The sequence below is a fragment of the Polyodon spathula genome, chromosome 3, assembly GCF_017654505.1.
Source record: "Polyodon spathula isolate WHYD16114869_AA chromosome 3, ASM1765450v1, whole genome shotgun sequence".
In the NCBI taxonomy this organism is placed as follows: Eukaryota; Metazoa; Chordata; class Actinopteri; order Acipenseriformes; family Polyodontidae; genus Polyodon; species Polyodon spathula.
This window is the reverse complement of record NC_054536.1, coordinates 78,187,707-78,314,963: the sequence shown is the minus strand read 5'-3', so window position 1 is coordinate 78,314,963 and position 127,257 is coordinate 78,187,707. Positions and strand designations below refer to the sequence as shown.

The 127,257-nt window shown below is 35.8% G+C and overlaps 3 protein-coding genes across 3 annotated transcripts; all 3 read right to left on the bottom strand.

Annotated features, from left to right (window-relative positions):
- Positions 1-6,043: 6,043 nt before the first annotated feature.
- Positions 6,044-38,390, bottom strand: LOC121309439 (lipoxygenase homology domain-containing protein 1-like). Its single transcript, XM_041242367.1, has 20 exons — positions 38,006-38,390; positions 37,081-37,113; positions 36,590-36,756; positions 35,214-35,433; positions 33,880-34,034; positions 33,168-33,381; positions 31,308-31,486; positions 30,174-30,384; positions 29,329-29,483; positions 28,504-28,582; positions 27,754-27,888; positions 23,893-24,077; positions 23,099-23,185; positions 20,482-20,614; positions 19,099-19,250; positions 17,318-17,576; positions 14,453-14,694; positions 12,659-12,785; positions 11,402-11,551; positions 6,044-6,146 (listed from the first exon to the last, which is right to left on the bottom strand). Exons 1-19 carry the CDS (start codon positions 38,388-38,390, stop codon positions 11,499-11,501), a joined length of 3,171 nt encoding a protein of 1,056 aa, XP_041098301.1. The 3' UTR covers positions 6,044-6,146; positions 11,402-11,498.
- Positions 38,391-41,351: 2,961 nt separating this feature from the next.
- Positions 41,352-80,126, bottom strand: LOC121309431 (lipoxygenase homology domain-containing protein 1-like). Its single transcript, XM_041242357.1, has 30 exons — positions 79,537-80,126; positions 78,961-79,132; positions 67,904-68,067; positions 67,213-67,299; positions 65,804-65,936; positions 65,129-65,280; positions 64,135-64,213; positions 63,974-64,049; positions 63,120-63,190; positions 63,005-63,036; positions 62,697-62,826; positions 61,878-61,981; positions 61,535-61,708; positions 61,060-61,272; positions 60,275-60,452; positions 59,234-59,350; positions 57,500-57,702; positions 56,955-57,068; positions 54,835-54,919; positions 53,681-53,832; positions 52,501-52,655; positions 50,090-50,148; positions 49,618-49,662; positions 49,216-49,379; positions 45,408-45,627; positions 43,967-44,121; positions 43,038-43,116; positions 42,221-42,302; positions 42,043-42,128; positions 41,352-41,446 (listed from the first exon to the last, which is right to left on the bottom strand). The coding sequence occupies exons 1-30, from the start codon at positions 80,113-80,115 to the stop codon at positions 41,352-41,354; spliced, it is 4,155 nt and encodes a 1,384-aa protein (XP_041098291.1). The 5' UTR covers positions 80,116-80,126.
- A 33,151-nt stretch (positions 80,127-113,277) lies between these two features.
- LOC121313437 (transcription factor Sox-17-alpha-A-like) lies at positions 113,278-115,394 on the bottom strand. Its single transcript, XM_041245966.1, has 2 exons — positions 114,932-115,394; positions 113,278-114,565 (listed from the first exon to the last, which is right to left on the bottom strand). The coding sequence occupies exons 1-2, from the start codon at positions 115,227-115,229 to the stop codon at positions 113,682-113,684; spliced, it is 1,182 nt and encodes a 393-aa protein (XP_041101900.1). The 5' UTR covers positions 115,230-115,394; the 3' UTR covers positions 113,278-113,681.
- Between the last annotated feature and the right edge of the window lie 11,863 nt (positions 115,395-127,257).

Sequence of the window (127,257 nt, the reverse complement as noted above, 5' to 3'; positions counted from 1 at the left end):
AGAAGGTAATGTAGAAGTAAGAGACTAATTTGATTACTAGTACCACCTTCAACCTGGGCCCCAGCTTCTGGAAAGATTGTCACATAAGTACAATATGCAATAGGAAATGCTGAATAACATTGTCCCGTGGCTTACCTTTACACCCTCCTTTTGCTCATGTGTGTTTAGAGGCCAGAGAAGTGGCCTGTCTCCAGTGTCCCCATGCCTGCCATAAACACAGAGTGAGACCTGAGCTGGGCTGCTTTTATTGAAGAAATCACTGGAGAACACTGTTACGTGATACGCAAGGACTGCAAAAGAGAGGAAAAAAATAAATCTGTTCAAATATATACTTATTTTTATTTTTATGTGTTTATCTGGGACAGTGTATTGCAACCCAAAATCCCACAGAGTCCTTATGTAAGTGAGAGCATATAATTTAACAGAGTCACAAAAAAACACAGTTGCATTTTTCTAGATTTTTTTATGAGGCTAGGGGCACTGGGTGATAATTGAGAATCCACCCAGGCAGATTACCTAATTTATGATTTAGGGGGATGGGGAAGACAATCACTATATAAGTTTCTAATAGCAGTTTGCATTTTCTTTGTGGCAGTGACCAATCATGCTTAATTTACACTTCATCAATAAACAGACATAGTGGAATGTCAGCTACTTCAAGAACTCATCATCCTGCCATTTAGTAATTTATATACTGTACATGATATATTAATGTGGGTGGGAGTGGTGCCATCTCAAACAGCTTTGGAACACTCTCTTTGTGTGGACTGCCTGTATTTTAGTTTAGTTTAGTTATTAATAAGACAATGTGTACTACTGTAGCTGAGGGTGGCATGTACTGAATTTGGGTAAAGCTGTATTGTTTAGATTGCAAATTATATCAATGCATTGATGTTTGGATATAGTTTTAGTGGAAACGCATATATCTTTTTATTGGCTATTTACATTCACAGCAATTAGAAGTAAAATGCTGGTTCACTTAATCTGTACCTTTTATGCCACCAATGTCCAAATGCCAAGGATCACAAATAAATACTGCTACACACCCCCAACACTACAATTCCAATTTATTACTCAGCATTGTCTGACTGGCAAATAGCAGAAAATGTGCTATATACTGTTATGTCCTGATATAATAGCCATAGGCATACAGCAAAACAGTGTCTGAACTTTGCTCTTAGATAGGATATCCACTAATGGAACGGTCTAGACTGTTGGTAAAGAAACTAACAACTATCTAGAAGAGTTCCACGACATTTAATTTATTTATCAGTATTATTCCTGTAACTTTAATAACTTTCTGATTGTAATATATGCACAATTAGCACAAATGCAGAGAGATATTTTATGGCTGGTGACATCATAAGATAGTCTATTACTATAAATAAAAAGGGTTGCTGTGTCCCGAAATCAGCTGCTGTACCAACAGCAATGAAAACTTAAACTAGCAAGCCAGCCAGATCAATAGGATGAGTTCCAAAAACACGTGAACTTCACCCCATGCCCATAATGAAGACACATTACAGAATACCTACCAGGCAGGGAAGGTTTTAACGGCCATTCCACTGGGATCTCAATCCATCTGTCTCCATTGGAACTTAAGGGAAGTGTTTCATTTACAGCACAGATGAATGAGTCTAGAGTGCGAGTATTCTGCATTCTAAAAGAGTGCAAAAAAACCTGTGTGGCACTATCTATTGGACTCCTCAGCCCCACTCGAACTTTATACAGCTCCCCCAGGTCTTCCTGAAGGTTAATCTAGAAAACAACACATAGACAATAATAAATAAGCAGCCGAGAAAGTGGTGTTCAAAGCCTTTTACAATTTTTAATGCCTGGTTTCTGGGGATAGAGCAGATGGTTTAGTTTAGGTAACAATGAGACTGTGAGCAGATGGAGCTTAACATCTTAGAAAAAACCTCATTATAAAACTACCACCATCTACCAATCAGGAAGTTATGTCAGAATATATTTAATGGAATATTTTGCTTATGATTACATGCCTAACTAAACATCAGCATGAGTTTAAATTTATTTACCATTCAGATACATGTGCCTACAAACAAACAAAACAAACATTGGAGATAAAGCCTTCTTAAATTATTCCAATATTGGAACAAGTTACCAGTCAATATTAAACACATCAAAGCCAGTTATTTAATCATTTACAGAAACTATGTGCTCGCTTAATGCAATGTTACAGTTAAGGTTTAATATTGTTTTATGATAGGGGAGTGTTTTTGGAAGGAAAAACAAGCAAGTGACAGAACCTAAAGTAGTACAAAGAAGATTTAAGCTCATTACAACTTCCATGTTTCAATTTCTTGAAGTAATTCTTAGTTTTCAGTGTTCTCATTGAAACTTATCAAATTGTATTACTAATTGATATTGCTGGCTCCATTTTTCAGACAGTATTTATAGATGATAACTTACTTCATAGGTTGTTGTTCTGCCATTGATTTGAGATTCACTTCTTTCCAAAGTGAGTGGCCTGGATTTCCCCCCTGTTCCATACAGTACCATTGCCATGTCCAGCACAGACAACAGAGTATTTCCTAATTCTTCTGTACTGGGTTTAATTAGGTGAATCCTCCAAATCCCATCTAAAGAATATGAAGCAGAACTTCAGTTTTGCAGCATTATGAATATGGTAGCATTAAACAACACTTCTCTATTATTAAAGGTATTTTTGAAACATACATCCCTGCCACCACTGTATATTTAAAAGAGCTATCAGTGGCTCTAAAAAATCGATCACCATGACCTACATACACATTTTGTGCTTTACATGTAAAAGCGTATGCAAGGAACATTGGACAGACAGACAGGTTCCTCTATAGCAGGGGTCTCCAACCCTGGTCCAGGAGAGCCACTATCCAGCAGGTTTTATAGCTGTCTTTATATCATCAGTGGCAAAAGATCTGGAACACCTGTTAATCTTGACTAATTAAGCCAATTATTGGTTCAATTAAGTAACAGAGATTGGTTGAAATGGAAACCAGCAGCCACAGTAGCTCTCCAGGACCAAGGTTGGAGACCCCTGCTCTATATATACCTCAATTTTGTTACTGATATGGAAAAGATATAAAAAGATTGATATTTTGTATAATGCGTGCTAAAAATGCTTAGTTTTTTAATACAATTGGAAAAAGGTTCTCCAGACAAAAAATTTTTACAGGCAATTACTTAGATGTTAGATATCAGATGACCTAATTTAATGAATTAGCCAAACAACACAGCACATTAGAAAATTACATATTTTGTTTTTCAAAAATATTTATTGCAGCCAAAGTGTGTGCATATACAGTACCAAAAAAAAAAAAAAAATCAACACTGCTTTTAAGCAAACAACATGGTTCTATTTTTCTGTTTTATAATGCAATGCAGGCTGTTTAATTTCAAATATATTTGTTACAATTACAAAGCAGTAATAACAGTAATACCAATCATTTTATATCTATCATGGGGGGGTTAGAGAAAGCAATCAAAATCTATGAAGAAATACTATGAAAGCTATACTTATCTGTAAGATACCTACCTGATGTAATTTGCTGGCTCCCAGGATGCAGTGCTGCCATGATGCTGTTCTCTTGAAAGGCTAATTAAAAAAATTAAACAATAAAGCATATTTTATAAAACAATGCTCATTTGAACAGGAAACTATTACATCAGAAAATAATACAAATACAGAAACTGGCAAGTAACCATCATTTTGAGTGTGTAATTCCTCCTTTGGGACCTGCTAATATCGCTCTTCAGTGTTATTTATTAAACACTTCCTTGTTACAGTTCAGCTAAACCGCTTGGGTGTTTAGTAGTGGTGCAATAATTAAATCGGTGCATCGATTATTGATCATCTGTCCTTAAATTTCCCAAACGTCAATTACATAATGGTGAATCGATGCAACAAATTAGAACCCAGTTTGAAGTCTCCCATTTTGCATTAAAACCTCGAGTGAGCCTCTATTAGTGCTATTACGGTAGATAACAATGTCAGCGCATTGCTAGGATATGCACTTAGACCTCTACATTCAAATTGGTACAGTGTTGCCAGATTGGGTGGGTTCACTCCTAATTGGGCTGTATTTTTTGTATTGTGCATGACAAAATGGCTTTGGGCGGGTACCTAATTTTTGGACTAGTTTTGGGTATTTGTGCAGGTATTACATTTGGATATATTTTGAATAGTTTTAAAATATATCCGATAGTTAATAAAAATACTCAGCTATGTGATACACAGCCCTTAGTGTTTACATCACTGTTGCTAAACATTGTAACAATAACATACATGAATATCGGTCATATGACGTACAATTCATTAATACTTTGGGCTACAAACGTAGAACTTTCTAAAAGGTACAGACTGGTAACAGGTGTTATTGCAAATGATAATTTGTTCTCATGGGTTTTACTTGATTAAAGAAAAGCAATGATTGATTGATTTGTATCAGCGTTATTCTGTAATTAAAATAAAAACGCCAACAGTACTATTGAATAACAGTTTTTACAGGAAGCATTTATTGGTTCACTATCACATTCGAAGGAAGTTCCACAAACTCAGAGGGCCATCAATCATTATAAAAGGGCTTGGATAAATGAAGTGCTCTAATTAGCTGAACAAGATCACATCACCGTGCGGTAATAATTCTCTTAACCTACGGCTATGACATCATAGACCAACTTACTTACCTGATCTCTTAATATTACTATACCTTAATAGCAACAATTATCTAAACAGTGTTTCTGTAGGTAAAAATGTCAGCATAGAGCTGAAACAGCATTTAAATCACTCAATCTGTTTATTTATTTATTTATTTTATCTCTGTCACTAAGAACTACAGAAAAATTGGAAAATATACAGAGGTATTTATTTAGTCAGGGAACAGAACAAAGAAAACTCAGAGGCAAGCAGTAACAGTAACACTATTCAAAAGCCATCTGAGAAATCATCACACAAGTCTCAATCAGCATGTAATATACTGTATATGCAGGAGCACCATCTACTTATTAAACTAAATATCGCCTTATAAAACTTACTAGTAGTATGCAATATTTAAACTCGACACAACAGATACATCTCACCACTACCCTGCGGCCTCATGCTTCACAACGCACCCATGGTGTGCGGTAAAAGTTGTCTTACCACACAGCCTGTCGTGGGTTATTTCTTGCATAATAAACAAACGTAGACCTACCATTTTACTATACACATTACAAATACGTCTGTGTACTAATAATAAAAACCAAAACATGGTATTTATATTAGTTTATCTCGAGTTAGTCTTTGTCACCTGGATGGATATTGCCAAACTCATTGACCCGATATTTAGGTGTGATTTCTATAGTTTTCGGCATCTGTAAACAGCTTGTTGTAGTAAAAATGCGCTGGATACTGAAGTAAACTGCAGCTGTTTTTCAGCATGAATAACACTGACAGTGTGCCTCGTAAGTAATGCTAGCCAACTCTGCAATATGATTAGAAATACTGGGGCCCTCCATACCCTAACTGGATAAACCTTCCAAATGAATGACACTTTCTGATTTTATTGTTCTAACTTTAATCACCTCTCTAACCCTATTCGTAAATTGGGCCCAGGTACAGCAAACACTTCTGGAAACTACTGTGCAATGTGACATGCACTGGTGCAATGTGACATGCACTGGTGCAATGTGACAGACAGCTGCACTGTGCTCACACTGAGCACGTAATACTGTAGATTTCCTTTTTTTTATTTGTCTCCATATTCTAGGAAAGTACTACACATAATTTATTTCTGCGTGTTATTGATCATCTATCTACTCTGCTTTACTTACGTAAACAGTGTTTGATAATGTGTTGGTGAAGTTTTAACAACAGTCATAATTAAGGGATTTATAATGCAATGTTTATATAATGAATATGCCACTCTTTGCATACTGTGTAGTGCCTGTATTTATTATTTAGTACACTAACCTGTTAGAGGTAAGGCTAGTGTTCTATTTGTGTCCTTCAGCCATGCTTCAGCTACAAAGACAGCCTCTTTCTCTCCATACATTCCCTCTTTCACCACAATCTTGTCCAGGTACCAGTCCAAGCCTCTTCCTTTCTCCACCTTTACCTGCTCTAAGCACCCAATATCTACCGCTTCCACTCTGAATATATCAACCTGGAAATAAAAAAAAAAAAAAAAAAAAACAATGTACAGTATGCAAGAATCCATTTACTCCTGTCCAACAGCATATGTTTTTATCTCCGATATACTGTAATTACCTATCATAACATTATCAAGTCTAAATATTTGCAAAATGTAGTATTTCACTGTTTACTCATTATAAAAAAATAGTACTTTTAACCTGCAAAATGTCTATGCTTCTGCTTAGATATGATGGTTTCCCATTGTTTATTATTCTTTGGGGAATTCCCAAAATCAGAAATAGACTTGATAGAGTCTAAATTTTATTTGACTTTTTTTCTTTTTTTGTCTTTTGATTTGGGTAAAACTCATTAATCTCCCTGTAAACTTTTAAGTGAGTTTTTTGACACTATACACATCAAACACAGCTACTCTAAATTAGGTCCTATAGTGACCTCTGTGTCTGTAATCTACAAATAAACTGAATAAATAAAACATCCTGTAAGAATTGTAGGATTGGCAGCAGTGGCCATGGGAAAAGCCAAAATGGAAGCATGAGGAATATATTTAAGAACAAATCCCTGGCAGGTAGGCACACTACAATTCTAGGCCAGCAGCTTGCTCTTGTGCTTTCTTGCTCAGAGCTTTCACATTTCTCTGCTTAGTTTACTGCAGCTCTGTTTGTGCAAGATTAGCTTTAAATCCATTTTCAGTTTTCTGCGCGGTGCAACCATATTTATTCTGGCCCTAGCCCTATCCTAGATTGCTGACCTTGGGACCCCTAGTCCTCTTGATTCACCAATCACTTATCAATTCCCCCCAAAAAACTCTGAAACAAAATAAAGGGCCCATAGTCACCTAAACTAAAGATCTAAGATTCTATAGATTTAAATATATATATATATATATATATATATATATATATATATATATATATATATATATATATATATATATATATATATATATATATATATACAGTGCCTTGCAAAAGTATTCAGACCCCTGACCAATTCTCTCATATTACTGAATTACAAATGGTACATTGAAATTTCATTCTGTTTGATATTTTATTTTTAAACACTGAAACTCAGAATCAATTATTGTAAGGTGACATTGGTTTTATGTTGGGAAATATTTTTAAGAAAAATAAAAAACTGAAATATCTTGCTTGCATAAGCATTCAACCCCTGTGCTGTGGAAGCTCCCAGTTTGCACCGATGAAAGAAATTGCCCTAACGAGGACACAATTACCTTACCATTGGCCTCCACCTGTGAACCATTAAAGTTCCTGTCACATTTTTTGGATAAAAACCCCACTGTTGAAGGATCATTGGTAAGGCTGTGAATCTGAAGGAAAATAAAGACCAAAGAGCATTCTACAGAAGTTAGAGATAAAGTAATACAAATGCATAGATTAGGGAAAGGGTACAAAATAATATCCAAGTGTTTGGATATCCCAGTGAGCACAGTTGGATCAATAATCAGGAAGTGGAAGATGCATCACACCACCCAGGCAGTGCCAAAAAAAGGCCGTCCCTCAAAACTCAGCGCTCAAACAAGAAGGAGACTTGTGAGAGAAGCCACAGAGAGGCCAAAAATCACTTTGAAGGAGCTACAGAGTCCAATGGCTGGGAGTGGAGTAATGGTGCACCAGTCAACCATATCAAGAGCTCTGCATAACACTGGCCTATATGGGAGGGTGGCAAGAAAGAAGCCGTTACTCAAAAAGTACCATCTGAAAGCACATCTGGAGTTTGCCAGAAAGCATAAGAGAGACCCAGCTGCGATGTGGGAAAAGGTTTTGTGGTCAGATGGGACTAAGATAGAGTTTTTTGGCCAAAACTCAAAGCGCTATGTGTGGCGCAAACCTAACGCTGCCCATGCCTTAAGACACACCATCCCTACAGTGAAGTATGGTGGTAGCAGCATCATGCTGTGGGGATGCTTCTCATCAGCAGGGACTGGGCATCTTGTTACAATTGAAGGAAGAATGGATGGAGCAAAATACAGGAAAATACTGCAAGAGAATCTGCTTCAGTCTGCTAAACATCTGAAGCTTGGGAGGAAATTCACCTTTCAGCAGGACAATGATCCCAAGCACAAGGCCAAAGCAACACTGGAGTGGCTAAAGAACAAAAAGGTGAATGTCCTACAGTGGCCCAGTCAAAGTCCTGATCTCAATCCCATTGAGAATCTGTGGCACTACTTGAAAATTGCGGTCCACAAGCGTCGTCCAACCAACCTGAACAACCTGGAGCAAATTTGCCAAGAAGAATGGGCCAGAATCACTCCGGACTGTGTGCAAAGCTGGTACATACTTACCCCAAAAGACTTAAAGCTGTTATTGCAGTGAAAGGTGGCTCTACCAAATATTAATGTGTGGGGGTTGAATAGTTACGCAAGCAAGATATTTCAGTTTTTTATTTTTCTTAAAAACATTTCCCAACATAAAACCAATGTCACCTTACAATAATTGATTTTGAGTTTAAGTGTTTTAAAATAAAATATCGAACAGAACGAAATTTCAGTGTACCATTTGTAATTCAGTAATATGAGAGTATTGGTCAGGGGTCTGAATACTTTTGCAAGGCACTGTATATGTAATTATTCATTACAAAAGACTGATGGTTTGTTTGATTTTGTTTTTTAAACTCAAAGCTTGGTGAATAAGGGCCCTTAATACAGTTTGGTGACTTCAGGAGTCCCAGTTAACCAATTCAAAATCCTATCACTTGATTGTTTGTCAGAGACAAACAGACATCTCATTTGGAACCAACTACAAATAATGACCCATCATCATTTGAATGCTACCCACCACAAGCACCGCGGGCTGGGAAATACCAGCAATTGATGCAATTGTAAGTATTGCAATTGTCTGCAGCTTTAGTACATCTCATTATAATGTTTGAGAACCCTGATTTGCACAGTCCACCCCTTTTTTGCAAATTTATGGAGGAACACCCATAACTATTATAGGCACAATTGCCTGGATTTAATAATTATTTTTGATATAATGAAATATCTGAACTAAACTTTTGGCTTAATTTTTGAACAAGCATTATGCAGTGCAGCATGTGAACTATTGACTAGAGCAACTCCCAAACTACCCTACACAAAGGAGGGAGGAAGCCTCGGGCCGGTGGACTTTAAGTGAACCCGACACAAAGGGTCTCTACAGGATCATGAATAGATCGGAGGATCAGATCAGAATTTACGGAGGAAACAGAAATCTAGAGACAGCAAAAGTGAAGTCATAAAGGAGATCATGTGGTCATCCCATGCAGGGTGAGATAACCCATGGTCCAAAACAATAGAAGACATGTATAGGGATGGATAGGCCTTTGTGTGAAAGTGCTATAAGAACTGGCAACTTGCAGCAAGAACTTTGAATTGGTTTTGAATTTGGTTCCCGAATTGGTTTCTGAGTCTAACATGACTTCATAAGAGAAGATAACATTAGGCTTTACACCTCTTCACTGCAAGAAGAGTCTGCATAAACAAACAACAATGAAAGCTCCTTGTTCAGGACTCCTGCTAATTGGAAAAAGAGACTTTGCGAGTCAGTTTATCTAAGTATCGAAAAGAACAATTCACCACTCGGACACAAGCTTCTGTTCCCAGTCGTAATCACAGCATAACAAGACTGTGTCTGCTATCGAGGAAAAGCATTCAAGGAAGAAAACACACAGGATGTGTGTGAAATCCCTACTTGGGTTTTGAAGATAATGGAGCCCAAAGGGGTTTGAAGATTTGTGGAAACGAAGCACAAATATAACTACAACGGAAGATTTGTTCTGCAGACTTTCGGGGTCTCCTTCAAGGAACTGTTAAGTATAATTCCCTTATATTTCCCTTGTGGAACTAGAATAATTAATGGTAATTACAACACATAGAAATTAATAAAATAGTTCAATCTTACGTTGCGTTTTTAATGGGCATATGAAAAACCTCAGAGTTTGAATCATGTTAAAAAGTAACTAAGCTGCTTAACTCATATTGTCATATGAAGTGCTTATTTGAAAGTATACTTGTGTAATTGTTAGTAAACAATTGTAGTCCAGCTTTAGCTGTGATATGTTATTAGAAGAATTGAAATTGAACACGTTTTGTTTTGAATTATAACAATAGATGCTTGCATTTAACTAGAGTTATTTAGTCTGTAAGCAGTAGACGCAGGGCCGCTGTCGGTGTAGTTGAGCTGAGGGAACTGTCAGCAGAGTGATGTCATCACCTGCTAGCAGAGCCGTGCAGGCTGTACTGTGATTGAGACAGAGGAGTTAATGCACTGTGTTAGAACTAAATGTTGAACCTATACTGGATGTTAGGAAAGCAATAAGATTCCACTTATACTGCAGTTTAATTGCATTGTTGAGAAATAACATATATAGAAGCATATACATTCAAGGAATAAGTGTTTACTTGTGCTGGATTGAGCAGTATGTGAATACTGTATCATTAATACTATTATCAAATAAACTGCTATGTTATTTTAACCTACCTTGTTGTGGTTGAGGGTGTTTTGTGTGTTCATTGTAACTCCTCAATCTTATACATGTCATTAAATAAAATTATTATGATGAGGTCTTAATTAACGTGAATGGATATTCAGATTATTTGACAGATAACTAATAGATTGTGTTTAGTTGATGATCTAATATAGTACTGGTCATATAGTATTCATTGAAGTTGATTAACCACATTAATTTGAACTATTGCAATTATTCAAATTAATTAATTGTTTAAAGAAATTATTAAACTAACGAACGTGATTAGCCCCGCACTGTATATTCATCTGAGGTTGAACTGCAAAGAAAAACTGCTGCCGCAAAGCATTCCCTAAACAATAGCATTGCGCTTGTTTAGTATGTTTCACCCAAGACTTCTGATTCATTTGCAACTGATTTGCGACAATTGCGACAGGCGCAACAATGTAACGCAACAATGCAACGCAACAATGTTAATGTAACCAATAACCTGTCCACTTGCAACATTCTGCTCCCAATGGATGTAGGAAATACCACATTTATCTACGTGATATTTCTTAGAAACATATGTCTCACATCCACTAAGGAGATAGTTTGGGGCAAAGGAGAACAGATTAAACTTCTATATTGTAAAAAGTTACCAGGATGTGATGACTGAAAACAAAAAACAACAAGACGACATTCATTCATATAACTCTGATCCATACAAAGTTGTTCTAAGCTAGCTAGATTGTGATTAACTTGTTAAACAAATGCTAAATCATATTGTTCTATTCAACAGTTTTCTTGTTACACTGGTACCTTTTCTTTGCTGAACACAGAATTGCCTCTTCTTCGATGCAGCTTTCTTTTGCCTGTGTCCCCTAATGACCCCCGAAGAGTGACAAACACATCAGCATCAGTTCCTGATTCTTCTAAACTTCCAGTGGTGACAATGACGGTGTACTTTCACTCTTTCCACTAAAAAAAAAAAAAAAATATATATATATATATATATATATATATATATATATATATATATATATATATATATATATATATATATATAACAAAAAATGTAGTGGGGAATTGTGACAGAGATGATTCCGAATCCACAATCTCCCTCTCGACCTGTGAGGGCACTGTACAACAGTAACTGTGTGCCTCGTACTGAATGGTTGGGCAGTTCATTCCATGGGGCAGTCCTGAAGCTGGCCATTCAGAAAAGGGGTGGCGTGACGGAACCAGGAGATATCATTCTAGTGAATGACTTATCAGTCATGAATTGGAGGAGATATGATTGAAATAGCTATTGGAGGGGGCGGGGCTTAGAGTTCTTTAGTGGGACGTGATGTCGTAATTGGTTCCTTTGTTGTGGTTAAATGGGAGGAAACGAGGACTGTGAAATCATGACTTAAGTGTTTTGTTTGTTTTGAGTAACTGTACATTTCACTTTGCCAGATGGCTAACACAAATCCAGGAGCTGCCACTTCAAGACAGCAATAAGCCCAGACTTTACTGCACCTGTCAAATAAGCACACACCACTGTTTAAAGCACTGTACCTGCACCTAGAGTACGTACTGTCCGGAGACGTGTCTGTATCCGTGTTGTGTGTCTGTGTTTTGCATTATTATTTCGGGACTGCAACCCCTTGGTTTATACTCTAGCAATACCCATGGTTGTGTAGAGCCGAAATTATTATTTAAACGGTCGAGGAGACCATTACAAGAAAAACAAAAGAACTTGAACCGTAAACTTTGTGTGTGTCATTGTCTGGAGCACCTGCATCACCCTTACACCTAAGCTCTGCCACCCACACGTTCACAGGAATGCAGTAAGGACAACATTGTTTTTACCATAGATGCTAATTATAAATATATTTATTTATACTTGGATTTACAATGTATTGATCAATAACAGACAGTCAATTTGTACAAATCTAACTGCACTCTATCATAAGTACCTCTGAAAATGTCTCTTGTAATATGAAGAATAGTTCAGTAGTCAAGTATGGTTCATGAACTGAAATATAAATGGTTTTGCTAGTGCTTCAAAAAGAGATCAAATATACAATGTACCTGTTAAGAAGTCAGAGCTAGTCATGATCACAGGAAGTTCCAACACAGTGCTTTCTTCTGGGTGACCAATGACTTGAAAAAATGGAAACTCAAAACATTCTTTTGTTGTTCTGTGCTGAAGCTTGACCTGAAACACATGAACGTACAGATGACAGCCCATATTAAAACAGAAGCAAATAGATACCTTTAAGCTAGTGGTGAGAAAGGGTGAAGAGCTGGATGTAAATGTTAAGATTTTCTTAAAATTATTATTTTATTTTGTATTAATGCTTGATTAAATCTTTGTTTATGCACTTTACAACCAGAATGCTTTACATTATAAATACACAGAAGTATTAATTATAATGAATCCATAACTATAAACAGTCAACCCATTCAATCATAAAATCTGAACAAAACTAAACCTGTTCAGAAAAAACCATGACACTTGTCATTTCAATGTCTGGTGATTTTATAGTTACTGTATGTGAAGGAATGATTCTGAGAAACGTAATAATCAAGTCCAGTACACAAGTGTTTCATATAATGGCAAACAAGTAGCATGTGCTCCTCTTATTTTTTTATATGTGATTGAGGGTTATTTGAAATGTCATGCTTTTGTTAGGGAACATATTTCTAATTAGCAGGGATGGATATTGTTCTGTAAAACTGCCTCTTCACATTTTGTCTTGCTGGCTATTCACATATAGTTACTCTGACTTCTAAATTATTAATCAATCAATCAATTTATTTTCATATGGCGTCTTTCATGGCAAGCCATACCAAAGCGCTTTACAAAACAAGCAAAGAATAAAACATTATTAACAACAATTACAATACTAACAATTAAAATACTAACATTGCTATTTTTTATATGCTTGGAAAAAAACAGTACATTTTTAATAAAGACTTAAATTCCTCCAGTGTCGGGTTTCTGACAACTGGAGGCAGGGAATTCCAGAGGGAGGGAACACAAGTAGAAACACTATCTAAATAAGGGAATGCTGAGCAACTTCAAACTTGAAGAGTGCAGTTGACCTCTAGGGATATAGGGATGCAGCAAATCAAATAAATATGTAGGCCCTATTCCCCAAACACCCTCATAGGTCAAGAGTAAGATCTTGCAAATTGCAGTGCAAATTTTCCAAAATAGTTGTAATATGCACAATCATTTCTGTACCAGTCAATATTCGTGCAGCTTTATTTTGGACCAGTTGTAATGATTAACCAGGTGAAAAGGCAGCCCAGTCAAGAATGCATTACAGTAATCAATAAGCAATGTTACAAAAAGCATCGATCAAAATCTCAGTATCCTTCTGTAAAAGATAAGAGTGAACTCTAACAATGTTTCATAAGCGGTAGAAAGAAGACTTAACCACCGACAAAATATTAAGGAATCATCAAAAGCACTAGTGACAGCTTTCAGTTGAAAGAGAAAGTAAGGAGTTATTTCAAGGTTCATGAGTTTCTGAACATTGTAATTATTTTACTCCTCTTTGAATATTTGCATTTCAACTTGCTTGGCAAAGTTTAATCTTGATCTCACTTCACTCTCACAGACGTATGCAATTTTTTTGCAGACACATGCAGCCTATTCTGAATTTGCTTTTATTTGGCTTTTTCAAAACTGCAGACCAAGATAACTCCACTTAAAAACAGCAGACCAGTTTCAATTTGCACTCATTTGTAAATCTATGCCCTGCTGTATTTATTTCTTCAGTATAAAACTGAAACTATTTAATTAGTTATCCCAGTGTAGTGTTGTAAGAGTTAAAAGGTAAACATCCAAATCTAAAAATAAAGTGTATGTGCTACCTCGTGACAATACCAGGTTTTGCCATTTCTTGATTCTTCCATTTGCAGGCGAACTTTAGAGATAGTTCCAAGTTTGTGATCCACTTGTACTGAGGACTTGTAAGTGTGCCCAGGTGTGAGCGAGGCTATGGGAAGAATGAGCAGTGGGCATGTCCCTTTCTCACAGCAAACCTCCAGGGTTACTTCTGAATCAGCACCGCTGACTGAAATGTCACCAGTGACCACATAAACATCCCAATAACCTAGGAAAACAAAGCAGACAGGAGCTCTTTAACTTTTTTGAAGATATAGAAACATCAGGGTTTGTGTATCTGGTGTAACCTCAAATAAGTAATATTGCCACGAACCAGGGAGGATAGGTTTAAATAACAGCGTATGGTACATTTTAATTGTTTTAACATTATTAAAATACATATAGCAAAGCATACGTTCTGCATTTTTGTTTAGGTACACATATGGGTGTTGATTAGTCGATAGGTAGCACGAATGCCTTCAAGACAACAGCATGACAAGAGTCCAGAATGTATTCATTCCTACAGATTGCTTGACAGTTTTCAGTCGGAAAACTGTTCAGTTGGATTACATTATCACATATGGTAAACTATCCTTTTTTCATCGTTGCTATATTGTCAAGTAATATATACAGGAAGAATACTCTGGGGGAAGTTAGTAAGTTTAAAGCCAAAACACAATGCTTTCAAATCCTCAGAGCTTTGCTAGCTTCTGAGCTGTGATTTACTTTTTTGATTTTAAAATTATTGCTAGTTTTGTTTCAAAGCTTAATTTATCCTGCACTGTTAGGGATTTGATGTCACATAATACTGTAATGGAATGTACCATATATACTGTTGGTAATGTACTGAATCTTCACTATGTAGCGGTTCCAAGAATTAGCCCACGATAATTCAGAGGAGCATATTATACCAAATTCTGTCATGAATAGTTTTCATACTACAGATGGCAAGCTGTTTGGTTGAAAATTAACAACAATGAACAGGTGTGTTTACAGGGCACAGTTGGCCACAACATAGTAAAATTTAAGCTTATTTTCTACATTCAAATACATCTACTGAAAACATCTATTTTATGTTCGGATCTGTACACGTCACTGCTGACTATAACAGTGTGTGATTTTTACAGTAGAGAGGATAATACAACTACCAGGTATTTAAAAAAAGGGCATGTTTAGGGAGTCATCTGCTAATATCTTTGGTTTAGTGAATTTCCATAAAAATACAATTGCCTGCATTCACAGACAGAAAAAATAAGTGGTAATTCAAGGCACTTTCGTTATTGTAACACAGTGCAGCACCAACAGAGGAGTTTATCCAGCCGAAGATTACATCTCCCAATCCCTGCTAAGACAAAGGCAGCGTTGTTATGAAGAGATACTGATAATAGGCTGCTCCGAGTGAGAAGGATTCATTTTTGTTCCACTTGAATAAAAATGAATGTGTGTTTATTTTGGGTTTAACCAATAAAGCACAAAAGATATCCATACTATGGTTGGGTATTTCATATCACTGCTATCCATTCGTTCCAGCTCATCCAAAACACTCCCTATCGCTGCTCGCATCCAATTTAAAAGTCTTGTACTCACCTATCGCTGTCTCGACCTGTCTCCAGACTTATCCCGACACCCCTCTCACCCCTTCCGCCGCTGGCAGATTAGCTGTACCCCCCCTTTGCTCCATTGCTTCCAGAGCCCACTCCTTCTCCACCCTTGCCCCTCAGTGGTGGAACAACCTACCCACGGATATCAGGACTGCTCAGTCCCTTACCACCTTCTGGCGCCTCCTCAAGACACACCTGTTCAGACAGCATCTGTAAACCTCAACTCTCAACTATACTGGACTATATGGCACCCAATTGTACCAGTACTTGCATCAGCTAGAATGGACACCATACACCTGACTGTTTGAGAATATCCCTTTTAAAAATGATGCTTAAGAGTTCAATGATGCTGCTTCTGTGCTGAACATCTGTACTGCTAATAGGTATCATATTTATTTGCATCTTTAAGCATATTAAACTTCAGAAACACATTGGGCCCCATTCTAAGTGCTATTTACTACAAATTGTTCTCACCTATCGCTGTCTTGACCTGTCTTCTCCCTCCTATCTCCAGACTTCTCCCTACACCCTTCTCACCCCTTCCGCTCCTCCGCCACTGGCAGATTAGCTGTACCCCCCTTTGCTCCATTACTTCCAGAGCCTGCTCTTTCTCCACCCGTGCCCCTTAGTGGTGGAACAACCTACCCACGGATATCAGGACTGCTCAGTCCCTGACCACCTTCTGGCGTTCCGAATTGTACCAGTGCTTGCATCAGCTTGTACTTGCACTGAACTGCTCGATACCTTGCCGTGCTCTACCACTGCCCTTAATTATAACTATTTCCTGTATCTTATACTAGATTTTACTCTTATAGGTATCTGTATTCCCATTTTTTCTAACTGCTCTTATTTGAAATGGTATTATCCATTTATCGTACTTACTATGTGCTCTTAATGGACTTTACTCGTACAAGCAAATATTTTTACCATAAGTTTAATTGCTCTTAGTCCTACTTGCTCTTAAATTTAATTATTTACTGTATTCTTTATTTTGATCTTATTTGAATTTGATCTCATTTTCTATTGATTTTACTGTACTTTATAACTGCTCTTATCTATAATGTGATATTTTGTAACAACTGTAAGTTATCCTGGAGATGGGTGCCTGCTAATAAATAAATAAATAAATAATATTGTCGCTTAATTAAACAGGTGAGTGTGTAGTCATTTGTAGTTTTCTCCTTCAGTGAATTTCCCCTCTGCACCTCAAACACCAATGCATGTATAAACAAACACCTCATGATAACACACCCTGAGGATCAGCTGTCACCAGTCTGTTGCTTCTGTTGACTTTTCCAAGGAGTCTAAGCTCTCTTTCTGTCCATCTGTCACCAGTTCCACTGTCCAACCACTGTTGGCATGGAAACACAAACTCTGCATCTTTTTCAGCCACTTCCTGCACAGTGACTCTATCCAGGTACCAGCCAGCTCCGTAGCCATCACTAGTGTGTCCGATCACCACTCTATTGGGGGTGCCAAGGTCAATTGCCCTTAGGCGGAAGACATTCACCTGTTGAAAAGCAAATTGCATGACAGGCATCATCAGCTTGCATTTAATTGACATGTCAAGTACAGCACATCCTTATTAGCAATAGGAAATTAGATACTACATTAGAACACACTCACTTCCTCTTTCATTATTATTGATTAAAATAGAATCTTTGCAGTCAGCCTCAGCTCTGCATATGACATGGGATGCAGACACTCATTTTAGAGGTGTATTAAGATTATCTCAGCTGGGCCTGGCAGTGCATTTACTTGTGCTTTGTGGTTACTGTGATAAAGAGGATGACCAATAAGTATGCAATTTAATGAACAGCTGTTATCTCAAAATGTGCAGATACCTGGTGTTTTTGTTTGTAACCAAACAAATAAGTCTTAATATATTAAATCTCTAAACAACACAGTAAATCTCTTTTTCAGATTGTTGTCCTAGATGGGGCATTAGCTGACAACATATCGGTTAGGATAGTCACTCCAAACATGTGGGCAAGTTCACAAAAAAGTCGCTTGTGTGAGATATGTGATTACCAGCATCCTTAAGAATACTGAACTTGTTCACAAATACCCATTTACTTTTTTTTCCCTAAAAGTTCTGATTGTCTAAGCTGCTGAATAATGTTTGTTGCACTGTACGTGATAACTGAATGATGTTAAATTTCCACATGTTGTTTAATTGGGATGAATGAGGAGAAATACCCTCCTGTACAGTGTCCATTTTAGGACATCCTCAGACCTCACCCCTCCTCGACTTAATCATCAGACCGCTTCAAGCCATACTATTCCCTCCCCTTTTTTACGGTTGTCCTAAAATGGACACCATGCTCCTGACTGTTTGAGAATATCCCTTTTAAAAATGATGCTTAAGAGTTCAATGATGCTGCTTCTGTGCTGATAATAGGTTTCAGATTTATTTATATCTTTAAGCATATTAAACTTCAGAAACACACTGGGCCTCATTCTAAGTGCTATTTACTACAAATTGTCATTCACATGTTTTTTTTTTTTTTTTTTAAATAAAATTGAGACATTTTTTTAGGTTATGAACTCTTATCAACAAGAATATTACCAAATGAACAATGTTATTTATTCTAATGGTTAGTTAATATATAGTAGCCTATTTATGAAGTTGAACAAAGAGGCCAGCTAAAATATAAGATCTAATTCAGGTTTATCAACTCCAAGTAGGTCATTAACACAAAATGGACAGTATGTAACCAACCACATATCCTAATCTTGTCTCTGCAAAGACAGGACTACATAAACATAGTCTTGCAAAGTGAATATATATAAAATATATCAACCAATAAAGGTTCAGTAGCAGTCAACAAGATCTACATTTACACTTTATGGAAATATTGGAGCAAATGTTCATGCAAAGTTTAATTGAATTTCGATGAGCAGTTTAAAGATACAGCTTATAACTTGTATGTGACTCCAGCATATCACCAGGGATATGCGTCCCTCGCCAGTAAATTAAAAGCTGACCAAGTGGGCCTGAAAACAGAAATATTCTAGAGCACAGTACTGACCTGGCCCTTCTCCAAGATTAGAGGAGAGTTGGGATTTGTCAGTGTTCTTTTGCAGGTGTTCCCAGTTTCTCCAAACAGAGTGATGAAGATGCTGGCATCTGTCCCAGCAGCTGGCAGGTCTCCAGTATATACCTTCACTGAGTAAAACACATCTGCAACATAATAAAAGGATTGATTATTATCAAGCACAACAATAACATTTGATGTTGATGTGTGCCTGAATCCTCTTAGTGCATTTGAGTGACTAAGTGTCACAACTCAAGAAATATAATTCATTGTATCCTTTTATAAGAAAGGGGAAATAATCAAGGCTATACAATCCATGTTCTTTCCTTGACAATCTTTACTTAGCAATGTCATAACACAAAGTCCTGTAGGTGGATCTGTGCAATGGAAATCTATTACAAAACAGGTTTCTCTGCCACAGTTTAAAAAATAAATAAATAATTATATATTATATATATATATAAATATATATATATATATATATATATATATATATATATATATATATATATATATATATATATATATATATATATATATATATATATTTTTTTTTTATTTGTAGGATTAAGTTTTCAACAAAACAAAAAAGAAATAACAAACAAACAAGAGTGTTATCTTCCTTTACACAAACAAACAAACAGAAAAATAAATGTGCTATCGTCCCTACTGGCAGAACACAGGGAACACAAATGAAAAGAATAACACCCAAACCCAGCAATCCGTCTCTCCTTTCCAATCAGACAACTTAACCAACTATGCAAAACTCCAGTAGGTTCTAAGGAACACTTCCTCCTGTCACAAGTCCCTTTAGCTAAAACAATTTAGTTAATGTCTTCTAGGCTTTTTTTTAATTTTTTACTTTGACTCAGTTGAAGCCAGTTTATCCTGCCACTGCATTGTATAGTCACTTCCTTTGCAGCATGTATTAGGAGGATCCAACCTGCAATACACAGTCAGTCTAGGACTGTAGGTCCAACATGACATTTACTGTATGATCTTAAAGTATTATCCTGAGAAATACAATAATGGTTAACGTGTGTCTCTCAATGAGAAACAGAATACGTCAAAAAGGTATTTACAATATTGAGTAATACCACACAAAGACCTAACAATCATTCCTCCATTGAATTGTTTTTTTTTTTAATATTATCTAAGTGGGCAGATTTTGAAACTGCAAAAATCTTAAGTCCTGTGGTGAGGCACAGTTTGCACAGCCATCTGCTAGAAAGCTTTATTTCAAACCTAACCTTTCAAACTACACAGGCACTTTTGTTGCGGCAGAAAAAAATCTCCATGGATACTGTCTCATGTTGCTTGCTATTCTGAGCACATATAGTGTTGGACATTAAGTCACTTTTTATTTATCTGACGTACCTCTGAGAGGAGGTCTGTCAGGCCTGACTGCTGCCAGCTCTGTCACGCTGTCTGACCCAGTCTCCTCAAACAGCCACCGGTCAGTAGTGTGAAATCCCAGCTCTTGTTTTGTGACACTGTCCTTCATGCGTAGCTATACTCAGCGTGAAAAAGAACAATACCTTTGATTTTTACTGAGGCAGGTAGTAACATATACACAGTTAAGAAAGTCAGACCTCCTGTGTCAGGGCAAAAAAGCATGTAAATGGGGGACAGGGCAAAGCCTGCTGATTAAATGTGTTGTATGTATTGTATTATGATTGAAAATGTATTGTTTGTTTATTTCGGAACAGGTGAATTTTTGCATGTATTTAAATAATGGCTTGTGGGGGTGTATGATTATAATTTGAAGGTATTTTGTGTTTATTTTAAATGAGTGTGTTTGTTATTATTGATTTGAATGTGGTCTGGCAGAGGCAGTGTTAGCAGCTCGTCTCTGCCAAGCAGCTCGTGCAAATGCATGGTCGACAGGCTGTGGTTATTGACTGTCGGCCATACAAACTAAAACTTGTGTACAATGTGACCATCTAAATAATTTATTGTTAATTCAGAGATGGTCACAGGTATAAAAGCCTGCAGCCTTTGTTGTTCTGTGTGGGTGTTCAAAGAGGAGGAATGTGTGTGTGAGAGAGAGAGAGAGAGAGAGAGAGAGAGAGAGAGAGAGAGAGAGAGAGAGAGAGAGAGAGAGAGAGAGAACGAGAGAGAATGAACGAATCAGCCAGCGCAAAGAGAAAACAAAAGTAAAACAGATGGTAGGATCAATGAAGGCTACTGCCCAGTCTGACCTAGGTGTTGTGTTTGTTATATATGCTTGTGACCTCTTTTTGTTTAAACCTTTTATTTCACTTTGTTATTTCATGTGATTCACACCACCTACATTACATATGTATATTCTACATGTGTATATTCTTGAGACATACAGAAATCCTACTACAGTGCTCCCTCACTATAACATGGGTCTTGGGGGACACACAATATGAACGTTATACTCAGAGCGTTATAAACGGAGGAGGGGGTGGGTGGCGCTGCGGGACACATAACACACATCTGAATAAAAAACAAAATAAAATAACTCCCTCTCTGTGATGCACATATAGTGAAGCAAAAATGTAACTTTCTGTGAATTAATCATGCACAAAGCACCATTTAATCAATGTTATATTTTAAAAAAAGGTAACATTCCCACTTGTGGATCACTTTTAATTAGCAGTTTTTAAACTATAAATAGTCTGGCTAAATGTCGGTCGGGAGTTCAATTCAAAGCGACAGACAAGCAAACCAAGTGCGAGAAGGACAGCGGGACCAGCGAGGGCAAGAGGGAATGGGCTCGCCCCAGGTTCGGCTGAGCGGGGCTGAAGCAAAGCTGAAACGCCTTGTCTCTCGGAGAAAGCTATAGCTCCTCTCGCAGCAAAAACAGTAAATACATTAGGAAAGATAACTATGTAATAGGACTAATATTTATTCAGTTATAAAACGAATGCTGAGTAAGATGTCTGTGTTATAAAGTGCCATCGAAGCTTTTCTTCAGTTCATATACTGTATAAAAAGGGAAAGACAGAAACGGAAGTTAGACTGAGAAGTTGTTTACAGTTTGAACAACACCGGTACTGTATTTACTGTAGAATATTGCATGAACCACTAGTATAGGGAATTGGGGGACATGCCGTTATATCCGAGGTGCGTTATAACCAAGAGCCTTGTAGTGACAGGGCATTGTAAATACATGATCTGTATTGTAAGGAAACTCAAGTCTGTTAGTATAAGACTTGCAGTACATGCTAAACTTGCACTCCAGTCTCTGGCTGTGCACAGAGCTAAGCCTGCATGAACCTCTTAGTATTATCTCAGGACAAATTTAGTTTTTACTGTTAGATTTTAAATTACATTTTTTTTACATTGTTTTCCATATGTACAGTATTAATTAAAGTTGTATTTGCATTAATTAAATGTACGTATGTACATTTACATAGGTATATATGGTAGGTCCATGTTGCGTGTCTATCTAAATGTTAGTGTAGAGAGTTTTTTTTATTTTTTTCATCACACAAGAGAACATGAAGTTCCCAAAAGTACTGGCGACAAAGCATTGCGCATACTGTATAATGACTTAAGGCAAGTTTAATATTGAAGTGGAAGTAGATTAGTCATAGTGAGAAACCAGTCTATCGTTAATAATGCACTGCAGCAAAAATTGTATAAATATTTAGCATTTTCTAACTAATGTGGCATAGTACTTGCCTAATGAATGTTGTCAGTGTCTCTCCTAGTTGATTTGTACTAAAAGACCAAGCACAATGGCAAAATAATAGTTTCACTGAAAGTACATTGACCTATATAGAGAAAAAGTTATTTATGAAGCCAAACAGTTTAACATGGATCAATAATTTTACTATTATACACCACATATTTGTCTCTATAAATAATGTCCTCCATTTAGATAAACAATGTCAAGTGCACTTGAACAATGTAGAGGAGGGCTTAGACAGTGTTAAACTGGCACAGTAAAGAGTAAACACATTGTTTATGACCTGGTATTAACTCCCTTACATGTAATATTAACAAAATCAACTCTTCCTACCTTTTCCAGCTTGATTCTTTTCTCAAGACCCGAACTCTTACAGATGAAAGAGACCTTCAGCACTTCACCAATATCCCCAGTGTTTATCTGTTAAGGGCATAAGCAGATAGACCTAAAAGTCTGCAGTAAAACCACATTTCATTAACACAACTTCCCCCAGTCATTTCATGCTATAACAGCATACGTAATTTATAAAACACTTTGCGCTTGCGCTTCTAAAAGTTTGTAGGCCAATACAATAAGAGGAAGATGTGCAGCCTAATTTACCAAAATCTCTTTTATTCAAATGATGTTTTCTCTTAGTTAGAAGCACCTTTACCCTCTCCCTCGGTCAATAACAACCTAACCTGACTCTACTTGTTTACAACCCAGACATGACAAAAAAAAACTACACATGAAATCATCCAGTTAATGGGGCACAAGCCTTGATAATTACTGTTAAACATATAATATAAAGACACCGCTGTCTTAATTTACTATAGGTGTGTTTTTACTGATAACATATTTCAATCAGCAAATAAAAAATGGTTAAGTCCCAAAACAAAACAGGATACTATCTGTAGCACATCAATCATTAATCATCAGGATTGAGTATGGCTATTTGTAATATAATCTTCAAGCCTGATCATGGTAAGTGAAATAATTCCCATAGCAACAACTGCAGATGAGTTAGCTGCTAACTGGGACATTGATTGTGGCATATGGACCGCAGTTATCAGTGATTGCCATAAACAGCCTACATGGCACACAAAGGCTTTGGGAACAGCATTATTGGAGAATATAAGCACACTTACCTGAAACGGTTTATCCTCCAGGTTCTCCACTTCAATCAAGGGGGATTTTCCCTCTGTCCCAAACACAATTACAAAAAGGTTTGCCATTCTGTCTGGTACTAGGGTGGCCTTCACCCACATACCCCATTGCTGTTTTTTCATGGCCTCAGATTCCTTCATAGGATTGGGCCAGATTTCAGTTGGCTCTGTGAGAACAAGAACATGTATTATTACTATTATTATTCAATTCACATCCATGGTTCATGGTTCCTCAATCCACATTGACTTGACCCCTTTCCCTATGAAAAAATAAAATAAAATAACAACAAAACAAATTCCCAGTGCAGTTGAGCAATGTCCCTCCTTCTTGACTTGTATCTCTCCCCAACTACTGAGTGGCAGCACATTCCTATATTTTTATTGGAATATTGTAACATGCTTGCGAGATTTAAAACAAGATTACAATTGGAAACAGAGAATTGCTCTTGCTCGTGAGATTTAAAGCATTATTGCAGTTCGAGTCTGAGTATTTCCATGCTTGTGGAATTTAAAATGGAAATGTAAAAAAATGCCTAAACACAAAAGCCCTGGAAGAATATCCATGTGACCATAAGGCAGGAAAGGAAAGAAGGTACAATTGAAGTGTGCAAGTACTGTCATTACTAGCCATATTGGGGTACATTTTCAAAGGTGACAAAATTTTTGTCAGACGTCTAGAATTACACTTTTTCTTAGGCAGGCTTATTAGAGTCCTGATTTTCAACACTGACCATGGTAAGTTGAGCACACATACGTCTAAAACCCTCCATAAGGTTACAATTGGATTTAGACGCCCAAAACTCAAAAGACTAAAGTCTGTAACTTCAGAGTTACAGACTTTAGTCTGTTGTATGCAAATTAACAGGACATGATGTATTTGTCTAAATATAGGCTAGCCGTTGTGACATCTTTGTTTAATGGGGGTGCTTCTCTTAGTACTAAAGACAGAAGCCCTCACCACATAACAAAAGGGCAAAATGAAATCTACAGTTTAATCAAAACAACATCCTGCTACACATGAAAGGGGACTCAGCAATATAGCAGAGAGATGTTGATGGTCCAGTTTGTTTACATTGCAAAGAAAATATAAATAACAAGGTTAGTTGCAGTTGCTGGACAATGAAATAAATCAAACCTGTAGCAAGGCTCTGCTATGCTTCCCAGGGTTTACACGTCATCGTCTGATAGGATTGCAGCACTATATAGCTAGGTTTAGTTGTATGTGTTATAAGAACTGTGCAATTTGAGTCTCTCTAAGCATTACATGACCACTAGAATTGTAATGTGAATGATGATTGAACCTTGCTGATGAGTCAATAATTTATTTAGATATGAGCCACTTTCTGATTCTGTCAGGTTTTATTTCTAGAGAGTGAAAATGACCTGAACCAAGGCTGAACGTGTAGGCTATGAGTCGCTGAGACTAGAAGGTCATTTTTCTAACAGAGGAAAATGTAAACAATGTGTGTATGTCCGCTATGCACCATGTACATATTATATTTAGACTTTAATAACAAAAAAAAAAACAACTCTTTTGTTTTAAATATCTCACTTTTTATCAGTATAGTATAATTGTATTGCTAATTTGGAGCGAAGACACGAGTGAGGAGACAATTCTGGTATTAAAAGGATTGAGTTTATTTACCAACACAAATATTATTGTTTTCAATCTATAACTTTAATCTATTGTTCCCTAATGTAAACAATATCATCACCACACATTTTGACTTAAATGAAAGGCTAAGTAGATCTAATTGGCTAGACTCAGATTTGCCACTGCCGGAAAATGTTTGTGCAGCAAAATAAAGCTCACTGGGAGATATTTTGTCATTCTAAAATTCTGCCGCTTCGACACTTTTCCTCAACGTCATTTTTTCGTCAATGTGTGTTCACTCTAATTTAAATTAAAGATGAGTGATATGTGCATACAGCTCATGTGTGTCCAGGCATAAGGCATCAGTTACCTCGGTCACTATTTTGGAGATGGAGGACTAACTTATGCCACAGATGTCTTCAATCAGCCTCATAAAATCTTAGGGTAGCGGTAAGCTTCAGCATCACATGAACAGTGTGGCTCCGTCTCGGGGGGCTCTCCAAATCTGATGATAACTCTTCACACAAATTTGAAACAGCTTCCTTATTGATACAGAACCATCTGACGAGCTTGTCTTCTGGTGAACTCAGAAATGTCAACCGGTGATGGTAAATCCTTTCACTATGTCCTAGTTCTTCTAACGCTTCTTCGTGCAACTCGCAGGGCAACCACTTCTAGTAATACTTATGCCATTGTGCCTACTTGTAGGAGTTGGAGGCAACTATTCACTTTTATTGAATCAGGTGTTAGTTACACTGACTTGAAGCAGGGGTAACTTTTGACATCTAAACTGCTAATTTTAGGTTGAATACATACACTGAAAATCACACGTAAAAATGTTTATGAGGTCTACCCTTCTCCTGTATATATTTAAAAAAAAAAATAGAAGTCACCTTTGAAAATGTACCCCACTGTACAGAAAAAAAAATGGCCAAGAATTCTGGAAAGTAACCGAAAAAAATTTCATACAGTATAAAACCAATTTTTCTTAAACAAATTCTACAAACTCACATTCTATTTGTACATTGATCTTGAGGTAAAATTTAACAGGTAATGCATGCGTCTCGCATGTGACTTAGGCTACTCCCGCTTGATCGGTGCTGCCAGATTGTTTTTCCAGGCAAATTTGGCTTGTTTTTGTCTTTGGTGGTTTGGTTATTTATTTATTTATTTATTTTTGACTATTTTTATCATGCATGATTTTTTCTATTTCTTTTGATTATGAGGTCATCTCCAGTGCAGAACTTCAGTCACCACAATGCCGCACTGCACCATGAAAACTGGTATGTAGGGAACCAGACAATTATTATTATTTTTTTGATCCATAGGAAAGGCGCAGAAAGACTCATTTGATTTCCACACGGAAAACAGATGGCTTTATTGGTGCCCAGGCATCGAAATTAGACCGGTCGGGTGCCATATAAGCATTTTCATAATAAATCGGTAAAGATTCTTAAGTTAATTATTAAGTAAAGGTTGTGCCTAAAGTACCATAATATCGTTCCGGCTATATAAACTAAAATTAATTACACAAACACAAATTTATCAACAGGGATAACATTTATTTTGTGTGGTCCAGTGGTTAAAGAAACGGGCACTTGAAACCAGGAGGTCCCTGGTTCAAATCCCGGCTCAGCCACTGACTCATTGTGTGACCCTGAGCAAGTCACGTAACCAACTTGTGGTCTTTGGGGTGAGACGTTGTTGTAAGTGATTCTGCAGCTGATGCATAGTTCACACACCCTAGTATCATATCTTTGCTTTGTGTTGGTGGTCCACTATGAAAGGTGCTATATAAAAATAAAGATTATTATTATTAAGCAATTGTTGAACTTAGAGACATACCAAACTATAGCTGGACGTATATCTCAGTGTAGAGTAGCCTATGTCTTACTAAATAAGTACTAAAAGTTCATGTTGTTTTCTCTAAACAGAGATAACTGGAGTCAGGCGTATTACATTTTTCAATAAAATGTGTTTACTGGTTTTAATTTGAATACAAATGTTATCTAATTAAAGCCATTTTATAGCGTCATTGTGACATGTGTAGCTCAGTTAGCTATATATGATTCAGACATGGATGTGACTTGTCCTTATGCAGCCAGGACATGGATAAGATCTTATCAGCATCTATTAAAGAAACTTTTCACAAACAGGGTTGCATTTAATTTGCTAGTGATACAAATATACCCAGATATGGATTACTCTAAGGGCCACAGTTACAGTGCAGCATATCTCAACAATGGTACCTTCAGCAAGGATGGTTACTTCACAGAAACCTTTCTTCTTTGGGTGCTTGTCAATCCAGTCATTGTGAACAAAAATGTGCTGTGTAGTGGGCATTTCTCCTTCAGTCACAATCACCTTGTCAAGAAACCAGTCATCTGTGGAAATGATTTCTGTAGTTAGACCTGATAGATCTGATGGAATGTTTTTTTTTTTTTTTTTTTTTTATGGCAGTCAATGCTTAAAGATACACACAAACAGACATGCTTCCCTTAACACTACTTACCAAAGAAATACAGTATGGTACAATAACTAGAAGTTATTGTTCATCTGCAGTAGCACATGTAAGGGACTAGCACCTCTGACTTTAAGGAACTTAATTAAATGACCTTAATATGAAATATTGGATCAGCTGTCAAAATAATGGAAATAAATTATTTATGTGAAGAGTTGGTTGTCTTTTTCACTTGAATCAATGTGTGTGGGCCGATTGGCAACCAATACAAACAATATTCTAAAGAGTATTCTTAATAAAATATATTTTTCAAATGTATTTATTTGTTTATTGGTTTTCATAAATATAATAGCAATTAATTAATAAAATAATAACAAAACTTGAAACTAACATTAACCCTAGAATAATAATAATAATAATTTCTTTCTATTTTTGAAAAAAAATAGAAACAATATACTTTTCTGGGGTACCTGAGCTTCAGTACATTATGCTGTTAGTTCTCTTCTGAAACTGCTAAATGACAATGTATGAATTGTACCTTTGTTTTGATCTTTATGTCCAATCACAAGTCGGTTTATTTTGCCAAGATGCACTGCTTCGACTTTAAACACATCAACCTTAAATAACAAATACACACATTAGGAAAAAGCAACCTAGACCAGCATAGTTACTCAATAGAAAAAACATCAAACTGAATGACCGTTTTGTGTGAAGTTGACAGATAGTATGCGACAGTTATAAAATATGTACCACTTACAAGTTTTACATATTAACCAATGAAGTTTACAGATACAAATGCATTTTAAGAACACATTAAGAAAATAAATTACCTATTTCCATTAATTGCTTCTTTCTTACGAAGGTAGCCTATTTTATTACATAAAGGCAAGTTACCTGACAATTAATGGCTGTCATGGTTTTTCCTTACACCAAAAAACAATCCTCTATAACCGGGTTCAATCTAAATTAACTGATTTCATTTGACACATACATCAGCTAACCGTTTTCAAGTAAGAGCTGAATAAGACTTTTAGTTTTAACTTTTTACCTGCACAGAATTTTAACAATGAACCCCCACTGTGGATAAAAGCTTAGATTTTCTAAAATTCAATCAGAATCACTGTTGGATAATCTAAATGGGGACAGAATACTCAACTGGCTGTACCAAACACAGTTAACCATGGGAAAGCACAGTTCTCAGCAAAAAGAAAGGGAAAAACACTGTAAACTGCAAAAATACCAAATGTACCATGTTACACTTTTATAAGAGACATTTTATTCTCCCTTTTGGGTACTCTTCTTTATTGGGTTGTTATTTAAGTACTAACCCTATTGCAATTCCACCTGCTGCAGTGGTTCTCACCTGTCCTCGAGTAAACGTTTTTTGATCACTGCTGGATTTTGTTAGCCATCGCTTTTTAGTGTCCCCTCTATCACCACGGAGACAGAGGTAAACGTTGCCAGAGAAGCCTGCATTCCTCACATCACCAGTATAGACATGAACCGTGTATTCCACAACTGAAGAAAGATCACAGTAGTAGCTCTTAATTAGAAAAATACACCCAACATGATAAGCTCATTCTTTTAACTAGTTGATCTAATCCTTGTGTAGTGTTGTTCCTGTCTGTCAATTGTTCAAATGGTGTGGTTATCCTGTCTGAGGTGGACAGCATGAAAGATTAATTTAACATTGGCATTCGATGTGATTATGTTTGCTGTGTTACCTTGCAGCTTATTTTGCTGTTAAGCTGTATTCTATCAAAATATACTTTGCAGTGAAGTAAATTGAGAGGAACTAGCTGAAACAGCAACTGATATTGTGATAACAAAAGCAAATAAATAACTTTCACTTGAGGCTGTTAGTTGATTTACAATGTATATATATATATATATATATATATATATATATATATATATATATATATATATATATATATATATATATATATATATATATTTTTTTTTTTTTTTTTTTACAGGGCAGGGCATAATAATAAAACTACCAGAATAAATTGACTTTCACTAAGACTTAAAGTTACTAAGTTATATAAAAGCTTTATCAAAGCTTGAAAACAAACCATGAGAACTTTACTATGACTAGAATAAGGACACATTGCTAATAGACTGACTGGCCAAAAAAAAAAAAAAAGTATAATTGACTTAACAGATCACAGTGCAAGAGAATTGGCAGTAATGTTTATTTCTTACCAGGGGGAGGATCTTGTTTAGGATAGAGGGCAGGGAGTTCTATGCAGTTATATGCATTATCTTTAAACCAGCAGTTAAAGTCCAGCCGCATTTCCAGCCTTGCTCCGGGATTCTCCATAAGAACAGTGTTAAGCTTCCATGATTGCTTTATATAATCGGGTTTGCTGGACACAGACACCTTGTATATTGTCCCCACATCAGCCAATTCCTCCTTGTACAAAAAAAAAAAAGTTCAGCAGCATGACTGACTATTTTAAAAATACCAAGATTGTAATTATTTATTATTATGATCATTATTAGGGCTTTAGACAGAGAGACACCACCTACTATCACTACTTTACTTCTTTCAGGTAAGTAATGGCTACCAACACCTGTATTTAATAGACAGAGGGATTAAAGAAGCTAACTTTCTTTCCTAAATGAAAGAGACAGAAAAGTTGTGTGTGCTTATAAAAGAAACTGGTTGGTCAGAACTGGAGACTGAAATGGTTACTGAACAGATTTATTTGTTGTATCCTGCATTTTAGGTATAGTGATATATATTTTTCAACATAAAGTAATCACAATTGTTTTTATAATTTCATTTCCACATCCTGGGTTGCAGAAGGGATAATTAATATGGATAAAAATTCTGTCAAGAATAATTGATCGTATATATTACAATAATTGATCATACGTGTTTGAATAATTGATCATATATGTTTGATTTGTATTCGTTTGCTGATTTATGTCCCAGGATATGTGATTAAAAATATTAAAATTATTGTGATATTGTATTTTGAAAAACATATCTGTCTAGATAAAGCCAAGTAAAATGATGTGTTTGTTGTAAACTCTGTTTGTGTTTGTCCTCTCTTTTTTAGGGACTGCACAAGGAGAAGCAATCTTCCCACATTGCTCCTTGAGCATGACTCAAATCTTTGTCTCTCTGTTCCAGGCAATCTTTTTGTGTCTCTTTCTGAGAAAAGAAATAGCAGAATTCTGTGGTTTCTTTTCTGAGGGCTTAGATAAGATGCACTGCCATCTAGCCTCTAGCAAAATAACTGAAGTTAAAGCAGTGCATGCTAAATTATCTCGGAGATTGTTTAAGGACAAAATGTTGAAAGCAATCATTAAGTGTCATAATGTATAAACCTTGAGCTGCATAGTCTGTCCAGTTACATGAAGTCGCAGTTTCTTGTAACCTTTGTCTCCATAAATGTTAAGTGCAAGCTGAACAGGACTCTCTCTATTGCCAACTTCAGAGCCAGAGAGTGTCAAAAACCAGACACCAGAAAACTCCAACTGCACAGGACCGGACACCAATCTCTCACCTGCAGGCAGGAAAGAAAGCACGACAGAATATTATACAACAGCCCAGTACAAACAAATGAGTCACTAAACATTCTTATATCTGCAGCCTTACCACATTGGCACAACCTTGGAGTCCGAGAATTTTAGAGCTAAACATGGTTGGGCCTGTTTTGGATTTAAATGAGGAAAATGCAGGAAAGTGGTCTCAAACACATCATTACAGAGGAAATCATATAATAACAAACTTGAAATGTATACTCTTTAGCTGAGTCAATAAAACAATTCCATCTCATGTTTCTGTGACAGTTTATAAATTACTCAACCTTCGGTCTCATAATTTATGACCAAAAAGGTTAAGAGCCCCTGAGATAAAGGACGTTATAATTCATGTCCCTGTTCATTATATTGTTTGGTCTATTCTGTCTATCTATCTATCTATCTGTCTGTTGGTGCTGACTGTCACAGTGTGTGCTGGGAGTCAGTGAGTGAGTGAGCTGTGTGTGAATCGTGCTCTCTGTCTGAATTGGGGTTCTCCTTTTTTCTTTCTTTTCTTCTTCAATAATCTCACAGTATACTTGTTTATTGAGGGTTTGATTTGTGTAAAGCTGACTTTTGTCAGCCGATGTGATCAATATGGCCAAACCTCACAAGGAATCATGGCATTAGGATCCTGGCAGATGCCAGTGTGTCTGTAGAGAAATCGGTTTAGGAAAAGCTGTGTGTTGTGTCAATATTAAATCTGCCTCTCTTATGAGTAAGGCACTAAAGTGGTAGTGCAGATCATACTGCAGGGGTTCATAATAGATGGGTGTCTAGAAAAAAATAGTCATTTCAAATGTACCACCTTATTTTAAGAATGAACTATTGGAGAGAGATCTGAGCCACCACAATGATACCTTTGTGCTGTAAATCTACCGAATTGAAGCATGTTGCCTCTTTCAGAAGGCATTAGTATATGCTTTCAGATTTAGGTGGGGCTGAGGGATCCTCTAGGAGTGTTTGGGGAGAGGTTATTGTCAGTGAGTTACTGCACAGAGCAAGAGAGAACTGGGGGGGTGGATATTAATATAAACAATGACAATGCAGGGTTTAAATATCAGAAAAGAAAGAGACATTCTTGTCTCTGGGAATGTGTCAGAGGGCACAGAGAGTGATAGTTCTTGTAGAAGTACACACCGTCACTGCCCCTGTCAATCACAGTGCTTGGGCGAGTGTGCTGGAGTACAGCAGGGATAGTTGCAGTGTAGATGGTGGCAGTGACAATGACTCCTCAGTAAGTTTGGAGTTCTCCGACAGTCACTAAATCATAGGTTTTCTTATTGCATATATTTCCCATATTGTCTTATCTTTTAAATTACTGCATATTGTTAAATATAACAGAAAATACAACCAAAGAGATAAAACACTACATACCATTGATAGGAATCATAAGCGGCTTCTTTCAATTAAGTTTAACTGGGATAAAAACTCTCATTTCGAGAGAAAATCTTGGTTAGAAATCCTTATTTACAAAGGCTTCAATATGACAGCTGAATTTAAACCATTCAGTTTCAGCGACTAACACTGACTGAAATGTGTCAGTATTTCAATATAAACAACAATATTGATCTTCACTATTTGTTTTTGTTAGCTGTATTTTAAATTCAAATAAACAAAAATGAAATAATAAAGCATGAAACAAAGAAAAACTAAACAACCTACCAACTGACTTCAGTTTGCAAACCGTGCTCCGAGCGCCAATGTGTTCATCGAGCCACTTAAAGCAGGGGAACACCCATTCTGTATTGGACCTCTCAGACTCCTGCACTGTCACCAGCTTGAGGTACATTCCAGCCCCATACCCCTCTCCATCATGGCCCACAACAACCTTCTTCAAGTGACCCAGAGAAACTGCTTCCAGCAAAAAGGAATCAACCTGTCAAAAACCATCAGCAACAACATTTACAATCCACTTATCTACTTAAGAGTGTGCTATAGAATGTGACAGAAGTTCACAGAAACATACTCTTTGAGTGAATCTATTTCATGCTATTCTTTTCATCATGACAATCGATTTGGATTCTATATCTAAATTTCTGTATCTTTTTACCCAATACCGACCATTTCTTCTATGTAAAATGAGGTTCAATTGGGGTTTTCTTGCAGCGTGAAATTAACTTTAAAAAGTTATTTATATATATAAGCTCTAAGTTTTTTTCAATATCATTATGACAAACACGTATTTGTTTACACTTATTTTTGCTTCCATGAGCTACAGCAGAGCACACAACACTCTTAACTTCCTGCAGATACTGTAGTTGCAGGATTATGCTTATTTTAAATTGTAAAGGTAAAACAGCAATGTCAAAAAACCTCTCAAAAAAAGCAATCACAGTGTACAATTATAAAACGTTATATGAATTTGAATAATCACCTTGTTTCTCTGAAATTTTTGTCCTTCAACTAAAGACCTGTGAAGTTTCCTTACACCTGTGTCCCCTCGTTCTCCATACAGAGTTATGTATACATTTGAATATGTTTCAGCTCCCCAGGCGTCACCAGTGTGAACTGATACTAGGTACTGATTCACTGCAATCAAACAAAATTAACAGAGAAAAACACAATCTTCAAACGAATACCAAGGTTTGTTTTTGGGAGACTTGCTATGAGAATCTGCCAAAACTAAGAAAATAATTTATACAGTAGCATGGTTTGGTGACCACTGCTGGCTCCATTGATCAAGCTCATAGCAGGTCCACAAGGAGTACAGAAAGCTTGCAGCCAAATCACTGCACTATTTTCTGTGTTTTTTTTCTTTCTTTCAAATTTGGTAATAGAATTTTTATTTTTATATTAAATTCTCTAAATTAGATGTTTACTTCAATTATATTTCTGCGTGTTCTTCCTTTCTGAAATAAATATGCTAATGACGACTTGGAGTAAAAATCTCTGAGAATCTTGCCCACTCACTGCTAAAAGTATTGTTCTATATAACATTCTAAAATACATCAATACTTAACAGTAGTTACACTTGAATGCTAAATATATCTAAATATATATATTCTTGTTTTAGAAGATTATGGAGACCAACTTGATTTAAAATGGGTAAGGGACTTTACAACAAATATGTCTGCATGGTTAAACACTGGAGAGTTCCCATCTACAAACAGTATAGTACTGTGGGGTCACTGTCCTGTCAGACCAGTAGACATATTGTGGACTTTCCAGAATATGGGCCTACAATATAACAGTATTTATGCATGGCAACCTTTTACTGTTCAGAGGTAAAGCAGCTTGTCACAGAACCAGTCCAGCAAAGCAGGTGTTAAACCTGACTCAAAATTTAAACAGCGTGTATAGAATGTACGTGGGCATGGCAGTTGACAATTCAAAGTCACATTAAACTGACATAATTATGTCAGATTCAAAAGGCCTTCCCCTTGCAAAACTGACCGTTGATAGTTATAAAACAATCACTGATTTCTGAAGTAGGGTTTAATGCTTCCCTTTTAGTAATATAGTCTGACAATACCACATAAGAAATCAAACCAACGATGAATGGATTGACAATTATAACAACACTTGGACGTTGAAAGTAGACCGCAAAGTATTTTGACAGCTCTCCCGCTGTTATTATTTTAATAGCTGTTATTTTAGTGTCTTTTTTTGTTGCTACAGTTTTCAATAGGGAGTATTAGGATAATTTCTACTGCTGTTGCAAAAAGAATTCCCAATTATTATTTCCCCAGTGCTTTTTGCAATTCTTACCCTGTAGAGGTTTTCGGCCCTCGGTCAAAAGAGGGAATTCTTTTACCATTACAGTGTCTTCCAAGCTCAGCGAGAGCCAACAATTACAGTCAAAGTTCAGTTCCTTTCCTGTGTGGAGCTCTTCCATGTGAATAGACTTAAAATGCCAGCCCTCAAAGCCTGTCAGCTCATCACAGCTGACCCGAATCTTGTACACATCTCCAACATCTCCAGCATCAACCTAAAAATGGGATCATGAGGAAAAGTTTTCAGCTAAATTAAATGAAAAGAAAATGCACTCTTACAGCCAAGGCTGCAAGCACACATTTCCCTTTTAGTTACTTGTCTGCAAATAATCATAGTTTAGTTAATGCTTGAAATAAACTCTTGGAATAATTTTAACCCGACTTCCACTGAGTTTAAATTGTCTGATGCTAAGGGTAAATGCATCTTCTCTGTTGTTAACGTACAGAAAATGTGGCTGTAAGTGAGCTTTTCAAAAGTATACATTGCAGACTATCTGCATGTCCCAGTCTGATCACAGGCATTTTTAAACCACAAAAACAACGTGTCCTAAAATCAGGTTTTGAGCAAACCAGACTATTCACAAGCCTGTATTATTGTATCCTGGTTTTTCAGAATGGTTTACAAAGTGTTCACAAAAATGTTGAACTCTGCATTATGGGAACTTCAAAACTGTGTATATGACAACTCAAAATGTGTCATAGGATTTGTAGTCCCAAAACAGCACTAAAATACCTTGCAATACAGAGGTCCTAACATTGATGCTAGTTCATACATTTCTCAATATCCTTTACACTCAGCTGTTTGAATTAGGATAATTCACTTAATTCAAATTATTCTTCCCTGGAGGGGCTCCAAAATAATTCACACAAACAGGAAATTTATGTTAAATGAATTTGTATTATAAGAAGTAATTTAAAATAAATGACTGCTACATTTGGCTCGGAACATGTAGACAATTTGTAGTATCAGGAAATATGTTTAATCCAAGTTTGTTTTAATGAGAACAGACTAATAGGAAAGCATTTAAGAGGGTTATATTAAAATAAGCATTCTGTGTCCCTAGATATGTGGTTCATCACCTTTGTCTAACACTGCTTTGTGATTTATCTACTTTATTTCTTACTAGTAATATAATAAAGTACCTACAAAAGGACCTAATGAATCAGTTTACTCAAATGCAAGTTTAGAAACAGGCTCCTAAAAAAGTGTAATAATGCCTACCATTTTATATTATACTTCTAGTATATTTTTATTTCTCTGCAAGCCACGGAATATTTGAATTTACCAGAGTGGAAGCTTTGGGCTCAGCAGGTGATTTCAGCAAAAGCAAAACTTGAATAATAGTCACCCCATATATTTTTACATCTTACCAAAAACTCATCCCTTGCTCCCGGAAGAAAACTGACAAATGCAGGATTGTTAGATGAAAGAATGATGTCATTGCTTTTGCCCTCTGACCCATAGATTACAATGGTAGCTTTTATTTCCTTAGGCACTGGCGAGTCTTTAGAAGTTTTCACAAGAATCTTCCATTTCCCTTCAAAAAGATGTAGATTGTCATATAAACATATAACGAGTGGGTAAATATCTGGTATACATACAAATACACACACATACACATTATATATATATATATATATATATATATATATATATATATATATATATATATATATATATATATATATTAGATCTGCAGAAATAACATAACTCTAATTAATACAGGTATACAGAATCTCCATTTCATCATAAAAACAAATTAAGAGAATTTAATATTTCCCCCAAATTTCCCAGAAACTAAGTTAAATGTTCCTCAGGTCATTTTTTAAAAATGAATTTAGCATCTTGTAGCTTTCCTTACCTTTTTGGGGATCTTCTTTTGGAGCCTGATAACCTGTGAGATAAAATATGATGAGTTAGGGTTACTTTATATAAATATGGTTCCCTTTCAATTTGAAGACGACCACCAAAACATTACTTATGGGATATTATTGCCTATTGGTAGGTATTCACTGAGCTCTTTATATCAGAGTTGCCAAAAGGCCCCTTCCTGGCGAGACGTCCTCAGTCCCGCTTACCGAGGGATTAAATCCGTCATCCCACGGAAGCCATTTCTCTTTTTGCCTCTCAAGATGGTAAGGTAAGACCTCTGTGTTGAACTGGGAGTGTTTTGAAAAAGAGCTTTTCCTAGTCGACTACAGTTCCCCTGCATTCATACTGAAAGCTGGCTTGCCGCTTTCGTGGAATCAGCAGCTCTAAACCAAGCCTCTTTTTTCTTTTCTCCTTTCTTCAGCAGCCTGCTCACAACCTCATCAGCGTTCATAATTTTCATTCCCCTTAAGTTTTTACTGGAGAACGGCATCTCATAGCTGTCAATCTCAGCCTTTCATTTTCTGTGTTTTTCTGATGATAAGTGTTGGTCTATTGTTGACTTTTGAGTGTGGTCCAAAGATAACTTGCAAGTTGTGCAAAATAAATTATACGCATCGGTGTGGATATTGTTGCGTGTGTTCGCTTAATGAAATGCTTTTTGATTGCAATGTCTTTGACTCCATGTTTAGATCTCTCAGATTTTTATTTTAACAAAAAAATGTATTCAATTACCATTTATACTCATCCTAATTAGCTGTTATTGTTATAATTAGTAAAAGCATAATGTGTTGATTTCTTAATTGTGAATCTGATTACTATAACTGGAGTGGCTGCAGGGACATCTAGGAGACAGCAGTTGAATTTAAATTGAAAAAAACAGGTCACGTAAAATGCAGAACCTTACATGTAGCAACCTCGGTGCTCGGTCCTTCCTGAGAAGGAGGAAGGAGGGGAGCCTGAGCTCTCTGCTGCGGTGGAGCCTTGTTCCGAGATGGCCTCCGAAGCTAGTGTGCCACCGCTCTCGAGCTCTACGGCTACATTGATGAGACGCATTGCAAACGTTTTGCAGGTCCCCTGGACGACAGCAGCCGAGCCATGCCGGTACCTGTTCCGGACGCAGGCCATGGCTCCCTGCCCACAGCCCTTCCCAGCTTTCTCCGATTTCATGGAGCAGGTGACCTCCTCTTGGGATCGTCCAGTCTTGGCACCAAGCAGGCTGAAGCAAGCGTCACAGCCTGCTTCTTTAGAAGGCGCAGAGAAGCTGGGCCTGGCAGGTTTTCCCCCAGTTGATTCCACCATTGCAGCCTTGGTCAAGGCTAAGCCAGTGGGAGGGGGGTTACCTAAAGACCCTGTGTGCCTGAACCAGCAGTGTAGGGTTATGGAGACACACCTGAAGAGTGCATATGCAGCAGAAGCACACACACATGACGGGCATACTGACTGCCTATATGAACGGCATACTAAGAGAAACCCCGCTTAGAGAGCCGGTGGCCACCGAGTTACACCTCCTGTCAGGCACGCTGCTCCAGGTCTCCGGCCTTCAAGGGCCAGCCGAAGGCCGGAGCCTGACAAGCCTGGTAGTAGCTCGTAGACAGCTGTGGCAGTGGAGGACACCCTACAGCGCTCCCTCCGAGAATGCAAGGTGCCTTGGCAAGTTGCCACACTACCCCCTCCCAAGCCGTTGGCAATCTCCCCAGGCTCACACTATTACCAGGACGGTTCTGTTTCCCAGGGCTCTGCAGGGTGACTTAAGGCATCGCCTACAGGCCACAGCGGCAGCAGTCAACCGGGTCCTCCCGCAAGGTAGGGGAAATGCAGGGTGTGGTGCGTCCACACAGTAGCGTTTCAGAAGGCAATTCCAGGGCCGTCACCCTAGGCAACCACTTCAAAGGACTCTGCCCAACCTCAGCAGCCCCAGCAGGGTCCCTAAAGGCATTGTGATCTCAGACTCATCCGTTCCCTGAACACCAGTTGCAATACTGGAACGCTTGCGTCTCGGGCACCTGGGTGCTCGCATTACAGTTCCGCTTGGAGCCTCCTCCCTTTCGAGGGGTCACAAATTCATCTGTGACAGACCCTCTTCAGGTCTCGGTACTTCAGAAAGAAGTGGCTGCCTTGCTGAGCAAACAAGCCATTCACCTTGTAGACCCCACCTGCTATGGAGAGGGGTTCTACTCGAGATATTTTCTGTTATCCAAGGACAGAGGATTTTGCCCCATCCTTGACCTGAGCCTCCTCAATGAGATTTTGAAGGAGAGGAGGTTCCAAATGCTGGCTCACCGTCACATTCTCCAGTCCGTCCAGCCGGGTGACTAGTTTACCAGCATGGACTTACTTGACACGTACTTTCACATTCCCATTCGTCCTGAGCACAGAAAGTACCTCTGCTTCGCCTTTCAGGGAAGCGTTTATGAGTTTTCCGTGGTGCCATTTTTCCACTCATTAGCCCCTTGTATGTTTTCAAAGTGTGTAGACATTATCCTGGCCCCCTTGCAGTTGCAGGGGATCAGAGTAATAAACAATTTCGACAACTGATTTGTCCCAGTCGCGAGAGGGAGCAGTGGCCCACACGACAATTGTGATAGAGCATCTGGCAAGGCTGGACCTCACCATCAACGAAGAGTTGGCTTACAACGGTGCAGTGAACAACATACTTGGGGCTCCGGCTGGACTCCAGTATGATGTGCGCATACCTGTCGGATGACAAAGCAGCAGCTATTCGAGGCTGTTTTGACAGGTTTCAGAGGTTACCTTGGTGTTGTGCCAAAAACTATTGGGTCTGATGGCCGCAGCTGTATCAGTCATCGAGCTGGGTTTACTATACAAGCGCCTGCTGCAAACGTGGTGCATTGTGTTTCATTTCCATCCTGACAGTGTCTCACTTGTGCTCGGCAGCCCTGCGCTGGTGGAGGATGACCTCTCACCTACGCGAAGGTGTGCAGATGGGAGTAGTGTTGAACTGTCAAGTGTTGACGATGGACGCCTCTAACTTGGGTTGGGATGCCGTCTGGGAAGGCAGAGGAGTCCGCGGCACCTGGTCAGACCGTTACACGTCCCTGCACAGAAACATGGTGGAGTTGCAGGCTGTTTTATTTGCCCTCCAGCACTTCTTACCGGCGCTGCAAGGAACACATGTGTTGGTCCAGATGGACAACACAGCGGTGGTGGCGTATGTCAACCACCAGGGTGGCCTACCGTACCCGGGGTTGCATCGCATTGCCTTCCGGCTTTTGATGTGGGCTCAAAGAACCTGCTGTCCCTATGGGCGACGCATCTGCTTGGAGTGGCAAACTGGGCAACAGGGAGGGTGTGCATCCTTCACTAGGTCGTTATATGCTTACATATCTCTTATAAACTTCTAAGTCTCTTATCCTATGCCAGTTATCTTGCAGTTCCTGTAAGAACTGCTCGATGCTGGTAGGTCACTTTCTACACTGAAGATATATTTCACAGCTATTTCTGCGTGCCATGCCCTAGTAGACTCGATATCTCCAGGTGCGCATTTCTTGGCAACTCAGTTTCTTAAAAGTGCTCACTGGTTAAGCTCCCCCAAATGGGGTCGTTCTCCCCAAATGGAGCCTTGATACTGGAGGCTCCCACGAAGGCCTTGTTTGAGCCCATACTCCCCATGGAGTTGAAGTATCTGTTTATGAAGACAGCCTTCCTCTTGACTATCACCTCCGCAAAGCGGGTCAGTGAGCTACAGGCGCTGTCATGCCTATTTGACAGCGTATGCATATTTGGGACGATGGCTGCAGGGTGTCACTGCGTACAAAGGTGATCACAGCCTTCCAGATGAACTAGTCTGTGGAGCTGGAGTATTTTCATCCACTCCCTGTTCTCTTCAGAGCATGATAGGAGACTTCCTCTGCTCGGTGCGGCCGTTGAGGTGCTACATGGATAGGACAAGAGCCCAGCATCATTCTGACCAGCTCTTTGGCTGTCATGGGATATTGATCCTAGGATAGCCTCTCTTGAAGCAGCAACTGTCGCACTGGATTATAGACACAGTCTCGACTGCATATGATAGTTCCGGCTTGTTCCCACCTGGGAGGGTAGCCGCTCATTCTACCAGAGGGTTGGCTACATCTTGGGCCCTCTTCAACAGGGTCTCGCTATTCGATATCTGTAATTCAGCTAGCTGGGATATGCCGCATAACTTCTCCAGGTTCTATCGCCTTAATTGCTTAATTGATCCTTCCTTGCCTTCATTAGGCACAAGGGTCATTGAGGTTGCACGCTTGCACCGCTAACCTTGGGTTATACGGTTCTGGTGCATCCCTCATATGCTGCCATTCCTTTTCCCTTGCGATGGCTCTGGTATACTTTCCCATTAATTATGTTTTCGTGGTCATCTTCGAAGTGAAAGGGAATGTTAGCTTACTTACTGTAACCCAGGTTTCCTGAAAGAGAAGACACCACCAACCAGTGAGGTCGCATCGGTCGCCTCACAGGTTCGATGCATAAAGAGAAATGGCTTCCACTGGATCACCGGTTTAATCTCTCGGTAGGTGGGACTGGGGCCTATCGGCAGCTCTGAAACCATGAGCTCAGTAAATACCTACCAATAGGCAGGCATATCCCATAAGTAATGTTTTGGTGGTAGTCTTCTCTTTCAATGAATCAGGGTTACGGTTAGCAACCTAACATTTGTTTTTTTCAAAAGTCTGATATTTACACCATGTGAAACCTTGTCATATTGTATATATATATATATATATATATATATATATATATATATATATATATATATATATATATATATATATATATATATGCCAAAGGTGTATTAAACAAACTGAAACATTGGGAAGTTGGCTCTTTTAATATATATTCTTATTAAAGAGACCTTTGTACAAGATGCAATAGAGAAATAGAGAGCAGTGTTCTGTATTATTTTATTAGCAAGCAGATATTATGTTTAAGTTTGAAAGTACTATACACACAGTACAATGGTAAGATAAAGTTCTCAATAACTTGCCTTCTACAAATAACTCTCTCTCAGTCTTTCCATCATCCTGGTACTCATCCAGCCATCTAAAAAAACAGGTTTGACCATTGAAATTGTAGGAAACAAAATTCTCAACCACAGAAGCTATAATAGTATTTGTCAAAGAGGAGTACAGTACCTGTTGCAGAGAAACACACTTTCATGTTCTCTGGTCTGGTCTTCAAACTTGATGATGACTTTTTCCAGGAACCATCCGTTACCTTAAGAAGATATACTTTGGTAAGGTAAAGGGTTAAACAAATATTCTCAGTACACTGTGCCATCACTGCTGGTACACACAAGGGACTGAGTGGGGTGTGGGAACTTAACTGACCTTGGCTGGAACACTGCTGACACAGAGAAACTAGCAAAAACAAGGTTTAGCTTCACATGCACATTTAAGCAACATATGTAAGACAGGCATTTGAGAGTGCATTTGAGAAGCATTCAAGATCCTCCATGAACACACACTAGCACCTTGTCCGATGCCCTCCCAGAGATTAGGTAACTAATTATTGCTTCATTTCTGCTAATAACTATAAGCCTCATTATTGTGTTTAAGGATAATGATTAAGCTGTATAAGAGAAACTTGATTATTGGAATCAAGAATTCAAGATTCAAGAGAAAATGATTGCACAAATATATTTTCAAATCACTAAAGTTTAAATTCTTGTGATGAGTTAAAAATGATTATACATTGATCTGTAGCATTAGATGTCCTTGTTTGCATTTTAAAAGCCATACCTACAGGTTTTCATATTTGCTGTGTGATATACAAATGGAAACTGTAGACGTCCTTGTTTAGGTGTGACCAAGTAAATGAATAAGAACCTGAGTATTAATGTCTTCAGCACTATAGCATTTGAAAAAGAGAACATTTCAATTTAAGTTTCTTTTTATAAAGCTAACAAGTGATAACATACTAATACAAGTAATTATTGATAGAGCACAATACCTGGACCAGTTCCACTGTGCTCGACCACCACCTTTCTCAGTTCTGCCAGAGATACAGCCTCAATGCTGAAAACGTCAACCTTATCAAAACAAGCACACCATATTATTCCTCCATGACACACCGTTGGAAACAATCCAACAACTGTTAATAAACAGTATGCTAGATAACATTCGCACATCAGTCTCACAGTTGACGCTGAATCAAAGGACATAGCTTGCAAAATAAAATAAAAAACAAACACCAGCTTTCGATTAAATGATAGTCACACATCTCAAAGCTCTGTGATCATTAAAGGCAGGATCAATTGCAAACAGTCCTATTTGGTTAGATCAAATAAATAAACGCCCATCTTTATAATTCCATTCAGGGTGTTTCTCTTTTTCCTCATTTATTACAGAAATTGTTTTAAATAATATCAAAATGTAATTTACAACTGACAGCTTCAACATTGTAAAACTAAAATAACTATTTCACATGCAGTTCATTTGAATCTATGAAAAAATGAAAGCAACTTCAGTCAGGGAGGAAAGAAATGTTTATTTTGTGATAGCACTTTACAGTAAGTGGTGGGAATGTATATATATTCTTAACAAAAATATAATTTCTTGAAGTAATCATTTTGCTTGTTCATATAAACGGTCTTAATCCAAACCTTACAAACACATATCATGAAGGGTTACTAAAGGGTTAATGGCATCATCCCCATTCATAAATACATTACACAGGCTCTAAGCTGGAAAAGAAAAATGTATATTTCTGGCAATAAACAATTCAAACCTGGATCTGTTTTTATTTTGATTCATCATCAATGACGTGTTAATTGAATCAGAATAAAACCAACTCCACATTTGCTTTTACAATACTGTACATATTGTAAATGTTTTTTCATGGCATAAAGTGAATTAGCCAAAAATACTGTGAAGCCTTACCTGTCCTTGCTGAAAGCTGAGTTTTTGATTCACTGATTTGTGCAGTTTCCTTTTACCAGTGTCCCCCCTTGACCCAAAGATGTTAATATAAACAGCAGAGTCTGTGTCAGCTCCTGGCCTGGACCCAGTGTAAATGTAAACCTGATACACCAGCACTGTTTAACAAAACAAGAACATTCTTGTCCATTTGTATGGATGTTATCAGATTGAAACTAAAACTGAAAATGTACAGATTAATCTATTTAAATGTCACAAACAACAACATACAAACATTAACTGTCAGGTATTGTGAATCACAGTCGTCATTCCATTCAAGTTAGAATAAAGGATGAAGGAAAACTACTGTGACTACCTATGCGGTACCAAACTTCATGGGAAATCTAGGCTATTGCCACAGCTAGTCAAGAGATATACAAACAAAGGAGCAGCCCAGTAAAGGTGTAATGTAAAAGTGTAAGTTAAACAAGACACATTTTTCTATTCATGTTACGACTTGTTATTTTCAATTTGTTTAATCAAACAATTTATTATCAAAAAACAAAATCACATGGGATTGGATACTTGACCATTATTAGCCCACTAGGCCATGCTGTCTTCTCATGTTTCTACTAATTTTATATATGCAAACTTGGCTAAGGGTCACAAATTTAGATTCTGTGACAGATTTATTATTGAGAGCAATGAACTACAAGAATGAATACTATAATGTTGCAAATAGCAAATTAGCTATCTCAGGTTCTACATTGAAGAGATGGAAAAGGTTTAAAATGGAAATACTGTAACAAACTGGTTTTGCCTGTATTGCAGAGTAATGCAAGGGCTATAAACTGATTGACCTTACACACATAAAACCCAGCAGCAGATGCTGAATAATACAGAGCATGTCATGAGTTATTGAAATGACAGCTTTCTTCATCATTAAAGTTTATAGACCACAGAATTTCCAGAGTTAGAGCTGTGAGTACTAACAAGGCTCCTGAGTGAAATAATAAAACATGAATGGATTTTTCCATCATTCTCATTCTGTTATGGAATTGGATTATGTTCCTGAGAAAGGGTAAATAAATCTAGTCTTAAAGTTGTTTGGGCAATGCACATCTAAACTATACAAACAAGTCAAGTGTTGTATACAGTATATCCAGTGCCCAGTTGTAAGTCAACTGGACAGTGGATATGTTATGACTTACAGGACATAAACTATGTGATATGGGATGAGTGGCACTGTTAGCCTGGGGTGTTGTAAATTACAGTTAATAAAGGATAACCCAGGGCAATAATCCTAGAGATGCCAACTAAGGACCATATGGTACCCTGAGTAACACTTGTAGACCTTTTGTTCACTCTTAACAAGTAAAGATTATTTATATGTAATCATTTAGAGAATAATATTTTTCATAATGATGCAATATGACACATTGTTTGTACAGCAATAATATTTTACCTGGTAAAGACTTCTTGTTTGTCTGATGAACAGCCAGTTCCTTCCATACATCTCCAGCATCTTTATCTTCAGCCAGCCATTGCTTCACAGGAAGGGACATCTCTTTTTGTGTGGTCAGTTCATGTAGAATCACCTCCTCTAAGTACCAACCAGGGTCTTCTCCACTGTTGTCATGGCCAATACGTAATTTGTACAACTCCCCTAGGTCCTTCAAATTAATCTGTGTACACAGCAAGCACAGTTTAACAATAAAACTCTTGAAAAAATCCTAGCACCAAAACAAAATAATTTACTTTATCAAACTTAAAGATCTAAGTATTGTAAATCTGATATACTGTACAGTAACATGAACTATCGTATTCTGCAAGGTCAGCTAATCTAGTTGGACTTTTTTTTGTTACAATATCTGTTGCTTTAAAAATTAGGTTTAATTTCTCTCCAGAGTACACAATTAATTCATGTTCCACATCTAAATTTTGTTACATTACTTAACCCATTCCTCCCCAAGAACTTATGGGATAGGTCTGTCTTTAAATCATGTATTGGAAATCCCATGTTCATGTTACTTAATGAGACACAAACAACTTGCTTAAGAGACTTAAGTTATAGTATGTTAGTTTCAGGTCTGTAAAATTACTTAGTTGTGTTCTCTTTCTGTAACTAAAGACTGCAGTAAAATGTTTCAAAAAGACCTTAAACGAATAGTCTACAGTAGAATGGCAATGCAGTGGTTCTACAAATAAAGTGTTCTGTAATAAAGGGACAATGGAAACAATAAGACAGCTGCAATACTATGAGCAACACAATACATGTTCCTATTTTTGGACAATGATGGTATCAAAATGTTACTGTATGAACCAATAATCATCTATAACTTAAATGAGGTAAACCTTTAGGAAGGCAAGCAGACAAATGTTTAGGCAAATTCTGTTTACACACTGGCAATCCACTGCATTTTTATTAGACATTACCATATCAAGACCATTGTGAAGTATCTGTTTCAAATCCATTGTGTTGCCCTTGCTGGTAATGTGTGGTCTACTAACGGTTCTGCTTGGGTTTCCATTTCAAACCCTCCTGTATATACTTTAAATCTTAACGTTACACTTACACTGTCTTATGTAGAGTATCTGTATGTGCTGTCAATGTTAATATAAACAGCCTCGAGACTGTATTCCCCTAGCTGCAGTTTTATTTTCAATAAACAATTATTTATTGTATTGTGTCTGACACACATTTAATGATAAGTCTGATTTGATATTGAATTTTTGTGAGATAGTTAATTGTACTATGCGTATTGTATTTATATTGACTGAATAAAACAATTTGTTTCATACAAAAAACTGTAATTGAAAAATAATGGTAGCAACATTGAAATGGTGAAGTTTTTGGCTTGTGCAAAACTGCATCTCACACCACCACATACCACCCCCCCCTTATTTTACATTGCCATCCAAACAGTTATTAATTACTGGGTCATTCCACCAGCTTCTGACACATTTGGGAGAGGTCTGTGACACGATGCCAAATTAAATTAGTGGCCTACTGCTGTAATGCATCCTTCCCACATCACAAATATATTGTTGAAAAAATGGGGAACCTTATGTGGACTGTCCATCCATCTACATTGTGTACACAGAAACCGCCTTGATTTTTAGCAATCTGTACCAAACATTTATCAAAAACTCCCAGCCTCCAATAGGCATTTCAGATTGTATTTGGCAATAACTGCAATTGACTGTATACAAATATGCCTTCACTGGCTTTGTTATAGTTTAACAACATTGTCAACATTGTGTGATGATGCTGAGAAGATAGCAGATAAGTTGACATGACACATTTTGCCATTATTATTCACCCAGCACATTGATAAGTTCCTCATACTTAAATACTGATGGCTTTTCTGTAATACTGATAGCTATAATTTACACTTTTGAATCGCTATCTGGACGGATTGAAAATACTGAAGACATTCCGCTGACAGCAAGACCTGTGTTTTTTGGGCTGGTGCACACTATTTTTGAACTCTTTGTTTTGCACTTGGATTGTACCCTAAAGCATGCAACGTTTTTAAAATTGCACACAAACTGTAATGTTTCTTTAGATGTTCATCAGCAATCATATATATATTTTTTGCTTGATTATTGTCTGTAACTTTGTGGCTCTTGGGTTTGACTAATTTGTACAACTGTCAGGACAACGTTTTCACTAGCATTATCTTCATCAATCCTGCCAACTCAATTTGCCAGAAGCAAAGCCTTAAAACAAGACAATATATTTGTATCACTAACATACAAGAAAAAAGTATTGAGATAACATCCTGCCATAAAACGCTTGGTCTCTATTAAACACCAGGTTTCTGTCATTGCGATTAAAGTTGAGCAAGATGAGGAGCTTGCGCATAACGAACTGTTAATAAGTGACAGCGATGACCGTGACTCTCAGGGTTAATAAATAACAATAATAATAATAATAATAGAAAATGTAATTTAAGGAAGGCCTACATGTAATCCATATTTGTTGAATGCAGTTATTACGTAATTAAAAGTTTTGATATTTCTAAGCGTGCTGAAAGTAGGCCAGACACTTACTTCTTGGTGTATTTTAACATTTTGTTGTATTAACAATGATTAAACAATACATTACTTTTACTAACGATACACATTGCTTTTATTGTTAATTTTAAAAAAACATTTTAGAAGTTTGTATTATTATTATTATTATTATTATTATTATTATTATTATTATTATTATTATTATTAATAATGGTAGATCTAATCGTGTTTTTAAATACAAATTTGTACTTCTGCTTGTTCATTTTCCAATGTTTTGCATTCTGTATCCTTGTTAACCAGTGCATATAAAAATAGTAATAATTCATTTGCATTATACTTGAGGGTGTACAATACAGTAGAATTTTGCTATAAAACAAAAACAAAATTGTTACTTAGTTCCCACTGACATACAACCTTTAAACAAAGTTGCTGGAATGTTTAAATTGAGTTACGATGTTGCTACAAGGCTGTGTGTTAGCGGCTTCTCAATGACCGCATGGAGCATGTGAAGCTAGAGATCTAATATAAACACCAGTCTCCAATGCTGTCAGGATCTGCCAACAAATATTGTAAATAAATGCCAGAGGCGTTTAATTGAAGTTTTACAGTAATAATAATAATAATAATAATAATAATATAATAATAATAATAATAATAATAATAAAATGGTGTGAATTTGGTTATTAATGTAATCATCTATTCACATACATTTTTATAACCAGGATACTGTACAAATAAATATTAGCAGATGAGATCACTGCACACAGAAGTAAATATTTTCTGCACTCGGATTTGCTGGAAAATGATCTATCTAATAAAACCTATCATGCAAATTATTTGCTTTGTTTTGTTTTCATAGTCAACACAACCTGCAAGCAAATAAATGTCTGGTAATATCTGGTCTAACTCACCACTCAAGTTTCACTTGTAATGACTTCTCTTTAGTTATGTGTTAAGGTCTAATTACACTGGGTGTGGCAGCAGAAAGCAGTAAACGGTAAACAATGTGGTTTTTCATATTAGCCAAAGTTCTTGTATTTCCCTAACTGCCCCATTACCAACCAAAGAGTCCTCTGTATGCCCAGTAATGACCTTTGTGTCAGGACTTAACTATTACATCAGTTACATCAAGCAGAGAGACAAAAATCAGTAGTGCTGGCAATGTTTTAGTATAACTATTTCCGAGAGAAGCAATGTTACTTCACACATATGGGTGCAAAAAAAAGGAAAGTGAAAAATAGAAATGTGTTTACCTGAAATGTATCTGCACTGTTTGGATTAAAAAGCTGATGCTTTCCAGATCCCAGGATAATAGGACCTGACTCTCCAATATCTCCATAAGCGAAGAGGAAGACCGTTGCTTCAGTGCTGGCAGAATGGAAATCTCCAGTCACTACTGTAACCTTCCAGTCCCCAGCTGTTTCATTAGAGGTACAGTGTTAATGTGAGGGCCATTTCTCATTTATTGTTTTAAATAAAAATGTATATAACACCATCAATCATTTGATTAAACCTCATTTTGTGATCAACCCAAAGCACTTGTGAGGCAAAGCACTTCTTTGCTTTTCAAGGGAGCATACAGAAAGTTGTGCTTAGGTTAATTAAAAATGGCTGATTTACAGATTAAAATGCTTCACAACACTAAAATACATTACCATGTGCCTTTTCTTTCTCACTAGAATGAACATTTATTCGAATCTCTGAAAACACAGGTAAAGATTTTCAGTTACTTGGGGATATTATTTTCAATAACTCACAACATTCTCTATAACTACTGAATATTTATAAAACAAATTGTGTAGAGAGGATCTGGTAGTTAACAATATTTGGTTACAATGCATGTTTTGGGGAGAGAAATTCTGATGCTCCTATTAGGAAGGAGATGTGTGTGGGACACAGCAAAAGCCTTCTGAAAGTCAGGAAGCAAAACAGCGAATCAGCTGAGAGACCTGGATTTAGAGGTATTTCCTCAGACTATTACCATTTTACAGTGGCAGCATTGGATTCAGTAAACAACATTTTATTTTTGTTTTTTAAGTTAATATAATTTACAAATTGTAACAATTTGCTCAGCCATTGAGGTGCATAAAAGCATTAATGAATTTTCTTTTTTTTAACTTTAGTTACCTTGTAGCACGAGTTCCACGTCAGACTTGACAATACCCTGGGATGAATAAGGAAGCCATCTACAACACATAAAATACTTGACTTTACTGTTAAGGTTTTATTGTAAAAATCAAAAATATATCATTTTAGACTGAGGTTAACCAGTTGACGTGTCATTATTGTTCCACTGTTCCCTTGATGTTTCCCACATAATACATAAAGTTAATATTTTGCCAACTCTAAATGGACAGAACAGTGACTGAATGGTGTTTTCCATGTTGTGGACAACCTAACTTACCAGTGAAGGACAGCAGCTTAACTTCAAGTCTAAACTGTCTAAATAGTCTCATTAAAGGTCCACTGACTCCCAAACATTTTGGCCAAACTATTACTATTAAGTAATAAAGGCCTAAGTAAGGTGACCATATTGTTTCATGTTCAGCTGGACAGTTTGGGACAGTTCTGGCTTTTCAACTCTCAACCCAATGTATTCTGGTCCATTTTACCTGTCTCAGGTACCATTTTTTCCTTTAAGAGAACAGGACTATGCTCACCAGAATGTATTGGGTTGTGAGTTGAAAAGCCTGAACTGTCCCAAACGGTCCAGGTGAACACGGAGCCAAATGGTCACCTTAGACATAAGAAAAACTTTAACAAGCAATTGAAACTTCTGTTTTCTCAGTAGATCTTCATGAGCAGCATTAATTACACTAGTTTAACACAGTGCTTACATATTACAGTTTTCAATACATATAATCACAACAAAATACTCAGAAGTAACTATGTTATGAACCAACATTCACAACCTTTTTTATATCAGTACTTTAAAAACAGAACCACTTAATTTCAGTATTAGAGATGTTTATGTTACCCAAATCATTCTACAGATATTGCCAAAATTTTAATCACCCTGCAAAATTAACAAATTTGCTTTATAAAGTCGAATGAAACCTGCTGAATAATGAAACGTTAACATATTTAATCACCCACTGCATTGTAGTTTTCTGTATACGTAACGAAAAACTGACAAAAGTTGAAAAATGTGACATTTCGAAATCGAACATGAAATACTGTACTACTATTATGGCTTCCTTTAGTCTTTTGAAACAAAATGTTTTGATTTACCTTTTCAAACCATTTGGGACTGATGCCAGAGAAATGATGCAGAACTTTATTTTTTGGTTTACTCTTATTTTTAAAAACGGAAAGCAACAGGTTTTATGTTGTTTAAAAAGCATAATAAAAAATAAGGCCTATGGGATTACTTTCAAAACTTGGTCACTGATTTAAAAGTAAATGTACTCACTTGTATTAGTTTGTATTTCAACTTAAGTGTATGCTGTCTTTTGCCCTGTAATCTTTTCGAAAATGTGATATGCAGTTTCAGTTCCAAAGCTTTCTCAGAAGATACTAGTGTTCCAGAGATTTACTCAATGTCATGTAATGATGGGTAGGCTGGTTTGATATTAATCCAGGCCAGAAGGCAGTAGGGAAAGTTCATACACGGATTGTGAGATTTATTTTAGTAGTCAAACGCTTCAGACCATTCATAGCCTAGTTCCACAGTTCCATTATATTATATAACATACATGTCACAGAGTCAGTTACTTCTATCATTTAGAACGCCAGTTACCCACATTAAAGCTCTCTGCCTGACTCTCCATCTTCCTACTCACAGCTGAGAGATAGTCATCCCAGAAAGTGGCACTAATGAACTATATACAGTTCTTAAAGGTACAGTAAAGGATCATAGAGTAGTGTATCGCATCACTGAAATTAAACCTACATGTCTGACTCAACATACTGAGATTCTGGATTTGGAAAAACTTTCAAAGATAATAACTTATAATGATGTGGATTACTGACTTATGATTCATTTGTAAAATTATATATTAGCATACAGCTCTATTAATTATCCTGATTTCTTGTGAATTGTGTACCAGTATCATTATTAGAATATTCCTGTGGCGTATATGAAGACAACTATATTATTACATAATGTTTCAATTCTGACAGCAATTACAAGCATCAAGCTCTATGCACTTATATATTATTATTGTTTGCTTGGAAATAAATTAAACGTTTCTGCTGAAAATAGATATGAATTAATAAATTTGACAAAAACAATTTTAATTTGAATCCCCCCTAAGTGTCCCTAACTAATAACGGTAATTACAATTCATTCAGATAATTACAGTGACGTTAGCAACTGTCAACATTTTTCATTCTATATTGCTATATAACTATAGAACCATGTATGTAATTCCTGTGTGATTATAGGTTATTTACAAAGTAATAAAAGACACAATGTAACTGTTACCAAAAGAAGAATTGTTTGCCATTTTCCTAAGAACCCTTTCAACATTGAAAGTGATAAGAAAGACAATCCTGCTGCTTACTCAGTGGAATAAGAGCTACAGTGTAAATGTCACCTTTCACAATTGAAGATGTACTCAGAGTCCTCCCCTGATTCCCTGATGATGACTTTCTCGCAGTACCAGTACTGAGATTTAGTCTGTGCCTCACACCGCAACAGCACCCTCTGCAGTTTACCCAGGGACACTGCCTCTAGTTGAAACAAGTCCACCTAGTACAAGACAAATGCTGTTGGTGCACAATTCTACACATTCTTCCGAAAACCATACCAAGCATAATTACAAAGAACCAGTAAACACTAAGTATTTTGTGATGATTTTAGGTTCTTGAAACAATGTCCTATGATGCATTATACAGAACAGATTATATGTGTGCTTCTGTAAGATCAGCAGTGGAGGATTTTCAAAAACAGTGAATAGACAAAAGGTACATTCTTATCTAAAATTGCATGCATATGGGTTTTCATTACAATGATCCCTATGTTATTTTGTTGTATGCTTCATCACATGAGCTGAGCAGTATGCAGTACTAGTGAACTGATTCTGTGGTACTGAAGGAACCACCTATGATAGAATTCATTTTTAATAGATATCAAACAAGGGGCAAAATTGGTTCTGAGGAAGAACATGATACCTGCTAGCCAATACCTGTGGATTCATATGGGCACACTGAATTTAGATTAAGTAGTGTATATGGCGTGTGTGTGTGTGTGTGTGTGTGTGTGTGTGTGTGTGTGTGTGTGTGTATATATATATATATATATATATATATATATATGCTAACATGAGCTTACAAATTATGGTAATAGCATTTCAGTTTGTACCACATACTACTCTTTCTGTAAATAATATTTTATTGAATGTCACTCTCTACAGACAGGAATAACAGAATTACTTAGTAACAGGAAGACATGTCACACATATAGATAATGAACAGGCCTTTAGATGAGGCTTATTCGCTTAAATGAAACACATTCAACACCTTGTCTTTGATTTAATTAAGAGTATTACAATAAAAGCACAGATTGTTGTTTAATAATTCTACTGTATTATTTAACATTATACAGTGAAGCCCCTAGTTACAGTCATCTAAACTTTGAAGGGAGTAAATTACCTTGATGAATAAATGTTCAGTCATTTGGGTGACCAATTAGTTCAAGTTTCAATATCTACATTTTTTTCCTTAATTATGCCTGTTTGAATTTGGGAGGCTTGAGTTGTGTTATTGCAATGTTACCTGTCCTCTCTGGAGTTTGCAAGGGAGGTCTGATTTATGAAGGAGGCGCAGTCCTGTGTCTCCTCGCTCCCCATAGAGACAGATGAATACCGGAGACTGGGTTTCTGCCTGATCCAGGTGCCCAGTGTATACATTCACTTGATACTGAACAACTTTCAGGCCAGGAAAACAAAGTTATATGTTACTATCATTAACCAACTGAATGGGACACAAAATAGATTGAATAAAATGTCAACTTAATTGCCATAGATCACGAATGTATAGAAAAATAACAAAAAAAATTAAATACATATATTTTCACTTTTATTGCAGGTCTAATTTAAATAACAGTACACAGGCTTAAATATAGTATTGTGTTTCCCTATGGAGATATAATTTTAGTTGACCTGACTTTGATTTCCATTAACTGAGAGTAGATGTTAAAACGTCATGCTGATTTGAACTCAGCTCTCACCAAGACAAGCATCAACTAAGACAGAGCTTTACAGTAAACTAATGTGATCCATCTGCATCTCCATCCATTATAAAGGTGCAAGTTATCTAAATAATGGAAAACATTACCTGGGCTAAAGGTTACCTAGGTAATAGGAAAATAATGTTTCGCAAGTATAGAAACTGCAGGTTTCCCAGGTATTGGGCAAAGTCCATCTATATATATATATATATATATATATATATATATATATATATATATATATATATTATATATATATATATATATATATATATTAGACATAAAACTCTAAATGTACCACTAAGATTTGCAGTTATGTGTATCTATAGTGCTTTACTTTTGACTTCAAGTGATGTGAAATCAGGAAAGGTTAGTGTGAGCTTCACAAATTTGCCATTGGGTATACTGGAGCAGAAGAATGGCACATTCTGGTGAAGTGAGTGACAGTGGCATTTTCCCAACATTAAAGTTTAATTCTTTGAACTTACTGTCTGACTACTGTGACTGTTACAGTACTGTATGAGCTTGTGGAAAATGTGATGGGTTGACCCCAGGCGACCCTTACAATGTCTTAAACATCTGGGACAAGAGAAGGAGGTCAACCCTTAGATTTATTTTCCCTGGTGTCTTGTGGAATACATTAGAAGCTTCTATAAATGAATAAAATAAAATGTCTTGACAGCTGAAGAGCAAACTTTACCTGGATGAACTGGCCTGCCATCTCTTTCTCTTATTACAGGGAGTTCACACTCAATTTCTCCATTCCCACGATCTCTTGACAACCACTTGTTAGCATCAACACGATCTCTTGGTCAACAACCTAGGAGGAAACTTCATTCTCTTGAACCAATTGTTGAGTTTCAAACCAGTTTGTCCACCTGGTTTCGACATTATATATATATAATATATATATATATATATATATATATATATATATATATATATATATAATATATATATATATGAATATATGAGAGAGAGAGAGAGAGAGAGAGAGAGAGAGAGAGAGAGAGAGAGAGAGAGAGAGAGAGAGATATGCAGCTCTACAGAGTTGTTTCAGTCCATTTAATCAGACATGAGGTGCTTAGTTTATCAATTATTCATACTTTATTCATTAAAACAAAGTAAAAAAAAAGGTATGCTGACATGGTTCGACATGTTGTCTTCATTAGACATCAAAACACGTCAGTGTACCTATTTTTACCTTGTTTTAGTGAATAAAGTATGAATAACTGAGAGACACATTTGGGATACAGACTTTTATTTAACTGGAGTTGCTGTCTTTTCTGCGGTGGCAACATCTAAAAAGTGTTTATTATATATGTTTATATAGTAAATGAACTTGTAACTCTTACACGTTCATTGCCCCTTTAAAACAGGACCCAGGACACAAATGGAAGTTTTAAGCGAGGACGCACTATTTTTAGTACACAAACAAAACAAACAAACACAAAATAAACACCTAGCTCTAACCTGAGCACTAATTACACACCAGCACAGGAAACCTAACTAAAACAGGACAGCTACGATGGTTACCTGTAACACAAACTAACAAAAATAGAACACACAAAAAGGCTTTTTCACACTACCTTTCGTATGGTTGAAATCACCATCAGCCGGGCTCCTTTACACCACAGCAGTCCTGAACAAACTGGCTGTACTCTTTTTAAACTCCGCACCTGGCACTAATTCACAATAACTCCAAGGTGCGGGTGATAATTAAAGAATAAATTAAATTAAATAATTAAACACAAATTTGATTTCGCACATGTTTTTGGGCAGGGAAACTTAACCCCTGTCCTGCCACATATATTGGATATATATAATAGAGATATATAATATATTCCCTGTATATATATTTACTACATGGTCATAAAAAAAAGTAGGATGGCATAATACTCTTGTCAAAAAAAAAAATCAGTTACGTTGTAGATCTTCTTTGTTTGCTTTCGTTACAGAAGAACAAAAGAACAGCTGACTTGTGAGTTAATATGGTCGCACCTGGGTTGAACTTTTCTTCCTTAATTAACTCCATTGATGTGATTTATAAATAAACAAATTATTTATTTTGTACTTAATTTAATGTATTACGCCTAATACGACCGCGCCGCCCTCTACCAACACAATAAAATATATATATATATATATATATATATATATATATATATATATATATATATATATATATGGTAGGGTGTTAAGAATCGATTGTTCCCTCAGCTCCCCCGGAGAGGGGGTATAGCCATTATATATATATATATATATATATATATATATATATATATATATATATATATATATTATATAATATAATATATATATATATATAATAACATGTATAAAAGTATAAACTATTTACATAATCCAAAATGTATACAATTGTTTAAATCCATGTTAAAATGAAATACTATTCTCCTCAGCAAAGACAATTTACATGTAAATATCTACTCATCATATGTCCTTGCATTACATACTGTGTCGTGAGTTCCACCTATTGGTGTTTTGACAGAAGTAATATAATCGCAGGTATATCTAGCGTGGGATAATTTTTGTTATTCCACTTAAGTGGCAGAACAGACGTGGAATAGTTTTTCAGATGTGTTTTTGCTTACATTCCAATCCAGCGCTGTACTGCTGAAATTCAGGACAGAGCTGCGCTTTGGTAGTTTAAGCACTACTGCCACCAATACATGTTTATAACAACTTTATGCCATGTTTTTCTACATAACTTAGCTGTGTTAGAGTAGAATACACAAATCTATTGTACGTCAGACCAGAATTCTTTAACTATTATTATTATGTATGCTTTTTACTTTTTTAAATCAGTATATTGCAGAGTTGACTTACCTTTTGTAATTTCCAATGTGGCTGATCACTTGATCCATCATGTCCAATCCTTATTTTATATATTTTGCCAGTATTGCTTATATTGACCTTCAACAAACAAAATGATTTTTTGCCCATTAAATATACAGCATAGTTTTAGGGGTGCTCTTTATGTGTTTTGCATTTGTTTTTAATCGCTGCTTTCTTTTTGTATTTTTTTTTTTTTTTTTTTTTAATGGACAAGAGCAATTGCATATAGAGCAACTTCATTTTGGAATTATTATATGTAAAAATTACCTTGACATTTCAGTTTATTATAACATTTGTCTGTAGGCATTCAGTTCTGCTGAATGATCCATTATAGTCTTGCTTCTTGTTACTGTTAAGTTTTTTTTTTTTTTTTTTGACAAATGTGACCTGACCAGTCATGTGTTGGACCACACTCAATAGAGTAAGGAAACCTGGTACCTCACTGCCTGTGATACTATTAGTCACAAGTAGTTGTTTGTCCTGGTTAACAAGGAATCCTTCTGCTTTACCTGAAATGCATCCTCTTGTCCTGGAACAAACAGCTTGGTTCTGTTGGCCCTACCCAGCATGATGGGTCCCGCCACGCCCTGGTCTCCATACACCCACAGGGAGACACCAGCTTGAGTCCCTTCACTGCCTGTCAGAACTGAAACCCTCCACTCATCTCCTGAGGGGACAAGGGACTCCACCACACGTCTGTTTTTGATTTCTCCTGTGAAAAGTACTATTATAAAACTGATCATCCTGTCAATTCTTTAAACAAACACACAGTTAGCATGTAAGCTACACTGAGAATCAATCAGGTGATTTATCAATTAATCAACCTATTTCTGTTCACCTGGTAAGCATTGTACTACTATTCATCTTAACACTCCCTTGAGCAACTTAAAAGCTTCCTAGAGGTATCAGCATGTTAGGACTTACGTGATAGTTTTGGTCTAGAGGTTGAAAGCAAAATTGCTTCAGCAGAAAGACTACAGGATATCAAATTTTAATACAATAACTCAGACCTTCTTCCATTGGTTGGCAATATAACAAAAAAAAAAAAAAAAAAAGAAGAACTGTTGTGGCACATATTATCCATAATTTATGACAGGGAATGTAGACAAAGCTGTATATTATATAATAGTGGTAATGTAACAGTAGATTTAATATAACCTAAAATGTAGTAGTTCTTACTAAGAACTGAATCTGAGCACAAGTCAGTCATGCAAATTACAATTCAGTATTAAACAGACAAGTTCATTCACACAAGATCTCTCCAACAGTTAATGGTCACAGAAGGTTTTTTTTTTTTTTTTTGTTCCCCAGTGCATGCTATCTGTTCTGCTCATTTATGTCAGGGGGTAAGAAAAACTGGACCAGAAAAACAATTTAAGTAGAGCAATTGTTTTTTTAGTAAGAACAATAATTTGTGAATAGTTATATCCAGTGGCTTACTGCTGGGTCATTGGCATATTGGTACATTACTCCAAGAATGTCCAGCTTGCTTTTGAGGTTTCCTATTTCAAGTGTTACACATGTGGAAGTATTTTGTTTCAGCCAGCTCTCTTTTTTCTTATTTTAAATTTGTATTGCAGTCTGGTGATGATCATAGAGCAACCCCTGTAGCTAAACACTTTTAAAGTCTCAGGAGCTGTACTGTATACACTGGATAACAATGCATATTTAATACTAAAATGTTGTCCCTGTTTGAAACCATGTCCCTCGACCATTGGTGGTACTTCATGACCAAGGATGAAAACCGCTGCTCTATTTAGACCTGTGGTTATATATCTGGCAGATTATGCTGCCATCTTTTGGAACACATGTGTAAACTGAGAACAAATGCAACATTAGGAACTTGTTATTTTCTTTAAAAAAATAAAACTTTAATAAATGGTTCATCCTACATGGAAAATATCTTTATAATTAAGTGTTCAGCAGCCACCTCTAATCAAGTTGAGAGTGTGCACTCTTTGTTGTGTCAAACAAATAGTGCAAGATAAAATGCACTCTCAACTTGATTAGAGGAAGCCTCAATCAATTACAAACATATTATAAGTCCTAGCTAAATAAAAAAAAAAAAAAAAAAAAAGCTACACTCAGCAAAATTGTAAGTGTAGTTGCTGCTAATAGGTTCCAATGGGGACATGACTTATAATGTCAGTCAAATGCAGTCAGTGGACAAAACATTATCCGATATATATTTTGAAACTACAGTTGGAAGCAATCCTCTTTAATACAGGCACTAAAGTACTTACTCCTGTCTGAGATAGGAGAAGCTGGTGGAGCCGGTGTGAAGTGTTTGACAGGTTCTTGCTCAGCTTCTGTCTCTTTATTCAGGTTTGCAGATGTGCCTGTTGGCTTTTCCCTGCCAACTAAAGGGCCAGCAGAAGAGATGTTAAACCTATTATTTTTCATTTTCTATCTCAGTCACTTCTGTTGAGCTTTCATTGATAAAACTAACTTATGCAATCGGTTACCAAAATTCTACTTTAAAGAACACAACTTGTAAATCTTCTTTAAAACCACGAATAGAAAACAATAATTCTTTGATTAAAAAATACCGAAATAGCACTTATAAAAGTTTACCTGTAGTGTACGATGATAGAAGCAGAGCAAAGTATAGTAATGCAAAGTAAAAACAGTGAAATCATGATAAAACAAACGAGAGGAGTATAACCAATGCAATGACTTACCCTCAGTCTTTTTTCAGGTAAAAAGCAACATGAAATTCCAAATACAATATCATCAATTCAGGAAACATCCATAACTTGAAACACTCAATCCTAAAATATACTGTAGTACAGGGGTCTCCCACCCTGGTCCTGGAGAGCTACAGGTTCTTCAGGGTTTTGTTTCAACCTAGCGCCCAGTTACTTAACTGAACCAATTATTGGCTTAATTAGTCAGATTATGTGTTCCAGATCTTTAGCCACTAATGATGTAAAGACACCTATAAAACCAGCAGGACCAGGGTTGGAGACCAGTGCTATAGCACAACAAAAAACGTACAATTGGTTCCCAGTCATTACTACAACAATTAAGAAAAAAATGCTTCCAGACTTGCTTTTTTTTGGTATTTTACAGCTCACAGGACACTTCAAATGAACAGAGAAGTGGAACAGAAAAAGACTTAACGACATAGAAGGGTAGCCTTACCGTGCAGCTTTAGAAAAACAAATATAAAAAAAAAACAAACGTAAAACAAATAGAAAAACATGAAAACACTATTACAGTGCAGCATAATATGTCTGACCACTGTGAATTCAAATGTAATCCCAGCTATTTAGTTAACTTACATTTAATGACTTGTGGGTAGAACATGACGTTGGTCTCTCCAGTGTGCACTAACGGCGTTGCTCGTCCATCTGGAAGAAGTCCTATGTACATCCCTCTCATTTTCATTGATTCAAGGCTTAAAGATCCATTCTGAAAATGTTTTTCTACTTTGAATTGACAATATTGGTCACCAGTACCCTGCGTGACAAAATAAATAAATGAATACAATTGTTACTACAAAAGCAGAACAGCTGGCAATGTAATGTAAATTATCCACCTTGCCTTATAATGTAAGTCAAACCAAATATAATTTCACTGGTCATAATCCGAGCAGGGAAAAGTCACCTCAGTATAGGATAATGTACAGCTATGCCAAAAGCTGTGCAACACCTAGAATTGTAGGATTGAGACATAATAAATAATAATAATAAAAGAAATGATATGAACATCATGTAGATCTTTTATTTAACATCTTGCAATCAAAGAAACTACAAAATGATATAGCAAAAGTTTACTGGAAGCCATAATAATAGCACAGAGAAGTATTGAACATTAAGTATATTCAGGAAATGTCAATTTTTTTAATTTGTCAGTTTTATGGAAAACTACAAAGTGGTAATTCAATATGTTAATGTAACATTATTCAGCATATTATGAATCACAATTAGTTAATTCTACAGGGTGATGCAAAACCTTTGACCATAGCTGTAGATCCCTTCAAATGCATTGCTTTAGGTGCATGAACAACTATGTAGGTCTCCCACACATTAACTCTACATCAATGTAATGATATCACCATGCTTACTGTTCCATCACATCGGCCATCCTTGATCTTCAGGTACATCTTTGGGGTCTGGACGCTTTCAAACATGTAAAGCCCTGAGCTGATTTTATGCACTCGCAGATAAGACTCTTCAGCCTGCTTTCCTGTTCCAATGCACTGACCATCCATCGTGATACACAGAGACTGGCTCAAACTGCTGTTGAGCAGGACCACTGCCCCATTCCGAAGGACACCCTAATAGTAATACAATGATGAATGAATGGTCTGTAAACAATGTTATTTATGTATATGCAATTTATTCACTGATCATCTCTTCCTGCAGTTTTTTTTCTTAATTTCTCAGTAAGTAACTAATCAAGAAACTATTATAAAGCCTTTGAAATGAAGTACTACCGTAGCATACCGAGAGTATTGTGGACCAATGGGTTTTATAATATCACAAAACCGAAAGATTGCTTGTAGAAGTACTGAGAGGTATAGTTCTAGCTAGACTCACCTTCACATGAACCATAAACTCTCTGGAAAGCTCAGAGTAGCCGGTCGCTCCATCAGCTGGACTTCCTTGTGGGTTAAAAGTGACAGAGAACCCTGGAATGCGTACCGACTCTAAAGTCACAAAGCGACTTGGCTGAATGCAGACTTCTGTTTCACACAGAGTGCCACCATTTTCCTAAAATAAAACAAAAGACACTCAAATTGTGAAATTAATATATATATATATATATATATATATATATATATATATATATATATATATATATAGGTCGTTATTATATATAATATATATAAACAGCAATTTTGACAGGATACTGTACAGAGAAATGTTCAGATTTCATTACCAAGGCACTGACTCTGTTCTGGTTAATGCTGAGAGCAAGACGTGGATTCTGCAGGCTATAAAACACTCGGATATTTCCCCTTTTCACTGTCATGCCAAAATAACCTGAAACAAACCCAAAGAAGTAAAACTTAGGTTCAATAAGCAGGCAATTAAAATGCATTATAAATAATAAGTACTAGCACATTTTCAACTCATGTATTTATATTATAACTCAACATTTATTAACAATATTGAACTGCTAGATAATAATGATACTTTGGCAGGTATTTTTTTTTACTTATGTCCTGTGCAAGAAATATATCTACTGTCTACACAAGTTTAATAAATGTGTAGTTATGTGCAGCCACACAAAGTAAGGCACAGAATACTCATATTAAGTGGGTCATGGAATACAAAGTAAAATACAATTATTGTGCTTTGGTCAAAATGTAACATGTCAATCCTATGTCCTCAATCATGTGAGGAGCAGAACCAAAGATCCAATATTGATAACATTTTGAAAACTTCCAGAGTTGGGCACATATTTGCTTACAATCAGTACATATTTTAAACAGATGCAGAGCAGTCACTGTAATGATGTTGCCTATGTAAGGTAATGGCTGCACATATCAGAATACGTGATTTTGATTTGACTTTTAACTGTGTTATAACTACAGTTAGAATGTAACAGTGGTGTTAAGAGTATTGCAAATATTAATAGCCCATTAATGGTGTTGTGACATAGTCAGATAAAGCTATACAAATATGTAAAAGCTGTGTTTAATAATTATACATAAAAATGTTCAAGCATGAGCAGTGTGCTACAGTTAGCTATTACCATGTGTGTCCTTTTTATCACCAAGGGCATCCACTGTGCCATCTGGATAGAGACATACACATTTTCCAGTTAGTCTGGAACATAATTGAACAATATTCCCCTTCTGAAACTTCCATCTTTCAGCGGCCCACTAATTAGAAAACAAAGGGGAAAATAAAATATTAATTTATATAAAGATTTTGGGAGTGTAAAGTAACAGCAACATAATTTATGTGGCTAGAATGGAAACAGCCTTATAATTAAGTGTCTCATTCTTTTTAAAGGTATGGCAGGGGGTGGGGGTGGGGTGGGGTGATGATATCACTTACAATGTCCTTTATTTTGTGCTCTAGCTCTTGTTCTGCAGAGAAAAAGACAAAATAATTTTAAGACCAAGGAAGACACTTTTCAATAGATATAGAAACATTGGGGATTAGCACTTACTTGCAGTAAAGGAATCTGCAGTATACAGCTCTCTCACAATTTTACCATCTTCCTCTCCTTGATCTAGCCACCTGTTTGGATAATAATCACAAAAAGAGATGAAAAAAGTTGATCAGATTAACACAAATTATAGGGGTACCTATACTGGTATTCTACTACCAGTTGGTATATTTTAGATGACATTATACTGTCTAAAAGCAAATGGGATATTGGTACAGATTATGAGCAAGATTCTTTGAAAAACATGTTATTTTTTCGAATTGTATTTTTTGTAACAAATGGGTATATGGGTATATGATTTGTTGCGATATGTTAGCTTAATAAAAATAAGCTATTTGCATACTTAAATGGAGGGAGTGTCTACTAGTTATCCATATATGTAAGCGTATCAAAGTTGCAAAGAAAAACTGTCAGGGCTTGATATTACAATTTACCAGTATGGTACACAAATGCCGATTCTGCTTATCAATGACAAAAAACAAACAGGCCTGTGAATTATAGCAGCACTAATTGCACACATCTGTTAATCATTATGTGAAAATGTATCAGAATAATATAGGCACTAAATTGTTACATCTGATTTCTGAGAATAGTTTGATAATGTTAATAATCACTTTATTAGGTGAATTTGGTCTACAATTTCCTTACTGATAAATTGAGTCACTTTTTTTTAAATATTATAACTGCTTTTGGCACAACAACCTCCTGAGAATTTTACCCTTTACTTTTTAAATTTCTAAGCTCAACCAAATATTTTTCAGGGTTTGTGTTTTTGGCTTACTGGAGAATTGCACTGAAATGGAATTTCATATATAGTATTTTACCTCCACTGTTTACAATACAATAAATCAGACCTGTTGCAAAGAAAGGTGTATTCCATGCCCTTCCAAGAGTCAATTAGCACAACATTCTCCAGAAACCAGCCGTTTCCTAGATGAAAAAAGAGAATGGTTAAGGATGGTTCAATACAAACTGTATGCTATCATTTTTAATATGTGTTTTTAATGTTTCTGACCTTGTCCAAGTCCGTCATGTCCTATTACAATCTTGCGCAAACTTCCCAGATTAACAGCTTCTAGGGTGAAGATGTCAGTCTGAAGAAATATAAAAAGAACATTTAACTGTAATTAATAAGGCTGAATTTTATTGGCCCAAAAACTTGTTTATTCATGTCATGAGAAGATAAATGTACAGCCTTAAATGTACAGTAGGGTGTAATTGTTATAATTATAGTGTTGTTATATTTATTTGGTTTCTCTAGTTTCTCCAAGGTATTTCATTTGTTAAGTTTGTACCATAGTTACATTTCTCCCTTTTTATATGTGACATTTTGATGTCATTTTGATATGCTGATATTGATATTTGGTTTGTACAGCTGTTCTGAGGCGAGGTCAGTAAAAAAAAAAATGACAGAATACACATGCACCGCTTATTGTACCTTACAGTGCGATTAAATGTAAATTACAAGGCTGTAATCATCAATGCATATGTAAATGTTTCCTACTATTTATTTTTTAATCATTCTATTGAATAAATAATGTATTGTATCATGTGTGAAGGATGTAACAGGATTTTTTAAATAAATATTATATTGCACTGAAACCTGAATTAACAGGTTATCAAAGTCAATGAATGTTTGTGACTGCCTAAGACAGGCTGCTTATTCGAGGTGTCTCTGACTTGTATTAAACAAATCCACTTTGAGTTTACTGGCTGGTTAGAGCAGGTGACTCATTTAATAATAATAATAATAATAATAATAATAATAATAATAATAATAATAATAATAATAATAATAATAATAATAATACCTCCCTAGTATGAATACAATTCTATTGGTCAATGTTCTTATACTGTAACACTTATTTACCTGAAACACTTATGCATTAACTGAGAAATTCAAGGTAGCAAATTTGCACATTTACCAAAAAAAGTTTCCATAGCCTCCTCTTGCTATTTTCTACATATAAAATCTACCGTTTTCATTCCTGATCCTTTATGTACTGTACCTGTCCTTTTCGAAACTTAATGGGTTTCCTGGAGTGGAGAAGCTGTCTTGAGCCAGTGTCACCCTTTTCCCCATAAACAGTAATGTAAACATTCGCTTCTGTTCCAGCATTCCACAGGTCTCCTGTCACAACATGGGCCTCGTACATGGTAACTTAAATAAAACAGGGCAGACCTTTAGAATAACAGTCAGACTTCTATAGACAGAGAACAATGCATGTGGAATGATATATCAGTTCTCCTGTTCTCTTGCTTTTAAACATTTCTGAACTTGTTTATATTATTTTTTTAACACCCCAAATAAACATCTCAGTTTATGAAATAAAAGTTACCTTTTCCTTCTGGTGTTGGTCATTTTGCAACAGGCCATGTGATTAACTGTGACTTGCAGATTTTGTCACACTGGTGTTCAATTAACAGGCCACTTAACAACCCAAACCTCTCTCTGCTCTTTACCCTGCCCAAACAGAGAGTTCCTAGCATTTTCCACTTTTCTATTAGAACAGAAAGTAATAACCACTGCTAAGATTTATGTCACCAAACTTTGGGGTTGATGTCCATTACACAGAGTTCGATTTATAAATTACCGATACATACCAATTTATGCCAATTTTGTAGTTTTTGTCACTGTTCAATCAAACTTTTGACTTACTCCATCATTGATTGTGCACCTTTACCTGGTAGAACTTGGCGTCCAGGGTATACAACTGGCACTTCCCTGCAAATCTCCCCATCGTTCTCATCCCGAGACATCCAGAAATTCACAGGAAGGAAGAACATCTCCTCCGTGAAAAGGTTCTGCAGTCTCACCTAAAATACATATCAGAAACACTGTTGTTTTTTTGTGTGTGTTGTACCATTAAATTAGGTATCTGGACACACTGTTGAAGCAATGTACTGTCACTGACCATAGAGCAGAACTTATGTGAAGCAACATTTATTTGAACTGAATTGCATTGAAAAAGTTGTAATGTCTCACAACGCTTTTCTCCTGATAAAGAAATTAAACAAATTTGGCTTTATGTACAGTATATACTTAATATAAACATTACAGTGACACTTTGGTTTAGGGATCCGATGTAAGTGATTATAAAAAATCTATAAACATGGTAATAATGCTATTAACAATTATAGAATATGATTAGAAATAATAAGAGTATTATTATACATTTGCCATTGTTTTGTTTTTGCTATTGTTTATAACAGATCCTTAAACTAAAGTGTTACCAACATACATGGTAACACTTTATTTTAGGGTAAAGCGTTACCAACATTACCTTTTCAGAACGGAAGCGGATGCATTAATGTACTATATAATGGTACTGCGGATGGCAATGTGGCTTTTGCTTTTAGATCTTAAAAAGGGTCATTATCCATTTAATTTAAGTTTATTATCCATTTAATACTGCTACAGAGAGCAAGTGAATCCTAGCCCCGGCATGTGAGAATATGGTATAACAGGAACAGTGTGCCCTGTACTGGATGGTTTGGCAGTTCATTCCAGGGTCAGTCAGAAGCCAGCCATCCAGGAAGTGGGCGGAGTCACAATGCCAGAAGTCATCGCCCTAATGCGGTATGCGGTGTGTCAGTCATAGATAGGAGGATACTTGATTGAACTAGCTATTGCAGGGGGTGTGACTAAGAGCATTTCAGGGGATGTCAATGTAATCTGTTAATTTGTTTTGGTTACAAGTTACAAAGCCTGGACATTGCCTTTGTTTATTATAATTTCAGGACTGAAGCCCAGTATTATTTCGCTGAGCAAACTACACATTAGTGTGTAGTTGCCAGTGTTATTACTGAATGGTGCCAAACTGCAAAACAAACAATAAAATAACTGTTTGCTCCGTGAATTATGTCTGTGTGTTATTGAGCACTGCATTACCTCTACACCTGCGCACTACTAACCACTTTGCCACAAATACATTTTCGGTTTTGAGTTCATCTATAAGAAATACATACTAGTCTTTAGTTTTATCTTTGAATTCTGATTGACATTAGGAATGTTTCAGTTTGCTTGTCATTTTTTGCCTCCCTGGTGTATTATGTTTTCAACTGAATTTCTGTACATGCAGCCTCTGCTTACCTCATCACAATGCCAGCCTGGGGATTCTCCAGAGTTGTTATGCCCAATTCGTATTTTGTACAGCTCTCCAATGTTACCTGCTTTTATCTTTAAATCATAAAAAAATATGTTAAATAGAGAAATAAATATTTAGAGCATCTAAAAATAAATTGATTAACATTTCCTATACTGGTAGTTTGAAATTAACACAATGAAACGTTCAGTAGTTCAGGGTAAAACCCAAGACACAGAATTTGAGAATAGTGATATTTTAGTGGGGATTATGGAGTATGAGAAGGGTAACTCTTTTGGCCTTATTCCCATTTGGTTTGAGGGCACATTGCCTGGCTGGCTGGACAGAGAGATAGACCCTCCATGATTTAACAAAAGGGAAATTAAAAAAATGAAAACAGGGTGGCAATTGGGGGAAGTGGAGGGATTTCAATCAAGTGCGCATTAACAAGGGGTATGTATCTGGTTTATTTATAATCCCCTGATTTATTAGTAGATGATGTAGTGAGTTTGGGGGCAGTCCTTACACCTGAACTAAACTTATGAACTTTTAATTGTGTGATTAAAATCCATAATTTCGGAATAACAGTTTAAAGACAATGTTTATTAAAACGCAGAGTGAATCAATTACTTGTAAAACATGTCAACAAAGTTATTCCTCTACAATAAACGTTAAATTTAACAGATGAATGTCACATACTTCAAAAATATCTTCATGGCCACTCTGAAAGAGATCTTTGTCACTTCCATACAGATAAACAGATCCTGAATTGCCCTGGTCACCATAGAGTATGATGTAAACCTGTGAAGTGGTACCAGCTAATGGTAATGCACTGGTCAGAACTGAGACTTTCCATTTGCCACCTGCAAGAAAATCAAACAAAAACAATCATTATGGTGGAAGCATTTTATAAATGTATGTATCTTTCTTTATACTGGAGAGTAGGATCAATCATGTTGGTACAATACAGGTCCAGCTGAAAATATATATGCAGTAAAATATCTTAATTATATTTATAATTAAATTAGTATTTAATTGAGTCATTTTACATTTCTTTTCTCCATTTTTTAATACATATTAAACTAAAAATAACATTTGTTGAACTGGAAAAACAGATAAACCCTGTTGCAATGTAACAAACTTATTTTACATATGAAAACAAAATAATTAAGCACTATAATTGTTGTTTTACAGTTAAATTGAGTATTGTTTTTGGAGTTGCAAAAATTCTTCTTCAAATTACATTTTTTTGAGGTGCATAGATATTCCTCAGTCAGAACATTTACATGAGTAAGTTTTGAAAAAAGAAGTTTAAAGTGGTATAACCGCTCTTCAATCAAAACTTTTAATTAATGGACCGATGACCAAGCCTTAAAATCCATTCCTTAGCTCATTAGCAACGTTAGCACCACTACACACTTCACTTCAGGATATTTTTCAAGTAAAGTACTATAGATTTCTGGTACCTAAGCATTTATTTTGCTGTAGGTCCCATAGTCTTATTGTAGCTTTGAACCTGCTTTGCCTCGTCTGACCATGATTAAGACTAAATTTTAGGTATAAATAGACCCTATTTACAAATTATAAAAGTTTGGTATTTGTTCAACTTTTTTTGATTGTCTTCAAAAGTATCATGAATACCAAACTTTAATGAATGAATAAAAGCAATCTTAAAAACAAAGAAACAGTTTTGTGAATCCATTTTTTATTTGTGTTATATTTGTTGCAAAGTAACTTCTTTTTTTTTTGTCTTAATAGGGAGTTTGTCAGTCCTCAGAGATTGTGTTGTGTTAATTGTAGAAAAAGTGCTCTCCAAAGTGAATATAATCTGAATGTAAGAAATTCTCATTGCAGAAACAAGTCTATCACAATCTGGCTCATGCATTCATATGACAGGATATCATATTCTTATGTTTCTTAATGTAAACTTTTGGTACCTGTACAAATATATTGTTCCAACAATACTATTGTATTTGATCAAATATGTATGTATGTATGTATGTATGTATGTATGTATGTATGTATTGTGGCAGGGCGGATCCCTTTCTGTCCCTGCTAGAGAAAGGTGTGTGTGGCTGCGTTTAAGCAGTTCAGAAAGTTTGCTCTGGACAGTCTCCAGTCTGTGTGAAGAGAGAGGCTGTCATGGTGAAGAGACCTGTGTAGTGTATAAACCTTTTTGTTTGTGTGTTAAAATGTTTTGTTTAATCGGTTTAAACGGTTTAGCCATCAGGTGTGTTAGTTAGCAGTGTGAAAAAAGTTTAGTTAATACAGCATGTGTGAGTTTTATTTATTTATTTATTTATTTGTTTGTTTGTTTTTACCTACTTTTTACTTCTGTACTTAATATAATTGAATGCAATTGCTTCAGCATCTTCAATTATTGTGTCTGGGTTTATATTAAAGGGGCTATGAACCTTTAAAACAAGCAAAATCCTTTTCAGTGTGTATATATGTATGTGTTATGTAATTTATCTTTAATGAGTGTTCCAATTCCTAAACTACTAACCTGTGCATTATTGACTAAATAACCTTCTTCAATACCAAGTTTTGGTCAAGGGCCATTCCATTTCATGTTCTTTTTTTTTTTTATACCTTTCACTGTAGATCTCCATAAGCAGATGCAATTAAATGATTTAAAACCTCATTACAGAAAGACCTGGCCTGGAATGGCCCTCAAGTATTAGAAGTAAAGGACCATGTTCTATAATGTACTGGACTTGTAAGTTTAAACATTTATTGGACAAACACCTTTCTTTAAGTGCATTATACAGAAAAAGAGTTATAAAAACACAGTGAAGACATAACAGATCAGGTCTAATTTTCTATTACCACCAGTTAAAATACAGCAAAGCAATTGATTGGCATATTACTAGAATATATTATTGAAACAATATAAAAAAAAAAAAAAGTTGTTGTCAAAACTGTAGAATATTAGGAATATTATACTTTATAGCAATATTTTATTTTATGACCCACTTTTAATGTATTAATATGCATTGGTAATTGCTCTGTGGTCCCTTGCAAATACAATAAATGGGTTTAGGAAAGAGAAACAAACATTAGATAGTTAATATTTGGGGTGTGACGTTAGCTTTTACCAAACCAATTTGTGATAAGCTACTTTAAACTGGGATTACTGTACTGTGTGCAAGGCTGGGTTTAAAGCTACAAAAACCCTCCCTGTATTACAGTTCACTGAAAAACAAATGACTACCAGAGAGATACAGACAGTATACTAAACATAAAACAATAAATGACTAAGGTATTCAGTGTTCCACTTGTATGTTCATTATATATATATACATATATAAACTTTTTGTGTACATTTAAAAAAACTTTTTCTTTCATATATATATATATATATATATATATATATATATATATATATATATATATATATATATATATACTTGTACTATACTTGATCTTGATTTGGCCTCCCCAGCGCATCAGCATTAACAACTTTTTGTTTATTTATTTATTTATTTATTTAAACGTTATATATTTATTGGAGATAATTAGTTCATTCTTTTCTGTTGGGTCCATGCTGGCATAATCCTGTTCAATCTATTTATCCATTTACTTTATTTTATTCTTCTCTATGTTGCATTGTTCTAATACTAAAAAAAACTTTACATCATTTGTGTCATGTCCTTGACTGGAGAAGTGCAGCACTATTGGTTCATTGATTTTCATATTTCTAATTTATGAAAGATTGTTTTGAATTATTTTATATAAAGTTGTTCCAGTCTTTCCAACACATTCTATTTCATCAAATTTTTCACAGGCCATTCCATAAACAACATTGCTATTTTCACAGTAGGTATTAGTTTTTAGTGGATATGTGTTGTTCTGATGTTTACTTATATTTTTACTTTCCTCCATGTATTTATGTACTTTACATGTACTAGTGCAAGTATTTGTAGAACTTATTCTGTCAATTATTCTTTTATGTTTACTGTGAACTAAAACATCACCCAAACCAGCATCTCTTTTGAATGCTCTAACTGGGTCCTTAAGAAATACTTTTTAAAATTGTTCTGAATTATGTAGAATCCACAAGTGTTTTAAAACTATCTTGGAAATATTAGGCAAAAGTTTGGAGTAATTCATTACTAATGGGGCTCTTTTGACCTTTTTATCTCTATTTTTATTATCTAGAAGATCATCTATTTTTTTGTTTATCTACTTTTCTTAACTCCATCTCTATAATTCTTTCCTTGTAGCCTCTTTTTTAAAGACTTGTTTTTAATACATTTCTTTGTTTTACATAGTCACTTTCTTTTGAGCATATTCCTCGTTCCATTTCCAAGCTTCTAAAGTTTCTTTACGAGGGACACTTGGGTACAAGGATTTTATATCCATGCAAAATACAACTGTACTCTCTGGAAGGTTGTACTTTAGTGATTCAAGTCTTTTTAAAAATTGTGTTGCATCTTTAACATAGCTTGGTAATTTCTCAACGTGTGACCTAAGTTGCTGTTCTGCTATTTCAGCTATTACGTGTGTTGGATTATCAATCGTGCTGCCTATCATTTGCATAGGGTGATGTTCTTTGTGCATTTTAGGATTTCCTCTTGCTAGGTCTGTTCCTGCATTATGTGGCTGCATGTAATTTTGTAATTCTTTTGACATAATGCCTTTATTGTATAGTCTCTCTGCAATTTCCTTAACCTATTTTATCGATTTCTTGATCTTATTGCTTTTAACTTCTTCATATGTATCCATATTATTTCATTCACATTCCACAGATTTCATATAGTCATCTGTATCACTATTCCCAAACCTTTATCTGCTGGTCATATACTTATCTCATCATCATTTAACAACTCAGTCATAGCTTGTCCTTCAATATTGGTTAAATGAAGTTTACATTTTTTCTTTAGTCTTATTATAATTTCTTGTTTAACTACTTCAATATACATGTCTAACCACTTGTCTCTTCCATCCGGAGGAGTCCAAGTGCTTGTACTATTAACCTTAATACCATGCTCACAATTACCCTTTGAATCTGAGATATTTTCATTGAAAAAATATTCTGCTAATCTCATGCGTCTTTCCCACTCCTTTAATTCGGTGGCCAGTTTATCTTTATCAATGTATTTTTCAGTTGGTATAAATTTAAATTCTTTATTCAATACCGCTTTTTGGGATGTGATTAAAATTTTACTTGATAAATTAAATACCATGACTTCTGTCTTATCTTTAGTGTATTTGGTACCATTTCCATTTTTGGGTCTCCTATCGCACCAAACACAGTTCATTTTTAACATATACTGGAGAGAGTAAAACTAATTCCCCAGTGTATCAAAAAAGCATTAAGTAACCATTTTGATGGGTTAGGCATCAAACAATCCTATTAATATTTCTCCAAATGATTAGGTTTTCTACAGTTCTGGAATTGTATGTGGTATATATCTACTTTTTTTATACTACTGCATTTTAATAAAAGGCAAATATCAATGGCAATCTCATCCACAAGAAATGGATCTGAAAACACCAAGTTTTAATGAACTGCTTTAACCAATGACTACCTAAAATTGTAATCCAGAAAAATATGGTGCTTGAAATAGAAAATAACACCTGAAACTAAAATATTATTATTACATAATAATAAAAAAGCACATATTCACTGACAAAGTATATGATGATAATAATAATAATACCTTTTTACATTAACAGAATTACGCATCAGTGTGGCAAATAAAGTGAAATATCTGGTAATTTTCTGTGTTAGATAGTTTTGATTAATTAAAGTTTATAATATATGGTTTTATTTACAGTCTTTGTTCACTTTGCACAGGATATAACTTTACACTAATACAATATAATGTTCTCTACTACAACACTCAGAATCAGAAAAATGTATCTGAAATCAAAATACTATAGATATGCAAGTCTGTTCTTTTTACAGTTATTTCTTATAACCTTTTTCTTCATCAGCATCAAAATTCAAGGTCTGTATATCATTAGATGTGGTTTCATGTTCAGCTTCAATAGCACAAGACTCTGAAACTGAACCCTTTTTTACATTTTCTAGATTTCCTGTTAATTTATTCAAACTATCTATTTTTGGGTCTACCAAGGATTGTGCAACTGTGGTGTTTCTTTTATGAGTTAACCATGCCTTGTAAGAATCCTTCACAGGATTACAGTGTTCAGAAAAGTATTCAGGGTTATTATTTTCACTGCATGCCCTAGTAGGTTTTTGACTATATGCTTGCAGTCTTAATTTGCTGAACAATGGGAGTGAAGAAAGTCTGTATTTCCTGTCACTTTTGCTCTTTGCACTGGCATTAGTATTTAATGGCATTTGTGTATTTATTTTTGACTCCCCACTTTTATATAATTTACACGATCTGCTTTTTTGGAGACATGCAAAAAAAGTTTTTGTTTGATCCTCTCAATCTCGTGTTTAATGCTTTCAGTTTCAAACATGTTGATGATTTCATTCATTATGCAGGTCATGTTTTCTTCATTCAGTTGCATATTGGACTTTTTGTCATTTAGGGACATATGTGGTGCATGCTGGTAAAGTGCAGTAGTTTTCCTAGTTAATGAATGCATTATCCATTGGTTCTCAGGGTCTGTTTGTTTTTGATAAACATACCCCCTCTTTTCCTCATTAAGCGGCTCCACAGTGACTGTCAATATTGGACAGTGCTGACCGCACATAAGGTGAAGCTTCTCCAAAGAGTCTTGCTCTTCTGGAGCTTTCCTGTTGGCACTGCTTGCTCGGGATGGTTGTGCAACAACAGCGCGAGCCACTGGAGATTCCTGTCCTGGGTGCACTTTGTTGTTAGGTATCCGAAATTCTACCGAGGCAAAAGAGGGAAGGCTACCATTTCTCTCTGCCCATTTTTGCTCAGGTTCAGCGCAAGTTGCCATTGACAGCTGGTCACCTTTCTTCTTTTTTCTGGGACTATCTTTGCAGAGATGGCTGCCTTTACTCTTAACGCTCAACAGGTCATCTTGGAAAGGATCGGAATCACTGGCACGAGGCATGTTGAAGTAGCTGCATTTTGGTTCCATAGGTTTAGCGAGTTCTTCAAGTTCCGATGAAGATATGGTAGCCATTGGAGGAAGATGGCTTCCAAAATGTGGGTAGGCAACATCTTCACTTGTGTTGTCTAGGGCCGTTTCTGTTGACGTGGTTTCAATGTTTCTGTATATTCCAATATTTTCAGGTGGAGATTTTCTAATCAAGTGGTTTTCTTTAAGAAGCCATCTACCTTTATCAATCAGAACTCCATTATTTGTTTCATATTGTGCAGTATTTTGTACACTTTGCAGTGATTCTTCTTCTAAAGGAAAAGAGCCATTGGCATGGAAGTATAATAGATCTCCATTAACTTTGATTGATTTTGATTCCTCAAAAGATGTGATGCTACTTGCGTTCAATTTACTTTGACATTCCTTTTCTTTTTGTTTAGACACAGATGGGGACCGCTTAAAAGAGGGAGGTCTAAAATTCGCTTCACTCTTCCCATACAATCTTTCAATTGTTCTTCTAACATAGCCTGTAGAAACAGATCGCTTTCCAGAGCCATCTTCTCCACTTTCTGTGGTCATTTCACATGATGCCTGTGATCTGTAACCACTATGAACACTTTCTGAACTCTCTGGTCTATAGTCAGACAAGTCAGACGTAGATGGACTTGGTAGTCTTTTGCCACCATATTGGAAGCCTTGTATGCTTTTGGCCATAAACATCTCTTTCAAAGTATCAATGCTGACTCCATCAATTTCCTTTTTGGGGGTTTGTTTTAAATCATAACCAAAAGCTAATGACGAAGCTGATGAATGTCTGCTGGTGGACTCCACAGTACTGTCACAGAGTTTAACAGTGTCACATACATCCTGGGTGGGGTTTACCCCATCTTCTTCCTCTAAAGTATCTTCATTTACAGAGAGATGTTCGCTTGTCCACTTTATGGAGCCTTCCTGATTTTCAACCATAAAATCTGCAATTACATTTTGTTCATTGGAAAGAGGGGTCACTTCTGTTATGTCTTCTGCTTTGGATACCTGCTGATCATCATTAGGAACACTCTGGTCGAAAGCAACATTTTTATCACTGCAACTAGAGTTTACTAAAGTTGCATTATCTTCATCAGGAACCTTGACCATTTTAAAGCATTGAGATTCTTTTTCATTGCATTGAAAGGCTAGTTCATTTTCCTCTTCTTCTACTGGTACTGGAACATCACTTAATTCCCCAGCATCTACAAGTTGTTCTTTTAAACATGCTTCACTGTTGTCTTTCATCATAGCAGACAGTTCTTTCTGAACATCATCAGACATGCAGAGTTGCTCTATCAGCTCCTGTATGTCAAAAGTATCATTAGTTTTAATATTGTTTTCTGACATGCTGGTCTCTAACAAGGCTTTGTAATCATTGGGGGTATCTGTTAAAGGAATGTTGTGTGGACCCTCTTTCTTTTTTTCCCTCCAGGTTTGTAATAAGTGGGACAATGTACATGTTTGCAAACCTGACAGACTAGCCTTTACCTCCTCTGCATCCTCAATGCTGGCCATTCTCTTAAGGGACTCCATGAATGTCAGGACCTCTGAACAGCTACTACTATTTACCAATGTTCCACTGCTGTTTAAGCTGCCAACACCTCTCTTTATTGTCATAATTGATAGCAATGCAAGAAGGACTTTAGAGGAAGTACCAAAATATGAAACAACATGTGCAGAAAAATCTGGCATGCTGTATGATTTCTCCAGACATAAAGGACGTCTGGGGATTGGTGTTTGTTTGATTGATTTAACTGAAGAACATAGTTGCTCCAGTACTGGTCCGGTATTGTGTTGTCCTGCTGGCATATTTACATTGATTTTTCCCAAGTCAGTTTGAATAGCAGCTTCAGCTGTTTGTGTGGTTTCGCTCTTTACTTTACTGGGCTGGTCAGGTACTTCTGCTTCAGCTGGTCCTTGTCTTACAGATGATTCTTCTTCTGGTATTTCCCCCAGCCTCTCAATTTTGGGAGCAATTTCTGTTGTTTTTTTGATGTGATCATACTTGCTGGAAAGACTGTATTCAACAATGTGTTCCTTTATTTCTTCTATAATATCAGATTCATCAGAAGGATCACTTCTAATCTGAAATACAACTTTTGCTTTATCTCTTGTTTCTGCATCAGGTTCAGTAAATTCATTCTGAGGTAATGTAGATTCTGACTGTACTTCTCCCAGCCATTTTTTCTCAAAATCATTTATTAATGGGGGAGATGTGTCCACATTAGACATGTCCAGTGAGGAAGCACTTTCATCATATTGCTTAAATTCTTCACCTCTGCTTGTTGTTTCCTCATCAGGCTTCTCTTGTTCATTCCCTTTCTGCCTTCTCTGTTTCTTCTGCTTCTTTTTGTCTGTGGCCGATGAACCGATTGGTGGTAAAGCCCCTTTCTTAATGCGATTGCCATTTTCTTGTTCTTGATCAATATCTGAATCGTGTGACCCAGGACTTGCAACACTGTAATTGAACTGTTTCTCAGGTACTGCTCCTTGAGAGCTCTCCCCAGAGTCCTTCAGCACGTATGTATTTTCAGACACAGAAGAGCTGTTGCTGGGATCATGTTCTACTTCTCTCTTTTTCTTGTCATGCCTTTTCATTTTAAGTGGTCTTTGGTAACCATGTGCACATGTTTCTGCACACTGAGCAGAGTCTTCACAATAGGATTTTGCATGTTGTTCATTTTGATCACCAATAAGGTCATTGTTTTTCTCAGTTACTATATATGAGCTCACACCATTGGACTGATTAGTCTTTTTGACTTTTGGTTTGTTTGATTTCATCTTTTTCCTTTTAACAGCAGGTGGAGACTGACTGAGGGATGTGTTATCCATTGGTGCAGTGTTACTAGTTTGTGATATTGCAGAACAGTCTGGACTTGAGTTTTGTACTTTCTGGTATGACTTATATGCCAATGAATCCTTGGTTTCACCATTTTTAATAAAATATACATCATTTTTGCTCTTATAAGATGGATACATGAAAGCTGAGGAGCCACACTCAAGTTTTCTCTCACGAAAGGATCCTGAAGCAGTGGATGGTCTCTTGTAATGCATTTCACAATCGTTCCTTGATAAACAGGTGGCCTGGCCTGATGAAGATGGTCTGGCACACATCACTTGATGATTTGCAAAGTAATTATCATGACAGTTCTCCTGTTCAGCAAGGTGTATGATCTGTTCTGTAATTTCATCTCCTCCATTGTGGAGTGTCAGTATCTCTGCCACACCTGCAGTCCTACATTTGGAATGTAGATCATTGTTATTCATTTCAACATGACCTCCTTTCCTTGGTTTAGGTACAGGCTTGCTACTGCAATGGCTGACCAAGCAGAATTCTTCTTTTCTTTCCCTGTTTTCCTTCTCCTTAATGTAAGAATATGTGCCAACTAAGTTTTCATGTATTTCAGTTTCTGAAAATGTTTTAATGCTTTCCATAGATGTTTGTTTTCTTCTGATATGCCGAGGACCAGGTGTTGGAGGTCTCTTATATTTTTGCTTACTGTTGTCTTCTTCAGTTTCAACTAAGTTGACATCATCATGTGCAGCTGGATCTTGCCATGTATCACATTGATGTCTTTCTTTGCCAACAATACTCATTTCATTTGCTTGTTTTTTTCCACTAATTGCCTTCATTCCTTTAAACAAGATATTGTTTGCCTCTTTTGAGTTGTAGTCCTCCAAACACATTACCTCTGCTTTAGCTTTAGAAGGAAAAGTATTGTAATGTGGTGAATCAGCCTCAGGGTCTTTTTTTACTTGGTTGAGCACACTGGATCGACTCACTGTGGTGCTCCATTGAATTGTCTCCTCCTCTTTTATCATTAGCCTAACCTTCATCTCTACTGTCATGGTGCCATCTTGGTTTATGCGAATAGATTTTTCAACGTCGTCATCTAGAGGCATTAAAGGAATGTCCTTGACAGCACATGTACACATTTCCACGGATCCCTTGGGGCTATCAGAAATGTTATATAAGCTGCTGCCTATAGAATTACTGAGTTTGTTCAAGAAATACTTTTCCGAAGACAAAGAGAACTTTCGAGCCCTTGTGCTGGAGACTGCTTTATTTCTCCCTTTGTAGTTTTCAAAAGTTCAAGCATTCAGAGACAGAAGATGAAGAGGAGTGCAAAAGCCAATCAGTTTGGAGTGAAGAGAATCCATTAACAGAGTCAGTAATACAGGAGGGAGAATGAGAAAAAAAGAGAAAGAGAAAGGTGAATTAAAAGAGAAAGAGATGGCAGAGATAGTACAACTTGCAACTCATTATTTATCAGTTTAGCCAAGACAACATTACCAATCTATATACTGTACAGTATTTTTGCACCAGCACCTGTATTAATTCTGATTCTAATTGGTATACTACATACCTAATGACCTACATAGCAGCTAATTCAGATAAATAGGTCATACCAGGAATTATGGATATCATTAAACAACTCAGCAGTTTTTTTTGAGCTAATCCCTTACAGTTAAACAGAAGCACCTGTTTATTAGTGAGGACTGAAGAATTACTGTACCATTTTGTTTTTCCAATACTGTCACTGCCTTCCAAATAAATCAATAAAAAACACTTTCAAATGTACAGTATTTATTATAAATAAGGTGCTGTTTAATATAATTTTTTTTTAGCATATACTGAATCCAAGCACATTTAATGAAAAGGTCTCAAAAATGCTTGTATCCACCCCCACCCCCACAGAAATTTAATTATATTAATATTAAAATAGACTTACAATTCCTTTGCTGTGTCTTGTTGATGGGTTTTGGGTTTACACGATTGGAAATCCCCGGTAATTTGGTAGGTAGGCTCAGTCCTTGGGGGTCATATTTTCCAGCTTTGAAAGGTTCTCGGCCTGCTGCTACTACAACTCCAGAGCACAGAATCAGAGCCTGAAGACCATCAACCTTTAATAAGAGAATACATTAGTCCTTAAGTTCACAGTTGGATGATCTGTTCTCAAGATATATTTAAAATGTATGTGAGACATTATACAGGGAATATTCACTGCCCACAGGACATAACAGATATAACATATTTACTTATTCATGCTTTCTTCTTCATAATATTCTAATATTGTTGTGATGGTAATTACAACTATAACAATATAACCTTGGAAGAACAGATGACTACATTTCTACTGTAGCTTTTTTTTTTTTTAATTAAATTCCTGCTAGGAAAAGCTACCTTTTTACTGCACTAGTTTATATATTCAATCTGTTGTTGGTTTGTTAATTTGTTGCTTTCAGCTTTTGTCAATTAACCTGAGACATTTTGATTGACTTGTAACTTACTGAGAAACCCCACTTACCCGCCTTCCATCTGGTGTGTAGAGCTTTAAGACTGGGAACTGCATCACCTCAGTGATAAGATCAAGAAGTGACTCAAAAGTCTGGGCTGCTTTCTTTTGCAACATCAGTGTGTGCTTGATTCCAGCATCTCCATTTTTGAAGACCACAATTTTCCTGGGGGTGCGTACCACCACAGAATTCTCCCGCTGAAACAGCTGGCCCTCATTCTGCTTTTTTATCTGAACGGCACGTCGACGGCTGCTGACTGGCCTGGTGCAACGCCAAGGTTTGGGCTTTTTACTTGCGACTTCCAAGTCTATAGGCTTTACTTTCTTTTGGTCAGAACAAATGTATGATTTCCCATCTTCTAGCTCATCAAGAGTGGTAATGACATTCATCCCACGTGGGGTAGAGATGTTCCTCACTCCAAAAGGTAAAGGAACTCTTTTTGACAAGCTGTCCAGCAAGGCATCAAAAGTCTTGAAGGTACGATTATTGATGATCATCTTTAGCCCTCTGAACTGGGGATCTCCACTCTTGTAGAAACAGACACGTTTAGTTGTAATCGGTTCTGTGAATTGAGCAGGACGGGAAGCCATGGTTAATCCACTTTCAGAAGAATGAGGGGCTGCACTCATATTTTCTTGTCACCTAAAATGAGGGGGAACATTTTGATTAGAGATAGGTTAAACTCGATGTTTGGGTTTATTACTACCTAACTGTTCTAGCAGTGTTCACATTCAAGATTCAGAACTATAGATTTGGCCTGACAGAAAATGATTATCTGTAATATTAAACTACTGTTTCAGCATATTCCATGTATGCTGCATTTTAAAATGTATGTTGAGCCCAGCAAATGTATAGGTTGAGTGTTTTATTATAGCACAGATAGCATTTATCTTCCATAAAGTTTGTTTTCCCTGTAATGTTATAGATTACAGATTTAAAGGATGGCGATAGAAAGGTCCACCACATTGAGATCATTAAAAAGGACATGATGATATGCAACATAGATTATACACTTAATGCTTCCATCTAGCCAGACTAATAGCTGCTGTATGTATAGTAATGAAGTGAGGTTTGAGGAGCATGTCTTGATAATTCAAGTATACCAGCCCAGGAATGCTGAGCTTTTTGGAAACATTCATAATTTGCCTACTGTTTAAAGCCTTCTTATAGTGGGTACACTGATCACAATGTCATCTGCTAAGAAGAACTTTGATTTGCTATTCTCTACTTCCTTACTAGTTCTGCCGTTCAATAAACACGGCACATTTTTGAAGAAAGGTATCCTTATATTGCTTCCAATTTAAAAAAACTATATAAATCAGCAGCACTATTCAATATCTTTCTGGTAATATCCAAAACAGTCCACAGTCACTGAATTATTGTAAAATTGAACATGCAGTTCCAGCATACCATTTTCTTAAGTGCGTCTTTAGTACTCCAGCCATTCCCCACCCATATTAGTAGTATGTAAGCAATCCTATTTACGCAAGTGTTTTTTACTGTTATTAAGTATTCTGCTCTTGCACTAATAGCAGGTGTCTATTTCACATGGATACACACACGATACACATTTCCATTCTTGCTAAGCAAAACAATATAGAGGAATTTGGAATATTACTTACAAATACAGTCTAATATAATTTGCTTAAAAGTTTCTATTTCCAGACTTCCTTAAAAAAACATCAATACTTTAAGCAAGCAGAAATTGTACTATAATCTATGATATGACTGCCCTTGAATAAACATGTTCTCAGCTAAATTAAAATGAAAAAACAATGCTATGGTCTAAAACATAAACAGAACTTCGTTTAATTTTTAATTTTTACTCAGACATTTGTATTTAAACTCAATAAAATCGCCCCTCCCCCCAGAATTTATAGTCTACTTACACAGCTTCATGTTTTTAGTATATTGGGTCCAGTGCGTGGTCTTTATCCTGTTACCACAGCTACAGCAAAACAAGTAAATGAACTCACAGAGTTATTTTGAGATTGGCAGTTGGAAAGAAGCATCAGGGCCAATTTGCTTAATCTCTGCTCACAGATAACCACAACAGTCCACTGTGCTGATACTGCTGGTAAAACTGTACAGCTCTAGAGGTGACTTTTTATGACATCAGAAGCTAGCATGCAAGTGCTTGTCATTATATACCAATCCTAGCACTATACTAATTTATGTGGTCAAAATTTGTAACATTATTATATGAATAGGTACAAGATATTTGAGTAAACATTGTCCTTTGTAATGGTAATTAAGAGGTATTCTTAAATTGTAGCGGGATACAGTCAATGATTCACAGTTGTGTTTCCCGCTCATGAAATCGATAATGGAACTGTAGCAATTTTAAGAAAATAAAGTTTTGGTGGGCAAATTGTAAAGGCTCCTAGTGGCAGGTGCTGTGTCTAATTTTCTAACAGAGGTGTAATCTGATTTGAAACATCTTTAGGTAATACGGATTAGAGGAGGTTTTAAATATTAGCTGTAGCTGGCTGAGTGGAAAAAGCTGCCAGGCAAAGAGCTCTTAATTCACTGCATGCAACCGTTTGGCTCATAAAAAGAAGATTTGTTTACTTTCATCACTGCCCCTGTTGAGAAAATCAGTTTTGTACCGGATATCATGTGCAATAAAAATACCTAACTAGTTTAAAGAACAGTTTGTTTTGAACTGATATTTAAAAATATGTACTGTATTATGTAAGGTATTTTTGTTATTTTTAATGTATTAAAATATACAACACATCTAAATACCTGTGTTGTCCTATCCACTTAAAATAAAGTTAATATAGGTTATCCTCAGATCAAATAAGGGCAGTCACTGATTGGTAAATTATATCAATCATGGTTAGAAACTGCAATCTGGCTGAGGCAATAAGAAACATGCTGATTCATTACATAGCTGATGCATACTAAATATCCAATTACCACCACTGCCTGACCTAAAATGAATTATCATTGGTCCAGATAAAACTTTGCCTCCAACATTCCTACATGCACTAATCATTTGTTGTGTTAATTGTGTCAGAATTATGTTTATCTGTCCCTCCCATACCAGGCATTGTAAAAATATATCATTGTATATATTTAAAAATATTTTAAACATACATTGACATATATTTTTAAATTTATCCCCACATATACAGTAAGTAGTGTTCCATGTTTTCGGAGTTTATTTTACATATATTAAAATTGTTAAAAAATTGCTTTTAATTGAAACATCTGTAAAAATCAGGGGGAGTAAAACTCAGTATACACTACAAGTCATATTTCAATTTAGTTTTTGATAAAGCAAGCTAGCAGTTACTACTGTTTATGAAGTGACAGAGAACCACGTTTGAACGTTATTTGATCCTCTGACATCTAAACGTCTGCTGTATCCTAATATACAGTGTAAGGCTGCTTATTACAATGTCAGAGTCAAAATAAAACAGCATTTTAATCAAATCATTGTGTATTTCCTAGAAAATAGTACCAGGAAAATATAAAATGATAGACAAAAATCTGGTCTAACAGAGTAAAAACTAACATCTAGTTTTTCAAAAAAACACAAACACGGAACAATATAAGGGAAATATAAGGGAACATATGCTTCCATATATTTTGAAATATGTTGGGAATATATGTCAAAAACATATTTAAATACATAAAATGTCCATAAATATAAGGGAACATATTTCAAAGCATGCTTCCATATATTTTTTATAACATTTTGATCTATATTATAATATTTTCTAACATATCATAACATTACTGCTACACATCCATTCTACCCAGAATTGATTTAAATTAGTTTTATTCACTCAACCCTTGTGGGGGACACTATTGTGACTGTTTGGCAATGCTCTACCAAATCGAGATACTTTATTTCATATTCAAAGTTGTTTTTATTGCTTGTTTTTGACTTGCCCTGTCTCCCTGTACCTGTCCTGCATTACTGCAGTTAAATCATCGCTGCCACACTAGGCAGCGGATTGTGTGAGAGTCACCCCCTGTCGACGTGTTTTGCTGCATGTCTCTCTGGCTTTCTGTCCTTTTAAGGATTGTTTTGAATTGCTGTTAAAGAGCTTCTAAATTGAAATCCGTTTCCTGTCTCTTCATCCTGAACCACGCAGAGCAAGAATGCTATAATATTATTTTTCCGCATGGGCATTAGATCAAGTTTCCTAAAATGTGTTGTCTTTCACAAATTGAATGCTGATTATTAGTTTTCTGAAAATGGTACTTTTCCATCTATCTTTGGATAACAGTTAATTGATTAAAAGTATTTTTATATGTTAATAAATATACAATTTACAAAAATCGAGTATAGTTATTGAATAGAGGAATAGTAAGTTTTTTTTGTTTGTTTGTTTGTTTTCAATTGTTCCGAACTCAGAACTTGAATTCTCATTCACGACATGCATTTCCAACTCTTTCGGACATATGTTTTTTGATTTGTGATGCCTTCATTTTTTGTTCTATTTCAATACCTTTCATTTATATTTTGCATAAAATTTGTTCTAAATTATATGTCCACTGCAGTGAACTCTTAAAGTCATCAACTAAAAGAATAAAGACATTGTCATCAATTTATTTGTGAATCTTCTGCATACATAACTAATCCATCTAAAATTCTGAAAAAAACTGTGGATTTCTAAATGTAAAGCAATTTTAGCGTGATCTTTCTAACTACACGTAGAAACTAAAACAATTTTGCTGCTGTTAACCTTGACTTTGGCTTGCTCACCAAGTCCTTGTGAGTCATGCTTGTTAAAGTAAGGACCCTGGCAATACAAAAGTTATTACATCTGGCCTTCTGACCTACGAAAATGCCTCATGTCACGCCCCACATTTCCATGTTCCTGTGACCCAGTACGCCTCGATCGTTTGTTCTGTAAGGTATAAGATCAGGAAGTTTTTATAAAGTAGAAGAGGAAATTAGCACATCCCTATAGACAGGGGCCAAGATTAGATTTAACAAAGCGCACCACCCCACTCACATCCTTGCCAGTGAAATCTTTCAAAAAGTGTGACACATTTATTTATTTAGTGGAGCTAACTGACACAAACATGCTGAAGCTATTACATTTGTCTAAACCTAACCCTTAGGAGGATGTAGAAGTCAGCACCAACTTCTTTTTAATTATGCTATAGCAATGAAAAATGTCATTAATACCAGCACTGCTGGGGAATTATGATGAAGTGTATTAAGAACGTTTGAGAATGAATAAGAAAAGTTTGAGAGTAAAAGAAAAGTTTGATAACGAAAGAAAAGTTTGACAAATCCCATCATTGCCCCACACAAAATCACCTAAAAAATCAAGGGTGGTCGATCATGTTCTCATCAAGAGTGTTTCAGCTTATGCAATTGTGTAGGTTCCGTACTTCTACACAAATTAAAAACAGTTTTACAACATGAAAGTTACCGTTAAGTGTCGAGATAGTGGCAATGAAGAGCATTGAGAGCTCAATGGCTTTACGACAGGTACTCATGTCATCAGTCTACACATAATCTTGACTCTCTGGCAGTCTGTCAACATCAAGTAGCATACTATCAGCCCCTTAACTTTCATAGGGCCAGACCATCCAATTGTTATATTGTTTCAAGTTTCTTTTTTTTTGTATAAATAGTATAATTTTGTATGTTTCCTTTTGTTTCACACCTTTATAGAGTTGATTTTTTTTTTTTTATAGCTTGGTTCTTTCTGTATATATCTGTTTACACCAAATACTATATTAAATCAAACTGACTTTTATTTGATCATAAAGCAAGATTATAATGTAGGGCTTGTTACAGGCCTGCACTCCACAGAAACGAGAATGTCCTTATTACAGTGATTAAAAATAATACAGCAAAGTGACCACTACTGCCATAAATAAAAAAAACTCAGCAAGCAACAACACCTAATTTTGTTTCACACCAAGTAATGAAAACAGGCTACCCTTAGGAATTGCAGCTGCTAACAGGTGCTTGACAGCAAAAGTCACTCTGAGGCTGTCTTTAGAAGCAGCCTTGTTGAGCCTTCCAGATGTCATTGATAGAATCCCACAGTGATACATCATTGACGCTACTTTACTATTTCCAATGTTATCAGAAAGGTTAGAGGATTATATCATGGAATGAAAGACAATTTGCATTTATAAACTCATTTAAACCTAAACAAAAACTTTACCAACTGTCTATTCATGACCAGATAGCAGGAAAGACGAAAAATAACTAAATCAGTTTTAAAATGTGAATATTAAAGTATGTATTGCTATTAAACTCATTTAGATATATTAGCAGTCATTTTGAGCATTTAGATATATAAGTAGTCAGTATTGAGTTTTCTAATCTTTTTTTTCTTTCTTTCTTGTTTATTGCAATTTTGATTACTTTTATGAACATCAACAGTTTGGTCCTTGGGGGTAACCCTTAACGCAAACCCGAGTGTTTTTTGTAAAACCATCACAGATAGTTCGCCAGTCAAGGTCACCCTTTTGATTTGAAGGATTTGTGACAGAACAGTGGAGAAAGTTCCCAGAATAAACAGGTAAGCAGTTGGTTGGCATTCCAGCATCTTAACTGATAAGTAGTTCAGTAGACTTTAAAATAAATCACTATGTCCAGGCTATGGAAAAAGAGCAGCAGGGTAGATCACTCCCTGTATTTGTCTTACCAAACAGCCACAGAGAAATACTACAAGCTGGAGGATGCCTGGCTTTTGCTGCAGACTCATATCTGAAGAGAAGTGACAGACCACAATGGGTCCTTTCACACAAACAACACATGTGAATGCTTGAGACCAGACCAGCGTGGTGATTAGTCAGTATTCCACACTGTTTTCAAGACCTCCTTTTCACTTGTGTGAAGCCCATTTATCTTGCCATCACACTACAAATGCCCTTCCTTTGCAGCAGGTATAGGAGTACTAAACTCTGGTCTAGTATTCTGCATTGGGCAGCTGGGGTCATGTTGCAACTGAAAAAGAGTGAGAGACTAGGCTGTAGTTATCGTTGTACCTGCTGTACATGAAGTGGGCTTCCCCCAAGTGAAAATAAAGTTAGAAAACATAACTTCTATTAATCTCCTTTCTCATCTCAATCCTTTAGTGCAGTATGCAGCACAATAGTCCAAATAACAGATTGTTAATAAACAAAAATGACTGCTGTGATCACCCAGTTTAATTTACCCAAGTCATTATAATTGTAAAGAACTTGTACAAGGACACAGTGGAATACCGCACGCAACAAGCTGGTCAAAACTGTTACCAAGGCTCATTGCAAAGCCAAACACTTTAGACTTCTTTGACCACACCCCAGATTTTTAACCTTGAAATCTGGACATAATCTGTGCCAAGTTAGCTAAGGACTATAGGCACTAATGGAAAAAAAAAAAAAATATTTGTGCTTTGGCCTCCTTCCCATCTATATTTGGCTATAGCTGCTGATTGCAGCTGGCATTAGTCATTCTACTGTCTATGCCAGTGGATAGGTCTCACTTCCTTTTCCTCAGTAATGCCAATAGCTGCTGTTAATCTGTACCCCTTAGATATGTCCAGTTGCCATACTGTCCAAATTTTAATGGAAAAAACAAACAAACCATTCTTATTCCTGTTCTTACTGCCTAATCCCCCCACCCCCTTGCCCCAAGTCAAATCCAAGCATGCATTAGGTTTAATCAACATAATAGGGCAGGTGCTTTTTTGTGCACTGTATATTGCATCACCATTTTGGAAATATATGCAAAAAGGTACTTTTCCTATTGGTTTATTTCAATCTATGCAATAATCATAATCTTTAACAAATGTACATTTAAAGAAGCTATGTAATTTGACTTTTTTTTATTTATACGTGTTTTGATATAGAAGTGATTTTTTTTTTTTCCAGCAAGTTCTTCCAAATGATTATGTGTTCATATGGAAAACAGGCCTGCTTGTGTTGGAGGGGCATTGTTATAGTATTGTTATGAAAATGGAGCTGTAGTATCCAGTGTAATACAGAAACAGAAGATGATGGAGAGAAGCTCTATGCAGCAAATTGAAAAATTAGTGGGAGGTATTTAGCTTCACATGTATCCGTGTTTGACACGCAATGACTATAATATAGATAACTTATGGAAACTGTCTGAATACACTTTAGAAATCTCATAATTATAAGTGAGACCTGTCATATATAAAGCCAGGGCCCGCGTCTTAATTGACATCAAAGCAAACTGTTGCCTTCAAATAAACATGCGAGTCAAAACATGATTAGAAATTACCACTTAAAATCATCCTTAATGACATGCCCACAGAACTGCCATATCTACACAAATTACATTTTCAACACTTTCTTCCAACAGACTGTTGGTAGTTTTAATCTGATGAGTGACGAACATGACTTTCCACCCCAGCCCTGGAAAAAGATTAGCACCCTCCCAGCTGTGATAAATCATGTCCCTGTGTTTTCATTCAGTGACTTCAAAATAATTTGTATGGCTTTTCCTGTAATCGGGAAGGAATTAAACTTGTACAACAAAACTGAATTACAGCGTCAATCAATGACTTTCACTTCAAATTAGTGAAAGGTTTTTCACTGACTTGCTACTGACAATATTAGAAGCTATACTAATCACTCTGACACATGTAAAACAACAGTACTGCAATAGTAAAATAATTTCCAGTTCATGTGTACTTAATTGTGTGTAATTAAAAAAAAAAAGAAAAACCTTTGTACCTTTGTTATGTTTTTTACACCAAGAAATACTTAGAAATAATGACACAATGACTTTTTTAAATATTTTTCTTCATGAAATATATAAGGGGTGAATACTCCAATGGTCCCATCACGGCTCCTGATGAATTGATAATACAGTGATGGAAATAAGATTCCCATTTCATAGCAGTTTGATCCACTCCAGGTTTCCCTATGAGTTTAAGATAAACACCTGAGCTTGTTACCTATACACTGTAGCTAATCAAGCTCATATTAAAACCTGGAATGGGTGAAACTGCTATGAAATAGGAGTCTTTTTTCCATCCCTATAACAGACTGCTATAAAGACCTACTGCATACGATAATAATGTGTCTCTATATTTAATTTATTATAAATTCATATGTATTTATTTGTCTTATGAATAGGAATTAATAGGTAATACACACTAAATGACAAAAAATATTTTTTGAAAATCAATTGCTGTCAGAATATACATTGCATGCATCTCAGAGGATCACTAAATCACAGGTTTTAGGTTTGCGTCCCACAGCTGAAAGGACGTGCCTGAGTGCGAGTCCAAGAAAGTAAACTGTTACCTGGTGCACTAGACTGTACATGTTTCTTCAGCAACATCCAAAACAATGTTCTAAAACAAGAGTCCCAACTGACACATTTGAAGAAGGAAAGCTTCAGTCATTTTTATTGTAATTTCTTCCACTAATTGTAAAATGGTTTTAATATAAAACATTTCTATCATACACCATAGTAAATGTTCAAATTAAAAGAGGATAAAGACTGGACAAGTATGGTAGAAAGATGGTTAATTACAAGGGAGTCATTGGAAAAATCACGGTAGTACAGTATTGTACAGAACAATAAATGCATGACAAAAGAGAAGGCACTCATAATGTCAAAATAATTAATTATTTATGTACTATCACTATGGAACTACCATGTCAAATTAGCACAGTACATTTAATAGAGGAATATAACCTACACCTCTTATAAAGCAGACTGTTAAACTGGGATTCAGACAGATGCTTATTGTTGTTAGGCAACTGTGTTGTATTTTCAACTATTATGTGTTTGTTTAGTAGACATCTTTAACCAAGGTGATTTACAGAGATTAGGTTGTGTGAACTATGCATCAGCTGCACAGTCACTTACCACAACATCTCACCCGAAAGACGGAGAACAAGGAGGTTAAGTGACTTGCTCACGGTCACACAGTGAGTCAGTGGCTGAGCTGGGATTTGAATCGGGGGACCACCTGGTTACAAGCCTTTTTCTTTAACCATTGGACCACACAGCCTCCTTGCAGTGGTTTCTATGGGAGAAGGAAAGGCTTAAAAACTAGTCTGTACAAATGTGTAAATATATAAAAGGAAGTTTCCTTAATAAAGGTTTACTGAAACCTAACAATGTGCTACTTAAGCGATAGAGCCCGTCGATGCAGGCTCTACCGTGTGGTAAATGACTGCGACTGGAGTTATTCTTCCCGAGCCGAAGGCGATGGCGTTAACGAAAGTCAAGGTCACCTACCACACGGTAGAGCCCACATTGAGAGGGCTCTATCACTATTAGAAAACAATTTATTTCTTTATTTTCTCTTTAAAAAAAAAAACTTTAAAACCCCTTATTTACCTTGAACTTCTGATATTTCGCCAGGTAACCTTCCGCTGAGGAAAATTGTCCCTAACATAATTAGAAGAGAAAAAATGACATACACGTAGAGAAAACGTTATTATTATTAAAATTATTATAGCTAACATATTTATTTATTGGGTCTTACTCTTCCTTGCTATAATTTATCTGGACATGTATCTGGGCAACTGTTGAATAACCCGTATAGTATTGAGTCGGACTGGAAACTTGTTGTTAGAGGCGGGACGTCATTCAAGCAGGCAGGGAGTGGATTGGCTGATGCGGAAAGAACTGAAACAGGGTTGGCAGTTTAACTGGCTGGTTTTGAGGGAGGGTGTTGTTTGGATCCAGCCAATGACAGAATTGTGGACCAATCGTGTCTTCCGTGTTTAATTGCTGTTCAGTAGCTGCGACTTGAGCCATCATTACAGTGTTCTGTCACAGACATGATTTCTCTTGTCTCTAGACCAGCATCAGAAAGTATATTTTAGTAGCTTTTTATGTTATCAGATTATCTGTAGATTATAATGTTAAGGGAAAAAGCCGGTATTTATGTGCGGATTGATTTTTAAAATGTAATTCACAGTTAATCAGTTCAACGTTCCAGCGCACATCTATGGAAAATAGAAGCCTGCTAGATCTGGAAGCTGATTGGCTGTTCGCACTCAATCGTTTTTTAATACTGTATAGGCATTTAAAATATTGTGTTGCATTGTGTTAACAACATGTGGCCCATTATTGACAATGAAGAGACTGGAGAACAACCAGTGTTCATTGGGAAGGACAGGATTAGCATTACATTGCAGGTCTACCATCGTGTGGCGGGCATTAGAGCAGTGATTGGTTGTTATTGGAGTAATACCCAAAACAGAACTCATGCTTTCCAGGGTACCACAAACATGCTACAATAGTCATAATGCTAGATATATGTTTTGGCAGGACATTAAACTATAAACTAGATAGCTTGTTACACGCTTTCAGTTATCCAAAACAAGCCCAGAGGTCCCTGCTCTGTTAATCAGCTGGCACAGCAGTGCTAATGAATTTGATGACTAGGCTGATGTTAACTTTGGAAAGGCCTGACGGAAAGTGAGCTCTAAGCACCATCCAGGCTGCTGTGCGTTTCACTGATAGTACTGTCGGTGATGAGTGATTTATCCGTCTGTGATCAGGATATCTGGCACACGAGACAGCCTCCCTGGAATTAGGGTCACCACTCCAATTAGAACAATTTGCTAAAGAATGGGAGTAATGTGTAACTTCTTGACATTGCAACATCCTAAACGGGACACAGATGAACTTTCTATGTTATTGCTGATGAAAGACTGTGAGGAAGTCCTTGCTTTTTAAAGTATACGGTGGAAGCTTAACTACTGAACTAGCCTTCACATTACCTGGCCAGACAAAAAGGGATGTTGTGAGTGTCTCATCTACTGTTAACTTTTAACCTCTTAACTACATCAACAGGTCTTCTTTTTTTTGAGGAATGATGTGCAAGTGAGGATTAGTAGCTATGAGCTATTATGTATAACATTTCAAATACATACAAAAATGCCAGAATATATTGGGTGCAATTTAAAAAAAAAAAAAAAGCCTTAATATTTTAACGTGTCTTTTTTTCCCAAATTTAACTTAAATCTTGTATTTATTCTCAGATTTAAATTAAAGCTTATATTTTCCCCCAGATTTATAAATGTTTTTTTTTTTAAATGTGTACATTCAGATATAATTTAGAAATCCTAAAACATTTAGCTAAATATCTAACTAAATCTTTAAATCTCTTATCCAGATTTAACATTTAGTTAAATATTTAACTAAATCTGAAATCTCTTATCCAGATTTAACATTTAGCTAAATATTTAACTAAATCTTAAAATCTCTTAACCATATTTAACATTTAGCTAAATATTTAACTAAATCTTAAATCTCTTATCCAGATTTAACATTTGGCTAAATATTTTAATAAATCTTTAGATCTCTTATCTAGATTTAACATTTAGCTAAATATTTAACTAAATTTCAAATCTCTTATCCAGATTTATCATTTAGCTAAATATTTAACTGGCCAGCTAAATCTTGTGTTTGTATGCAAATGAGCTCAGCCTACTATGTGCTTTTTAAGCATTCTTAGGAGATGGTAAACTCAACCATTTCTTCCTTTCCTCGCTTGCTGGGATAGCAATAGAATGAGAAGCTTGCTGCTTGCCTACACTGAGCAGTCTCAAGATAAAATGACTTCATATTTTTACACGGTTTATCTTGATTCATAGAGAGGCAGCCTTGTTTTATATTTACAATTACATATTACTGTTCTCATACAGCAGATTTGCATGGTGAAGTGATGCATGCTGGGGCAGGTAAATTAATGTATCACTGTGTTGTGTAGTTAATGAAATTGTGTTAGTCACATCAATGTCTGTGACCCTGAGTGTATATGTGTTTCCCCACTTTTCCCTGAAATTGTATTGTTTAGAGTTCCCCTGTTGCTGTCCCAACAAGGAATTATCTGTTAGCTAGCTTTCATTTCTGTTCTCACGAGATCTCCAGCTTGACCTTCGGAGTAGCCTGACAAAATAAAGGTTCCTGAAAATGTGTTATGTCTCTAATGTCAATATAAAGCTGCAGTACAAATGCTACTTGACTTTAATGCGTTTGTCTGGCCTGTCAACTACTTTAGCTTAAGCCCGTCCTGTAATCGTCTCTGCTCGTGCATATTCATGAGCACACTGTACTGGGGTAGTGGCTTGCTTCTTTAACTACACAATAATACAGTGATTATTTACATTAATTTATCAGTTTAGGACACCCAGCACACTCCACCTTGGAAAACACTATACGTTCAAAACATTCTGCTGCACGTTTATCTGACGTTTAAAACACTCCCTTTCAAGCCCAAAACATTCCCGCTACATACGCCGAAAACACTATTCTTTTTCTTCACCACAATCACACCAATGAACTAATGATTGCTGTAAAATGCACAAATGGATTGAAATTAATGTGGCCTCCTGAAGTGTGTTTTGAAAGTACGTAGGGTGAATGTTTTTAACTTATATAAGACGCTAACATTCCCCGGCAGACCCATGCAAATCAGCTGTATGTGAATAGTAATATGTAACTGTAAATGTCAAACAAGGCTGTCTCTCTGTGAATCAAGTTGAACTGTGTAAAAAATATGAAATCATTTTATAGTAAGATGGCTCAATCTAAGGCAAGAAGCAGCCTATTGATATCCCTGTGCGAGCGAGGATAGAAGAAACGGACGAATGCTGACGTAAAGCACATAGCGGGCGGAGCTTATTTGCATACAAACACCAGATTTAGCTGGCCAGTTAAATATTTAGCTAAATGTTAAATCTGGATAAGAGATTTCAGATTTAGTTAAATATTTAGCTAAATGTTAAATCTGGATGAGAGATTTCAGATTTATTAAAATATTTAGCTAAATGTTAAATCTGGATAAGAGATTTCAGATTTATTAAAATATTTAGCTAAATGTTAAATCTGGATAAGAGATTTAAGTATTTAGTTAAATATTTAGCTAAATGTTTTAGGATTTATAAATTATATCTGAATATACACATTTAAAAAAACATATTTATTTTCACAACATTTATGAATCTGGGAAAAAATACAAGATTTAAGTTAAATCTGAGAATAAATACAAGATTTAAATTAAATCTGGGAAAAAAGACATGTTCAAATATTAGCTTTTTTTTTATTATTTTTTTTTACACATGGCACACCATAAGAATATACAAAATACACATTTATATAATTAGAGTTAGATTTTGGTAGTCTGCACCGACTTTGAGAGGCTGACTACTATGAGTATCTGGACAGCATATGCAGTATATGTAAGAAAACATAAACTAGTTCTTCTAAACAAATGCAAAGATTTAATGGGAAGTAATGACCTACTTGGTAAGACAGTTTAGTAAATACAATTCCTGTACAGTTAACTAGGTTTTGGGTAAAAACAAAACAAAACAAAAAAAACCCTGTTGTTCCTAAAATGAATACTGTAAATTAAAATGACTAGGAGAGAAAGTGCACACTATTTTATCATATTCTCACAAATGACAGAAGATAACTTTTTGAGGAAATGGCTGCTTATCAGCACAGATTAAAGCAGAACAATACAATTGTAAACAATATCTTCCAAAACATTTCTCAGAATGATTCCCTAGCCGTTAATAATTCTAAAAACCATTTGTTTAACTTCTTTACAGTATATTTGGTAAAAGTAAAGCCTTAGGACAAACGTTGGAGATAGCTGGACATAATTCCTTTAGATATCCATTCCTCAGTTATTTAAACTGATCCTCATTGTGTCATAAATCTGTTGTAGAAACATAATAATGATTTGTCATTTCAGTGTTTTTTGTAAACTATTCTGCAGTAAAGTAATGCTGCTATATTGTATTATTGGTGTCCATTATTGGTCTCCTCCCTTGCCCCTCAGTGGTGGAACGACCTACCCACAGATATCAGGAGTGCTCAGTCCCTGACCACCTTCCAGCTCCTCCTCCAGACACAGCTGTTCAGACAGCATCTGTAAACCTCACAACTCTCCACTATACTGGACTCTAGCCATATTCTACTACTGCTCTTAATTATGACTATTCACTGTATCTTGTATTTGCTTTTACTTTTAGATATCCATATTCACGTGTTTGGTAACTGCTCTTATGAAATTGTTCTTATCCATTTATTGTACTTACTATGTGCTCTTAATGAAAAGCACATATTTTTACTATAAGCTAACTGTTCTTAGTCAAACTCACTCTTAAATGCAATTATTTACTGCTCTTAACTGTAATGTAATATTCTGTAATTTGATATTCTGTATTCTGATATTTTGTAAGGTGATACTCTGTATTGTGATAGTTTATAATAACTGTAAGTCACCCTGGGTAAAGGTGTCTGCTAATAAATAAATAAACACATTATTAATAATAATAATAATAATAATAATAATAATAATAATAATAATAATATAATAATAATAATAATAATAATAATACAATTCCAGAAACAAAACAAAAACATTATGCATAATATAAAATAAAAATTGGCATTTGAAAGCCACTGTATGACGACTGTCTCTGTTACTAAAGATTAAAATCCTCCTTTGAGAGGTGATTGTTTTAAAGTGCTTTCTGTGCTTCCCCCCAACTCACAAGGCACAAGTAGTGGGATTATGTTAGATACTAATAATGTATTAGTTATTTTTTGTTATTGCTTAATTATACAATTTCATTGCCTAAATAAAACTTATATAAACATATTGATTCCTATTGCAGTTATTTTCACTTTATCTAGCTGTTCAAACAGAAAAATGAAATGCGCAAGGAAAGCCTCTATATAATACATCTAAAAAAATAAATACAATGTTGACATATATTCACAGTGTCTCTGATAAATTAGCACAATGATACTAATATGGTACCGTGGTTATGCAAGTGTGTATAGGTTCATACTTTTTTAATACCATTGGTATAACATTTATAAAACGGGAAAATGCTACTTAACCCTTGCAGCCAACATTGCCTCTTTACAGAATCACTTAAATGTAATTGAAAATAACCACGTAAAGGTTTACAAAATTATAGAACAGATGTTTTTTGTGGGCATTGTGCCACTTATTGGTTGAGCAGGAGCATCATATTAACAAACGGACTATAAAAGGCAGAAGTCCTCTTAATAAAAAAAGCGTGCATGTCAGAAATTCTTTGCTATGGCTACAGTTTCTGAAAAATGTATCTCATGTCTTAAATATCTGATTTACTGTAAGCAGATAGGAATGTTTACCAAAGAGTTTATAGCCAGAAGTTTCTACAGCTTCTCATTCCTTTATTTAAGTCTAACAAACACAAACGATGCCTGGGCAATTTTTCTAAATCCACAAACAAACACTGCTGCAAAAGCACTAAGATCAATAAAACGCTTGTTTGTAATCTGGATAGAGTATAGCACAGCAAAGAAAAATATCCAAAGTCCTTTCTATCACTATAGACTCACATGGGCAAACACACTTTTAAGAGATGGCTGATGTCATTCATCATTGGATGAAACAACTGGATATTGTTCGCATTGCGTCCTCCGAGCAACGGTTTATTTTGACAACTTTCAGTACACAGTCTGATATACAACACTGTATAAACCTGCTGCACACTACATAAATAAAGGCATACTAGAGAATGGGAGTGGGGGTGAACTATCAAAACGGCTATAGGGAAGGATGAAACAGCACCACCGAGAGTGTTGAATTCCAAAGAATGTAGGAAATTTAAAAAATGAGTCGATGAAATAGACATGGCATTTCAATCCTGTGTTGCAGTTTGTCCAGTATACTGCACAATCAATTAAGTCGTCCAGACAGGGTAGTTTTTTTTTTCGGTTTTAATAGTAAGATGTCCTTGAAAAATGTTAAAAACAATTACATTTCCCTTTTTAAAACATTATTTTTGACCAATTTTGATCAGGTTTGCGGTTTTAGTTTTAAAGTTTGCAACATGGCCTTTAAAGGTGTGCAAAATAGACTAACAACAAGCAAACTAGTTAAGCTAAAGCCAGCTTAGCAACTGCTAAAATACACATAATTAAAACATCTAAATGTAAACTAACAGTTAGGTTATTATTATTATGACAGCAGTTTCAACAAAAGTAATACATAAAAATATAATTTATTCAAAAGGTTCAGTCTTAAACTGTATATGTGGTTATTAGAATATAAGGATTTTTATTCATCCTTTGTGCACTTCCCAAACCCTTAAAGACTGTTGATACCAAAAGACAAGTATAAAAGAAATAAACTGCAATTACCAATGGCAATGTCATCTATGAAAAAACTAAGAGTGAATTTAAATAAAACCAATATCATCAAAAAGTATACAAAGTGCATGTCTTCTTAAATTCCTAAAAGAAAACATAGAAGAAGAATATATCTGCTGAAGGAATACATCTACACAAGCCCAATACATAGTCGATTCCAAAAACACAAACATATTTACAAGAAAAATCCCATTTGAGTTTTAAGAATGAAAAAATAATAATTATCCTTGAATGTATGTCCTATTGAATAACAAAGAACACCATTGTATGGAACAGATTGCCACTAAATCCCAATACCTTTGAGTAATATATACACAACTACTTGTTATTGCAGTTAACACTATGTATTGGTATACAAATTATATCTCACCACAATACATCAAACCATTTGTTCCAACATCCCAAAACAGTTTGTTTTCAAAAATGGTTTTATTTACATACACTTGAATTAAAATATTCTTACCTGAACGTTTTCCAATGCACTGTGAAACTTTTCTTGACACTGGGTTAAAACTGATAACAACCATGAGCATAGACAACCCGTCTTTGTAAGTAAAACGTTTCTCAAGCAACTGTTATACTCTGATGTGTTGTTTGCATAGTGTTCTGCTAAGTCTAGCAACTGTAAACAGTTTCTACAACAATGAGACGGGCTGTGCTATTTCATGATAATAAGTGAGATGTTTAGATTTATGACCTACATTCATAAAGTTTCTTACAAGATATAGAATTTGCTGTCAATGCAAGCGAGCTGCTGAGCTGGGTTCTTACTTAATATGGTGATTGTGCTCATTTGACAAAAGACAATCCATAAACCTCCAGGGGGCTAAGCAGACCATGGACCCCAACTTAAATGAAACTGTGGAATGCATGGGCAAATGTAATAAGTCAAAAGTTTTGCTTTAGAAGTAGAGGTAGCTAAATGAAAATGATAACACCGTGTAACAATTATTATTATTACTTTTTTGTTCCTGGGTAGTAAGTGTTATTTCCTAATTGCTTATGCCTCAAAAGTATAGAAAATGGCTATTATTCCCCACAAACTTTGCTTTTGTGACCAGGACAGTGATATTTCAAAATATCACTATTTCCAATGGGAAAACGGGCAAATGTGTGTCTTTTCGTTCACATAAAGTTAGTAAAAAACAACATATGAATCCAAATTAACATGCATTTATACTAAAGTAATACAAAAATGATTACAAAAGATTTAGAAGTGAGTAGTTTTTCGAAATTTACGATTATACTGTATTTACAGTACAATCGTAAATCTCGAAAAACTACTTACTCCTAAATCTTTTGTAGTCATTTTTGTATTACTTTAGTATAAATACAAATGTGCATTCTCACATGTTTTTGGCAGGGAGGATTTTAACCCCCAGCCTGCCGTATTGCAATATAATATAATAAGCAGCTGACTGTTTGAGCTAATATATATATATATATATATATATATATATATATATATATATATATTATAATTATATATAATAGTATATAATAATATATACATACAAAACTGGGTTTTTCCACCAGTTTTAAAGGATTACTGGTGTTGCAATGTTGTCACCTTCACCTTCCCTTCCCCTTCTGTTTCTCTTTACCTTTCTCTTCCCCTTCCCTTTCCCTTGCACCTCCCTTTCTCCTTCCACTTCCACAGTTGCTTCCCTTGCCCTTCCCCTTGTCAATTTCTTTCCCCAGTTCCATTTCCCCTTCCCTTTCCCCTCCCCCTTCTGTTCCCTTCCCCATTCCCTTCTCTTCCCCTTTCTCCTCCCCATCCCCTCCCCTATTCCCTTCCTGAAAGGGCTCCCTCCCCTATTCGGGAAGGGAAGTGGATAAGGGAATTCCCTAGGAAACACAACACATCCATTCCAATACCCCTTCTACTTCCCCATTCCCTTCCCTTTCCCCTCCCCATCTGCTTCCCATTCCCTTCCCCTTCTAATTCCCCATTCCCTTCCACTTACTTATTCCCTTCCCTTTCCCTATTCCCTTCCCCTTTACACACCCCACCCCCTTCCCTACTCCCTTCCCCTTTACCCATCTGTTCCAATTCACCTTCTCCTTCCTCACTGCCTTCCCCATTCCTTTCCCTTTCCCCTCCCCATCCCCTTCCCATCTCCTTCTCCTTCCCCATTAATTTCCCCTTTACCCACCCCCTCCCCCTTGCCTTCTCCTTCCCCATAACCTTCCCCTTCCCTATTTTCTTCCCCTTTCCCTTTCCTATCCCTTCCCTTCCCCTTTCCCTTTCTCTTCCACTTTCTCCTCCCCATCCCCTTCCCTATTCCCTTTCGTTCTCTTCCCCTTTCACTCCCATTCCCTTCCCTTTCACTTCCCTTCCCCATTCCATTGCCCTTTCCCCTCCACTTCTCTTCGATTTCCCCATTCCCTTCCCCTTTCTCCTTCCCTTCCCCTTCCACATTCCGTTCCCCATTCCCCTCCACTTCTCTTCCCCTTTTCCTTCCCCTCCCCTTCTCTTCCCCTTTTCCATTCCCTTTCCCATCCCTTCCCCTTTACCATTTCCTTCCCCTTTCCCCTGCTCTTCTCTTCCCCTTCCCCATTCCGTTCCCCATTCCCCTCCACTTCTCTTCCCCTTTCCCCTGCGCTTCTCTTCCCCTTTCCCATTCCCTTCCCCTTTTCCACCTGCTTCTCTTCCCCTTCCCCCTTCTCCTCCCCTTTTCCATTCCCCTTCCCTTGCTGCTGCTGTCCTCCTATGCTTCTCCAAGCACAACTAACTTCAAAGCACAGTCCCTTTTTATGCTTCCAGCTTCTGCCCACCTAATCTGTGATACACCTATCACTAGTTGCCAGGCGGAAGGCCGAACTTTACAATTAAATGTTCTTAACCCTGTCACAGACACAAACAAATGTTTCTAACTCTGAGTCATGCTTCAGGAAAACACCACCAAATAGTAAATAATAGTTTTTGTATCTATGTTTACCTAGAACAAACAAAAGAGGGTGAATTATATTTGAGTACAGCAATACAGTCACTGCTGATATTGAGTAATGTACAGGTAATTAAAAAAAAACCCTTAGGAATGCATTAATTACACTTTAGCAATAAAATGTTATAAAGGTAGCGCAATCGCATTTGACTATTGATGGCACTGTGTTGGATAAAAAAATAGAACCAGAAGTTATTTTAAATAAAACTTATATCAGCCATCGGCTTGATTACAACTTTTTAAAAACAAAATTGCTATTTCAAACTGTGTCTTTCATAGTAAACCAGGGTAATTTAATCCAGTTTTTTATTTTATTTAAATAAAAAAGGTCCTAATTTATATTACTTAGGTGTTTGGGTCTAGGTTTGTTAAAACGGGCAGCATCAACACTGTTAAGAAGAAGAAGAAGAAGAAGAAGAAGAAGAAGAAGAAGAAGAAGAAGAAGAAGAAGAAGAAGAAGAAGTATGTTATTTGTTCACATTCATTCTGGAATCTGATATTGATTGAAACTGAGCTTTTTCCAAAAGTAATATGTTTTGTAAGCCACTTTGGCCAAGAATCAAAAAATGAAGCAAATCCTGAAGAATGAAGCCACCTGGTGGTGGAAAGGCAGTACAGCTTCTCTGAACTAGAACAGTGAACAAGGCCATACTGTATGTATGCACAGCAAAACATGAACATTTCTGTAGCAATGCCTAGTCTTTATTTGAATATCCGGCTCCTACTTTATTGATCATTAGATTATTGGAACCTTATGTTTAAAATAATCACTCTCATTATCTGTTATATCTCAAGTGCATTTCTGCCAGGCTTCGCTTGTTCTGAAGGAGACTTAAGCCCACAGTATCTGGATAAAGTGCAAAACTGTATGTGACTATAGCTTGCTTTTTTATCTTATGCTAAACGTGAGAAATTTATGTTATAGAAACAAATTGCAACACAGTAATTTTATTTAGCATACATTATAATCATGGAATACAGTAGTATAATAAGAATTAATTAATTTACAGCGCATGCTTTATTACAGTTTAAATTGCATTCAAATAAATAAATAAAAACTCCAGCCCACCTAAAGTCCAAATATCTAATCCAAACTCAAAACGTATTTGTTTGTTGTTATGGGGATTAAAAGAAACATATAACTTGTGATATAATTACATTTATTTCAGACCTTTCAGTTACTTTACAAACCCTTGCTCTACTTGTGCTTCATGAGGCCATTTACAGTAATCACATCTGTCTTCAGGTTTAAACAAGAAAGGTCACTTGAAAAACTCAAATTCCCATCACCCTTTGCTCTATCTGACATACTATTTCCTGCTTAGTAACCAAACATCTGCAATCACTGGTTTGTTAAGCAATCAGGAGGATCTTTGCTGATAAACAGACTACATGTTGTGTTTAAACCTGCATCAGAATGATGCAATGGACTACACTTTAAAAAAAAAATAAATAAATAAATAAATACATTTTTAAAAAAGGAACTAGTTTCAAACTTTGAAATACCTTGTACTGCTTTCAAATTTGATTTTTAAAATACAAAAACCTACATAAGGAATGGCAGATGTGAGATTTAAAGGATACTTTAGTTTTAAATCAAGTACAGTTTTGTAAACCGTGGACTCAAAGCAAAGGGATATAAGGGATATTGTTTATATTAGACTGATGCATAATAATAACAAAAAGTCCCTTTGCAGGTGATGCTCACTCATCCTTTAGCAAATGTTTTGTTTTATAAATCTAGCCCCTATAAGTAAATGAAGAACCAATGATATAATATAAAACTAGCAAAAAATAACGATAGCAGGTAAAAGCAGTCCAATGGTTGTTTTAAGCTGTGGTTTGTTTCGACAAAAAAACAAACCCCCAACACCACCCCCACCCCCCGGAGTTTGCTCAAACGAGTTTAATCTAAAGCATGCCAAGCTATTTTATTTCTTGTTTATTTTGTGATGTGTTATTGAGAATGACTGACTGTATACAGTACATACTAACAGTTAAAGCATATCGTATCATGTTATAATCATACTGTCAACAAAGTAACACTGAAACTTGGGAAATTGGAATGTTTCCCAACAACTATCTTCCCAGATACTATCTAATCAGGGTTGAAAAGGTTACATCAAATAGATATTCTGGTTTAAAAATAAACCCCACCACTCATCCAGTTTGCATACATCCTGTTATTGATGTCTCCCTGTATTCTATTTTGTTTCTCACTGACAATATATTCCTGTTTATCCCACATGACCCAAAGAGCTGCACCTGATCATGGAACAAGGGACGGGGATGGTGGTCACAAACACTGAAAAACAAATACATTCTGACAAGTAGTTTGCTCCTAACCCTGACATTTTGACCTTGCTAACTTATTTTAGGATTTTTTAAATTATATTTTTAGGAAGTCCTAGGACTGATACAAAATTAGAAACAGTGGTGTGATTTTTTATAGAACACTGTTTCCCCTTATAAAGGATGTTCACAGCTAATCTGTCATCTATAGAATAGACAGAGGGCACTGTGCTGAGGAACTGGGGACAGGTGGTCTTGGAAATTGTTCTCAATGTATATGTTCTAGTAAGAACATGCCGACAGACTTACTGTATGGTATTATTCATTCTCAGCGATAGACCTGCAATCTAACTGAATTAAATTAAATAACATGAAGCTGTGATTTTAAAAGTACACCGAAAATACTTTGGTTGTCTTGATGAAGACAGCAGAAGAGCATGTATGTTCTGTTGCATAGTTGCTTAGCTTCAACTAAATTCACTTCAAAATTATGGCTCGAAGCTTTTTTGTGTTTCTGGTAAATGTGAGTCAGGGATGATACATAACTGAAGCATATCCCAGGTGTGGAAAATTAATTCCTGAAGTCATTTCTAAAGCAGCAGGGCCTTTGACTCTGGGGGTTAAAGATCCTCCAAGACACTTCCTTACTGCCCAGACAGGGCAGGAGCCCCTCCCTGCACTCTGCTGACCATCCCGAGGAACACCACGCAACTAGAAGGGAAAGAGACTTCCTGAGCATCCTGAGGAAAGGGGGATCTGTTCATGCATAACAAGCGTTGTAGTTGTGTTCAGTTTATAAGTACATACTCCTGGAGTTGTGGATGTTCCCTGAGTCTTTTTTTAGTGGACAAACAGAAAACCTGTTCAGAACAATGTTAATGTTTGATTCATTTACTTGTATTGATTTAAAAAAAAAAAATTATAATACATTATGTTGCGTTTATGTTGTCAACCGGGTATTAGAGTAACTTGGGCCGCAGTGTATGAATCATCTGTCTGTTTCAGAACCTACCATCCTCCCTAGCCAGTTTGATATTGCTTTCACAGCCTTACTGTTTTTGTACACACCCCATTTTCTCCATTATTATTGACAAAACTGAAAATGGCATCTCATAATAGATTTGTGAATGATTTTAAACTTCCTTTATACATAATCTAAATTAGGGGGAGTACAGGTTATTAAAGGAATTAGCCTATAGTAGGGTTAGGTTGGATAAGTTAGAGTTAGAGTTAGGATTTGCATTTTTTTTTATAATATTCATTTTCTTATACAATATCCTTAACTGTTCAACATATGTTGCATATTATTTGCTATTAATGTTTCTGCTTCACTTGTCACCAAAAATGCTTTTGAAAATACAAAAAGTAAGATGGGGAAGCATAGCAAATAATATAAGCAAAACAAAAGCAGATAATGATAAAGAAAACATGTAATAGCATACTGAACAGGTAAGAAATTAAGTATTAAGAAAATGTAAATGATATAAATTATACTATTAACATGTACAACTTATAAGTGTGTGCCCAATTGACTTTTCTAGTAACATGGCACTTCACTTAGCTTTCACATGTGTTGCAGCTGCAGTGATAAGCTGATCAACGTAAATGAGAGATTTTGGAGTTAACTGTGAAATATGTAAGTGTTATAAATGAAATGCTAATATAAGGGATCGCTAGTCTGGATCAAAAGAAATATAAAATATTGAGTCACAGTTTTCATCAGAGATGTAGTTATAGTATGATCTAAAAATATATGCAAAATAGAAGCCGGCTAGATCTGGAAGCTCATTGGCTGTTCGCACTCAGTTGTTTTCGAATGTGTATTAAGCCCTGCTATAGCTGGAATCTGATTGGTTGATGATACATTGTTTTCTGATTTTGTACAAAGGATCATTTCTGTTTATTGTAGATACATGTGACTGAGCTTCTCTAATGGGTGTCTGGAAAATTGTGGTGTTGATGGTGGAATTAGAAGCAGCAATGGCTAAAAAAGATATATAAGAGCTAGATGGAACTCATCAATAAGTTAGTTAGTGTTAGTGCTAATTGAGATGCAGAATATGTCAGAGCAATTAGCAGGCTTCTGAAAAATATAGCGTTATACATACTCACATGTTGCTACAACTGTTTAAATAACTTACCTGTAATTTGTGTTTCATCATTCCATCCTGACAACTTTTTTTACTTATAACTTTAAAGTCTGTTTCAAAGCTCTTTTCAAAATGCCTGCTCTAGTGCATTGGGGTTTGAGATTTGTCCTCTAAATCACTGCAGGAAGAGCGATAAAACATTATTATTTAGCATAACAAGAAGTGCTCTGGCTTTTCTGTTCTGTACCACATCTTGGATCGTTATTGCTGTGTTGTCTGTTTGATCACATGGGCAATAATCCTTACACTATCAGTGAACTAGAACAGACATTTTGAAAAGATCTATGAAACAGACTTTAAAGTTATTAGGGTAAAAAAGTTGTCAGGATGTTAGCAATGAAAAGAAAAATGACAGGTACGTTATTTAAACAGTTGTAGCAACATGAAGGATGTGTAATGCTATATTTTTCAGAACCCTGCTACTTGCTCTTTAAAAGGTGTATAAACTTTATTTTCAATCCATCCTATAAAAAGACATATGTGAGCCCCATTTTAGTTCCTGTGCTGATACCTTTTAAATAGTTACTAAAAATTTTTATTTAAGGGTGTTTTGGACAAACAAAACACCCTTGCCTTTTTATTTGTAGAAAGAAAGGTAACACAGAAAGGTAACACAGTGCAGCAAACTTGTTCTTTTTCAAAAATTCTGTGGATGACATCATGATTATGTTAGAATACCATATTCATGCCAAAGTTCCTAGTTTATGGATAAACTTGTGTTCTGAGCAGCATTTGTTCCATATATATAATTAATTTTACCAGAGTAGCATGTCGTAAATGTCAGGTTAGATCAGATAATGAATCTTATAACCTAATTTCTATTAACATTTCTATTTCTATTAGCTTCTTTCACTTTGTTCACCTCACTTTCGTCACCTCTGACCTATAGTACTATTTATAAATGTATCCAATATCCAGTATACAGTATGACAAAAATGCTTGAAATATCCCTGAGTAAAGCATCCATGTGTCAAAGGGTTTCATTAACATTCTGATCATTCAACGCTTTTTGTGGCCTTCTGTAAACTCATTAGGCAAGGAAATGAAGCAACAACTGAATAAATACAACAGAGGAACACATTTGGGACACTAAATTATTAATATAAATAACCTTTTTTAAACTAAGAGCTGCCAGGGCACACAATGAAGGGCACTTCACTGATTTGCACTCATGCTCACTATTGGCAATCAGATGACATGGTCAGACCATTTCTTTTGAAATGTCTAAATTCTAGTCAGAGGTAGAAGGTGGAAAGTACCAGTACTCTTTGAGTTTAACCAGTATTTGTGCTGACACCGTCACATTGAAAGAACCTCACCTGCAAGGATTAGACTGATGACCACTGAAATTTGTGATGCTGTGTACTGTCCTGTCCTGTCTGCATCAGTTTATTCAACTGGACATCATGGACTGTAGTTTGTTTATTTTTTCAATTTACTTTTATTATAGATCAATCAACAAAACAATTCCATTTAAAACCTATGGAATGAGTTGGAATTCTGTGTATGTTACAGGTAAAATGTACTTATCAAACCCTCATGGAGGAATCGATTGCCATATCACTCAGAACATTTCGGAGATACTTGTGGAGTCAGAGCCAAGAATGCAGGCTGTCATCACAGCAATTGAAAACGGAGCCTATGAATTGACGAATGGGTGTCCCTATTTTATAGTTGAACCAGTATACACACATACATGATATACAGAGAGATACTACGACATGCCACCAAATATATTCATATAGCTCCTGGCAGTAGCTTTAAATACACTGCACTCACTGGGTTCAGTTAAAATGTATTTAATAGCTAGTAATTAAAATGAAAAGAATCAAAGGAAAAATAGCACCCTTATAGAAATAAAAAATAATATGTATTTTTGCTTTTGAGTCAAGATCCATGTTAGAGTGAAAGTAACCAACAACACTATTGAGACAAAACAATGCGTTGAATTACAGTATATTGTTGTACATTAAACTGCTATTTTATATTTAACTTGCTGAAGAGAATAATGCTGATTTTCAAGCAAGGGTCATTTTACTGATTTAGTTAGAAACACTTTTCTGTGTGACTATTTTCTTTTTCTTATTAACAAGAGTATACCTTAGTTGCTGTGGTTTTTCAAGTGTCAGTGCACATTTTAATTGTTTTTTAAAGAGCAAAACTGACACATATAATTGTTGTTGTCAGCAAGTGGAAAGGTCTGGCATTTTCAATGTAAGATAAGACAATATTATTATTATTATTATTATTTTTTAAATGTGATACACTGAACAAAACTCACAAAGGAGTAAAACAAGAGACTGTGAAATACAACTGGCTAGAAGGAGATTTGTGAAAACATACCTTTCACAAATTAGGACTGAAATCGGGACAGCAAATGTATGTATCTTACTGGCCTGGCAATGATACCAAAGCAACAAGTCAGTATACAACTTCCAGGTACAGACAGTGTGATTCCTGGTATTATGAATATAATGTGTTGATTGTCCAATCCAGAGAAGAATACAAAGTAGGACAGAACAAGACTCAAACCTTACAGAAAATCCCTCGCACCTATGACAACCATTTCCTCTCTTACATGGAGATGCACCAACCTTCAAACTTAAGATTGAATTATAACCTATGTAGATATATTACAGTGCAGCTAGGTCTAGAAACTGTGTTTGTGGCTCATAAAGTTGAGTTACACCTTGTAGGAGTAATTGCTGCACCCTGCTGTGAGATCATCTTCTCCAGTGCTAATGAGGGAACCCACCTAACATTAATGCTGTTGACTATTTCACCACTGGAGCCTGCCAGCCCCTAGGCCATCATCAGCCCAGCTTAAGACCCATATTTACACCTACTGGGATTGTATGACTAAGCTTTGATTTGGTGGAATAAATCAAGCAGTTACTTTAGATACTGGTCACTATTACCTATTCACAATACCTATGTAATGAGTGATCATTACATTTTGAAATGTGATTGCGAATGAAGTTAACAGCAATCACGTGGAAAGTGGTGACAGAGTATATGAGAGATGCAAAAGGTGAGTCTACATTCACATTGGGTGGCCTGGTTTAACAGTGGGACACAAGCAAAGACTAAACGATGAATAAGTTATCATTTCGTTCTGTTTTATTTGCCTTAGGACACCCCTGGAAACGAGATCTAAATCGATGCTTCATAGTAAAACCTTTTAAATGACAAATTAGAAAAAATAGTGAATTGTGTTTATTATATATTATAAAATGTTTGGTTGTATTTTCTAGCACTAGCACAGCATGTAGTGTAATAAGAAGAGCACATACAATGATTAAACTTCACTTTTAGTTCTTTAACTTTAAAATATTTCCACTAGAAATGCAGATCGCATGCATAATTGGTGCAATTTGTTTTGTCAATTAACCAAAACAGATAACATTAACACACACTAGGTTTCTCCACAGGTCCATCAGCATGAGCCTACACCATCATTTGCTTGAGGGATTTGTACTTCTTCTAGATGCAATTATAGAAATTAGCTCAAATGGCTAAAACATGCACTGCAGCATAGCAGAGATTTGAGCCTACAATTAGGTAGCAATTAGTTATCAAAACACAACAGATACATCTGCTCGAAGCCTGATATTATCTCCCCATAGTTTCTCAACAATTAGGCAAGATCTGCTTTCCAGCCTGTGGTTGTGTGTGTGAGTTATCAGCTGGGTGTTTGTTTAGGGATTAGCTATGCTGATTATTGGGCAATTACTTGGTTATACTAGAGTTGGTTCACTTATAAACAGACATGTTTAGCCCCATTTTACATAGTTACAATATTATATATCATTGTCTTTTTAACCATTTGTTCAAATACAATTAAAACAATTGGCCTTATGATTTAATTATGTTGTCCAAAATATTTCAAACAGATAATTTTTTCACTGGATAACAACATCTATACTAGTGATAGCTTTTAATTTTTGTCCTTTCATTGTCGTGACATTGGGGTTATTATCATTAGATATTATAACATAATCAAATTAAAGTGATCTGGAGCAATACTTTCCATTACTGTGTATTTCTATTTTACTACATATCTTTTCTTCCTAACATTGTATTGAAGTGGTAAATCATTGGAACCTACAAAGACATCCTTCAATTTTGGTAGGAATGACAATCATAAGTAACATTATTATCATCATTCTGCACATGGCTAATTTCAGCTAACCTGATTAAAATTAATCTTCCACTAACTTACCTAAAGTAACAATATTTAGCCCAAGATTGGTGAAGATCAGGCTAAAGTCAACCAAATATGTGTCATTCTGTTTAAAAAACTAAAAATAGCTGCTGATTCTCCTTCAGTGCCAATATCAAACAGACACAATCAAGGATCACAGTCCTTCAGGAAAGGATGAGGAGTATTTACCTTAAGAAATGATCCCTGATAACACAAAAATAATAAAACATTCAAGATGAACTGGGTAGACAAATATGTCTCTAAAACAGGTTTCCTCTGAACTACTAAAAACAGGATTTTTAGCTCCCTGGAATCAAGCACAGGAACCTAACAAAAAAAAAAAAAAAAAAAAAAAAGCCCTTTTGAACTTCCTGGCAAGTTTGAAACCAGCCCAGGTCACCTATAGATAAGTATCAAAATATTGCCTTTTTATAGTTAGTCTATCTATAGGTTATTCTAGTTTAAAACACCAGCAAATCACATTTAAGCTAAACTTATTGGTAGCTCGTTGTATTGTATGGCATAAATGAATATGAAATAGATATGCAATTGTATATTAAATTAATGTTAAATTAATATTTAATAGATATGCAATTGATATTACATGTACGTTCAATTATTCCTTGTTATTGTCCATTAATATTTAAGTCAGATTAACTGTATTTTCAATTAAAAACATGTAAACAAGGGGAAATTATTACATATTTTCAAGGGTAACAAAATGTAATATAAAGGGACGTGATAAGCAACTACATTTTCAATTGACACTTGGTTAACAATTAGCAAGAAACCAGCAATTGCATATTTATGAAATATTAATTTAACATTAATTTAAGATAAGCAATTGCTTATCTATTTAATATTAATTTATGCCATGCAATATAAAGTGTTACTAACATATTTAACTGTAACTGTTAAAATATAGTGGAGATGCTACAAAATAATAGGATTGGACATTGTATTGTCCACCCTGAACCTCCTTACCAGCTGTAAAAAGCATGATCACACGACACACACACACACACACACACACACACACACACACACACACACACACACACACACACACACACACACACACACACACACCCCATCTTGCCCAGCTGCACTGGCTACCTGTAAAGTTCAGGATTATTTTCAAAATTCTTCAGCTTGCCTACAAGGCCCTTCATCACACAAGTCCGGTGTATCTCTCCAACCTGCTGACCCGCTATGTCCTTGCACGCAAGCTGAGGTCCTCTGACTCTGGTTTGCTTGTTATACCCAAGCAAAAGTTTACCACACTCAGAAAGCGCCCTTTTAGCTTCATGGCCCCAACTCTCTGGAACTCTCTCCCAGCTTTGCTGTGTGAAGCTCCCACAATTGCTTGCTTCAAATCAACTCTCAAGACCCACTTGTTCTCTTTTGCTTTCCATGCTGTTTAAGAGTAATACCAGTTATTAGCTGTTGTCTAACTTGCTATTTCAGATTTTCACTGTATCTTTATATTATGATTCTGTATGACACATGCATCCACAATGTTTAGAATTCACATAGTAGACTTGTTTTTAATGTACTATGCCTTGTATCTCATTGTATTTAATATATTGCATTGTTTTCACTGTTTAATGTGTTATGTGTTGTTTCTCACTAGCTTGTAAAATGCTTTGTAATGGTGGTCCTCTATGAAAGGTGCTATATAAAATAAATATGGCACATTATTATACCACAGTTTGTTTTTCATTCAGTTCGAGTTCTGTTACAAGATGCTTTAGGATCCTTGGTTGTTTTGTCTTAAGGCTATCTATAATTCTATATGGATAAGCAATTACCTGAATTCAGTAAATGTGCTTCAAATAGTGAGCCAGCAAAGCTTTACCACAGTAACAATATTAATTTAATTAAACCAAGGCATATTGTAATCTAATAGGCAAAGACTGGCTGCAAGGTCACAAACCGAGCTTACTATAGTGTTCATAAAGTTTACAAAGTCAAAAGATAAATTCACAAGGTAAGTGGCCTGTAAATAACAGACCTCTATTACAAAAATGAAAGGTGGTGAAATCTTTATCAGATAATGTCAGTGGACATTGAACCTAACAATAATAGGGTTTTACTTTGTGGGGCTGTGTGAGGGACTGACTGCTTTTTCTTGGGCTTGATGTCATAAATTGGTCCAAGAATAAATAATGTGTCTGACAATATAGAATGGTACAGTGATATTTTTAGATTGCATAACAAAGTCCAAAACTGTAGTTATTCCTTATTAAAGTCTGTAGTATTAAAGTCTGTAGCTAGCAAAGGAATAAATTTCACATTTTATGATGTCTGTTTAAGGCCGTTGGCCGTGGATATTCTCAAAAATAATTGCAACCAATACTATCATTAAAGGAGTGCGGTCCAAGAGTTTAAATTTTATTTATTTTTTACAATAAATATAAATGAAAATATAATATATATATATATATATAGATATATATATATATATATAATATATCTCTATTTATAAGTACTTGCTTTATTAACTGTATACTGGCAACAACAGGATATATTCTGCATGATTTTTTTAATCATAATTCTTGTAAGTGTGTGTGACCATGTTCAATATAGCTTCTACAACATGAAGAACAGGATAAACTGAATTAATGAAGTACATTTTGTTTTCTGTTAATCATGAATGACTATATAGGTGAAGTCATGTGTTGTAAAGTGTTAAACAGTACGCTACTGGTGATTTTGTTTAGGTGGTGTGCCAAACTCCATACAAGGGATGACAGGGGTTTCTAGCAGGAAATTTATAATAAACGCAAAAGTACAATTTTAAACTTCATCAAACTTTGAGCCAAAACTCAGTAATTAAAATAACCAAAAGTTATGGATTACCTAAATATTCATTTTTTAAGCAGATACAGTGCTGGATAGCATTTTCCTGCCATGCACATCACATTGAATGTTTAGTTTCCATTGCAGTTTACACCAGTGATCAGATAATGAAAACGCTAATGAAAACATGTCATTCCTTATCTGTGTTCACCAGATAAGAAGAAAAAAAAAATATTTCCAACAGAATGAATGCAAAATAAATTGTAATTTTAAACTGCAATAACTAGAAGTCCAAAAGTAAGCAGACACCGTAAAGTAATTCTACAATGCCTTGGAAAGAGACCAAGACTGGAGGCTCCTACTGGCAATCTCCACAGGGAAATGCTGCTGCCACACTTTAAATGAACAATACCATATTCCCTAGACGATTCTCAGCAGAACAACTGTACAGCAATTTTCTACACTGATAAGCAGATGCACAGAAAGCAGGCTTCTGATCGTAAGATGCAGTGCTCATTTATCAGACACTCATATCAGTATTTTCAATAATAAAGTTGAAGCATTTCGAGTTGTCATTTAAATGTCAGTTCTCTGCTATTAATTCACTGACTAACCTGTACACTTAAACCATTCCAGACCGTTAGGCTACATACAGAACCACATCATTCCTTAAGCCTTTCTATGGAACTTGTTGCCATTAATGTACTATGTAGAATCATTCTTACATACTAAGGTGTATATAGATGGACCACATGGGGCATAGATGTATTCAGATGGATGTTCTAAAATAGAGTTAAACTGCATTCCTACCCCTGGCTCTTTTTGTAAAGGCCATGCTTTCCATAAAGCTGGCAGCAGAACAATTAGGTCAGCGTTAAATCATTTACCCACCTTAACGTTACACACTTTATTAAAATGAGACTTAGTGGAACGACATTTTTGACCTCGTTATAAACCAGTGCCCCCAGAGGATTTTTCTGAAATGACACCCCTGGGCTTAATGAAGATTTATCAGACAATCTGAATGGTGTGCTTGGTACCCCCTGAGCCCAATGACCCCAACAGTGTCATTTCTAATTTTATGATAATCAAAATAGTTGCGCTCTTACTCGCTTCGCTCGCTAATCAATGAAAATGATATATTTATTACAGTATATATTACTAACTCCTAGGTCACCATTCACTAATAACAACCTAACAAACCCTGTAAGTGGTTCATGGTACCGAACACACCATCCAATGTATGATTACAATCAAATTGGGTGGCTACTGTTGATCCTGGAGGTGCGATATAAGAATACAATGAATTATAGGCCTATTGAACTGATTCATTTTTGATACAATAGATTTATGGCCTATTTTCATTGAATGATGAAGGGAAAGAATGTTTATAAAAAACAATACTCTCTATCCCCATTCATTCATTTTTTGTTTTATTTTTTTTTCACTTTTCTCTTGCATAATAATAATAAAATCTGAATTAAATATGCCAACACTGGGAGACAACTGTCCGTTTGTCAACCCTTCATTTATCAAAAAAATAAATAAATAACAAAAAAAAAAATGTTTTTACTGTGCTGCTACATGTCTTTCAAAGCAGCAGCTTGCATATGCATCTTCACAGACAGCTGTTAAAACACTAACAAGTCTAGAGTCGTTTCAAGAATTTTAAACTGCTTTGTTCATTAATATTAATATGTGCTCAGAAGAAAACAGTACATATAACCTCCTATATTTGAGGTAATGCTTTGTTAATATTGACTGAGATTATAAGCAGAGCATAGCTGTTTAGTAATAATACATTCTCCCAGTAACACTAAGATATGTTTAGAATCTGTTCCATTCAATCTATGTCTAATTCTTAAACAATTATACACTGTTCAATTTTTTTTTTTGTAGGAAGCTGGTAAGTCACATAATAGTTTAAGTGATTAACTAATTAAATTACTTAGACCATGTGGCCCTAAACCTATACAAATTATTGATAATATACACAGGTGTTACACTACATTCTACATCCTAAAAAAAAAAAAAAAAAAAAAAAAAAAAAAAAAATGATCCTTTTAAGCAATTACCTGTGCTGAGCAATGCCAAGAACACTCTCAAACAGGCTGCTATTTGTTTCATTTGAAGGACATTCCAAACAAAGAAAAATTCATTTCATACTTAATGTTGTGTTTATTTATTTTTTTCAAAAGTGCAAAAGTACAAAAGATCTTTATACAAGAATATTTACAAAAAGTAATCTTAAAAAAGTGTTACACGGAAAAAAAAAAAAATGCATATGCAAGTTAAACTAAAAACGATATTGAAGAGGTATTGCTTTTCCCTTGAACATTTTATTTCAGAAATGCTGGCGATTTAATAAAGGACTTGCGTTCCAGACACTCATTTTTTCTTCTTCTATACAAGACCACATAATTCAATAATGCACATTTTTATATAGTACCCACACATTTCTGTAATTCCACACTATACCATTTCAGCTTGTGGTTTGGGCCCATAAATAAATTACATGTAAATACCAAATTGTGGTTACTGCTACCAACTAGATGGAGCAATACATAAATGTCCTCAAATATAGTGGGTGACAATTTATAATAAATCCTGTACCCCTCAATACCTTTTATGCACTGTTGTAATTACAGTAATATACAGTCGTACTTGCATCGGAGAGAACTGAAGAAATTTGACTATTGTCAGTCGGGGGCATATTTGCTTCATGTCCATTATAAGAAAGCCCTGTCATATCTGAGCGAGCTGCAGAGTTCAGGTACTGCTCAAATTCATTGCGATCCACGTCTCCCAAAAGATCTGACTGGTGCATGTGTTCCACATTGTCCACCTGATGGGATTCAGGTGGAGGCGAGAGCTGTCCAGAATCGGATCTCTGTTGAAGTTTCGGGTTGGTGGGTGCACACAGCTGACTGTAATACATTGCCAGAGAGCCATGACATCCCATTAAACCCTGTAAAGAGCTGACTTGACCCATGTGCTCTGTAGGGGGAAGAGGCCTGCGTAGCACAGGATTGGAATGGTGTTCCTGAGAGAGATACTCTGCAGGTTGGTGGTGGTAACTGTAAGGCATCATGTGGTAATCTTCTTGGGCCTGCGATGGGAAAAATACAGAATCGTTCGCCACTACATCCAGAGGCGATGTATCAGGGGTGGGTAAACTGTAAGAGTCTAAATGCCCCCCCATGCTTTGCGATTCCCGGTAATGGCTAAGTTGAGAGAAATGACTCTGGACTGGGAAATGGTGCTCATGGTAAGCAACATTAAGGTTGTCTACACAGACCCTGTCATCGTTCCCTAGAGCTGAAGCCTGCTGTTCAGTCACTCTGTGCACCAGAAAGCCAGATTCCAGTCTCTTGATTCTTTTCACCTGCTTTCTCCTCCGTGGTCTGTATTTGTAGTTGGGGTGGTCTTGCATGTGCTGCACTCTGAGTCTCTCTGCCTCTTCCACAAATGGGCGCTTTTCAGTCACAGGCAATGCTTTCCAAGACTTACCTAAAAAGATAATGACTGAACATTAGGTGTGGAAGTAATATTTCACAACATTGCAATACTATTTCCTGGAGATGCCCTTCTAATCTACATACACCTTATTATAAATACAACTTTCTAAAACCAGTGCATGCTTTCTTTAGCAGTCAATTACATTTGTACCCTCAATGTTTTTTTTTTTGTTTGTTTGTTTTTGCTTGCATTGCAAAAGCACCAAAAACAAAGCAAATAACGTACAATAGTTGAAACTTTAAACATACATCTCAAAATGCTGTTTACTGTACATCCACTTAGAACTTTTAGTATTTCAACGCGTTTATAATCTTAAAGCTACAGGCTATATTCAGACACACAAACACAACAACTTACCAAGCATTTTGCTGAGTTCTGCATTGTGCAGATCTGGGTTTTGTTGTGCCAGACGCTTACGTTCATCTTTTGCCCAGACCATAAACGCATTCATGGGTCGCCGTATCCGAGGTTCGGTCTTGCCTCTGTTCTGGTTTCCAGAGCTGGCAGAGCAGGCTTCACTTTTGATTTTCTCTTCCCCGAGAGGACTTAAGGGATCCGTCCACTGACAGTGTCCAATTCCAGGCATCATGAGTGACATCGAACACCTTCCCTGGGTCTGATCGTCACTTGCATACCCAGCGTCAGGACTGCTCATTTCTATTCAAGTTCTAAACACAGCAAATGTTTAAATTGCAACTTTATGGTGTAAAGGTTAAACTATTACAACACCAAAACGTAAAAAAAAACAAACAGCGTTAAAAACTCTGCTGAGTTCTTTGTATTTCGTTTAGCACTGTAATCAACTACCTGCAAAGCTCTGCCTCTGTGCTGAACTGTACCAGCTTTAGGCCGGGACGTTGTTTTTAAACACACCATGACCCAATCACTGCCGAGCAAGGCGAGGCTTGCAAGGTGCGAGTTACTGGTGAAACTCCGCCTGATTGCCATTTACGGGACGCCTACACCCAGACCAAGTTAAGTCATTTTCAAACAAAACTTTTGATTTCACCTATTATTATTATTATTATTATTATTATTATTATTATTATTATTATTATTATTATTATTATTATTATTATTATTATTAATCTCTACATTGCCTCTTTAACAATAGTCTAATAACTGTACCTACATGGTTTTATTTTCTTTTTCTAAATGTTTTCGAAAGTTAGGCTATGCATTATACTATCTTCTAGGCAAACGAAACTGGACAACGTTGGGCAGAAAACTCTGGTTTCACTTACTTAATGCATTATTTAAATTAGATTTTACTTTATAATTATTAAACACTGAAGCTGCGCCGTTTACGGGTGTCAGTAATAATAACATGTCCTATATTTTAACCCACAATTTAAACATATAGCTGATTTCAAATCCACATAAAGGCTAAATGTGTACAAAATGTAAGAAATAATCCGGTTTAACATTTAAATCCACAGAAACTCGTAATTTGAAAACACACCCTAATGACAGTTTAACATTCAAGTCATGTTTATTTCATTATTAGATGTCATGCACACTAACGACGAAGATTTTGTTTGAACACGAAAAGAAATCGAATATTGCGAAACTCTCTGATAAAGAGTGCGGTTTATGAGATCAATCGATTGTATTCTGGTGTGTGTGTGCGTCTGTGTGTGGCTTTGCAAAAACTTGAAGACAGGCTACAACGCATAACAATGTCTGCTTCTTGCCTACTTTTTTACACTTTGACAAATGAACTACTTCGAACGTTCTTGAAACTTTGTTGATTGAAGTAAACTTCCAAGCGCTGTCTACTTGTTTGTTACTGGTGTCTGATAAAACCTGACTACAAGTTAAACAGGGATTTGTAGACTAGCAGACATGAACACAATGAATACCTTCAAAAATATGAACTAGAAGTGAAATATTCTCTCGTCAATGTCTTTGTAATAACCTCAGATTATTTATTTCGATTGTATTTTAATCTCAGTATTTATTTTGTGCAGCGCAAGTGATGATCAATCGATAGGAAATTGTAAAGCATTGTAAAAATCTGTAATCTTTGAACAGGTCATGCGCGTTGCAGAAAACAACACTGAGGCACAGAGAAACAGAACGTTTGGATCGACGATTTTGTTACAATATTTAACTAAATAAGATTATTTAGGATATAATAAATGATTTTACTATTGTTATTCCTATCCTAACCTTTCTTATTCTTATTAGATTATGAAATTATTGTGAAACATTTAAAAGGTGATCTTAGTATATAAATACTATATATTATTATATAATAGTGTATTCTAGTGTTTGTACTTTGCTTTAAAATACTTTTAAAGTAACATCGCTTCTTGCCTAGCCTATTAATATATAATTTATTTATTAAATATAAATTAACAATTGCAAAAGTAATTGAAACTTTGTTCAATGAATTTCACTTACAATCGCAGCCAGCTTGTTTGTATCAGTGCATTTAGTATTAGTGGGGCTGTTTTGTACCTTAGCTCAGAAATGATTTCTGAATCAGTCACCTGAGACACCTGTCTCGACTCATTTCAGTTTCCCTTGCAATCCTGCTGCACTCAGTTTGGATGAAAAATAATTTTTTCGTTTCCCAGTAAAATTACAGAGCGACTGTTCAATTACATTTTTAACTCTGCAACAGTATTCATTGTTAATGTTACTGCAGCCAAAAAAGCAAATAGCAGAGCCTGCTTCATGGGCTGCATGGGAGCAGAGATAAAGCCTTTGGACAGTCTTTCTGAGACTTGTTTGGTTGGTTTAACAAACCACCTGTGTTTGTAAAGTCTACACAAAGAAAAGGAAAGATTGGACACCCAATAAAAAGTAAATGTGTTTCATTCTAAATAATCATATTCCAAAAAATAAATAACATAACATAACCCAGAGTAGGCTAATGTCCCATGACAGGTACAACCACTGCTTGTAGTACCTCTAGTTCACCAGCACTATACTCTGAAGTGAAACTCCATTAAACCCCAAACAACCTGTATGGAACACACCTTCTTAAGTCTAGCCCAAGGTACATTAGTAAATACCTTGCCCTAGCCCACTGTGACAACCCACCTCTAACAAACTCCATACAACACTCAGAAAAGCACTGGTACCCAAGTTTACTCCTAGAAATAACTTGGCACACTCTATAAATAAAAATAATGCATAAATAAAGTTCTTTATTTTTATGCCTAGATTTGTTGAACATAAATCCACCTAAAGAAGATGAATCCTGGTATTTTGGGTTACATTTCAACCCCATGCATTAAAGCCCTAATTTACAAACTGTAGATTGGAGGATAAGGTCAAACTAGACATTTGCACCAAAATCCCTGGGAGTTGTAAACAGGTTTAACAGGTGCACAGTGAAATGCAAAGCCATGCTGAGTAAAAGTACTAAATGTGTGTGTATGTGTATCTATCTATCTATCTATCTATCTATCTATCTATCTATCTATCTATCTATATCTATCTATCTATCTATCTATATATATATATATATATATATATCTATAGATCTATATATAATATATATATAGTATATATATATATATGTATATATGTATATGTATATATGTATTATATGCATACTGCCGTGGCCTACTGGCTCTAAATTTAGAGTCTTGTCACTCATTCTACTTGTGCTCCGTCCTTCAGATAAGACATAAAACCGAGGTCACATTGTAAGTGACTCTGCAGCAGCAGTTGTGATACTGACGTGATATATGACACGATAATAAGATGTCATTTGGCAGAAACTGATGTCATATTGTAAGTGACTTTGCAGCAGCAGTTGTGATGCATAGTTAACCCCTTGTAAGTCACTTTGGATAAAAGTGTCTGCTAAATGGCTTACTACTACTACTACTAATAATAATAATAATAATAATAATAATAATAATAATAATAAATAATAATAATAAAATATCTCTCCGTTACACAATCAATCAGCCTATACCAAATTCATCTGTAAGAGAGCAAAACTGCAGGCACTACTGTTACCTCATCATCTACTAGAGTTTAGGTCATGCAGTCGTCTAGACCCAATCTATTTCCCTTCAGATATTCTCAGATTACAAACACACCAGTCCCTTTCTATTTAAAGACTTCATGAATACTGTAATAGGGAGACGTTAGGAGATCAGTATCCATCCAATCATCAGTACAAAAATTGATTTATTTTTAAATAGATAATTGTATTGCATCGTGTTATCCCATGATGTAGTACTACAATATTACATAGTACAAAATTTTGCGATTAAGTGTACACACTGATTAAATTGCGTAATTGTGATGATGAATTACTTTACGAGGGGGGGGGGGGGGGGATAGTTTGTGGTAGATCTTACGATTTATTATAGAGAGGCCAACTTGATAGAATGAAATTATACTAATCATAAGTTTTTTATTATATGCCAATACACCCCATCATTCTCCGAGACATGTGTAGTTTCCAATGATCTGCTTTAACGGTAGCATGTCTCGTGTAATGCCCCGATCCGTAATTCATCATAAACTTTAAACAATGGAGTTATAATGATCTAATAGTCTGTTGGCAGAATCAGGTTAGGAAGACTGAAAGTCTATAAGAATGAATGTTGACATTACAGGGAACATAATTTTCTAGTTTTTATAGCTAGATGTTACGTTAGTAAAAATGTTTGATCTACCTTTTACGTTAACGTCGTGGGTACTGCACGGGGGGGGGGTGTGGGGGTGGGGGGGGAGCTTCGGGGGGGGGGGGGGGGGGGGATATACAAACAATTCCATTTTGAATTTAAAAGCAATACAACTAAATTAAAAAACATCACTAGCTGCTGGTCCAGAGGAGGCAGCATTTCCGCTGCCAGTGTTGCCACTGCCACAGGGCCCACTGGTAGGGCCCCCCTATGCTGCTGTAAGTTTTGTGGCTGCCAGTGTTGCCACAGCCAGCTGCATGTTTGGAGGAAGCAGCATTGCCACTGTCTGCATTGCCACTAGCAGCATTTCCGTTGCTGGAGTGCCCCGCACAGTAGTCAGCATAACCACTGCCAGCATTGCCACTAGCAGGATTTTCGCTGCCGGAATGCCTTGGAGACACCCTGGCAGAAGGAGGTCAGGAGACTGCCGTGTCACCCCCCTCCCCATGTGTTTTGTGCTCTGTACTGTCTCATCCTGTATTATTGTGTGAGTTTTGTAGATATTTTGTTTTGGCCCTTGTTCCTTTTATTTTGTTCATGTGTTTTTGTTCATGTCTGTTCTGTGTGTGTAAATAAAGTGTGCATTTGAGCTTAAACTGCAGCTTTCTGAGTCTCTCTGTGGCAATAACACTCTGGGCCATGACGTTACCCTGTCAGATGGAGACTGGGCTAGTGGTAAATTTGCCATAAGGGTATATTTTGAAGATAATGTCTACTTTAAGTACTTCTTAATCAGTAGCACACTTTCTTCTAACAGTTACTATTAAGTGTTCAGGTTCAAGCCTTTGATTTGACCTTTTTAACACACACACACAGTTGTATATCGCTAATGATTTACTTTTGTCTGAGCTTTCATAAGCAAACAAATCCCATCTTTAAAAAGTGTCTCAGTATTCCAGATAGACCTATGATTTCAGTACTGATAAAGTGAGGCACTGGTGTCGGTTTCCCTGCTTCCACTATTTGAAGACAACTAAAGCAAACAGTAGGAACAATGGTAAACAAGAGGTGAATGAATGCCTTCACATCAAAGTTTCGCACAGGATAGTCAATGTATGATGCAGGTTGAATGTAGGTTAAACTGCCTCAAGTGTAGAGAGTCTCCCAATGGCCCTTCAGTTCATGGGTAAACATTTCAATGGACCTCATCGTTAGCTGGTGACTTTGAAAACATCCCAGGCTAGACAAGGATCTTATCTCTTATCAGGAAACCAGCCAGTGCCTCTGTATGCAAAAGAAGAAAAAAAAAAAACTTACATAACAGACAAAAAGACTACCTATTTTATGTGATTTGATAGTGTTGGTAGAAAAATGTAACAAGTTGGTGGTTTTAAAAATATATGTAGGGGCCCACAGCCTTATTACTGATATTTCTATCAATTTTATTTTATTTGTCTACTGGTATAAAATAGGTGAGGCAAATGTGCTTGATTTTTTTGTCTGCCTTTATCCTGCCTTAACAACTTGCTTAGAAAATATTTTATGCAAAGTATGTTAGTGACATGCACTTGAAATCTGAATAATATATTATAGGAGACAGCCACAACATTTGAAATGAACAATTCTTTGACAAATGACCATGCCCATAGTGAGATGTAATATAATGTGGCCCATTGAGGGTTGATAGTCACCCCTATACGCTATCCGAACTATGATATCAATTGATGATAACTGGCAGGGCAAGTGGCACTCTGGGCCACCTACCAGTCAGACAAGGCATGCTGCAAGATGGAGACAGGGGAGCAGGAGGACCAAACAAAGAAATGACAAGGAGTTGTAGAGTGAGGGCTATTTATAGGAATAGCTTGATTACTTATGTGATTAGTGAATGGATTCCCTTTTCAGAAACACAACATTGTTTCTAATCAATGCTATATACAGTGCATTTGTAAACATACACTGGCTGTGTGTAATAGTTACGTTTATTAGAATAAACAATAATGGACTACTGTTTTCTCTGTTGTCTAGTGGAGAAAATGCATTTAACAGCCCAAAGTGGGGTAAAACCTGTTTAGACTGTACTTGTAGATCTCTTGATCTACCCCTCCTACTACTGTGCACAAGACTTGCCTGACCTCAGCACCACGTTACTGGATCTTCAGCTGATGCACTATCCTTGCACTATTGCACTGCTAATATGTCATTGTAGATGTAACTTGTTGTCACCCTAACTTGTTGCATTAACTTGTTGCATTCTAGTTCATATTGTACTTTAGTTGTATTATTTGCACTTACTGTAAACTATACTGTATTTAAAATATTAATCTTGCATTGTAACCCTATATTGCCCTGTAACACACAGTAAGTCACCTTGGATAAAGGTTTATGGCAAATAAATAAACAAACAAACAAACAAACAAATAAATAAATAAATAATATGAAAAATGTTGTCAGTCAGAATACAATAATATGGTTCTACTGTTGCTGGTGGGTTAATAGGACTCCCAAGCCCTCTACCTTTTTTCTGCCTCCCCATTTTTTTGGGCCAACAGCCACCACTGATAGGGCCCTATATGTTTAGATGCTTTAAATATAATTATGTATTTCAAATTTACATAAACAGAAGTCATATGATGGCTGGGGTAATTTTATGGAACAGGCAGACGCCGAACAGATATGCTGTATTATGGGAACATGCCGCCAAATCAATGCACTTTGTGTATATCTGACAAATGCAGAACAACATTTTTAAAAAAGGGATGAACGTTGGTCATAACAGATAATATCACAGTTTGTGGTAATCAGGAGAAAAAAAAATGACACAGGTTTCCAGTAAAAACATGCATGTCTCACCTCATTGGTTTTAGTTGACAACATTATCAAGTAAAACAAAATGATTACATTACAGTTAAACCCAAATGGTTAAGAATCAAAACAGGAATCTTGAAAAAAATAAACATTGAACAGGGGAAGGGGTACCATCAACAATGTTGGTTTATTGAATATATTTTCAGTTATATTATAACTTTTAGTAAATGACAGTAATTTAACTTAAACAGGACGAAGATCGAATTACAATATTTTAAAACAGTTTCAGGGATTCTATTTGTTTCAGGCTTTCTGGTATCACTTCTCTTTTATGGTACATTCAGAGTTTTACATCATCTAGATTTTCAGTCCATTAACATACTGTATAACCCTTATAATGTATGTTTACCCCAGTAAATCTTCACAGTAATTTTACACTTTTTCCATGCTGTTCCTATGGTTAAACTATGAATTTAGTTTTTAATGGTTTGTACCTTACCTTATACCTTTTTAATATGTTTTACCTTACCTCTACAGTCCTTTTGTACAGTATGCTTTACCATGCTTTTACTATGCCTAATTCCACTTTATTATGCTTTTACCACTGAAACCTATTATAAGGAAATAACCATCAGACAATATTGAAGCATATCCGACTACACAATACAGGATTTAAAAAAAAAAAAAAATGTTGTTTAGAAATATTTAACACAATTTCAGTAATATAAAAGGCATATTCTGAATTCAGTTTAGATACCCATTCAATGTGTACAAGGTTATTAGTCTAAACACAAATACCTTATGGCAGTCTGTTAAAGGTCCAAACATATTGCTAGATGCCCATAACTATATTAAAGGCTTTTTTTTTTTTGTCTGATAACTGCCCCGAGTTGCTGGTTCTCTGTAATCATTGAAGCAGTATTTATGTTGTCAGTTGTTTTTTTCAAGTGCATGTCAATAAAAGTTATGGACATTTGTATATTAAAACCATCAAAGGCAATTTTGTAAGTAGAATGTAAAAGTGAATATATGATGTCAGCATTTCTGCAAGGACAGTTTAAATTAATGTTTGATTTGCCTTTTAAAACAATACACTCAAATAGAATCAATCTATATGAGTTGAAGACCATTCAAATGATAAACCTTTCATGTAATTAGGTGTTCTGAAAATAAACGATCTATACTCACATCAGCGAAAGTTTTGATTAAAAGCAATCTCACAAACATACACTTTAATTCATGTTAATAAGAAAGCTACAAATTTCCTTTTTTCACATGGCAACACTAACTTGCAACATCAGTGCTAAATCTGGCTGTGCAGAGTTGTATGGACAAACACACCCCCACCCAGCGGGCTTGTTTTCACTGAAAAATGTTAAAAGACAGAATGATTAATATGTCTAATAAATTGACCCAGGGTAGTTGTGTTAGGTTGGTGTGCCCTCTGTTAGCACTGGTCTGAATTTAAGTACAAGGAATGTGTGGAAGGAAGGTCAACCATCCATTTTTGAAGAGCGTAAATGGGTGTAGTACAGTGAAGTCATCACCTTGAGTAACTGAGGTGGCAAGATCTTTTTTTTTTTTTTTTTTCAGTAAAAACAGAAAACAAAGCATCACCTTTTGACCCAGTGTTGATTTGGACTAAATCTTATCTCAGCACCAGTATTTTAAGAATGCATGAACAATGGATTTTCTAATTTTACTCTGGTTTCCAAATGTGTGGCCAGTCAGTGTAAATTACCATCAGGCAAGTTAAAGAGGTTAATTGATATTTAATAATTGAGCACATATTTGAATCAAAACACTGGAGGTATGACAACGACTTGATATTGCTTATATTCAAACCTGTGATTAATTCGTACATGATGTAATGGTGTTCTATATATTATGATATCATTTTTGCTACTATATTTAAAAGTGTATTAATTCTAATTAACATTATTTTATATAAATTTATATTTATATTATCAAGCAATGCTGGCTCTGAGGAACAGCTTTAATTTGGCCTCCTCAACGTATCACTATGGACAACTTCTGAATTAATTTAGTTTCATTATGTATTTAAATGTTATATATTTATTGGAGTTAATTAGTTCATTATTTTCTGTTGAGTCCCACTGGCATAATCATGTTCAGTCTATTTATCTATTTACTCTCTTTTATTCTTCTAAATGTCGCATTGTCTAATTTTAGCTGTTCTAATACTAAAAAAAACTTTACATCATTTGTGTCATGTTCTTGACTGGTGAAGTGCTGTACTATTGGTTCATTGATTTTCTTATTTCTAATTAATGAAAGGTGGTTCTGAATTATTTTATATAAAGTTGTTCCAGTCTCCCCAACATATTTTATTTCATCACATTTTTCAGATTTTTCTTCCCAAAATAGATTATTGTTATTATTGGACTAAGAGTAATAAAAGTGGTTGTAATTGAAAGTTAATTAAGTAATTAACTAGTACTGTACATACAGGCTAACTAACTAATATTTGAGCATCTGAAACAACAGGTGTCAATAATTCACAAGGTTTATTGATTTATTTTATTTTTTATTGTAAACAATATTTGGCTTCATAAAAAATAAAAATAATCTCAGAGATGCACATCCTGAAACTATTTCAAACTCCCCATTCTAGAAGGGTATGCTTGTTGCTTGGTTTGCTTTCCCAGAGAAGTTCCTGGGACATTCAAGGACTATAAATGTATTTCCCTTAGCTGTTGCTTGCATGTTTCTCTTGAGCCTCAGGTCACACACAGTCCACAGTTCCTATTGGTTTAGTCCCAGAAATCATGATAAAGTATAGTAAGCATTGTAAAGTCCAGAGAGATACAGTAAAGCAAATAATAAAAAAGACAAACTATGGTAAATGCATTGAGCATTGAAAAAAACACAACATTACTGTGCAAATTTAACTTTTATCTGTGTGTATAGGTTGATAAAGGTTGATGCCGTGAATCTATAAGGTTTCTGCATCTTTCTTTAAGGATACATGGCTATTCCTTCATGAGGTGGAGGTGGAAATGGCCTATAAATCATAATTCTTTAGATTGATTCTGAAAATAAGTTTTGGATTCTTGGGTACAAAAGCATCTGTTAACCAAATGATTATAAAGTACTCTCTGTAGCAGTTGTCCAATCTTCTCTTTTGCTATTTAATCTGCAACAGGGAGATGCAGCATGTATATATAGCAGACACTACTGTGTGTGCTACATATTCTAGGTGTTTACAGTTTTCAGGTGGAACTTCAGCAGAGTCTTGATGATTGCCTTTAAGTAAACACAGGTGCTTATAGGCGGACAGGTTTACAGAATAGATCTCATAAATCAGATCTTTGTAATTCCTATTTCGTCCTTGACTGTCCAGGTGTGTGACACTGAGGCCACCAGCTTGTCCTTCAGTGTCCCACAACCCCACACAACTAGAGCAATGGATAGTCAGGACCCCACCATAAATAAAATGTTGCATCTCAGTTCAGCTACCCTTATTAGATCATTGTAATACTTTCATATTGTATTCAGGGTCAGATATAGTTCACACAACACATGAAGATACACATAAAGCAAATACAGCAGACTGAGTTAAAAAGGAATGTTATACATTGCAGCCCTCAAAACAGAAATATCCATAATAAATCAAGTACTAGCTGGAATACAATGAATGCAAATATTTTCAGGTTGCTGCAAAAATGTACTAAAGTATAACATCAAAGTGTGTGGATGTACAGTATTTATATAGCTCTGGAAAAAATTAAGAGACCACTGCAAAATGATCAGTTTCTCTGGTTTTACTATTTATAGGTATGTGTTTGGGTAAAATGAACATTTTTGTTTTATTCTATAAACTACTGACAACATTTCTCCCAAATTCCAAATAAAAATATTGTCATTTAGAGCATTTATTTGCAGAAAATGACAACTGGTCAAAATAACCAAAAAGATGCAGTGTTGTCAGACCTCGAATAATGCAAAGAAAATAAGTTCATATTCATTTTTAAACAGCACAATACTAATGTTTTAAATTAGGAAGAGTTCAGAAATCAATATTTGGTGGAATAACCCTGATTTTCAAGCACAGCTTTCATGTGTCTTGGCATGCTCTCCATCAGTCTTTCACATTGATGTTGGGTGACTTTATGCCACTCCTGGCGCAAAAATTCAAGCAGCTCGGCTTTGTTTGATGGCTTGTGACCATCCATCTTCCTCTTGATCACATTCCAGAGGTTTTCAATGGGGTTCAGGTCTGGAGATTGAGCTGGCCATGACAGGGTCTTGATTTGGTGGTCCTCCATTCACACCTTGATTGACCTGGCTGTGTGGCATGGAGCATTGTCCTGATGGAAAAAACAATTCTCAGAGTGGAACATTGTCAGAGCAGAAGGAAGCAAGTTTTCTTCCAGGACAACCTTGTACTTGGCTTGATTCATGCGTCCTTCACAAAGACAAATCTGCCCAATTCCAGCCTTGCTGAAGCACCCCCAGATGAGTCCAATTTTCAGCTTTGCCCAACACCTGGTTGTCTAATGGTTAGATGGAGACCTGGAGAGGCCTACAAGCCACAGTGTCTCGCACCCACTGTGAAATGTGGTGGAGGATCGGTGATGATCTGGGGGTGCTGCAGCAAGGCTGGAATCGGGCAGCTTTGGCATGAATCAAGCCAAGTACAAGGTTGTCCTGGAAGAAAACTTGCTTCCTTCTGCTCTGACAATGTTCCCCAACTCTGAGGATTGGTTTTTCCAGCAGGACAATGCTCCATGCCTCACAGTCAGGTCAATCAAGGTGTGGATGAAGGACCACCAGATCAAGACCCTGTCATGGCCAGACTAATCTCCAGACCTAAACCCCATTGAAAACCTCTGGGATGTGATCAAAAGGAAGATGGATGGTCACAAGCCATCAAACAAAGCCGAGCTGCTTGAATTTTTGTGCTAGGAGTGGCATAAAGTCACCCAACATCAATGTGAAAGACTGGTGGAGAGCATGCCAAGACGCATGAAAGCTGTGCTTGAAAATCAGAGTTATTCCAACAAATATTGATTTCTGAACTCTTCCTAAGTTAAAACATTAGTATTGTGCTGTTTAAAAATGAATATGAACTTATGTTCTTTGCATTATTTGAGGTCTGACAACACTGCATCTTTTTTGTTATTTTGACCAGTTGTCATTTTCTGCAAATAAATGCTCTAAATGACAATATTTTTATTTGGAATTTGGGAGAAATGTTGTCAGTAGTTTATAGAATAAAACAAAAATGTTCATTTTACCCAAACACATACCTAT

Bases quoted from the DNA above. Each gene is read 5' to 3' on its own strand.
- LOC121309439 (XM_041242367.1), bottom strand. From the start codon at position 38,390: ATGGTGGAATCAACTGGGGGAAAACCTGCCAGGCCCAGCTTCTCTGCG. The intron at 34,035-35,213 runs GTAAGAATTGCA...GTTTGATTGCAG, and splicing joins GGGCCGAAAACCTCTACAGG to TGAATCAGTACCTAGTATCA. The intron at 14,695-17,317 runs GTGTGTTATCAT...TTGTTTTCCTAG, and splicing joins GGTGACAGCTGATCCTCAGG to GTTATTGGGATGTTTATGTG.
- LOC121313437 (XM_041245966.1), bottom strand. From the start codon at position 115,229: ATGAGCAGTCCTGACGCTGGGTATGCAAGTGACGATCAGACCCAGGGA. The intron at 114,566-114,931 runs GTAAGTTGTTGT...TTATCTTTTTAG, and splicing joins AGAACTCAGCAAAATGCTTG to GTAAGTCTTGGAAAGCATTG.
- LOC121309431 (XM_041242357.1), bottom strand. From the start codon at position 80,115: ATGGCTTCCCGTCCTGCTCAATTCACAGAACCGATTACAACTAAACGT. The intron at 45,628-49,215 runs GTAAACACATTT...CTGTGTACACAG, and splicing joins ACAGTGCAGATACATTTCAG to ATTAATTTGAAGGACCTAGG. The intron at 42,303-43,037 runs GTATTGTGCTCT...TATCTTCTTAAG, and splicing joins GCACAGTGGAACTGGTCCAG to GTAACGGATGGTTCCTGGAA.